General features: G+C 42.2%; 1 protein-coding gene across 1 annotated transcript; it reads right to left on the minus strand.

Annotated features, from left to right (window-relative positions):
- Positions 1-67,711: 67,711 nt before the first annotated feature.
- On the minus strand, positions 67,712-120,618 carry LOC106570312 (neurexophilin-1). Its single transcript, XM_014142500.2, has 2 exons — positions 119,834-120,618; positions 67,712-70,038 (listed from the first exon to the last, which is right to left on the minus strand). Exons 1-2 carry the CDS (start codon positions 119,885-119,887, stop codon positions 69,283-69,285), a joined length of 810 nt encoding a protein of 269 aa, XP_013997975.1. The 5' UTR covers positions 119,888-120,618; the 3' UTR covers positions 67,712-69,282.
- Positions 120,619-121,896: the final 1,278 nt, after the last annotated feature.

The raw sequence follows: 121,896 nt of genomic DNA on the forward strand, positions 1-121,896 counted from the left end.
CTCATGTTCGTGTCGGCGCTATTTTACGCCGTGTGTATTTTCTCCCCTGTGTTTGGGAGTATTTTTGTTTGATGAGTGAGTGTAAATTAAATACGCCACTACCCTGTGCTCGCTGCTTCCTGTGCCTCATTCCTTCACCACGACTGCCAATCCGTTACAGGTTGGGAGATTTGGAATGTATCTAGCTGGCTAGCTAAAGCCAACTTCATACAATTGCTAGGTGGCTAATAGTATGACATCAAGAACGAACCAGTAGGCTACATAGCTAGCTTGATCAAAAACGATACTCTAACATTCCCTCCATCTTGTGGCAACATCAGCTCTTTTTAAGTCTTGGTTCCAATAGTTGATATTTTTTCTAAGAGATTGTCAGTTGGATAGGCTCTCTGCAAAGTTCTGTGTATCTTACCTATCATCTGAACATCCTTTACTGACTCAAATAAGATTTCCTCAAGGTTACTCTGATGTCTATAAGATTTCAAGTCAACATTTTGTGATGCGAAACGTTTAAGTTGTATGTATTTGAAAGTACCTACATTGGTCAGTCCAAAATTGGAAATACAATGCACATCAGTGGAGGCTCCTCACAGAAGGAAGGGGAAGACCAACCTATTCAGTGAATTTCTGGAAAATAAAAATTGTGAAACATTAATAAAGTTATACTTTTTAGATAAAACTATACTACATATATTTACATGTCACTAAATAACCAACTCCAACACACTGTTTTGCAATAAAAGTCTACAGTAGCCTCGACAGCAATCTGTAGGGTAGCACCATGAGGACAGCTATTTTCTGTCCTTATCGTGGTACATTGACTTCAATACAAAACTTAGGAGGCTCATGGTTCTCGACCTTTTCCATAGACTTACACAGGAATTATGACGACTTCCGGAGGATGTCCTCCAACCTATCAGATTTCTTGCAGCTTGAACTGACATCTTGCCCATCCAATAAAGGATCAGAGAATGAATCTAGTACTGAAAGCATAAGCTACAGCTAGCGAGCACTGCAGTGCATAAAATGTGGTGAGTAGTTGACTCAAAGAGACAGAAAGACAATAGTTGAACAGTTTTGAATAAATACAAATAAAAAATGAAGGAGAAGCAGCAGAGAGAGAGCGAGAGCTAGCTATATTTAATTAAAATATATTTTACTTTAACTTTTACTTACTTAGCTAGCTAACGCAGATAGCCGATTTAGCTTACTCAAACACTTGGCTCAAAGAGAGAGGTTCTAGTAGCTATGTTAACTATGATGTTAGCTAATATGGTGACAACGATGTAGGCTTTGTGTGGAGGTTAGTGGCTATGGTATTAAGGTTTGGCTTGGAGAGGTTTTTTATCATCTGGTCACAGACAGCTGCTGTGTTGTGCACTGAAGTCCACAAGCGAAGTTGAGAGGAGGAGAGTAAAGTGATGATGATGTTTGTATGTGGCTGCTATGAAGTGCATTCATTCCACCAATTCTGTTGAAAAATGTTCTTTAATTAAAATAAATGGAACTAAACAGGGATAGACCTACCTGAATTTGTCCAATAGAATCTCTTGTTTGTAACTGTTTGTCCAATAGAAATGGAAACGTATTGCTACTGTTTGGACAAATGATTATACCCTAAATCAGCCAGCTGCAGGCAAGATTGTGCAAGGCGGTATTGAATGTGTCGCTGTCTGTCGCCTTGATTACTCCAATTTGTCTCTCGACATGTGCACCTACGTTATAAACTTTAATTCGTTAGCTAGGTTGTAACAACCTCATGATGGGTATAAGGAAAATTTGAGTATCATGTAGTTGCCTAAACCTATCGATGTTACATTGAACTGGCTGAATGGAATATGAATAACAGGCATCCAACATGCTGAAATAGAAATAAGGCCATGGTCATGAAAAACAATTTGTCCTCCCCAACCTTAAACGGCACCAACCTCCACTGATGCACATAGATCATTCCATCTTGCCCATAACATGATCATTACTAGTGCTAGGCTAATTATACAAGTATAAACCAATTAAAATGGGCTCAAGTCAGACAGTCTCTGACAATACTCTGTGAAGATAATCTACTCAGGCCGTTTACCATATAAAAAAGGTAAGTTCCGGTCTACTTAAGGGGGTTGCTCTCCTATAGACACCAATGCAATAGCAACTGGGTCTGGTCTACTTAGCTCATTGAATTTCATTATAACATTTTAAATGAGGGAGCCAGAGGTCTCTTCCATCTCTGCTCTACCCTCTCCTCTACTGACGGATCCATGCACCTCGGAAAGAACCACTTAATACTCTTTGCCTTAGTTTAGTAATTCATTTAACATTTGATTTTTTTGTTGTTGTATGTATGTATGTATGTTTTTTTTTTAATGACAAATATGAGGGGCCACGTGCCCCTGTGCCTCATTGGGCATGATGCCTCTGAGTACACAGCAACTGCAAATCACTTAAAAGACCAAAAAGACCAAAACACAACATCAGAGAAACACACACTCACCAAACCCACAAGTACTTCTAGCAGGAGCACTTTCAGATTGGGAACAGGGACACACGCAGCACGTGAAAGCGACGATAATTAAGAAATATATTTAATTGGAGGTTGTGGAGGAGGAGAGGAGAGGAGAGGGAGAGAGATAGAGAGCGCTGCCTGCGTATCATGCCAGCCGCCGTCTCAAATTGCCTGGCTTCAGCATCTTTTTATGAGATTTCTCATTAGAGGTATATACAGCCCAGACTTTGGAAATATCACAGAATTAATTAAAATGATAGGAATGGAGAGAGTGGGGAGAGTGGGCTGCCAATGGTGGGACAAAAGAGGGACTCGGTGTAATCAATGTTCTGATCAGAGTACCATTGTTTCTGTAAATACCCACTGTTGACGGCGGTGGCCAGCGGCGCTCTCTCGTTTGGTGTGTGTGTGTGTGTGTGTGTGTGTGTGTGTGTGTGTGTGTGTGTGTGTGTGTGTGTGTGTGTGTGTGTGTGTGTGTGTGTGTGTGTTTACCATGTATGAATTCCAGACCAGTTGGTTGGTTGTTTACGTTGATAAAGTATTCAGCCTGGTTGCTGTGGTGAGCTTCAAAGGATCTACTTGCCAGGGCTTTGAATGCTCACCAGGCTTCTGTGTTGTCAGCCGTTTTTATCAGCCGTTTTTATCAGCCATTTTCAGATGTAGATGAACAGATTTCTGACTGTGTCTTTCTCCCCCTCACACATACAGTCTCTTGCTTCATGCTGAGAAAAAAATCCAAAATCCAACCTCCACTTCAGAACATGTCTTTTGAGGTCACTTTAATAATGGAAAATAAATAATTCACAAAAAACACCTACATATACAGTAAACTAACCTGTACCCCACACATTGACTCGGTACCGGTGCCCCCACTGTACAGCCTCGTTATTGTTATGTACATTTATTGTGTTACTTTTTGATTGATTAGATATTTTTTTTACTTGAGTTTATTTAGAAAATATTTTCTTAACTCTATTTCTTGAACTGCCTTATTGGTTAAGGGCTTGTAAGCAAGTATTTCACAGTAAGGTCTACACCTGTTGTATTTGGCCCAAATAACATTTGATTTGACTACATGTATCTCTCCTCAACCCTACAGTTATGTTTTAGGCATTTTTTAATGAAGTGTTTGCTTTGGAAGAGTCTCTCCATGTTCAGTGACAAGTGATCTCTCCAGACACCATGCTTCTCCTCCTTGTCTCCTACACAGGTTCTTTAAGTAAACATCTCTTGCTGTGGCTTCAGGGAACTTGTTGCCAACTCTTGCAGTAACAGGAAAGACCCCATTCCATCAGGGAACTGCCAAGCTTCACAGTAAAGACATCATTGCACGTTCAGGGAGCATGTGGCTTATTCTAACTCTGCTCAGTAAAGACCTGGTTCCATCTGTTTAATTACAGTGAAGATTATCAGATTATTATTGCATTACCAGCTCCTGTCGTTCCTCAGTCACATGATCAACCCAGGGGAAGGAAGGCTGACTGGCTGCTTAGCTATGGTGAGGAATCACAAAAGGATGGTAATGTAGGTTACCTTTCCCAGAGCAGGATCAATAGTGAAGTAGGCTAACTTTGATAAATACTTGAAAATACCACGTGATTTTCTTTTTTAGTTATTGGTTAATAAAGAAGCTTTGGGTTGGTCAGAGTTTAAAGAAGCTTTGAGGTGGTCAGAGTTTAAAGAAGCTTTGGGTTGGTCAGAGTTTAAAGAAGCTTTGGGTTGGTCAGAGTTTAAAGAAGCTTTGGGTTGGTCAGAGTTTAAAGAAGCTTTGGGTTGGTCAGAGTTTAAAGAAGCTTTGGGTTGGTCAGAATTTAAAGAAGCTTTGGGTTGGTCAGAGTTTAAAGAAGCTTTGGGTTGGTCAGAGTTTAAAGAAGCTTTGGGTTGGTCAGAGTTTAAAGAAGCTTTGGGTTGGTCAGAGTTTAAAGAAGCTTTGGGTTGGTCAGAATTTAAAGAAGCTTTGGGTTGGTCAGAGTTTAAAGAAGCTTTGGGTTGGTCAGAGTTTAAAAAAGCTTTGAGTTGGTCAGAATTTAAAGAAGCCTTGAGTTGGTCAGAGTTTAAAGAAGCTTTGGGTTGGTCAGAGTTTAAAGAAGCTTTGGGTTGGTCAGAGTTTAAAGAAGCTTTGAGTTGGTCAGAGTTTTGAGGTATTGTATTGATATTTAACCACAGTAACCACACTATCAATACATGGTGGCAGTGGTTAAGAGCGTTGGGCCAGTAACTGAAAGGTTTCTGGTTCTAATCCCTGAGCCAGCGAGGTGGAAAAATCTTCCCTTGAGCAAGTCGGTTAATCCCCATCAACAACTGCTCTTTAAGGCAGTCCCCCGCATCTCTCTGATTCAGAGGGGCTGAGTTACATGTGGAAGCACATTTCGGTTGAATGTATTCAGTTGTGCAACTGACTAGTTATCCCACTTTCCCTTCTACTGTAGATTTAGATGTATCAGAGATTATGTTGAGGTGTTTCAATAATTAGTGAACTAAGATTGAAAACCAGGTTAGAGTTTCTCCCGAGCAGACGGAACTGTGTGTGTGACTGACTTAGGTGACTCAGCAGTCTATTCACTCCCCTGGTGGACAAGGAAGCTCTAGGAACCAGGAAGCTCTAGGAACCAGGAAGCTCTAATCGGATGATAGACTGACTGCTGCTCATTTAAAAGAGTTGGTGCACCAGGGAAGACAGAGAGGGGGAGAGAGATGGAGAAAGAGAGAAAGGGGGAGATAGATGGTGACAGAAATGGTTCCAAAGCTCTCAGGTCAAGTCTTTCTTGGTGAAATCTCGACGTCTTGAATTTGAAAAGAGGAAGGGTTTGACAAAGGGACGAGATTACTCCATATGTTATGCCCAAAGTTATGATATAACTAAGATGTCTCATGGTGTTAGCAGAACATGTATCTTCTTGAATAGTGAGTCGTTGTTCACAACTCAATGTATTATCTCTGTCTGCCTGGGAACAGGAGAAAGATAGGATGAACCTGAAGAGACGTTCAAATAATGACCTAATAATTACACTTCACATCGAGTGGACACAAAAACTAATATTTATACAGCAAATGTCCCCCTGATATATCAATGGAGAAATTGAATAGCTTTAGACATTTCTGGTGTGTATGTTCACATACAGTATGTGTTCTTGCAACATCACGTGTGTGTGTGTTCATGTATGTGTGTGTGTTCGCGACTTCACATGTTGTGTTGTGTTGTGTGTGTATGTGTGTGTGTGTTGGCATGCGCTCCTGAAGTGGAATTGCTCACGGTGGAACAGATAGGGAACAGCTGTGAGTAATTGTTTCGCTCAGTAGCTGAGGCTCATCCTGGTTCTTTATAGATAAGCTGCAGGAAATCTCTCTTGATGTCCTGGGAGAGGGACAGAGGAAATGAAGAGAGAGGGAGCGAGAGAGAAAAGGAGGGGGAGTGAGAGAGAGAGAGAGAGAGAGAGGAGAGAGAGAGAGAGAGAGAGAGAGAGAGAGAGAGAGAGAGAGAAGATGGAGATGGACTAGAGAAAAGACCAGGCCATGGCTAGCTGCTGTTTGAACTGCCTCTTCAAGACCAGAGACTTCAAAATACTTTTTTCTATAGGCTGAAGGGATGGGTTAAGAACCATTATTCAAGGAACGGCTGGAGGGGAATAATTATACTGGTGTGGGTTGTTGCAGGGGCCTTATTGGTGAGGGGTGTCAGTTAACTATCACTGAAGGGAGAGCAGAGAAAGGTGGAAAGGTATCGACATTTTATCTTTTTCACGTTACAAGAATATATTAAAGCTATAGCCGCTGAAGCCTAGACAACTCTCATCATCAGAGCACTGAATAATGGATGCTGCCTCCCCTCCAATGGACAACTGCAACAACGGGAATGTATAAGAGAGCCTATTGTGTGGAGTACATCGTTCAGTGATGTGTTTATCAAGCAGCAGTAATAACCTTCCTAAGGCAGATAAAATCACCAGCCATATTACCAGCCAGCTTCCTTCCGCCTTCCCTAAAGACCAGGCAGACAGAGAATGGAGGTGTGTGTGTGTGTGTGTGTGTGTGTGTGTGTGTGTGTGTGTGTGTGTGTGTGTGTGTGTGTGTGTGTGTGTGTGTGTGTGTTTGTATATGCAGGCTTGTGTGTGTTGTCCCATGATTCATTATTTCATTTATTTTCTACTGGGCATGAAAGCAAGAGGAACCCTCCCGTTATGTTATCAGGCTCTCCCCACCTGCTAACTAACGACGGGATAAAGATGTTACCGTAACGACTACAACTGAGTGGATAACAATATCTGTGAAATCGATTTGTTGAATTCAGTTTAATCACAGTCAGTCTTACCAGCAGCATCCTCAGTATCACTTTACAGAGAGAGACTATCTGGGCTGGACCAACATTATTGTTCTCCCTCACGGTACGGGGGTTAGGAGCTCATCGTTATTTGACAACCATGGTGAGATTGTGGCATTACATCCAGCTCTTAATGCTTGAGCTACATGAGAAGGAGAGACAAAAATAGCACACTTTTGACTAGTTTGCATTGTCACTGGTGCCTTGTGCAAGTGGATTTGTGACTGACTGGGTATCGAACCCTCAAGGAAGGATAATCATCAAGAGTAGCCAACTGTAAGATGTCTCTGCAACCACTGACGTCAATCATGAAGGAAGTGGACAAGGCTTATAAAGTACAGTAAATCTTCTTAATACAAACTCTTAATAAACAGCAGTATATCTCAAGTAACGAACACCTGTTAGAATGGAAGACAAGTACCTGTCACGTCCTGGCCAGTATAAGGGTTAATTGTCATTTTAGTTTGGTCAGGACGTGGCAGAGGGTATTTGTTTTATGTGGTTCGGGGTGGTGTTTTGGTAAAAGGGCGTTTGATTTAGTATTTCCGGGTTTTGGTTTATGATCTATGTTTATGTAATTCTATGTTGAGTCTAGTGTGTCTGTTTCTATGTTTGGGTTCATTGGGGTTGGGACTCTCAATTGAAAGCAGGTGTTGTCTATTTGCCTTTGATTGAGAGTCCCATATATGAGGGTGTGTTTGTGTTTGTCTGTTGTGGGAGATTGTTTTTGCACTGCGTTAGGATAGCCTGCAAAACTGTTGCACTGTCATTGTTTATTGTTTTTTTGTATAGTGTTCACGTGAGCAATTAATTAAATTAAAAAATGAACACGACATCCGCTGCGTATTGGTCTACATTTTCAGACGACGATTTCGCTATATCGTCAGAAGACGAAGACAGCCGTGACAGTACCATTATAGACAGCAAAGACATCAACTTGGGGTAATAGTTTGAACTGGATAGTGGATTTCAGAAAGCAGAAAGTTTCCAAACCAAACAAATCAACAGCAGCCTTTGATAATCGGAGCATACAGCTACTTGACGAGAGTTCTGATGTGCTCCGGAACACAAAGGGTGCAATTAGCATAACAATGACATCATTAATGGACACTCAACCGGCCTGATTGTTTAATTAGTGCTCTTTCTCTCTTTCTCTCTCTTCTCTCCAGCTTTCTGTCTCTCTCGCTCTCTGTATTGTCAAAATAGCCTGGTATCTTGCTTTACCAATCAAAGGCTCATCACATGGCATGTTTAAAGAGAGTCCGCCTCACCCCTTCTTGGCACCCCTCCCGCGCCCCGAACGGAGGCCAGATTACTCCTCGTTATCCTGCAGCTGTAAATAGCAGCCCCTGTCCTGGACTAGAATTTAAATTAAAACACTCACTGGATTAAAGACGCTACAAAAGGCCACTCACTGCAATCAGGCTCACTGATTAGGGTTTTCATACAGAGGTTGGAGGATGAAAGCTGGGCGCTCGCTGGGTACGACCAGGGAATCGTTTTGTGTGACTCAGAAGCTGCTGCTGGTTCTTTAGTGTTCTCAAATAGATTTACCCCTGGCTGGCTGTTTCCGGTGCTTTTAAAAAGTACTGCATTTCAATGAATGCAGTAGAATAGCCATAGGGACAGTACATTCAGGATACGTTGGTATTCACTGGTATCTAACTTTGGAAGTGCAAGACTAAAGTGTCAGCAGATGTTGAACAAGATGTTCAATATATTGTGGGATGTGTAATAAAACAAAAAGTTCGAAAACGCTAAATAACAGTTGTGATGACGAGTAACAAACGCTAACAATGCTAATTTAGCATTTTTCTATTCTCAATATGAAATAGGTATGTGTACAGAGTTACAGTGCCTTAACTGCCTTTACCCTATTCTACATACCTGTACATACGCAGTATTACAGTCAGGGTTTGATTTGGTCTGCTTAAGGTCTTGACTTGATTGATCTCCTCCCATCCTCATCGACAGTCACGGAGTGGCCTTCCTAATGGAAGACAATATGACATGAAAAGTAATGTTTGATTTATGACACGGCCAATTTAAAATAATGATCATGGATTAGCATGCTAGGCTAACCCCGGGAAACACCCACCTCTGCAAAAAAAGAAACATGATTAGAATTCATCAGTGACATGAGTCTCACTCTGCTACGACATGGCATGGTAAAGGGGACGGTATTGAGACACAGTGTTTTGAGGTGTTTGCTTTTATATCTTAAAGCCTCTTGCAGTTCCAGAGGGTGGATTATGACTGCTAGTCTCCCAGACCTTCTGTGGTAAAAGGTTTTGAACCTCGTAATGTCAACACTCCAACTCAGACAACACTATCACAATTGTCACAATGGGCGACTTATTTCTTCTCAAAATAGTGAGAATGTATATCCAAGTAGGCCAACAATCTGTCCATCCAATAACTAGAAAATGTCCATCAAATTCCATTATTGTTAATACTGTCATTGTCTCAATACTGTCAATACTGTCGTGTTTGTCATGTTAACGTGAAATAAAGACAAAAACCTCTCTGTGAAATGTTAAAAAGGGGATCTACTCATTCTGTGAAGGAAAAAAAATCACTCCTCTTGGTAGCAGGAAGAGAAGATGGCTGGAGGTGTTAATTTCATGGGTTAGGTTTTAAATTGAGCTTCACAATTTTCTCCCTGAGTAGATTAAAGGAAGAGGATGGAGAGAAGGAAGGCCTGGCTGTCCTCAGGTAAGAGAAGGTCTGGCAGGCTGTCCCAGGTGAGAGAAGGTCTGGCTGGCTGTCCTCAGGTAAGAGTAGGTCTGGCTGGCTGTCCTCAGGTAAGAGAAGGTCTGGCTGGCTGTCCTAAGGTAGAAGAAGGTCTGGCTGGCTGTCCCAGGTGAGAGAAGGTCTGGCTGGCTGTCCTTAGGTAAGAGAAGGTCTGGCTGGCTGTCCTCAGGTAGGAGAAGGTCTGGCTGGCTGTCCTCAGATAAGAGAAGGTCTGGCTGGCTGTCCTCAGGTGAGAGAAAGTCTGGCTGGCTGTCCTCAGGTGAGAGGTCTGCCTGGCTGTCCTTAGGTAGGACGACTCCTCTCCATCCCCTTCCTCATCCTCCTTCATCCTCACTCCTTCATCCTCTCCTCTCCCCTCTCCTCTCCTCCACATCCTCCACAGCTGGTCTCTTTCAGCTAACCTCAGGTTAGTCTCTCTCACGTGCCGGACCTTGAGGTCCATCCTGAAAGTGGGGTAATACATGCAGCTGGTGAATGAGACTAAACCCTTGGGTGATATCATACCAATCACATCAACACTGCTGTGACTAAGTGGGTTTGACTGCAGTGCTAGGTAAATGCTCTGTTGACTACTCACAACTGTGAGCACAAGCTATATCCAGGACGACCTGTATTTTAGGATAATAGAATTGAATAAAATTGAGTAGAATATCATCACCTAAACTTCCCAGTGAGTTAAAACATCTGTATCTACACTTACTGTTCTCATTAAGAATCAAAAACACAGTGGAATAATCAAAGATACTTTTTTTGTTTTCTGTATGTTCCTCCCTTGGTTATAATTTCTAATTAAATTCTCTCATCTAAACCTAATTTCAAAAGGTGGAGATGTGTTCTGTGCATTGTAATATAGTCAGAAATGGCCCACAACATAGTTAGATCAGCAAGGCAGCCTGGCTCTAAAGAATAATGGTGTTGTTTGTTTCATGTCCATTAGCAGAACAACACCGCTTCCATTAATTCCTCAGCTTGGGTTTCATTTGAAATGGCACCCTATTCCCTCCGTAGTGCACTTAGGGCCATAAGGTTTTAGTCAAAATGTGTATGGGCTCTGGTCAAAATGAGGGCTGTACAAAGGGAAACGGGCAACATTTGGAACCACACTTGGTTTCCTACCATTCTTCCTAATTAATTCGATTGGGTTTTTCCCGCTATGCAAGCCTCTCTCTGCAAATTAATGATGCAGAAACAAAATATTGTTGAGACACTGATGTGCTTCATCTACATGGGGTGAAATTTCTGTCATTAGAGAGGGAAAGCAAAGCGGCTGATGACTAGTTCTGTAGCTGCCAGTGAGTGTAGGGGTCCTTTGCCCGCGGGGTGTGTTCTGTCAGTGAATTGATTAGACCGCCAAAGAACTCTAATGACAGTCACGGTGAAAAATAATAAACGTATATTTGCATTTCCTATACAGATGCATCTCACATGGCAAGTATGCCGCTTCTTTAGCGCTCCCTATAGTAGGTGATTCTCCCTACAGATGTGAATGTTTGTATCGATGCCATCAAGAGTAACTATTAGAGACTACTGTATTCTTACATTACTTATATATCAGTGTTTCTGACATCTGTTTGAATTTGTGAAAGGATTTCTGAGCCCTGAACATATCACACCAACAGAAGCAGCAAGTCCAAGGGGTGTGCATGATGCTTTGTCATAAGTGGTTTTACAGGAATATGAGGCCTATATGAAACATTTGCAGTTAAATGGCTACAAAAATCTTTTCAACCACAAATCCTTTCTCTTCCTCTTGCACGCACACACACGTACAGATGGGATATAGAGAGGGATATTTCCTTACCTCATAACTCCCTTGGTTTGTTTTATTCACTGTGGCATCCGGCTCATATCCACCTCGTCACGAGTCACTTCCTCCTTCAGCCCCAGTGTGGAAATACATGACATCCTCCTACGGCTGTAAAATATCTCTCTTGTTAATCTATGTTGGATTCACTTTTCTGCATGTTTGCCTGTGAGAACATGGTTGGGATGACCCCCTCCTCACATACTGAACTATAATGTGCATGCAAGGCCACCAACAGTAATGTTCTAGGGATTTGTTTCATCCCGTTTTGTTGAATGTACAGTATAAGATCAGAGTGCATAGACACACATGAGCCTAATAAACAAACGGACATAATGAACTCAGCATGCACAGGCTTTTATTGGAATGGAAGGTCACCCAGTAGCCATGGTGTTTATCGTAGAACCTGTACGCCACGACACAGAGAAAACAGTTAACAGTCAGTCAGTGAAAAATGATATTTGTGAACGGAACAGTTCAACTGAATTTACTGTTACGTGAGATTCAATCTGAATTCAGCCCCCTGGCATTTGCATATGAGAGGAAAACAAATGTCCTCCAACATTTCCTAATGGCAACCATCAGTAACTGTCACTTCATTACTGTAAGGAGAGCAACTGCTGAATGTTAGGAAAGAGAATAAGAGAGAACAAATTCAACCCATACCACAGTGACTTCTGAAACAGATGCCAGTGTAACACATTGTTTGAAGGGTACCGACATAAGAACTTCACAACACATTCATAACCAATACATCAAGCCTTATAACACATTCATACATAAGAATTTAATGTTTGTGCACTGTTTGTGATAAATTATGTGTAGCTTATGAACGTGCTATGAAGTCCTTATGTAGGTTAGTACTGTTCCATATGAACTATTACCAGAACAGTTTTGTGTGATCTATCAATCTTTGGCACACTTCAGAAAGTTAAAATAACAGACAGTTGAAACGGTGGCTCAGTAACAGTGTTTTGGCTCAGTAACAGTGCTCTGGCTCAGTAACAGTGTTCTGGCTCAGTAACAGTGTTCTGGTTCAGTAACAGTGTTCTGGTTCAGTAACAGCGTTCAGGCTCAGTAACAGTGTTCGGATTCAGTAACAGTGTTCGGATTCAGTAACAGTGTTCTGGTTCAGTAACAGTGTTCTGGCTCAGTAACAGTGTTTTGGTTCAGTAACAGTGTTCTGACTCAGTAACAGTGTTCTGGCTCAGTAACGGTGTTCTAGGTTCAGTAACGGTGTTTTGGCTCAGTAACAGTGTTCAGGCTCAGTAACGGTGTTTTGGCTCAGTAACAGTGTTCAGGCTCAGTAACGGTGTTCTGGTTCAGTAACAGTGTTCTGACTCAGTAAGAGTGTTCTGGCTCAGTAACAGTGTTCTGGTTCAGTAACAGTGTTCAGGCTCAGTAACGGTGTTCTGGTTCAATAACAGTGTTCTGGCTCAGTAACGGTGTTTTGGCTCAGTAACAGTGTTCAGGCTCAGTAACGGTGTTCTGGTTCAGTAACGGTGCTCTGGCTCAGTAATGGTGTTCTGGTTCAGTAACAGTGTTCTGGTTCAGTAACAGTGTTTTGGCTCAGTAACGGTGTTCTGGTTCAGTAACAGTGTTCTTGTTCAGTAACAGTGTTCTGGTTCAGTAACAGTGTTCTGGCTCAGTAACAGTGTTCTGGTTCAGTAACAGTGTTCTGGCTCAGTAACGGTGTTCTGGTTCAGTAACAGTGTTCTGACTCAGTAAGAGTGTTCTGACTCAGTAAGAGTGTTCTGACTCAGTAAGAGTCTTCTGGTTCAGTAATGGTGCTCTGGCTCAGTAACGGTGTTCTGGTTCAGTAACAGTGTTCTGGCTCAGTAACGGTGTTCTGGTTCAGTAACAGTGTTCTGGTTCAGTAACAGTGTTCTGGCTCAGTAAGAGTCTTCTGGTTCAGTAATGGTGCTCTGGCTCAGTAACGGTGTTCTGGTTCAGTAACAGTGTTCTGGCTCAGTAACGGTGTTCTGGTTCAGTAACAGTGTTCTGGCTCAGTAACAGTCTTCTGGTTCAATAACAGTGTTCTGGCTCAGTAACAGTGTTCTGGTTCAGTAACAGTGTTCTGGTTCAGTAACAGCATTCTTGGTCAGTAACAGTGTTCTGGCTCAGTAACGGTGTTCTGGTTCAGTAACAGTGTTCTGGCTCAGTAACGGTGTTCTGGTTCAGTAACAGTGTTCTGGCTCAGTAATGGTGTTCTGGTTCAGTAACGGTGTTCTGGTTCAGTAACAGTGTTCTGGCTCAGTAAGAGTCTTCTGGTTCAATAACAGTGTTCTGGCTCAGTAACAGTGTTCTGGTTCAGTAACAGTGTTCTGGTTCAGTAACAGCATTCTTGGTCAGTAACGGTGTTCTGGCTCAGTAACGGTGTTCTGGTTCAGTAACAGTGTTCTGACTCAGTAACAGTGTTCTGGTTCAGTAACAGTGTTCTGGTTCAGTAACAGTGTTCTGACTCAGTAACGGTGTTCTGGCTCAGTAACGGTGTTCTGGTTCAGTAACGGTGTTTTGGCTCAGTAACAGTGTTCAGGCTCAGTAACGGTGTTTTGGCTCAGTAACAGTGTTCAGGCTCAGTAACGGTGTTTTGGTTCAGTAACAGTGTTCTGACTCAGTAAGCGTGTTCTGGCTCAGTAACAGTGTTCTGACTCAGTAACGGTGTTCTGGTTCAGTAACGGTGTTCTGGTTCAGTAACAGTGTTCTGGCTCAGTAACGGTGTTCTGGTTCAGTAACGGTGCTCTGGCTCAGTAATGGTGTTCTGGTTCAGTAACAGTGTTCTGGTTCAGTAACAATGTTCTGGCTCAGTAACAGTGTTCTGGCTCAGTAACAGTGTTCTGGTTCAGTAACAGTGTTCTGGCTCAGTAACGGTGTTCTTGTTCAGTAACAGTGTTCTTGTTCAGTAACAGTGTTCTGGCTCAGTAACAGTGTTCTGGTTCAGTAACAGTGTTCTGGCTCAGTAACAGTGTTCTGGCTCAGTAACAGTGTTCTGGCTCAGTAACAGTGTTCTGGTTCAGTAACGGTGTTCTGGTTCAGTAACAGCATTCTTGGTCAGTAACAGTGTTCTGGCTCAGTAACAGTGTTCTGGTTCAGTAACGGTGTTCTGGTTCAGTAACAGCATTCTTGGTCAGTAACAGTGTTCTGGTTCAGTAACAGTGTTCTGGCTCAGTAACAGTGTTCTGGTTCAGTAACAGTGTTCTGGTTCAGTAACAGCATTCTTGGTCAGTAACAGTGTTCTGGCTCAGTAACGGTGTTCTGGTTCAGTAACAGTGTTTTGACTCAGTAACAGTGTTCTGGTTCAGTAACAGTGTTCTGGTTCAGTAACAGTGTTCTGACTCCAATGTGTGCCATACCCGGGTTCACTCAGTGTAGAGGAAGAGCAATGTCTCCTCTGCTCCTTCTCTCACATCCACTGAGCCCCTCCATACATCATTGTCCTGCCGCTGACAGCCAGGCGCGCACAAACACACACACATGCGCAAAAGCGCACACCATTCAGTTATGTCTCAGTGCGTGTGTGTGTGCCTGAGTGTGTTTGCCTGCGTGCGTGTTTGTGCGTGCATGTGTTTGTGTGCCTGCGTGCGTGTGTGTGTGTGATGGTCCCCAGCCTGCTCTGATAGCCAGCGATGACGGATGGACGTCATTTATGGGGATGTATCAGCGGGCTACCCGCTTCGCACATCTGTCACCAGCTAAAGGCATTACAGGGGGGTAATTCATCTGGGCAGGACAGAGGGAGGGCCTGGGTGGTGAGAGGAGGGCCCATAGAGAAACCAGGATGCAGGGATGCCGGGTAACCCTTGGTGCTCCAATGCTCCAATACTGATCAGCATGGCCACAATCAGCCAACAAAGGAACAGCAGTCTCCCAGATGTGAAGATTACGGTGCACTGTTATCATAGTGTAATTGGCCCCAGATGTTACACGTGTGTGTGTGTGGTGTATTTTAAAGGAGGACATCTCGAGGGAGTGAACACTTCATTGCAATGACAGGTGTTTTCCCCAGCATCCCAGGAAAGCAGCAATACCTGTAGTAACTAACCAACTAGAGGGCACTGGTCTATAAGATACATGATCCGGGTCTTGTTCAGTAGGGGACAAAGTTCGCAAAATGTTTTAAAACAGAACACTCAATAAATATTCTGATAGTGCTTACCAACTTGAAAACATTTGCTCCTGTTGGTGCCTACTTAACACCTCCCATGTGTTGGGGCACATATCATTACATTCTGACTTCAAAACTTCATTTGTTCCCTCCATCACCTCCCTCAAACATCCAAGCTGAAAGTAGTACACAGGACGAAAGAATTTAAGATGCCAAATTTGCAGGTACATTGATTTTAAGAGGGTTTCTTGTCCTGTAGAGGGGACAGAGAGGAGTACAGAAGCAGGGTGTTTTCCTGTGCTCTCCTCTTCTCTTCCAGGCTAACGAAGGGGAGAGAAAAAGGAAAGCAGGTGAAAGTGTAGTAAAAATGAAAGAAAGTTATCCTCTGAGGACTTCCATGATGTTGCTAACTACCTTGTGAAGGGGTCCATGAAACGACCCCGCGACGACGCTTGGAGAGCAGGCTGTGTGTGTGTGTGTGTGTGTGTGTGTGTGTGTGTGTGTGTGTGTGTGTGTGTGTGTGTGTGTGTGTGTGTGTGTGTGTGTGTGTGTGTGTGTGTGTCAGCCGGGGCATCAATGGCAATTAATGCAAGTGGTGTCTCAGACAAGGAGGCTAATGAGTTTTAATACACATGCAGGTGAGGAAGAGCTGAGTCGCTGGAACCCATGACAGCCTAATTAGACGCAATTTACAATTCCAGGGGATTCTAATCAGAGTCGTTGGGCTGGCTGGCTGGCTGAATCGCTACCACAAATCTCTGTATGAAATGAATGGGTCCTTTTTAAACGCGCCAATCTGTTGCCTTGATTGATAATTGCCTGTTATTTTCTCTCTGTTTGAGCATCTCTATCTCACTCTCTCTTTCTCTCCCTCTCTCTCTCTCTCTCTCTCCCTCTCTCCCTCTCTCCCGCTCCCTCTCCCTCTCCCTCTCCCTCTCCCTCTCACTCTCACTCTCACTCTCTCTCACTCTCTCACTCTCTCACTCTCACTCTCCCTCTCTCTCTCTCTCTCTCTCTCTCTCACTCTCACTCTCTCTTTCTCTCCTGCAACATTGTGAATGAGAGTGCCCAACTCCAGCCCCCACAACAGGATGGAATGGTAGATGTGTTTTGTGTATTTATAAATGAAATTATATACGTTCCTTCATTACTGTGTTATAGTTCTGAGTGTGAATATAGGATAACTAAATGAATGTTGACAACGTATCATTACCATCAGGAATTGGCCTTGATGATATACTGATGGGCTGGTTTCATAATAGCACTTGATGACTCAAACCCATACTTTTCAACAGCGAGGTAAGGACTGGTACATGTACTGTAACTAAGGTGTAAAACCTGAACACAGTTGAATGGATAGCATTACAGTGTATTCGGAAAGTATTCAGACCCCTTCCCTTTTTCCACAATTTTTGTTACGTTACAGACTTATTCTAAAATTGATTAAATAAAACAATTTACTTATCAATCTACACACAATACCCCATAATGGCAGAGTGAAAACAGGTTTGTAGAAATTTGGCAAATGTATAAAAAATACAAAAATAGAAATACCTTATTTACATAAGTATTCAGATCCTTTGCTATGAGACTCGAAATTGAACTCAGGTGTATTCTGTTTCCATTGATCATCCTTGAGACGTTTCTACAACTTGATTGGAGTCCACCTGTGGTAAATTCAATTGATTGGACATGGTTTGGAAAGGCACACACCTGTCTATATAAGGTCCCACAGTTGACAGTGCATGTCAGAGCAAAAACCAAGCCATGAGATCAAAATAATTGTCCGTAGAGCTCCGAGACAGGATTGTGTCGAGGCACCGATCTGGGGAAGGGTACCACAACATTTCTGCAGCATTAAAGGTCCCCAAGAACACAGTGGCCTCCAGCATTCTTAAATGGAAGTTTGAAACCACCATGACTCTTCCTAGAGCTGGCCGCCCGGCCAAACTGAGCAATCGAGGGAGAAGGGCCTTGGTCAGGGAGGTGACCAAGAACCCGATGGTCACTCTGACAGAGCTCCAGAGTTCCTCTGTGTAGATGGGAGAAACTTCCAGAAGGACAACCATCTGTTCTGCATTACACCAATCAGGGCTTTATGGTAGAGTGGCCAGACGGAAGCCACTCCTCAGTAAAAGCAAAATTATAGCCCGCTTGGAGTTTGCCAAAAGGCACCTAAAGGACTCTCAGACCATGAGAAACAAGATTCTCTGATCTGATGAAACATGATTTAACTCTTTGCCCTGAATGCCAAACGTCACGTCTGGAGGAAACCTTGCACCATCCCTACGGAGGGAGCGTCATGCTGTGGGGATGTCTTTCAGCGGCAGGAACTGGGCAGGAACTGGGAGACTCGTCAGGATCGAGGGAAAGATGAACAGAGTAAAGTACAGAGAGATCCTTGATAAAAACCTGCTCCAGAGCACTCAGGACCTCAGACTGGGGTGAAGGTTCACCTTCCAACAGGACAACGACCCTAAGCACACAGCCAAGACAATGCAGGAGTGGCTTCGGGACAAGTCTCTGAATGTCCTTGAGTGGCCCAGCCAGAGCTCGGACCCGATCGAACATCTCTGGAGAGAGCTGAAAATAGCTGTGCAGCGACGCTCCCCATCTAACCTTAAAGAGCTTGAGAGGATCTGCAGAGAATAATAGGAGAAACTCTCCAATTAGAGGTGTGCCAAGCTTGTAGCGTCATAGCCAAGAAGACTCAATGCTGTAATCACTGCCAAAGGTTCTTCAACAATGTACTGAGTAAAGGGTCTGAACACTTCTGTAAACGTGATATTTCTGTTTTTCTTCATTTTTTTTCTACATTTGTAAAACCTGTTTTTGCTTTGTCATTATGGGGTATTGTGTGTAGATTGATGAGGAAAAATAACATTTTAATCCATTTTAGAATAAGGCTGTAACGTAACAAAATGTGGAAAAAGTTAAGGGGTCTGAATACTTTCCGAATGCACAGTACATGGGCGTCCCTATAGGAACCCCAAAGAAACAGGCGTACAAGGTATACATACTTTGTGAAATGTCAATTAGCACACTTGTGCTAAGTTGTCAAAGGTGTTTAATTGGGGTCCTCTGGTTTGTCAGGGAGGAAGAGATACATGCTCATGTTCCCTTGTGCCTGGTATGATATGGCTTTGTGCATGGTTTATCACTTACCTAGTGATTCAGTGTTACTGGTTGAAGATAATGGTTAGTGTACAGAGGACCTCTTCTATATACATCAATTGTAACTAAATACATACAGTAGTCATGTCCCCTTGTACCTGGTATAATATGGTGTTTTGTAGTAAGCAGGGCATAGTTAATCAATGTCTGCTGTTAGCCTCACTACATCTATCCACTCTCCCCAAGCGTGAAATTGCTGCTAATGATGTTAATCATGCTCTGTAATTTATAAAGCACCTTAGCCTTGTCCACCTAAGCACATTTTGATCATATGCACCACCACGGAGGTAAACATAGCTAGCTCTACAATACGTGTCCTATCATGGACGATCGGCTTCAAACGCATTTAGAATGCAGACAAAGCTAAGTAAAGCAGATAGGCCGTTGGGGTTTGGTGGTACTACAGTACATCATGTAGTTTACACAGACAGTTATGACATCTACTGGACTAACATTATGTAGTTTCTCAGTTGATATAATATACATTTATTGGAAAAAGTCTAAATTAGCTCCTATTTTACTGTAACTATACATATTGCACAATTTTGCAAAAAGATAAATCCTTCTTTTGCTGGGTTCTGTTGCTAGATTGCATTCAAGAATGTGTTTTAATCCCCATATTTGTGTGTGTGTGTGTGTGTGTGTGTGTGTGTGTGTGTGTGTGTGTGTGTGTGTGTGTGTGTGTGTGTGTGTGTGTGTGTGTGTGTGTGTGTGTGTGTGCATGTTTGTGTGTTTACAAAATGTGGCCCGGAGTACAAACCAGTATACACACTTGATCATTGCAGAATTTTCAACTGCAATGTTCCACGGCCCACTGACATATTGGCACAGTCACCAAAGCCTGAGCTGAATTTGAACATCTTTGTTTTGCTATCTGTCCAAACAATGCGTAATCTGATTTGTCATGTAATTCTGAATGGGAATTTAGACTATTCATCTCCCCCTTTACAGTCCATGACAGACAGACAGACAGACAGACAGACAGACAGACAGACAGACAGACAGACAGACAGACAGACAGACAGACAGACAGACAGACAGACAGACAGACAGACAGACAGACAGACAGACAGACAGACAGACAGACAGACAGACAGACAGACAGACAGACAGATTCACAGTTTTCTGAATAACATAATCAGATTATTTTTGATTTCATCATTGACCTGCGCCACATGAAATTAAATCTCATCAACAGGATTAAAGACATCTATTGAATACAAATCCACTCACATTTGCTTGAACATGATATCAAAACTTTAATTGACGTTTGATGGGTTTAGGGAGTTTCATTTTGATCTTAATAGGATTTCCTGATCCTTCACTATAAGCCATGAGAAGAACCCTCCACCTGGTTTATTAAAGCTACAATCTGGGATTTGTGTTTCAGCCCAACGGCAGCCACTTATATCATCAATTTAATGACAAAACATTTCTGAAAGTACCCCATATTGCACCTTTAAGAAGGCCTAAATTAATATGAATGTTTTCCAACAGAGTTTGAGGAGTCAATCATTCCATGGCGTTTGAGGAGGTATATGAAAAGGAAAGGTCAGGGATTATAAGGCTGATACAGTCTGTACTGCACTGCGGATCACTACCCTACAGTACTGGTGGTGGGAAAACACGACAACACAAAGACATGGCAAAGAATAACATCACGGCTGTTGATATGTCAGTTTAGGATATTGACGATGAGAATACTGAGAGTGATTCGGTTGTTTGTGTTAGCAAAGTTGTAACATTTGTATTTTACTTGTCATTGCTGAATATTGACTTGATGAGAAGTTGGATTTCAAGGCATAGAAAAACAGATGAAGATGTGACATTTTTTGTACAAAGTGAATACAACGAATTCTGTAATTTCATGAATGCCTTACCAATGACATAGAAATATCCATTAGATTGGTCCTGTAATGGGCGCTGTAATGGGGGTGGTTTATCGCTTATTGCACATAAATAAGGGTGGCAAGTAGCCTGGTGGTTGGGCCAGTAACCGAAAGATCGCTGGTTCGAATTCCCGAGCTGACAGGGGACAAATCTGTCAATGTTCCCTTGAGCAAGGCACTTAACCCTTATTTGCTCCAGGAGCGCCATACTACTATGGCTTACCCTGTAAAACAACACATTTCACTGCATCTATCTGGTGTATGTGACAATAAAACATCAATCTATAATACCAGGCGAACACAAAGTAAATTACCATATAATTATCATTACTCTGCATCATCATCACAACAAACACCAGATCAGATATGGTGGTTGAAGACCATGCTGAAGACAGATCAGATATGGTGGTTGAAGACCATGCTGAAGACAGATCAGATATGGTGGTTGAAGACCACGCTGAAGACAGATCAGATATGGTGGTTGAAGAACATGATGAAGACAGATCAGAAATGGTGCTTGAAGACCATGCTGAAGACAGATCAGATATGGTGGTTGAAGAACATGATGAAGACAGATCAGATATGGTGGTTGAAGACCATGCTGAAGACAGATCAGATATGGTGGTTGAAGAACATGATGAAGACAGATCAGATATGGTGGTTGAAGAACATGATGAAGACAGATCAGATATGGTGGTTGAAGACCATGCTGAAGACAGATCAGATATGGTGGTTGAAGACCATGCTGAAGCCAAATATGATTTGCAATTGTGGGGGAATTGGGGTTGACGTGGCAATGATAACAATAGGTACCAATGCCCATCGGTGGTATGCCAAACGATTGTTTGGTATTTGTTTTTTCTCATTGGCATTTTGTTGGATTATTGAGTCCTTATTTAATATTGTTCATGCTAGATATTGTAGTGTAGGCTGTGCATTTGACAGTAAAAATTGTTAATGTTACTAATGCTGGTACTGATGTGATCAATAGACATTGCAGCCAATGCATGACTCAAGCGTGCATTTTGAGTAGTGGGGTGTATTTTGAGTAGTGGGGTGTATTTTGAGTAGTGGGGTGTATTTTGAGAAGCGGTGTCTGTGTGTGTGTATTGCTTCGTGAACAAGCACTACATCAGGGCAACCTCTTCTTGTTTTAATGGTTGGAATGAAGTTGTTTATTACATCTCTAGGTACTGAACGAGCCTCCGCTACACCTCTTAAGGTGTAATCTCCCTCTTCCCATTCCGGCTGCATCACATTGACCTAATAGAAATCTTTATGAGGCATATGTCTGAGGCCTGCGGATGAACTAGATGACAATCTAGCAGTCTATAAAATGTCTCCCTACCAGCACTACTGGCTCGCCGCTTCACCCAGGGATTTATATCACCCAGGGTGTATCCCAAATGGAACCACATTTCCTACGCAGTGCACTACATTTGACCGGAGCCCTCATCAGTAGTGCACTTTATAAGGAATGGGGTGCCATTTGAGATGCAGCCCAGGTCCTTAAAGCTCAGAGAAATATGATGGCTGGAGTCTACAGTCATTGTCCTTCAAGAGAAATGGGAAATAAAGAATCAGCTACATTGTCTCCTCAACAGACTGGAAGTCAGACATAGGGATGGACAGTATATGAGTATGTAGGAGGGTGGTTGAGTGTGAATGTCATAGTATAAATCCAACCATGACCGGTCTTGAGTAAGGCCTTGTGCTGAAATGCAGACAATCTTTCTATAGAATTCCAACCCTGATATATTGCATTCAATGTCTTTGTTTTATTGCTGTTTCCCCCACTTTTCTACCACAATCAAAGATCCTGTAAATGGCACTGATGTGATGCAGCTAGCTAACTGCAGTGATTTATTTTGATTCTGTGGAATGAGCCTAAATACCCAGTGCCAAAACTGCCAGAACTTGAAGAAATCCCCAGTAAATTGCCTTTGAACCAGTGTCACCACAGCCACCACGTTGCAGTACTCCATGAAGGGCATCAGGGATGGGATGGTGGGGATGGACCTGGTACACTAGTGCAGTGAAAGCTGTGCATGTAGCAGACCACAATGATGTCAGACTGGTAATGTAATTACAAACCCATCTGTCTTTCATCGTATGACAAGCACAACATGTCCAATCATGGTTTCATTTAAATTCTAATTAGTTCGGTTCAATTTCACAGGCAGCTATGGCAATGCAGGCAGGCTCCATTGTGGTGTGGGAGTGAGCTGGAGCTAAGGATGGAGAGATAGAAACACCACCAGCACTCTCTCTACTACCATGAGACACAGCCTGGGACTGAGAGTTCTGTTCTGTTCCGCTGCTCACATTAATATACAGATTAACATTTACAGTTATTGGTTTGAGGTGATTAACGGCAAAACAAAAAGGCTAGGAATAGGAACAGCTGATATCCAATCCATCATTTCAGGGCGTATCTGTCAGATTATTGTACTGCTCTGATGAGTCTTACTACAGTACGTGAAAAGTTGCACTGGCACCAAACACACCAATGAGAGTGGGATGATATGGGCTCCCGAGTGGTGCAGCGGTCTAAGGCACTGCATCTCAGTGCTTGAGCCGTCACTACAGACAGCCTGGTTTGATTCCAGGCTGTATCATGTGGTGGCTAATTTCCGCATTACCAAATGAGGAGTTACAAACACACACAGTCCGAGTTAAACTACATCTTTAATACTTAATTAAGATACTTTTGCAAAAGCACTTGACCCCCAATAATGCACTCTCTTGAATGAACCATTGAATGAGGTAATTACACAATGGCTACATAGATCTTTTATAGCAACTATACACCCCCTTCAACGTACATTGACAAACCACAGATACTTAGTAACAGTTCACAAAGGTTAAGTTTTGTATGACAGTGTAAGGGCTGTCTGAAGAGAGAGTGGACCAAAACGCAGCGGAGTTAGTGTTCATCATTTCATTTAATATTTAATTGAACACTATACAAAAACAAGAAAAGAGAAAACCGACAGCCAACAGTCCTGTCAGGTGCAAACACTAACAGAAACAATTACCCACAAAACCCAAAGGAAAAACATGCTCCTTATGTGTGACTCCCAATCAGCAACAACGAGCTTCAGCTGTGCCTGATTGGGAGCCACACACGGCCCAAAACAAAGAAATACAAAAACATAGAAAAAGGAACATAGAACGCCCACCCAATGTAACACCCTGGCCTAACCAAAATAAAGAACAAAAACCCCTCTCTATGGCCAGGGCGTTACAGACAGATATCCATAAAACACATCAGACAGTAATTGCTATGTCAACAGGGTTCATTATATAGACCCTGTTGACATAGCAGTTACTGGTACGGTATAGAACGAAAACACCATTTCATCCAATGGCATATATCAATTGTCAACTCTAGATACTCCCATCTCAAGCAAAACCCCTCTTGACCCTACTCCTGGACAGGCTCACTGGGGAGTGAGCCTCTAGGCCATATATTATCACAGGATAAGTGCGAGATCTAAGAGAGGACATACAAGGGTCCATTTACTGCCATAATCCTCCCCACAATAAAGAAAAGGAGGGAGTGACTTGCTCAGAGACATTGTGGAGACAAGTCATTGGTTCCCCATTAATCACGCCATCCCTTCACATGGTTTAAGAAATAGGTAAAGACACATTCTCATGATGACAAATCTGACCTCTCCCCTCTCTGGGCTCCAAGTGTCTGAGCCCCAGCTAAGGTAGACGTGCAACGGAAAAGACACCAGAGTCCAATGGACACTTTCTAATGACAAGTACCTCAAATAAGCATATTATACTAATAAAACATCTTAATTATCTATGTTACCCAACTAATTCTGATTCGTCCATGACAATCACAACCGGCCGTGATTGGGAGTCCCATAGGGTGGCGCACAATTGGTCTAGCGTCGTCCGGGATTGACTGGTGTAGGCCGTCATTGTAAATAAGAATTTGTTCTTAATACATTTTCTTAGGGATAGCCCCCTTTTTTTTATCGCCTAAAATGACATACCCAAATCTAACTGCCTGTAGCTCAGGACTTGAAGCAAGGATATGCATATTCTTGGTACCAATTTTTTTATATATATATTTTTTTATTTTATTTTACCTTTATTTAACCAGGTAGGCTAGTTGAGAACAAGTTCTCATTTACAACTGCAACCTGGCCAAGATAAAGTAAAGCAGTGCAGAACAAACAACAACCCAGAGTAACACATGGAATAAACAAACATACAGTCAATAATACAGTAGAAAAGAAAGTCTATATACAGTGTGTGCAAATGAGGTAGGATACTGGAGGTAAGGCAATAAATAGACAATAGTGGCGAAATAATTACAATATAGCAATTAAACACTGGAGTGATAGATGTGCAGAAGTGTACAAGTAGAGATACTAGGGTGCAAAAGAGCAAAAATAAATCAAATAGATAACAGTATGGGAAGGGGGTAGTTGCTATTTACAGATAGGCTACGTACAGGTGCAGTGATCTGTGAGCTGCTCTGACAGCTGGTGCTTAAAGCTAGTGAGTGAAATATAAGTCTCCAGCTTCAGTGATTTTTGCAGTTCGTTCCAGTCATTGGCAGCAGAGAACTGGAAGGAAAGGTGGCCGAAGGAGGAATTGGCTTTCTCCATCCAGTGAAATATACCTGCTGGAGTGCGTGCTACGGGTGGGTGATGCTATGGTGACCAGTGAGCTGAGATAAGGCGGGGCTTTACCTAGCAAAGACTTATAGATGACCTGGAGCCAGTGGGTTTGGCGACGAATATGAAGTGAGGGCTAGCCAACGAGAGCATACAGGTTGCAGTGGTAGATAGTATATGGGGCTTTGGTGACAAAATGGATGGCACTGTGATTGTCACGCCCTGACCTGAGAGAGACGGTTTATTTCTCTATTTCGTTAGGTCAGGGTTCTATTCTATGTCATTTATTTCTATGTTTTGGCCAGGTATGGTTTCCAATCAGAGGCAGCTGTCTATCGTTGTCTCTGATTGGGAACCATACTTAGGCAGCCTTTTCCCACCTGTGTTTGTGGGTAGTTGTTTTCTGTTTTGTGTTTCTGTACCTGACAGAAATGTGCGCTTTCGTTTCCCTTTGTTATTTTTGTTCAAGTGTTTGTTTGATTTAAATAAATAATCATGAACACGTGCCACGCTGCATCTTGGTCACCTCTCTACGACGATCGTTACAGTGATAGACTGCATCCAATTTGCTGAGTAGAGTGTTGGAGGCTATTTTGTAAATGACATCGCCGAAGTCAAGGTACGGTAGGATAGTCAGTTTTACGAGGGTATGTTTGGCAGCATGAGTGAAGGATGCTTTGTTGTGAAATAGGAAGCTGATTCTAGGAAACAAAGGAAACACTTTGAAGTTTGTGGAAATGTGAATTGAATGTAGGAGAATATAACACAATAGATCTGGTAGAAGAAAATACAAAGAAAAAAACTACAGTTTTTTCTTTCTACCACCATCTTTGAAATGCAACAGTAAGGTCCCACATCTAGCCCTCACTCTGGATGTAATTCCGATGGTGTCCACAAGATGGCAGCAGTGAATGTGCAAACAGACAACGAATAACTTGAAGTAAGAACAAACTACATGACATTTAGTGTGAAGTCACCCAGGTACATTTGGGCAAATCGTGAAGGAGACATTTACATTCACATTACATTTTCTGCAAGAATATCGTCAAATCTGTATACTTGGACTTTGATTTAGCTTTTCCAGTATTAGTAGCCATATTATACGTTCAACATTTGCAAAACACACAGTTTTCATAACTTCATACCTCTCCATATTTTTAGAATTTTTGTCCAAAAGGAAAAGACTTGCTGTCGCACAAGGTTAGCAGCTACAGATTGCGACAGATACGGGGTTACTGGATACTCACATAAAGCCCAGCTCATTGGCTATCTAGCTAGCTTTGTTCGACCCCGATTGGTGCTTATTTGACAAAGATACAGTTGATCAAGTGAAGACCGCCCGCGTCTCTGATCAAATTTGGTGTCCTATAGGATATACTACACCCCTAATGATATAGTGAAGTCTGGTTACGTTCTAGGATCTCTGAGGAATAAATATGAATGGGATTTGACTGGTTGAAACAACGTTTAGGGTTAAATTTTCACAGATTCCTTTCTTTGCAAATTGAACGAGTGGAAATACAAAATCGATCGTGCGTGCTATATGGACCTTTTTAGGATATGAAAAAGGATTTTATCTAACAAAACGACACTTCATGTTATCTCTGGGACTCTTTGGATGATAAATCAGAGCAAGATTTAAGAATGTAAGTACACATTTCACCTTCAGAGGTGAATGTATCAAACCTATCGCAGTGAAAAAAGTGTTTTGTTGTTTGGAGCTCTCCTCAAACAATAGCGTGGCATTTTTTTTCGCAGTAATAGCTACTGTACATTGGACAGTGCAGTTATATTAACGAGAATTTAAGCTTTCAGCCGATATAAGACACTTATATGTACCGACATTTGTTGTTTCTCTAAAATGTGCGATCGTGACACAAGGCGCTGCATGATTTACAACTGTCCCGTTGGCAGGACGCCTATCCCTAAGAAGTTCTTAACTGACTTGCCTAGTTAAATAAAGGTAAAATAAATAAAACATATACATATATTGTTCAGTAGTTCACCACCATTACGTTCCCAAATCAGCTGAGTTATTGTACAGTAAATTCAATAGGCTTTGGTTTGAAACACTTCATTCTGCATCAAAACTGGAATGATTAGATGATTTCTTCAATGTGGGTTTCAACGCTTGATTATTGTACACACTTAATAGCATAGAGGTGGAGCTACTCGCTTGTCTTTGTTTTACTCTGTGTCTGTGTGTTTACTGTTGCTTTCTTGTTGTATGTATTCGGATGCAAATTAGAACTCATAACAGCATAAATATTGTCACCCGTGGAACATCAGGGAAGCTCCTTATTACATAATAGACGTTGATTTCTTTCTCTCCTCAGATTACTGGTCACATGTCTCTGAGGCAGAGGCAGGAAACTGGGACCGAGGCGAGGCGATGCTGGGTAAATGTGTTCCAGGCGATGGATGGTGGTTCCCCTCTCTGCTCTCTCTGTGTTTTGGTCATGATTAGTCTGTAATCAGCAAAGAACAAACTGATTATTAGCTTTGCGCCACTCAACTCCCTTCAGGGACTCTGCTCTCTCCCTGTATTTCATCTCCCTCTCTATCTCTTTCTCTATCCTCTCCCTCTCTCCCTTTCAATCTCCCTCTTTACCTCTTTCCCCCTCTCTCTATCTCTTTCTCTATCCCCTCTATCTCTCTTCCTTTCTCTCTCTCTCTCTCTCTCTATCCCTTTGTCTATCCCCTCTCTCTCTGTATCTCTCTCTTCTCCTTAATCATTGGTATTTCCATATGTCAGTGGCGCCTCTCTCTATCTCCCCCCTCTCTCTCTCTCTCCCCCTCTCTTACCGCTCCTTAATCATTGGTGCAACATATCACCTGATTACACCTCAAAGTCTGATTACTGCTTGACGCCTGATGCATGGGCCTGACTTACAAGTCAACAGAACCCAGGGATAGGACAATTTTTCATCCCAAAGCTTCCTCACACAGCTATCTGGTCCTGTGGGGTGAATGTCGCAAATCTGTCCAAACACACACATACTATGCATACTATGGCATCCCTGTGCAAAATGTTGTGGGTAAAACAGTATTGCTTTTGCACATTTCAATAACGTGTGAACAGGAAAATAATGAATACCATCTCTACCCATTTAAAATCTTAAAGTCTCCTGTTTAGCCTCAGCTCAGTGGGCTAACACATTCCCCAGTTCCATTATACATGTAAATGGGGTTTATTGACCCATCCAGCCACGTCATGTTCATGGTATCACCTGGATGGTACAACTTTGCTATTCAACCACCTAATGAATCACCCTATAACTGGTGTTACTCTGGACTGGTACCAAGGAGAAGAGCAGGCGGTTCAGCACACTTGATAAATCACCCGCGGTTCCAGGCAGCCGCGTACGGCACCGAAGGATTTTGAACAGAACACAACTACCTACTGTATGAAGTGGAGAAAATCAATGACAGTGTTGACCCGGGTGGCGTCTCAGAATCCTGCGACTCAGAGTAATACAGTTTTTCAAATGGTGACCTCTTATGGGAAACATGAAGTGGGGATGGAATTCAGTTAGTGTGCACTTGTGAAGCCCTGAAGTGTTGCCTTTTTACAGGAGCAAACTGAGAATAGAAACTTGTGTAGAACTGCCATTACATTTAAACTGTGTTGGTCTTCAATGTGAAAGTATACTGTAGGTTGCCTATTATTATCACAGTTTTCAGCCTTTTGAATTATTACGAATGATAACATTAATTTACATCTCCAATGATGCACAATTGCAATGGAAATTCAGCGCGCCATGACTGAATTCCGTCTGAAACTTTAAAACCACACAAACTCAAGGGAAAACACCCATCTCAACTTTGACGGGTCCTTTAAATGTCCCCGAAGAAGTACGTCCCCCACGCCAATTTTCTCTTTAAAATTACAGCTATCTAGGATCAACTAAATGAAATCTCGATGGCATAAAGGTTATGCATTATTCTCTCTTAGAGAAGCTCATCGAGGTCCCACGGCACTCCTTCATTACCGAGCAGATTGATCAGAAGATGGAGAGACGCTCTATTGAATCTAAATGACTTTCCCGAAGCTCATTGGCTCCCAGCTAGAAGTCATTAATACCTCAGTCTCCTGGTGTCTAATAATATGGACCACCAAAACCATCAGCTTCATATTGACAAGTTTAACATGTCAATTGGATGTTGTTTTTTTTTAAGATGATGCCCACAGTGGGATTTAATAAGGAACGTCTACTTTGCTCAGTGTAGTAGAGGTGGTGAAGTTCAGTTGACATAAGCTATCACCAACTTTTATCTTTCTTCTGTTTGTCTGCTTTGGAGTTGTCCTTTCACAGTTATTCTTGCCACCTGAACACAGAAAGAGAGACGGGAGCATCCTCAGCATATCGGTTATAGCAAAGGATCACTGAAGCAAGGACTCCTCAGAAAATGTACTTCACACAATTCATCCTTAATTAATTTCGGAATTGACATTTCCTCCTAATTGTAAGGAGTGCAAATATACTATGGGACGATGAAGGGCCTATATTGCCTTCAATAATCATACAGTACCGGGAATGTAATTATATTATATTTACACAACCAGGGTGTTATTTGCTTTGTTCCTAGGCATCTTATTACTGTGTGGACTCTGCATTGTTAATTATGCAGAGAAAATGAGTAGGAGCTGCTGCTTGCCTGCAGCCAGAAAATCAACCGACTACTTAGAGATCTAATACATTCTAATCTCCTCTCTGCGTCTTAAACAAATGTCTATTCACTCGGCTGGTTCTGATTCGCTGCTGCAGCCGTGAGGTTAGTTCTGATTCGCTGCTACAGCCCCTAGGTTAGTTCTGATTCGCTAGCTGCAGCCTCAAGGATTCTGATGTAAACTGGCCCCGGGCTCTAGAGCTCCAGATTCCCGTCAGCACACAAACTAACATGCCACTGCCTACTGCCTAATTTCCTCTCAGCAGAATAACCGCTTTCGGTCTGTGTAAATACAATTAATCAGGAAGTAGGAAGTATTTAATTTCCTGTGGCATGATTAGGCCAGAGTTAAAGTTTCTTTATTATTCAAAAGAGAGCAATGATGCAATGGGCTACAGTTCATGGGTAATGAATGCAAGAGGCATTGTGTGCAGAAACATGACCCACCCACTCTATTAGATTAAGATTACCAAAATGGAAGAAGAAGAAGAAGAAGGTCCATTGGAAATGTGAATTCTGCTTTGTGCCATCTTCCTGGAGCTCTATTAGTCCATTCCAGCCTGGACCAAGGGAACTCTGCTCTCCAACCCCACAACACAAGAGCCAGGGAGTTAGGCTGCACAGAGCAGAGGCACTGGCCCACAGACCAGGACTAACTTCCATTTGGGAGTAGGGCTACGCCAGCTCCTAAAACCGTTAAGACTGACATTTGGACAGATTAGCCTTTTTTCTGTATTTTTGTATGATTTATTTTCTGAAGCCTCAACCTCAGCCTTAAGCCTGAAGCTTCCCCTTTTCTCTCTGCCAGATATGTCTCTCTATTCGTCCCTTGTCCCTGTACATCCTCCAAATCTGAAGAACTTTCAGACAAAGTCTTCATAGGGGTCTGCTTGTCCTGCTGTGGAAAAAGCAAACAGCACTTATCCTGTACATGGACGCTTCATATAAAACTGGTGCCTGAGAATTATTTGGGATTCAAGATTTGTAACTTTTTAAAACTGGGTGAAGGGGTGAACATGTCCACATTCTAGAGCGTAGCAGAATTCTACACTCAACAATCACGGTCACAGCTAAATTCTACCATCTTTAGTTCCAAGTGCAGCCAAATGGTGTGAGATGCAGTAATTTAGTTTTCTGTGCTTTTATCTATCAACTCCAGTGGCTTTGGGTTTTTGAGTAGCCGCCTGCTGTTAGCTGTGTCTTAGAGGCCTCCACATGCTTCTTTGCTTTCCTCTTCTCTCTCCGCCTCTCCGGCTGCTCTATTAGCTCATTTGTTTGTTCCTAAAAAGGAGATGCACAACGTGATAAAGCACTCTTATCAAGGTTAGGGATGTCATTTATTAACTTTTGAGGACATCTTCATATTAGCTTCAAGATGTCTGCTTATCTGTTCCACTACTTTATTAGCACACAGACACAGACACAGTCACACTCACCCCGCCGCCCCCTCTGCTCTAAAAAAGATAAGCTCATGCTGCCCAATTGTGCTTTAAAGATTCATTACTATCAGAGTAAAAAATCCATCTGTTCATTTTACCATTGCTGTAAATCTGCAAGCTTAAAGATGTCACACAGAGATTTCATGTAATCTATTAGTTTCAATTAAAATGTAAGTGAGTCTTTTCAATAGCTTTTTAGGCAGAGCATTAGATGAAAACAGACTGCTTCGGGAGAAGTGGAGATTGCTGTGTTACAATACAACACTATTCAGTTAAAGATAGGCAGTTCCAAAATGATTGGCACCCTTGATAAAGATGAGCAAAACAGACTATATAATAAATAATACAAATACTGAGCTACATACTCCACATTTTTTTTAATTATATCATTTTATACTAATACAATTGCTCAGAGAACTAGATTTTGTTTAACAACTGATGGGCACTCCTGTTTTTAATACTCCTGTACTCTCCCCTTTTTCTAAAATGTTTGAGATTGGAGAACACATTGGGAGGGATCTTAGACCATTCCTCCATACAGCATCTTTCCATATCCTTAATATCCTTCAACTGCGCTTAAGGACTGCCCTTCTTCAATTCAAACCACAGATTTCAATGGGGTTTAAGTCCAGAGACTGAGATGGCCATTGCAAAATGTTGATTTTGTGGTCAAGTAACAATTTCTTTGTTGATTTTGATGTGTTTCCTTTGGTTATTGTCTTGCTGGAAGATCCAATTGTGGCCAAGTTTCAGCTTTCTGGCATAGGCAACAAGGTATTTGGCTAAAATGCCCTGGTACTTGATAAAGTGAATGATGCCGTTGACTTTAACTAGGGCCCCAGGACCATTTTACTTGTTTGCAATCAAACAAGCAAAAGGTCAGTATAGAGACAAAGTGGAGTTGCAATTCAACGGCTCGGACACAAGACGAATGTGGCAGGGTCTACAGACAATCACGGACTACAAAAGGAAAACCAGCCACGTTGTGGACACCAACGTCTTGCTTCCAGACAAACTAAACACCTTCTTTGCCCGCTTTGAGGATAATACAGTGACACCGCCGCAGCCCGCTACCAAGGACAGTGGGCTCTCCTTCTCCCTGGCCGACGTAAGACATTTAAACGCGTTAACCCTCGCAAGGCTGCTGTCTCAGATGGCATCCCTAGCCGCGTCCTCAGAGCATGCGCAGACCAGCTGGCTGGTGTGTTTACGGACATATTCAATCTCTCCCTATCCCAGTCTGCTGTCCCCACATGCTTCAAGATGGCCACCATTGTTCCTGTACCCAAGAAAGCAAAGGTAACTGAACTAAATGACTATCGCCCCCGAGTAGCACTCACTTCTGTCATCATGAAGTGCTTTGAGAGACTAGTCAAGGATCTTATCACCTCCACCTTACCTGTAACCCTAGACACACTTCAATTTGTTTACCGCCCCAATAGGTCCACAGGCGATGCAATCGCCATCACACTGCACATTGCCATATCCCATCTGAACAAGAGGAATACATATGTAAGAATGCTGTTCATTGACTATAGCTCAGCATTCGACACCATAGTACCCTCCAAGCTCATCGTTAAGCTTGGTCCACCCACACAGACAATAGCGCCTCTTCAACCTCAGGAGGCTGAAGAAATTTGGCTTGTCAACTAAAGCCCTTACAAACTTTTACAGATGCACAATTGAGAGCCTCCTGTCGGGCTGTATCACCGCATGGTACGGCAACTGCACTGCCCACAACCACAGGGCTCTCCAGAGGGTGGTGCGGTCTGCACAACGCATCACTGGGGGAAAACTACCTCCCTTTCAGGACACCTACAGCCCCCAACGTCACAGGAAGGCCAAAAAAAGAATGAAGGACAACAACCACCCGTGCCACTGCCTATTCACTCCGCTACCATCCAGAAGGCGAGGTCAGTACAGGTGCATCAAAGCTGGGACCGAGAGACTGAAAAACAGCTTCTATCTCAAGGCCATCAGACTGTTAAACAGCCATCACTAACACAGAGAGGCTGTTGCCTATATATAGACTTGAAATCATTGGCCACTTTAATAAATCATTGGCCACTTGTAAGTCGCTCTGGATAAGAGCGTCTGCTAAATGACTTAAATGTAAATGTAAATGTAAATGGAACACTAGTCACTTTAATAATGCTACTTTAATAATGTTTACATATCTTGCATTACTCATCTCATATGCATATACTGTATTCTATACTATCTATTTCATCTTGCCTACGCCGCTCTGTCATTGCTCATTCATATATTTATATTTATATTTTCTTATTCCATTCCTTTACTTATATTTGTGTGTATTAGGTATTTGTTGTGGAATTGTTAGATTACATGTTAGATATTGCTGCACTGTCGGAACTAAAAGCACCAGCATTTCGCTACACTCTCAGTAACATCTTTTAACCATGTGTACTGTATGTGACCAATAAAGCTTGATTTGATTTGAAGTGAAATATCCCCATAACCTCAAAGATCCACCACCATATTTTACAGTAGGTATGAGGTTCTTTTCTTTTCTGCATATGCATCTGTTTTTTCAATGCCAAACCTACCACTGCTATTCCTGGCCAAAGAGCTCTATTTTCATATCATCTGACCATGGAGGAATGGTCTAAGATCCCTCGCAATGTGTTCTCAAATCTCATAAAACATTTTAGAAAAAGGCTCAGTGTCATTATCCTCGCAAGGGGAGGGTGATGGAGTATTGAAAACAATCATTTTGACCCCTATCATTTTTAGAAATACATTTTTGTTTGCTTGTTAAACAAAATCTCTTTCTCTGAGCAATTGTATGTCAAAAGAGTTAGTGCAGGGTCAATGCATATTGTCCGGGTAGCTATTGGTTAACTATTTAACAAACAATTTAGCAATCTTATGGGGGTAGAAGCTGTTCAGTGTCCTTTTTGTTTCCAGACTTTGTGCATCGGTACCGCTTACAGTGCGGTAGCAGAGAGAACAGTATATGACTTGGGTGGCTGGAGTCTTCGACAATTATTAGGACCTTCCTCTGATACCTCCTGGTATAAAGGTCCTGGATGGCAGGAAGCTCGGCCCCATTGATGTAATGGGGTGTACACAGTACCCTCTGTAGCGCCTTGTGGTCGGATGCCAAGCAGTTGCCATACCAAGCGGTGATGCAGTCAGTCAAATTGCTCTCAATGATGCAGCTGTATAACATTTTGAGTATCTAAGGGCCCATGCGGAATTTTTTCAACCTCCTGAGGGGGAAGAAGTGTGGTCGTGCCTTCTTCACAACTGTGTTGGTGTGTGTGGACCATGATAATTCCTTAGTGGGTTGGACACTGAGGAACCTCTTCAGCGTCTCATCCCGTCACCGGGATCAAAATCCAGCGAAAAATCATATCGCCAATTAGCATTAAAAAAAAATCATAATTAAAATCGTCCGATTTCAAAAAGGTTTTACAGGAAAAGCAAATCATTAGATTATATTAGATGAGTCCATCGTAAAAAGCAGCTTCATAGCCATTTTCCGACCAACCACTTGCATCACATATAATCAAAAAACAGCTAAATGCAGCACTAACCTTTTACAAACTTCATCAGATGGCACCCCTAGGACATCATGTTATACAATGCATGCATTCTTTTGTTCAATAAAGGTCATATTTATATATAAAAACAGCATTTTACATCTCTGTCTGAGGTTGACTACATAATTTCCCCTCAAAAGCGTCCCGGTAAACAATGCTACATTTCCCTAAATTACTATCCTATAACGATTTTTTAAATGTATATTGTCAATCTAACATTTATAGATGAATATCTCTTGAGAACACCCGTCATACCAGATTTTAAATTAACTTTACTGGGTAATCACACTTTGCGATAAAAGGAGATGCGATACTCAGAAAATTAGCTAATATACAGAGCTCGGCGCCATCTTGGAAACAATCGCATGTCACATCTCATCTTGTATAATATTGTCAATAATCGCCTACCTTTAGTTGTCTTCATCAGAAAGCATCCCAGGTCCACAACAGATGTATTTTCGGTCAAAAAGTCCATACTTCACGTTCCATTAGCCTGATGTTGGTAGCGCGTCCTATGGCTCTCTCCAAGCGCAGGGCTGAAGTTCCGAATAAAATGCAATGCTCCCGCATGTAGGTTCGTTCAAACATGTCAAACGTTGTATAACATAAATCTTCAGGCCTGTAACACCAAGAGAGCCAATAAGATTCGAGGGGGATGATGTCATGGCCTTTAAAACCGTATCCAAAGGTGGGGGCAGACATGGCGCCGGCGTCATAATGGTGATGGCCCATCCCCTGTGACCAATTTCAAACTCGTGTCATTCACTGAGTTTTGACTCTATAAGGCTCAAACCACTGTGAAAGGACTGGCGACATCTAGTGGAAGCAATAGGAAGTGCTCACTGAACCATTGTTAACGGTGTGATTAATAAGGAAAGATGAGAAGTCGAGTCCACAATTCAGAATTCCACTTCCTGTTTCAATCGGTCTCGGGGTTTTGACTGCCATTTGAGTTCTGTTATACTCACAGACACCATTCAAACAGTTTTAGAAACTTTAGAGTGTTTTCTATCCATATATAATAAGTATATGCATGCCCTAGCTTCTGAGTTTGATTAGTAGGCCGTTGAAAATGGGAACGATTTTTTTTCAAAATGCGCTGTGGCGCCCCCTATCCTACGGTATCCTCAAGAGGTTAAAGCTCTCGACCCTCTCCACTATAGCCCCGTTGATATGGATGGGGGTGTGCTTGGCTTTCCATTTCCTGCAGTCCACAAACAGCTCCTTTGTCTTGCTGACGTTGAGGGACAGGTTGTTGTTACACCACACTGCCAGGTCACTGACCTCCTCCGTATAGGCTGTCTTTATCATTGTCGGTGATCAGGCCAACCACAGTCATGTCATCAGCAAACGTTATTATTTATTTTTTCATTTTTAATTTAACCTTTATTTAACCAGGCAATAAATTCTTATTTACAATGTAACCTGGACGCTGGAAGTCGGGAAGCAACTGCAGGTGGTGAGTTTGATAATAAACGGAACATGACATGAGTAGCGTACTGACATGAAACACATAGTCAATACTGCCTGGGGAATGGAACTGAGGGAGTGACAGATATAGGGGAGGTAATCACTGAAGTGATGGAGTCCAGGTGTGCCTATAGATGAAGCGCAGGTGCGCGTAATGATGAATACCAGGTGCACGTAATGATGAATGCCAGAACCGGTGGTTAATAAACCCGGCGACGTTGACCACCGGAGGGGGGGAGTGGATGTTGATTTAACTCGTTTGACTGCTATGATTAAACGATTTGATAAAGCAATAAGGCACAAGGGGGTATGGGTATATGGCCAATATACCATGGCTAAGGGCTGTTCTTAAGCATGATGCAACGCGCAGCTAGCCATGGTATATTTGCCATATACCACAAACCTCAGAGGTGCCTTACTGCTATCATAAACTGGTTACCAATGTAAATAGAACAGTAAAAAGTAATTTTTAGTCATACCCGTGGTATATGGTCTCCTATACCATAGCTTTCAGTCAATCAGCATTCAGTGTTCGAACCAGGTTTATAATTGTAAATAAATCCCTTTTGTGCATATGCATAACTACTGATAAAACCGACAGGAGAGTTTGAGTGATTAAAGTTGGACAGAGGATCCCAAAAAACACTTGGATGAACTTAAAAAAACAAATGTTAGACTATTTTCTGGCAATTGTGCTGTTATTATGTGCCAGATATTAAGACTACAAACCATTATAAATGTCCCATTTGTGAGATTGACTTGTAATTTCAATAGGCATAGACTATAGACTAAAATCTGGATGGAGCACTGGAGCAGGAAGCCACGGCGTATAGATGGGGTTACGTGATATTTATCCCGGAGGGACAAAATGGACTGATATGTTGGCTCACTAGGTTGACTGGTGGCAGACTATCCTCCGCTAGTGGAAGGCAACGCCTCTCGGGCATGTTCGAGACATTGAGGACTGCGAAGAAGCTGGTCGTGGTGTTTACGAAGTAGGTATCCCTGTTTGTCGACTGTCTGGGAGATGTTCTGATTTCCTGCTGCTTCCATTTGGTGAGGCAGTACACTGTAACGTTGATGCTGGGAGTCGGGAAGCAAGTGCAGGTGGTGAGTTTGATAGTAAACGGAACATGGCACAATACAAGATACATGAGTAGCGTACAGACATGAAACACATAGTCAATACTGCCTGGGGAATAGAACTGAGGGAGTGACAGATATAGGGGAGGTAATCACTGAAGTGATAGAGTCCAGGTGTGCCTATACATGAAGCGCAGGTGCGCATAATGATGAATGCCAGGACCGGTGGTTAGTAAACCGGCGACGTCGAATGCCGGAGGGGAGGAGCGGGAGTAGACGTGACACGCTGGGCCAATTGTGCGCCACCCTATGGGACTCCCGATAGCGGCCGGTTGTGATACAGCCCGGGATCAAACCCGGGATCTGTAGTGACGCCTCTAACACTGCGTTGCAGTGTCTTAGACCGCTGTGCCACTCAGGATCCAAAACGTAATGATGGTGCTAGAATCGTCGTTGGTGAACAGGGGGTACACTGTCATGACTGTCCTGTGAGTATCACAATGGGTCAGATCAGCTTGTCAATGGTTGACACTAACCAGACCTTCTCTCACCCACAGAAAAGGTGAGGAGGGAACTGGGCTGGGTAAACAGTTCACACCTGTTGTAAATTACAGGAGAAGGGGGCTCTTTCTCCCCCTCCAGTAAAATCCACCAGAGGACTGACTGTCTTTTTTTTCCCAGCCGGAACTCTAACACAGTCAAAAGTGGATACTGGGGAATGTGGGGAATGGTCAGTGGGGAGCTATAGAAAACTTATGTCATATTGGTTTTCATTTTGTGATGTCATTAAAAATTGTATGGATGAAATACTGTATCTTTGAAAGTATATATCCCCTTTATCTGTCAAGTTTCCATCCAATATGTTGTGCATATAATATGAAAAATGATGAGCGTATTTTTGTTAAAATTTGAATGTGATTTTAGGAGCCATAAGAGGTAATAGTTTTAGATAACTTTGTGCATAGTAAGTAGCCTAGCCCCGAGTGAGGTCAGAGAACGTGTCAGACTGACGGAACTGTCCTCTTTGGCCAGAGGGCATAAAAGGATTGCCTACAGAGATTAACATTAGACCAGGAAAGACGGGGAGTTGCAGCACACGTCTAAAGTGGTTTAAATGCTGAATCTCATAGACCAGGAAACGTGAGGTGGGAGCTACACGTTTGAAATGGTTGGAACTTTGAACCTCAACATGAGGTGCAGAAATAAAATCACCTTCCTTTAGACCAGATCGTTGCCAGATTGCAGCTGTGTGTGTAAAGTGGTTTGAATCCTGAACCTTAAATAATCAACATGAGGTGTAGGTGATATGGCATTGGTATGGCAGATTAGTTCTCCTAAGTCAGATATTGAGAAAAGGGAATCTAAGTGAGACTATACTATCCTACTATGCTCATCACCAATGGGAACCGTCGACGCGGCTAGCTATCTTCCAGACTGAACAACAGTAGAAGAGACGAGTCCGGACCCTTTCGGACAATCAAAGCCTTACAAGCGTGCCGTTGAAAGGCCAACCCACAGGCTATTGATGAAAACCAGCTTCAGAGCGCTCAGGACCTCAGACTGGGGTGAAGGTTCACCTTTCAACAGGACAACGACCCTGACTTGAACCCGATCTAACATCTCTGGAGAGACCTGAAAATAGCTTTACAGCGATGCTCCGCATCCAACCTGACATAGCTTGAAAAGATATGCAGAGAAGAATGGGAGAAACTCTCCAAATGCAGGTGTGCCAAGCTTGTAGCATCATACCCAAGAAGACTATAAGCTGTAATTGCTGCAAAAGGGGCTTCAACAAAGTACTGAGTAAAGGGTCTGAATACTTATTTAAATGTGATATTTCAGTTTTTTATTTTTAATACATGTGCAAAAATGTCTAAAAACCTGTTTTTGCTTTTTCATTATGGGCTATTATATATAGATTGATGAGGGGGGGGAACTATTTAATCCACTTTAGAATAAGGCTGTAACGTAGCAAAATGTGGAAAAAGTCAAGGGGTCTGAATACTTTCTGAATGCACTGTATAGTATTCTGAGTTGTGAGGCAAGGTTCGCAACCTTGGCTAAACCATATGGTTATGGGCCTATAGCCTTCACATAATAATGGAGTCAGATAGTACATCATATTAGGGTCATAGACCCTCTGCACTATCTCTCTGTATTCCTCAGACAAAGCACATTTTCACTATTCTACAGATATAACAATATCAGCATAACCCACTTGGTCGGGGGGTTGCTTGCTCTCATTTGAATGACATTGGTTTTCTGACAATAGCATTCATTTCCTCTATATGTAAATTTCTTCCTAATGTGAAACCCCACTATAACTGGTAAAACTGTAGAAAGTTAATGAACCCTTTGTAATTGCAATTGCTATAGCAACAGTCATACCTGGCCACGCTCTGATATTATGCCAGCTCGACGGTCTCTTTTTCCTCCAGTGAGCAGTCGGTCGCAGAAAAACCAAAAGCCAGATTAAACTGCTTTCATTATGCAGAGGAAGCGGTCTCCTTTGAGCACAAATAGGTAGGAACACAATGCATCGTTAGTCTCTGAAAAATGAAGCACTAGCTAACATCATTAAGGGTCCACAGAATGTAGTAACATTTTAATAGACTATCTCACTTTGGGTTCTCATTGGATTCTAATGTCCACAAACCAGATGCCCTAATGCAATCAAGTCACCCCAGAAGTAAAATCATGGTGTTATACATTTCCAATTGCTAATCATGCAAGAATTGCATAAAAACTTGTTCATAATGACTGCAATGAGATAATGTGTGAAACAAACTGTTCCTCTGCCCTGCTGTGATTTCCACTTTCACCACCTTGTGATTTAGTAATTAGCAATTTAAAAAACTTTCCTTATTAAAATACTTGTATTTTCAGGCTTTTGAGACAACCAAAACATTGGACAAAACAATGAATCTTGATTAACACACCTACATACAAAGTCTGGAGAGAAAACTTTATCTGAAGTGTATGAATGTGTACAGTATATTTATATATCTGGATGAGTCATAGTGATGTCACAGTGTAAACCTGACACCTGGTGAACACATCTGGGAAAACAATCATTCATTTCAATTTCATTTCATTTTGCCATCTTGGTGATTATGCCAAATCCATCTCTGTCACAATCCCAAGTAGTAATCAAATTTGGAAAATAATTGACAAATGATGAAGAAGAAGGAATGTATCAGAGCATAGAAGACCGAATAAAACAAGATTTAATCTTTGGAAAAGCAATTCGCTCACTTCAGCGAATTGAACCTAAAAACTAGACTCAACAATAACATTAGGGAACTGGGTAAAAGATACCCCAAAAAACAAGAAATGAACTCAATGACTGCAAACTGCTCAGCTATACTCCTAGGGTCGTCCTATGACCACTGTGACGAGGCTGAGCCTGGCAAATTACTATCCTGCCACATCAAGAAGTTAAATTCAGACAGAGCAATTAATGCAATTCAAAGTCTGAAAAGGGGGAATATCTTTGGACCCCTGTGGAAATAAATAATACCTTTGTATTCTAGCTTTTATAACGGCCTTTATAAAGCTAGATCCCCAGAGAGTCCAGCTCATCAGCAATCTATTCTAGATGAAATTAATGTTCATTCCAATTCAGAGGATATGCAATTAGACCTGGGTGATAATGTGGATGTTCAAGAACTACACACTACAGACTTACAGTGACTATACCAAACATTAGGAACACCTTCTTAATATTGAGTTGCACCCCCCCAAGTGACAGCAATAAGGGATCATAGCTTCCACCTGGAATCACCTGGTCAGTCTATGTCATGGAAAGAGCATGTTTTGTACACTCAGTGAATAAGACTATTGAACTCTGATATCATAATATAATTTGAATTGTGGTTGGTCATAAAGAGAACTGTGGGGGTAGCAGGACAGTCGATGGGATATATTATTTACAATATTACAGAGGATGATTGTAACTAAAAAAAAAAAAAGTAAAAACTGCACTTGTAGCTGACATTTTAGCATTCACCGAAACATGTCATACCTCCTCAATGTGGACTTCCCTTTCTGAACAACAGAGGGAGGCACAGTGAGAGAGGGAGAGAGGGGAAGAAAAATATAGAGAGAGGAAACGAGCGAAAGACAGAGAAAGAGGGAGAGAGAGAGAGAGACAGAGAGAGGGAGGGAGAAAGAGAGGGTAGAGGCTGACAGGTTGTCATATAACTCAGTGTCAGCCTGGCTACTGCTACTGCTGCTGTCTCGTTTCTCGTTGATCTTAATTGCAGGTGACAGGGCTAAGTACCAGGCTTTGCACATGACAACAATGATTCCTAAAGAAGTTCTTCACGGTCCCCTCGTCATTCGCTCGCTGTGACAGCACTGATTATGCAGGCTAAGAGTTTGTCAAGTTCGCATTCATGGAGTTGGCCACACAGAGAAAGATCAGTATCGGGCTGCAATGACACATCTGATGCAAGCCATTGATCTATTTTGGTGAAGACAGATGTTTAAGTGAAGAGAGTGGTACTGGGATTTCAAATCATTGATCGATTCAATAAAACATGATTATTATTAATATTAGGATGTATCATAGAACATAGCTCAAAGACCTGTAGATCATGTGCATGTGAACAGCTATTTAACTGCAGTTGGTTGCAGTTACCAATGTAAAACGCCTGTAAACTGCTGTGGACCTCTTTACTCGGCTGGTGTTCCAACTTCCCCTCTCTCTCGCTCTCTCTCTCTCGCTCTCTTGACCCCTCCATCTCCCTCTCTCTTCAACCCTCCTCCCTCTCTCTCCAGCCCTCTCCCTCTCTCTTCAGCCCCCTCCCTCTGTCTCTCTCAATTCATTTTTAATTTAAGGGGCTTTATTGGCATGGGAAACGTTACATTGCCAAAGCAAGTGAAATAGATAATAAACAAAAGTTAAGAGTAAAGAATAATGACATTTCAAATGTCATATTATGTCTATATACAGTGTTGTAATGATGTACAAATAATTTAGGGAAAATACAAATAAATAAATAAACATATTTCACCCAATAGATATGGGAGTTTATCAAAATTTGATTTGTTTTCAAATTCTTTGTGGGTCTGTGTAATCTGAAGGAAATATGTGTCTCTAATATGGTCATACATTTGACAGGAGGTTAGGAAGTGCAGCTCAGTTTCCATCTCATTTTGTGGGACGTGTGCACATAGCCTGTCTTCTCTTGAGAGCCAGGTCTGCCTACGGTGCCCTTTCTCAATAGCAAGGCTATGCTCACAGAGCCTGTACATAGTCAAAGCTTTCCTTAAGTTTGGGTCAGTCACAGTGGTCAGGTATTCTGACACTGTGTACTCTCTCTTTAGGGTCAAATGGCATTCTAGTTTGCTCCGTTTTTTGTTAATTCTTTGCAATGTGTCAAATAATTATCTTTTTGATTTCTCATGATTTGGTTGGGTCTAATTTTGTTGCTGTCCTGAGGAATTCTGCATGCAAAGTCTCAATTTTGTGAATTATCTCTCTCTCTCCAGACCCCTCCTCTGCCTCCCTTTCCAGAGCCCTCCTCTGCCTCTCTTTCCAACCCCCTCCCTCTGTCTCTCTCTCTACCCCATCCCTCTGTTTTAATTCAATTTCAATTTAAGGGCTTTTTTGGCATGGGAAACATATGTTAACATTGCCAAAGCAAGTGAAGTAGATAATACACAAAAGTGAAATAAAAATACAAATTGACAGTAAACATTACACTCACAGATGTTCCAAAAGAATAGACATTTCAAATGTCATATTATGTCTACATACAGTGTTTTAACGATGTGCAAATTGTTCATGTACAAAAGGGAAAATAAATAAACATAAATATGGGTTGTATTTACAAAGGTGTTTGTTCTCCACCGGTTGCCCATTTCTTGTGGCAACAGGTCACAAATCTTGCTGCTGTGATGGCACACTGTGGTATTTCGCCCAGTAGATATGGGAGTTTACCCCCCCTCCTAAAAAACAAATGTAATTATTTGTGGATCTGTATAATTTGAGGGAAATATGTGTCTCTAATATGGTCAGAAACGTGGCAGGAGGTTAGGAAGTGCATCTCAGTTTTCACCTCATTTTGTGGGCAGTGTGCACATAGCCTGTCTTCTCTTGAGAGCCAGGTCTGCCTAAGGTGGCCTTTCTCAATAGCAAGAGTTAGCAGTTGATGTTACTATTCAATAACACAGACCCCAAAGCAAATCAGGGAGAGAAAATAGGTTTATTCCAAGAGGAGAAATGTTATTTTTGAGAGGTAGATGTTCATTCTCCCCTGTCCTCAGTAATTCTCTCCACAGAACAAAGTGACAGGATGTAATTTATAACCCCTCCCTAGCCTGTGGTTGACCACTTAGAAATCCTTAAAATAAAACTGGGCCAATGGCCAAATAACAGGTGTATAGACAAATGTATAGACAAATTCCTCCCATGTCTCTGACCCATTGATCATTAATTCCCTATAACAGAAAAAAACACTATTTCCATTAATCGTTAATTCCCTCTTGACCTTTAGTCCTCTGCGTTGTGTATTATCTTAAACTATTCTTACACAAGGCTATGCTCGTTGAGTCTGTACATATTCAAAGCTTTCCTTAATATTGGGTCAGTCACAGTGGTCAGGTATTCTGGTCTGTGTACTCTCTCTTTAGGGCCAAATGTCATTCTAGTTTGCTCAGTTTTTTTGTCAATTCTTTCCAATGTGTCAAGTAATTATCTTTTTGTTTTCTCGTGATTAGGTTGGGTCTAATTGTGTTGCTGTCCTGGGGCTCTGTGGGGTCTGTTTGTGTTTGTGAACAGAGCCCCAGGACCAGCTTGCTTAGGGGACTCTTCTTCTGGTTCATCTCTCTGTAGGTGATGTTTTTCTCTCTCTCTCCCTTTTTCTCTCTCCCGCAGAGTGCACAGTCAGGGGTCTGTCTGCTTATGTGCTCTGTGTCTAAGCACCTAGAGGTGTGATCTATGGAAGAGTAATGGCCATGGTAATGGTCCTGAGAACTGGCTGTTCAATAGAAGAGCGTGATTGAATCATCTAAGGAGATCCACCCCTAGGGAAGTCATTAAACGTATCGAGAGCAGGGTTCTATCTGCAAAAAGATGATTCTGAGATTATTGTCTTTGAAGTTCCAATGTTTCTTTTGGATTATTTTAAATTTAACAACATAAATTGGGGTATTTACAGTACTATGTAGGCAGAGAACATTGACCAGAACAAGGCAATAGCTCAATTTGGACAGAATTCCTGATAGAACCTTACTGTCCCAGGCTCTCAATATATGTAGCATTCTCATAATGATGTGAATAATGTCCATACCTTTCATAGGACTAATGGAGAGATTAGCATGATTTGACACAAATTGGTGAAATAAAATTGTGTGTGTGTGTCTGTCTGCGTGTCTGTGTCTGTGTGTGTGTGTGGGTCGTGGCCAGCCTTCGCTCGCCAAAGCCTGTCATCTGATTTATGTAGATCATGTTTCAGATCGTCTCCCATGATAAGACTGATACTGGTATTGTTTCTTCTTCTTCACGTCTTCTCTGTCGGCTTTTCTTCTCCTCATGTTGTTGCACATTCTCTCTTTTTTAAAATATGTCCCTCCCTCTTATCCTTCTGGTCAAACAGGAGACAGACATCCTTGACGATCAAATCTAACAGAAAATAAACTTATCCTATTTTTCAAATAATTTGTCCAGAAAGTGAGATATATTATATTCATTCATCAAGAGTATTTCCAGGCTTGTATCAAAAGATCCATCAATTGTATATCCAATTGGGATTTTGTTGACATTACATAAGGGCCTTTTGAATTCATGAATAATAAGAAGTTATTATCATTTACAAAACAACAAACAACCCACTCAAAACACGACCTGAATAGGTGAATTTCCCCTTCCATTACCATGAAACAATGCTCTCAGTCAATGGAACAGTGAGTTCATATATCCATTACGTGACGTAGACCGTGTCAATGATAATAATATAGATTATTATTCATAGTAATAATATATTGTTTAAGCTGATAATTTCAAGTGGTTATTTTCAGTGGTTCAGGAATAAGAAACTAAAACCCAAACACACTTGAAACCCAACCTAAAGCCATAGCTTTCATAACCACCCTCTGTAATATCCACAAAAATACATAAAAGCATAGTAAAAACATAAAGAAACTCCCATGTATGTAGAAATACAGAACAAAATCCCCACACCCTTGAAACCCACAGATTTTCATAACCATCCTCTATACTAAAAAGACCAAAAACATTTGCATTTATAGGGTCTGCTCATACACCTGGTGGTCCTAATCAGCCACTTATGTGGTGCCATTGTTTTGTTTTTATTTGCGTGTGTATGATGGAGAAATTAGTTCCTGTCCATCAAGCACAATAGAGCTGTCACAACCAATGAAGAAGGCCATTTGTTTGTAGATATTCCCTTGCAATGCATTTACACCAATACCACAAACAGAGGGCAAGGTAGACCCGCAAATCAATATACATTGGATACAGTCCAGTTCCTGCCTCGCCGATCCCTCTCTCGCTCTGGTTAGGGAGGTTGTTTGGAAGAAATTCACCCTGGAAGAAAGTCTGAACATGAGAAAACCATATTTAGTTTTTTTTTTTACTGCAAACCATCATTACGCCATGACAACCACATCATTATGAAATGGTGACTGAAGAGGTTGCTAATGATGTGACCTGACCTGACCTTGACCTGGTGCAGATGTCTCAAGAACATCCATGGCCAGAGGGCAAAGAATCAAGCCCAAGACCAGTGGCGATGGCACACTTTACTATAGAGGCCTTATGTTCCTCAAGGAACAAAGTCTTGGATGAGCTGGATGAGCTCCTATCAACAGGATCTTTTATTTAACCTTTATTTAACTTTCAACAGGTACTGAAAAAATTGAATATCCTGTTTCTCAGAGTCATGGCTGAACGTGGACATGGATAAAATACATCTCACTGGTTTTTCTATGCATTGTCAAAACCGGACGGCAGACTCGAGTAAGACAAGGGAGGAGGTGTGTGTCTCTTTGTTAACAACAGAGGGTGCGCGATCTCTAATGTTAAGGAAGTCTCTGAGTTTTTGCTCGCCTGAGTTAGAAAAAATACCTCATGAAAAGCTGCAGACCATACTATGTATTTAATAACAGAGTTTTAATCTGTATTTTTTGAAACTTTCTATTTACCATCAGAAGCTGATGCTGTGGCTAAGACTGCACTCAACGAGCTGTAAAGGGCCATAAACAAACAAGAGAATGTACTTTCACATGATGTTAATACAAGGAAACTTGTAAGCTATAAAAATCCATAAAGAGAGTCGCGAACTCTATATATAAACTCCCAGTAATTTATTGGGAAAAGCACCAACGTTAGTCAGCACCTCTATTCAAAATAAATGTATCTGGGTGTGCGCCAGCTCATGCTTTTTATAACCTTAACCCCTTACGTGGACAGTTAAAACATTGTAATCAGAATTAAGATACTTTTGAAAAACTAGATGATTACTTCGAGGATTACTTTTAAATTCAGAAAGGATGTTTGCGGAAAAAAATCTTTAACAATTCTCTGTTTCTCAATGACATTCAAAACAGCAAGTTTAAGTTTGTCTGACTTGAACTAGTCTGACCACAAGTCAGAGACGACTATGATGACAAACCAAATGTGAATCACCACCTGGATTCGGTTTTATGTAGCAAAATTAAATTGTGTTTTTTACATTGGATAAAAGAAGAGACTCAGAGCTACAAAATGATATATCACACTGCATTTGAGGAACAATGGGAAAGTAATTCTGCTTTTAAAGTTGATCAACTTGTTTGAGAAAATGGCCTTTGAATGTTTTGGTATCTAGTGATGAGCTCTTCTTAGTCTACACCCATTCAGCATTGTTCACACCCTCTTAATTTAACTTAAGTTTAGGCGTCCCGCTAGCGGGACAACTACCGGTAACACTGGAGGGCACGCAATTCAAATAAATAATCATAAAAATTATGGATATTAAACATTTAGGAGCATACAAGTGTTTTATATTGGTTAAAAGCTTAAATTCTTGTTAACCTCTTACATCTAGACGTTCCGCTAGCGGAACACCTGCTCCAATATCCAATGATAGGCGTGGCGCGAATTACAAATTCCTCAAAAATACAAAAACTTCAATTTTTCAAACATATGACTATTTCACAGCATTTTAAAGACAAGACTCTCCTTTACCTCTTGAGGATACCGTAGGATAGGGGGCGCCACAGCGCATTTTGAAAAAAAATCGTTCCCATTTTCAACGGCCTACTAATCAAACTCAGAAGATAGGGCATGCATATACTTATTATATATGGATAGAAAACACTCTAAAGTTTCTAAAACTGTTTGAATGGTGTCTGTGAGTATAACAGAACTCAAATGGCAGTCAAAACCCCGAGACCGATTGAAACAGGAAGTGGAATTCTGAATTGTGGACTTGACTTCTCATCTTTCCTTATTAATCACACCGTTAACCATGGTTCAGTGAGCACTTCCTATTGCTTCCACTAGATGTCGCCAGTCCTTTCACAGTGGTTTGAGCCTTATAGAGTCAAAACTCAGTGAATGACACGAGTTTGAAATTGGTCACAGGGGATGGGCCATCACCATTATGACGCCGGCGGCCATGTCTGCCCCCACCTTTGGATACGGTTTTAAAGGCCATGACATCATCCCCCTCGAATCTTATTGGCTCTCTTGGTGTTAGAGGCCCTGAAGATTTATTTTATACAACGTTTGACATGTTTGAACGAACCTACATGCGCGAGCATTGCATTCATTCTGAACTTCAGAGCTGCGCTTCGAGAGAGCCATAGGACGCGCTACCAACATCAGGCTAATGGAACGTGAAGTATGGACTTTTTGACCGAAAATACATCTGTTGTGGACCTGGGATGCTTTCTGATGAAGACAACTAAAGGTAGGCGATTATTGACAATATTATAGAAGATAAGACGTGACATGAGATTCTTTCCAAGATGGCGCCGAGCTCTGTATATTAGCTAATTTTCTGAGTATCGCATCTCCTTTTATCGCAAAGTGTGATTACCCAGTAAAGTTAATTTAAAATCTGGTATGACGGGTGTTCTCAAGAGATATTCATCTATAAATGTTAGATTGACAATATACATTTAAAAAATCGTTATAGTATAGTAATTTAGGCAAATGCAGCATTGTTTACCGGGACGCTTTTGAGGGGAAATAATGAAGTCAACGTCAGACAGAGATGTAAAATGCTGTTTTTATATATAAATATGACCTTTATTGAACAAAAGAATGCATGCATTGTATAACATGATGTCCTAGGGGTGCCATCTGATGAAGTTTGTAAAAGGTTAGTGCTGCATTTAGCTATTTTTTGATTATATGTGATGCAAGTGGTTGGTCGGAAAATGGCTATGAAGCTGCTTTTTACGATGGACTCATCTAATATAATCTAATGATTTGCTTTTCCTGTAAAACCTTTTTGAAATCGGACGACGTGGGTCGATTCAGGAGAGGTGTATCTATAAAAAAAAAATATATATATATTATTTTTTTTTATTTTTAATTATGATATTTTTTTAATGCTAATTGGCGATATGATTTTTCGCTGGATTTTGATCCCGCTAACGGGATCAGACGCTGAAGAGGATAACACACTGTCCGATTTCAAAAAGGCTTTACAGCGAAAGCAAAACATTAGATTATGTCAGCAGAGTACCCAGCCAGAAATAATCAGACACCCATTTTTCAAGCTAGCATATAATGTCACAAAAACCCAAACCACAGCTAAATGTAGCACTAACCTTTGATCTTCATCAGATGACAACCCTAGGACATTATGTTATACAATACATGCATGTTTTGTTCAATCAAGTTCATATTTATATCAAAAACCAGCTTTTTACATTAGCATGTGACTAGCATTCCCACCGAACACTGCCGGTGAATTTACTAAATTACTCACGATAAACGTTCACAAAAAGTATAACAATTATTTTAAGAATTATAGATACAGAACTCCTCTATGCACTCGATATGTCCGATTTTAAAATAGCTTTTCGGTGAAAGCACATTTTGCAATATTCTCAGTAGATAGCCCGGCATCACAGGGCTAGCTATTTAGACACCCGGCAAGTTTAGCACTCACCAATATCAGATTTACTATTATAAAAGTGACAAAAATCCAGATCCAGTAGTGCTCAAAGCCATTCCATGAGCGCAGCATTTATTTTTCAACTCGAACCAATAAGCCCAATCAGTCCTCTATGGCAACAAAATCATAAACAACAGAATAGGGCTGGCTAATAAGTCCTTCGTTCTGGGGTTATGCTCAGGTAAAACAATTTGGCTAATCAATACTTCCATATTTCCAAGTCCTATTCTTGAAGATCAAGGGGTATAACATTTATTGGAATGACTGGAATTCTGATAGACTTTGGTTTTTAATGTAAAGATATAATTTAATCGTATTATTATATGTAGTAGAAAGCGATGGGTTAGAAGAAGCCTACATAACCAACCCATAAAGTAAAATGTTGCATCCATATATGGCCAGCTATGTAAACTTTAAAATTGATTTATCCTGCAATTGATGTTGTTCAATTGGTAACATACATTTTTGTCTTCTTCTAATGCCTCTTAAGGGGAAAGTAATCTAAAAGTAAATGAATGTAATCAGATCACGTTACTGAGTTTGGGTAATCCAAAAGTTACGTTACTAGTAACTGTAACGGATTACATTTAGAAAGTAACCTACCCAACCCTAGCTACCTCAAATACCTCGTACCCCTGAACTTTGACTCGGTACTGGTACTCCCTGTTTGTAGCCATGTTATTTTTTACTCGTTATTGTTATTCATTACTCACTGTGTATTTATTTCTCATGTCACTATTTTATTTTTTATTCTATTATTTTCACTCTACGTTGTTGGAAAAGGACCTGTAAGTAAGCATTTCTGTCACATCCTGACCAGCAGAGGGAGCAATTGGATTAGTTTTGGTCAGGATGTGGCAGGGTTTTTTGTGTGTGTGAATGGTTGCGTTGGTGATTAGGACTCCCAATTGAAGGCAGGTGTGTTGAGTTGCCTTTGATTGGGAGTCCTACATAGGAGTGTGTGTTTTTCTTTGGGGTGGTGGGTAATTGTTTCTGTTCAGTGTGTTATGCTGTCAGTACTGTTGAGCTGTCGGTATTTTCTTGTTTTGTAGTGTTCCAGTGATCTTTTTTTGAATTAAATGATGCTGAACACTAACTCTGCAGCATTTTGGTCCACTTCTTCTCTCCATGACGACAGTTGTGACAGAATTACCCACCAAACCAGGACCAAGCAGTAGGGGAACGAGGAGGAAGGATGGACATGGGCAGAGATAAGGAGGAGCGTTTCCAGGGCTATGGAGGAGTTTAGTAAACTCGAGAGGCAGCCCCAATAATTATTTTGGGGGGGGCACAAGGGCTGATTGGTGGGACGAGATGGGAGCCCCAGGCCAGCTCCCCGTACCCTTGTAGGGCAGAGACAGACTGGACAGGTCCCGTGCTTTGGGGTTGGGGCTGTGGTGAGGCCTGGGATTTTCAGGCCGGTAGGCACAGTACCAGCGCCCCGCATGTGCCAGGGCGAGGTGAGCATCGAGCCGGAAGGGGTGATGCCAACCCTGCGCTCAAGACCGCCAGTGCGCCTCTACGGTCCTGTGTTTCCCGCTATACGCACTAGCATGGAGGTGCGTGTCTCCAGGCTGGCACGTCCGGTACCAGCCCCACGCATCAGGCGTCTAGTAGGTCAGCCCAGCCTCGCCAGTCAAGAGTCACCAGAGCTGTCCGCCAGTCAAGAGTCGCCAGAGCCGCCCGCCAGTCATGAGTCGCCAGAGCCACCCGCTAGTCATGAGTCGCCAGAGCCGCCCGCTAGTCATGAGTCGCCAGAGCCGCCCGCTAGTCATGAGTCGCCAGAGCCGCCCGCTAGTCATGAGTCGCCAGAGCCGCCCGCTAGTCATGAGTCGCTAGAGCCGCCCGCTAGTCATGAGTCGCCAGAGCCGCCCGCTAGCCATGAGTCACCAGAGCCGCCCGCTAGTCATGAGTCGCCTGAGCCGCCCGCTAGTCATGAGTCGCCAGAGCCGCCCGCTAGTCATGAGTCGCCAGAGCCGCCCGCTAGTCATGAGACGCCAGAGCGGCCCGACTGCCCGGAGCTGCCAGAGCGGCCCGACTGCCCGGAGCTGCCAGAGCGGCCCGACTGCCCGGAGCTGCCAGAGCGGCCCGACTGCCCGGAGCTGCCAGAGTGGCCCGACTGCCCTCTGGCCCAGCCCGAGTGGCCCGCCTGCCCTCCGGCCCAGCCCGAGTGGCCCGCCTGTCCTCCGGCCCAGCCCGAGTGGCCCGCCTGTCCTCCGGCCCAGCCCGAGTGGCCCGCCTGTCCTCCGGCCCAGCCCGAGTGGCCCGCCTGTCGTCCGGCCCAGCCCGAGTGGTCCGTCTGCCAGGGTCAGCCCGAGTGGCCCGTCTGCCCGGCGCCGCTATCGGCACCACCGAAGTGGGCGACGCCGAAGGTGGAGAGAGGTCCACGTCCCGCACCTGAGCCACCTCCAGGATAGGTGGGTTGGGGAGGGAGGGTGTAGCACAGTGCCGTCGTTGACGGCCACCCTCCCTTCCCTCCCTTATTGTTTAGGGGTTATTGTTTATTGGTTTTGTTGGGGTATTGGGGATTTTTTGTTGCGTTTTCTTTTTTAAGGTGCATTACGGGGTCTGCACCTTGAGGGGGGGTACTGTCACATCCTGACCAGCAGAGGGAGCAATTGGACTTAGTTTTGGTCAGGATGTGGCAGGGTTTTTTGTGTGTGTGAATGGTTGCGTTGGTGATTAGGACTCCCAATTGAAGGCAGGTGTGTTGAGTTGCCTTTGATTGGGAGTCCTATATAGGAGTGTGTGTTTTTCTTTGGGGTGGTGGGTAATTGTTTCTGTTCAGTGTGTTATGCTGTCAGTACTGTTGAGCTGTCGGTATTTTCTTGTTTTGTAGTGTTCCAGTGATCTTTTTTTGAATTAAATGATGCTGAACACTAACTCTGCTGCATTTTGGTCCACTTCTTCTCTCCATGACGACAGTTGTGACAATTTCACTGTTGTTTATGAAGCTTGTGACAAATAAAATTAGATTTGAAGTAAGTAGTAATGATTTGATCAATCAATTGAACTGAAGCAAATTTATTTTTGGCAGCAGGAACAGAGCTAGGTAGAGGAGCCTGCCATAGCTATACACTGGTAGGAGTCAAAATACATCTGTCTACACCCAGTCAGAACTCCCTACCCCCAGTCAGAACTCTCTACCCCCAGTCAGAACTCCCTACCCCCAGTCAGAACTCTCTACCCCCAGTCAGAACTCTCTACCCCCAGTCAGAACTCCCTACACCCAGTCAGAACTCTCTACCCCCAGTCAGAACTCTCTACCCCCAGTCAGAACTCCCTACACCCAGTCAGAACTCTATACCCCCAGTCAGAACTCCCTACACCCAGTCAGAACTCTCTACCCCCAGTCAGAACTCTATACCCCCAGTCAGTGAGAAGACATCTAATTGCTAATCTATAATCCTTTTAATATACTCTTGCCTTTTTGCGATTGATCCTTCGCCAGCCGTAACAGCACCACCAGAGGCTACAGTAATCCCATTATAGGTGAGGCTGGAGTACATTCGGCTCTAAGAATCCAAACAGCTGTATTACTCTTGCCACCAACTCATTCTCTCTCTCTCTCTCTCTCTCTCTCTTCACCCGATGCGTCCCTCAATTATTTTTGTAATTGATAACCTCGTCAAGCAGAGACAAAAGGGAGAAAAAAGAGTCAGTCACCATTTCTACTTTGGCTGGAATCAGCATTAATAAATGTTTGGCTCATATTCACTGTGTGTAGGCCTACTATTAGTGGTGTTATGCCTATTGAAACTGGTGGGGCAGGTGCCCTCTCAATTCATATGTGTAAATTAAAAAATAAACAAGGTATAGCTTATTTTATTGATTCAAATATAGAGAATATGGCCTTCAGTGTCCACTCCAAAACATCAGATAACACTTATGTATATCAGTCTCTTTTCGTGGACGCCATAACAGGTTATTCACTTCATGCCAACGTGCATAAGAATGTGTATAGATCACTCTCTCAACTGTGAAGGGACCTCTGACCCTTTGAAATTAGCCAATGTAAAGCAGCGGTCAGGTCACTCTCAAGGTTGTTGTTGGCCCAGATGGTGAACTCTCTTCAATTACATTTACAATACCTGAATATAACCAGAAATTGGCTTTTAACGAATGACAACCAGATTTTAAGATTGAAGAGATTAATGAAAATATATATTTATGAACAAGAATATTGCTCTGTGTCTTGTCATTGGGCCTAGATTCAATCCGGGCAGCAGCAGATCCACGTTATAGCGCGATGGACGATTAAAGGCCATTTCCGATTGAGCCAACATATGCAGCTTTTACCATGAATGTGGTCTCCACGAATACAGGTACATTGCCTGTAAAACGTGCATAGAGGACAAAACAGGATCAGATTGTATTTGGCCCTTGGTTCAGTTACACCACTGTCGTGATTATCATGCATCAATAAATGTAAATGTAATATTGTTTTAGTTTTACTGATGTTATAGCCCCAGGTGCATACATTAATACATTGATATACATGAATACATTGAAATGTCACTATATATCAAGGTAATATATATCATACATCTTTATATAATATTAACTGTACAGTTTAAATTGTACTCACATAAACACGTCCACAGGGGCATCTGTCTGCATTCATAAATAATACATAAATATCCTTCTAATATATATAAATATCATCCACAATATAATGAAACATTGAAGCATAACCCTCAGGTTATATTGACGTCCCACACAAAGTGGCTCTCCTCTGGAGTCCACTTCATTAACCCTGGTCAATAGAACCCAGAGAAAGAGAGAGAGGGAGAGAGAGAGAGATAGATGGAGAGAAATAGATGGAGAGAGAGAGATAGAGATGGGGAGAGAGAGACAGATAGAGGGAGAGCGAGATGGAGAGAAAGAGAGAGATGGAGAGAGAGAGAGATGGAGAGACAAACAAGCGAACACATTTCAATCTGCCTATACCGGATCCAATGACCCAGAATAATGACCTCAAGGCTTAACTCAGATATCCCCATTTAAATCCAAAAATAAAATTCAAAATGTCTCTAAGAATGTTTGTTTTTTTGTTCGATTTTCGGTTCCCAGAGGCCAAAGTTGGGTCTGTGTTTGTAGCTATGTAGGCTAGACGAGACTCGAGTGGTCGGGATTTGATCATAAAAGCAAGATTCTGATTAAATTCGAATAAAAAGGTTGAAAGATGAGGAAGTCTATATGAGGCTGAGCTGGATGAGGTGAATAAAGGGTGTGTACTTATCCAAGTAATTAATTTATCTAAACAAGATTAAAATACTATAAGGTTTAATCAGACAACCTTCCTTACAAAGCCCTGAGGCTGTGCTCTCTCTTTCAGACACAATCAGTATTCATTAATATATTTTTTATGGTGTTATTGAAGTTTTAATAAGAATAACAAACAACGGGTAGGAAAGACTAACACTCTGGAAGTCAGGCACTCTGGCTCCCTCTGGGAAACGGTTATTATTATTAAGTGCGAGGGTAACCTTTTATCTCTCTGTCACTTAGAGTTATTCATTTAGTTTTAATGGATTTTGGAGGGAGGAAGGGAGGAAGGAAGGGAGGGAGGTGAGGTAGTAGAGGGAGGAGTTAGAGAAAGTTAGACAAGCTACAACGATTGCCTCAAGACAGAACAAATGACTATATTATTTCTCAAAAAATCTAAATATAGACATTTAAATTTTACTTTTTAAAATAAATGTTATACTGCTTTGATTATATTTAAACTACTACTTAGTATGACTTTTAATCAGATAAAAAAAAACAGATGTCGGAAGTAAATTCAGACAACTTTGAAGAACTGACATAGCGTTACAAACCATCCACTGTCTGGCATGTACGTTCTATGCTCAAAATTACACCTACGAACCAGAACTTTGATTCCCGTTTCAATCTCCGCTTGAAAATGTCATGGAAAATTGATATGAAATTTCTGCTCCTATGAGAAATGCATTATGGCCTTCAGCTGCCTTCCCGGTAGTACGGGGGAAATAACAGGAGTGGAAGTGGCAGTTGCTCCTGATGATACTTTCAAATAAAAGGTTGTTTTTCTCTCTCTCCTGATGGAGGTCAATGATTTCTCATCCTGTTCCTCACTCAAACCAAAGGAGATGTTACATCTGAATATCAAATATAAGAGGCTTGAATACCAAGTATAAGAGAACTCAGAGAGACTTCAGAGCACAGACATTCAGGGCAGAGACTTCAGCACACAGACATTCAGGGCAGAGACTTCAGTGCACAGACATTCAGGGCAGAGACTTCAGCGCACAGACATTCAGGGCAGAGACTTCAGCGCACAGACATTCAGGGCAGAGACTTCAGCGCAGACATTCAGGGCAGAGACTTCAGTGCACAGACATTCAGGGCAGAGACTTCAGCGCACAGACATTCAGGGCAGAGACTTCAGCGCACCGACATTCAGGGCAGAGACTTCAGCGCACAGACATTCAGGGCAGACCCTTCAGTGCACAGACATTCAGGGCAGAGACTTCAGTGCACAGACATTCAGGGCAGAGACTTCAGCACAGACATTCAGGGCAGAGACTTCAGCACACAGACATTCAGGGCAGAGACTTCAGCGCACAGACATTCAGGGCAGAGACTTCAGCGCACAGACATTCAGGGCAGAGACTTCAGCGCACAGACAATCAGGGCAGAGACTTCAGCACACAGACATTCAGGGCAGAGACTTCAGCACACAGACATTCAGGGCAGAGACTTCAGCACACAGACATTCAGGGCAGAGACTTCAGGGCACAGACATTCAGGGCAGAGACTTCAGGGCACAGACAGTGGATGATGACTCATTGGCAACCAATAGGAAGTGAGATGGAAACAAAGTAATACACATTTAGGTTTAACATAACATGAGCGTATTTATGTCTCTTCTCAGTAATTCAAATTAGCTCTAGGGCAATTTTACCTGAACCGATAAATGAGCTCAACTAATGAACAAACACTATATAGTCAAGTGTGAACTTTATTGTCTTATCTGTTCTGAGTGGAAATGTCCTGAGGATGTTTCAGTCCTAGAACAAAAACAAAGTCCTGAAGAACAAAAGTCTATGAGGGAGGAAGTGTCCTGCAGTGCAGCTTTATTTGCCATTTCAAATTCAGTGGTAATTTAGCCACCACCATCGTCCAATCCTAAACTTTCCAGGAAATGATGAGCAACAATTTGGAGGTGAGCAGTAATGGTGGCAGGTGAGGAACACAGTTGCGAAGATTCAGGAGTGATTAATGGAAACAAATTTTTCATGGCAATTAAAATGATTAAAGCCGGAGGGCCTTTCTGCAGTAACTCCGAATTGCTCCAGGAACAAGGCGGTGCCACAAAGCTGAAGAACCAAAATTGCATTAGTAGTCGAAGAGAACTGTATTAAAATGCAAATGTACAGCTGTTAATAGTTCTTCAAAAAACAATAATCCCCCACAGTCAGTCATGTGTCAAAATGGTTAATGGAAAAATATCCCAGAGACACGCAAGGTCCTTTTTCCATTCTGACTTTGATTAAAGGAAGAAATTCTGCTCAGGGAAAACTGTTCAGGGCTGGATGGGACTGGGCCTCTGTCCCAAATACCACCTTCTTCCCTATGTAGTGCATTACTTTTGATCAGGGACAATAGGGATTTTGTCAAAAGTAGTGCACTATTTAAGGAATAGGGTGCCATTTGGGATGTATCCTGGGACTGGATGGGGATAGGATTGGCAGAGTGTAGTTTAATGTGGGCAGGATCCCAAACTCATTGTTCAGACTTCCTGATTCCAGAGATGTGCCTTCTCATGGGAATAGCCTGTCTGTGTTGCCGACAAGGGGGAAGACGATCCCATCTCTAAAACTCTAAATCTGACGTGCATGTATTAAAGACATTCATCACCCCGTTGTGTTTAGCACTTAACCTGTATTGAGTAACGCTTAAATGAAATGCTTATGATACATCTGCCTGCCTGTGAATAAAGAGGGAGGTTAGGGAGCAGCTGTGGCTGAAGGAGTGTCACACAGAAAGACATAATTGAATGAATAGTCTACTTGGTTATTCTGTCACTTCATTATGATTCTGCTGGGGGTTATAGAGAGATGAGAGTGTTCTCTCTCACCATAGGACAAAATGCAGTTTTCACTCCAACTAGACAGCATGGGCCATGCAGAGACATGTTGTTGTTGCACATTGAAGCAAATTTATTAAGGACATTCTGATTTGTTATGAAGCCTCAGATAACACAGAGACTAACTAAAAGCCCAGTGTTGGTCAGTGAATAGTATGACTTACTGGTAACTCATTTTGCAAGAACTACTAACATTTATGTCTGTTTATGACCAATTGCCCATCCCTGATCATCAAATTCTGTCTTGATATGTGTCTGTCACTGAATAGATATACAGTGAGGGAAAAAAGTATTTGATCCCCTGATGATTTTGTACGTTTTGCCCACTGACAAAGAAATTATCAGTCTATAATTTTAATGGTAGGTTTATTTGAACAGTGAGAGACAGAATAACAACAAAGAAATCCAGAAAAACACATGTCAAAAATGTTATAAAAGATTTGCATTTTAATGAAGGAAATAAGTATTTGACCCCTCTGCAAAACATGACTTAGTACTTGGTGGCAAAACCCTTTTTGGCAATCACAGAGGTCAGATGTTTCTTGTAGTTGGCCACCAGGTTTGCACACATCTCAGGAGGGATTTTGTACCACTCCTCTTTGCAGATTTTCTCCAAGTCATTAAGCTTTCGAGGCTGACGTTTGGCAACTCAAACCTTCAGCTCCCTCCACAGATTTCTTTATGGGATTAAGGTCTGGAGACTGGCTAGGCCACTCCAGGAACTTAATGTGCTTCTTCTTGAGCCACTCCTTTGTTGCCTTGGCCGTGTGTTTTGGGTCATTGTCATGCTGGAATACCCATCCACGACCCATTTTCAATGCCATGGCTGAGGGAAGGAGGTTCTCACCCAAGATTTGACGGTACATGGCCCCGTCCATCGTCCCATTGATGCGGTGAAGTTGTCCTGTACCCTTAGCAGAAAAACACCCCCAAAGCATAATGTTTCCACCTCCATGTTTGACGGTGGGGATGGTGTTCTTGGGATCATAGGCAGCATTCCTCCTCCTCCAAACACGGCGAGTTGAGTTGATGCCAAAGAGCTCCATTTTGGTCTCATCTGATCACAACACTTTCACCCAGTTATCGTCTGAATCATTCAGATGTTCATTGGCAAACTTCAGACGGGCATGTATATGTGCTTTCTTGAGCAGGGGGACCTTGCGGGCGCTGCAGGATTTCAGTCCTTCACGGCGTAGTGTGTTACCAATTGTTTTCTTGGTGACTATGGTCCCAGCTGCCTTGAGATCATTGACAAGATCCTCCCGTTTAGTTCTGGGCTGATTCCTCACCGTTCTCATGATCATTGCAACTCCACGAGGTGAGATCTTGCATGGAGCCCCAGGCCGAGGGAGATTGACAGTTCTTTTGTGTTTCTTCCATTTACGAATAATCGCACCAACTGTTGTCACCTTCTCACCAAGCTGCTTGGCGATGGTCTTGTAGCCCATTCCAGCCTTGTGTAGGTCTACAATCTTGTCCCTGACATCCTTGGAGAGCTCTTTGGTCTTGGCCATGGTGGAGAGTTTGGAATCTGATTGATTGATTGCTTCTGTGGACAGGTGTCTTTTATACAGGTAACAAGCTGAGATTAGGAGCACTCCCTTTAAGAGTGTGCTCCTAATCTCAGCTCGTTACCTGTATAAAAGACACCTGGGAGCCAGAAATCTTTCTGATTGAGAGGGGGTCAAATACTTATTTCCCTCATTAAAACCTGTTGGGGCTAGGGGACAGTATTTGCACGGCAGGATAAAAAAATTACCCGATTTAAACTGGTTACTACTCTTGCCCAGAAACGGGAATATGCATATAATTAGTAGATTTGGATAGAAAACACTCTAATGTTTCTAAAACGGTTTGAATGGTGTCTGTGAGTATAACAGAACTCATATGGCAGGCCAAAACCTGAGAAGATTCCATACAGGAAGTGCCCTGTCTGACAATTTGTTCTCCTTCTGTGGCATCTCTATCGAAAATACAGCATCTCTGCTGTAACGTGACATTTTGTAAGGCTTCCATTGGCTCTCAGAAGGTGCCAGAAAGTGTAATGGGGTGTCTGCAGTCTCTGGGCTAAGTACAGCAGCTCTGTTTGTGAGTGGTCATGCTGGGAACAGTGACACTGGAGATACGCATTCATGAGAATTCTCAATTTTTTTCTTTCAGCCTTTGAATGAATACAACGTCGCCCGGTTGGAATATTATCGCTATATTACGAGAAAAATAGCATAAAAATTTATTTTAAACAGCGTTTGACATGCTTCGAAGTACGGTAATGGAATATTTTGACATTTTTTGTCACGAAATGCGCTCGCGCGTCACCCTTCGGATTGTGACCTGAACGCACGAACAAAACGGAGGTATTTGAATATAACTATGGATTATTTGGAACCAAAACAACATTTGTTGTTGAAGTAGAAGTCCTGGGAGTGCATTCTGACGAAGAACAGCAAAGGTAATCCAATTTGTCTTATAGTAAATCTGAGTTTGGTGAGGGCCAAACTTGGTGGGTGTCAAATTAGCTAGCCGTGATGGCCGGGCTATCTACTCAGAATCTTGCAAAATGTGCTTTCGCCGAAAAGCTATTTTATAATCTGACACCGCAATTGCATAAAGGAGTTCTGTATCTATAATTCTTAAAATAATTGTTATGTATTTTGTGAACGTTAATCGTGAGTAATTTAGTAAATTCACCGGAAGTTTGCGGTGGGTATGCTAGTTCTGAACATCACATGCTAATGTAAAAAGCTGGTTTTTGATATAAATAAGAACTTGATTGAACAAAACATGCATGTATTGTATAACATAATGTCCTAGGAGTGTCATCTGATGAAGATCATCAAAGGTTAGTGCTGCATTTAGCTGTGGTTTTGGTTTTTGTGACATATATGCTTGCTTTGAAAATGGCTGTGTGATTATTTTTGGCAGGGTACTCTCCTGACATAATCTAATATTTTGCTTTCGCTGTAAAGCCTTTTTGAAATCGGACAATGTGGTTAGATTAACGAGAGTCTTGTCTTTAAAATGGTGTAAAATAGTCATATGTTTGAGAAATTGAAGTTAGAGCATTTTTGAGGTATTTGTATTTCGCGCCACGCGACTCCACTGGCTGTTGACTAGGTGGAACGCAAACGTCCCACCTTGCCCAGGGAGGTTAAAATGCTAATCATTTTATAACATTTTTGACATGCATTTTTCTGGATTTTTTTGTTGTTATTCTGTCTCTCACTGTTCAAAAAAACCTACCATTAAAATTATAGAATGATAATTTCTTTGTCAGTGGGCAAACGTACAAAATCAGCAGGGGATCAAATACTTTTTTCCCTCACTGTAATGGTCACGTTAAAGGGAATCTTCATCACTAGACACTATTTGGTGTGTTTTTCCAGTCTCCCTACAGAATTATGAGAGGGTATTTCAGACATAACTATGCATTATAGCTGTATTTTCTCATTTTAGCATTGGGAGAGTTCAACCAATGACATCATTGGTTGATTGAGTCATTGGTTGATTGAGTCTGCTGTCTGATCTAAAAATGAATGAATTAATGTATTGAAGCAATTATTGTGGTCTTTATGTTTCGCAGATTGCACAATCAGGTGATCACGTGAGTAGATATGACGGTCCTTGTTCATTAGAGCTATTGAACATGTCTCAACGGTGTTCCTATCTGTCAGGACATTGCAGGATATCTAGGTTGACTCATTTTCCCTAGCTTTATAAAGACTACAGCCTGATGGGAGCCATACTTCCTTTTCCCCAGACTCGAAGGCAGGCTTTTCAAAATGGGAGTGGTGCTAGTTTCCAGGTTCACGGGAGCTATGTTACCATGTACTGTCTACCTGAGACTGCTAAATAATTAGCTTCAATGGCCACTTCAAACCAACAGTTTCATCTGAGTGCACAAATTAGTATGCCTACCTCCCAAAGTCCAGCACTACTACTGGCCTTGTGAAAGCCACACACTCCTGGCTGACAGCCACAGACTCCAGAAAACCAACAATGGGGAGGGTGTTACTTGCTGATATGTCCAAAGCCTTTGATCGAGTAGATCACGCAAAGCTCCTGCAACATCTGTCTGACATTGAACTGTGTCCAAGGTTACTAGCCTGGCTCCACAGCTACACCACCGGAAGAAGGCAGAGGGTGATGACAAATGGTACATTTAGCCCTGGGTCAGAGGTCACCTCTGGTGTGCCACAAGGGGGCGTGGCTTCACCTTCACATGTCCACCCGAAAAGTTGTCTTCATTGACACACTGGACACTGGGTATGCAGATGATGTAGGGCTTTCCCGAGCCATACCATTAACCAGCATCCAAGAGGGCATTTCAATGGGCTTGGAGGCAAAGCAGCTGGAAGAGTGGGCCACATCCAACAACATGCTCCTGAATGGGAAAAAGTCTGTGGAAATTTTTTAGAGACCATCCACAACCTACACCACTAATCCTAAGAGGACAGGAAGTACCAGTGGTAACAACAACCAAGTATCTTGGTTTTCATCTAGACTAACCTCAGTGGTGACACACATGTGGAGCAGTCAGTGAGTGAGGAAGGCTGCAAAATGCCTGCACTTTTTGACTTGTCAGAAATGGCCTACCCACTGAAGATCTGGTTATAGTATACAGTACACTGGTCAAGCCTTTTCTGGAATATGGTGCAGTGATGTTAGTTGGATACAGTAAAAAGTTAGGTATCTTCCTAGGTTTCTGCCTTTCTAGAGACTTTTTCCTAGCCACCGTGCTTCTACATCTGCATTGCTTGCTGTTTGGGGTTTTAGGCTGGGTTTCTGTACAGCACTTTGTTACATCTGCTGATGTAAAACGGGCTTCATGAATACATTTGATTGATTGATCTGCAGAGAAGAATGGGAGAAACTCCCCAAATACAGGTGTACCAAGCTTGTAGTGTTATACCCAAGAAGACTTGAGGCTGTAATCGCTGCCAAAGGTGCTTCAACAAAGTACTGAGTAAAGGGTCTGAATACTTATGTAAATCTGATATTTCAGTTTTTTTATATGTTCAACACATTGGCAAAAATGTTTTTTTTTTCAAATACATTTTAGAATGAGGCTGTAACGTAACAAAATGTGGGAAAAGTCAAGGGGTCTGAATACTTTCCGAATGCACTGTATACCACAATGCAGATGTAAGCATACTAGGCATTCTATATTATATTACAACAGTTGCCCGCTTGACCCTATCCCCTCCTCTCTTCTCCAGACCATTTCCGGAGACCTTCTCCCTTCTCACCTCGCTCATCAACTCATCCTTGACCGCTGGCTACGTCCCTTCCGTCTTCAAGAGAGTGAGAGTTGCACCCCTTCTCAAAAAACCTACACTCGATCCCTCCGATGTCAACAACTACAGACCAGTATCCCTTCTTTCTTTTCTCTCCAAAACTCTTGAGCGTGCCGTCCTTGGCCAGCTCTCTTGCTATCTCTCTCAGAATGACCTTCTTGATCCAAATCAGTCAGGTTTCAAGACTGGTCATTCAACTGAGACTGCTCTTCTCTGTGTCACGCACTGCTAAAGCTAACTCTCTCTCCTCTGCTCTCATCCTTCTAGACCTATCTGCTGCCTTTGATACTGTGAACCATCAGATCCTCCTCTCAACCCTCTCCGAGTTGGGCATCTCCGGCGCGGCTCACTCTTGGATTGCGTCCTACCTGACAGGTCGCTCCTACCAGGTGGCGGGGCGAGAATCCGTCTCCGCACCACGTGCTCTCACCACTGGTGTCCCCCAGGGCTCAGTTCTAGGCCCTCTCCTATTCTCGCTATACACCAAGTCACTTGGCTCTGTCATATCATCACATGGTCTCTCCTATCATTGCTACGCAGACGACACACAATTAATCCTTTCCCCCTTCTGATAACCAGGTGGCGAATCGCACCTCTGCATGTCTGGCAGACATATCAGTGTGGATGACGGATCACCACCTCAAGCTGAACCTCGGCAAGACGGAGCTGCTCTTCCTCCCGGGGAAGGACTGCCCGTTCCATGATCTCGCAATCACGGTTGACAACTCCATTGTGTCCTCCTCCCAGAGTGCTAAGAGCCTTGGCGTGACCCTGGACAACACCCTGTCGTTCTCCGCTAACATCAAGGCGGTGGACAGATCCTGTAGGTACATGCTCTACAACATTCGCTGAGTATGACCCTGCCTCACACAGGAAGCGGCGCAGGTCCTAATCCAGGCACTTGTCATCTCCCGTCTGGATTACTGCAACTCGCTGTTGGTGGGGCTCCTGTGCCATTAAACCCCTACAACTCATCCAGAATGCCGCAACCCGTCTGGTGTTCAACCTTCCCAAGTTCTCTCACGTCACCCCGCTCCTCCGCACACTCCACTGGCTTCCAGTTGAAGCTCGCATCTGCTACAAGACCATGGTGCTTGCCTACGGAGCCGTGAGGGGAACGGCACCTCCGTACCTTCAGGCTCTGATCAGTCCCTACACCCAAAGAAGGTCACTGCGTTCATCCACCTCTGGCCTGCTTGCCTCCCTACCTCTGCAGAAGTACAGTTCCTGCTCAGCCCAGTCAAAACTGTTTGCTGCTCTGGCACCCCAATGGTGGAACAAGCTCCCTCACGATGCCAGGACAGCGGAGTCAATCACCACCTTCCGGAGACACCTGAAACCCCACCTCTTTAAGGAATACCTGGGATAGGATTAAGTAATCCTTCTAACCCTCCCCTCCTACCCTCCCCCCCCAAAAAGATATAGATGTACTATTGTAAAGTGGTTGTTCCACTGGATATCATATGGTGAATGCACCAATTTGTAAGTCACTCTGGATAAGAGCGTCTGCTAAATGACGTAAATGTGAATGTAAAATCAGTCTAACTGAATATGGATGTTGTGTTGGTTGAATGTTCTAGGCAAGTTCCAGAATGTTCTTCAGCTGGTGAACCTCTTCTTGTGTTGGGTAATGGCAGCTGGTTTAGTAAGCTTTGGCGCTGTGGCGATGTTGACAGGGATGTTGGATTTGGGGGGCTGAGATTTTGTCTCCTCGTAGACAACTGTCTGGTCCATTCTGCACTCCACAGCCAGGTGGACAAGCTTCTCCTACACTTTCTTCACCACCCACTGCTTTGACTTCTTGCAGAAGATGTGTTTGTACTGCAAGCATCCTGGAAAGACACGAAGACTGATCATGAAGATGTGTAAAACATGAAAACTGACCATGAGGATGTGTAACCATACAATAAACCATGTTAATGTGTAAACTAAAAAGGATACAGTGGACTGGTATGTGTTTTGTTAGACTCAGAGTCAATAATTTTGTGTCGGGCTGTTAGCAAAGATGTGAAATGTTTGAGGGGGGCTTGACTTGTAGACAGTAGAGTTGTGTATTTTTGTGTATGAGCACCTACAGTTGTGCTGTTGAGTGGAGAAGCACTGCCACCAATGGAGGGAATAGGCTAGAAGAGTATACTAACAATCCCTGTCCAGGCAAGTTCCAGGCCAAGGAACTGACTGCAAGGGTGTGGAAAGTTTGAGGAGCAGTTGTCTTGTAGACAGTTTAGTGCATTGGTTATTTTGTTTTCTCAAAAGGGGTCTACAGGCTCTGTACCACTAAAGCTGGTGTCCAGGTCATCGTCATCATCAGTAGGATTAGTCTGTAGGACACAGTAGTCGTTGATTAGCCAACATTTTACTACTTAGCCCCCATCAATGCACACTCAAACAACATACTATATCCACCCACCCCCCTCGTCAAAAGATCATGCATACTAACCTTCACACACAATGCTGACCCCCAACAGACACCAATCAGTTACCCACACCATCCCCTCCTTACTAATACCTAATTTTCTCAAATTTAGAATTCAAGCCTTGCATGACCAATCAACTAAGACTCCATAATACAGAGAAAACTACAGTAGAGGTTGTAGCCTACTTGTAAACACAGAAGACGGTGGTGGTGCGCGCTAATAGCGTTTCAATCAGTGACGTCACTCGCTCTGAGACCTGAAGTGGTTGTTCCCCTTGCGTTGCAAGAGCCGCGACTTTTGTGGTGCGATGGGTAACGATGCTTCGTGGGGTGTCAGTTGTTGATGTGTGCAAGGGTCCCTTGTTCGAGCCCGGGTTGGGGCGAAGAGAGGGACGGAACCTACACTGTTATATTGGTGCCATGACCTGGATCATTGGTTGCTGCGGAAAAGGAGGAGGTCAAAAGGGGGGTGAGTGTAACCGATGTGAAATGGCTAGTTAGTTAGCGGTGGTGCGCGCTAATAGCGTTTCAATCAGTGACGTCACTCGCTCTGAGACCTGAAGTGGTTGTTCCCCTTGTGTTGCAAGGGCCGCGGCTTTTGTGGCCGATGGGTAACGATGCTTTGTGGGGTGTCAGTTGTTGATGTGTGCAAGGGTCCCTGGTTCGAGCCCGGGTTGGGGCGAAGAGAGGGACGGAACCTACACTGTTACATCAGCTCGGGGATTTGACCCAGCATACTTTCGGCTACAGGCCCAACGCTCCTACTCGCCAGGCTACCTGCTGCCCTGATAATGTTAGCTACGTTTCCTCAGACCTGTTTTCTGCTGCGCTGATGTTGGCTGATCGGATAGCATGCTCTTTGAAGTGAAAGGGAAAATCGATAGAATAGGATCACTTTTCAACGTTTGATGACATGGCAACCTCATCAGTCGAGAATTCGGTTCCGTTTGGAAATCCTCTGGCTACAGACATTTTGATTTCTCACACCTCCATGGGACGGTCCTCCACGTCCTGAAATCGCTATGAATTCTGGATATTGTTGTTTGCTTACAACCAGGGGTATCTTGATTGCCTCTTACTACCCCAGAGATACAGAAACGCTCATATATGTCATACAAAAATTCTAAATTTGTATGACATATATGTTAATAACATATAAATGGACATATATAGTGAAATAGCGCAGAGGTGACATTTCCCTTTAATATTGTCTCGATTAGTCTGGTCAGATAAATTCAACCTGAATCTTATCTTGCCGATAAAGATATTGGCTGTATACGTACATATGTAGACACACTATTCCTTGTGGAGCAATTTGTCTGTAATACAGTATGTTTGAGTGTATACGTTCAAAACATATGCCAAATATCACACATTAGAGTACATCCCTGTAGACTTGTTAAAAGTGAATAATTCAGGGCTAAACTTTAGGAGGCCTACTCCTTAATGAGGCCGGCTGTAAAAGCACCCTGCAGACAGCCGATGAACACACAAACCTGGCACACACTTTAATTACTGATAAATTGTGAGCCAGATAAACGCAGCGAGGAGCGGATTTCTCCTCCAGAGGGTTCTAATCGCTGTAAAGCCGAGTGCTGATCCTAACTGCCGACTACGAGGCTTCCATGGCAGGTGCCACTGCACTGAGGAGTCCCACAACAGACGCTGCTATCTGCTATTGACTCCAAACGGCACTCACTCACAATCTCCTCAATCTCTCTCACAGGGACTGGAACACAACTTGGCTTCCATGCACAACTTCTCTCTGTAGACTATAAGGAAAACATGGTATCAGAGATCAGAGGGACTCTGGGAAGAATTGAAGCTTAAACTCAGGAAGTATAGAGCTTACTATATATGTATTGTATGGTGTTCTGATTGGTCTTGGTGTGAATTTGGATGAATGGTGTGATCAGTTTTGCTTTGATGAAGTTGGAAAAAGTTATTGTCTTGATCAGGAAGATCAAGGCCCAATTCTAAGAAGTTCCAGAATTTATAGGCTCTATAAGGAATGGTAGATCAGGATAACATTTCTTTTTATATATCTTATTAAAATGTTACAGATTATGTGACATTATGATGCCCTAAGAAAAGCATGGAGCTCAGTTTGATCTGTATCTTTGGAGTGAGATTTGTGAATACTGAGGAAATCGATTAAATGTATACTATGCACTATTAGGTACAACATGTTGGAAGACTCAATTATGTTGAGAATAATTACTGTACATGCTTAAATGTCTGGCAATTGAGATATCCTTAATATCTATTGACCTTGAAATCCTACCATCATTGTCATCATTGAGACATGCATATAAAGAAATCACACTCAAGAACATTAAACTGATAAAACTTACAGTATTTTTATTCATATGTACACCTCCGTCCCATCGTTCCCCCATAAATAAATGTTTTAGTCATACAGTTGATGAGTACGTATAATATATTTAGACAGTTCTACAGCGTATGTATAGGGTAGCTGTTTTCAAGGATTCACGTCTACATCAGCAACATCAGTCTCTTTGTTTGAGGAACCAATAATGACTATTAATGGCAGAGAGAAAGGGAGAGTGAGAGAGTGAGTGAGTGAGTGAGTGAGTGAGTGAGTGAGTGAGTGAGTGAGTGAGTGAGTGAGTGAGTGAGTGAGTGAGTGAGTGAGTGAGTGAGTGAGTGAGTGAGTGAGTGAGTGAGTGAGTGAGTGAGAGGGTGAGTGAGCGAGCGAGAGAGAGAGAGTTTGTGGGAAGAGGGAGACAGCTTTATGGGGCATATACAGACGCAGCTCAATTCGGAATAAACTATGTACAATACAAACCATTCATACAAATTAGGCTCTCTAAGACATAAAATTCATTACATTACATGTTTTATTAAGTCAATGACAATGAGCAAAGCCCCAAGTCAATCATAACTGAATATTAACAATAAACCTAATAAGGCTGTGATTTTCTAATAATAATCTGAGCCAAGATTTATACAGGGACACTCCAAACAAGCTGAAGAATGAACCGCATCATTTCTGAACATGTAAAATGCTTTTTTTTAATAAATTTTTTATAAAACATGCCTGCGGGAGAAGCCTGCTCAATGCTAGCTCAATGCTAAGTCCGTCAGGCTGATGAGACCATCTCCACCTGATGCTTTGATTACACACCGACACACTCCTCTTCTTCAGCTCTCTCGCCTCTGGGGTCGAAGGGTTTGGAAATGTGTGGGGATCTTGAAGGCCTTCAAGGATAAGAGGCTGGACTGTTATTTCTGAGAGAGCGGAATTGAACTGCTTTGAATGAAGAGTATTGCAGGTGCAAACAAAACACAGGATCCTGTATGTTGCAGTCCAATTGGTAGCTCACAAAAGTGAACTTTCATACAGAAAGTTGGCCCTAAGGGGCAAAGTAAGTAAGAAATACTAAAAGGAGAAAATCTAAGCATTTAGGAACAAACTGGACCAAGCAAATTAACATAAACAAGTTGTTACAAACTAATAAGACTTACATGAAATGTTGATTTTACTTAGTTACAAATGGAACTATCAACCTCAAATATGTACACGTTATGCATCTATGAAATCATTGATGGAAAAAAGGTATGAAAACAATAAAACAAATGGATTATAATCAATATTATTTGTTTAGTCATAGTATTTGTATACTAATAACATAATAATTATAATTATAAAAATAATAATGGTTTTGTACAACATTTGAAAGAAAAAAATTACTGCCCCATAAATCTTTACTTTCTGTACTGTCATCAAAAGACTTCATTTCATAAATAGGTAATTAATTCATTTTACACATTCTTTTATGTTCAGAACATTACAGCTAACATATATTTCTCTGGGTGGGGAAAAAGAAGAAGCCCCACTAAGTAACTTTCTGCTCCACATTGGGGTTGTTGTTGTGGGAGTGGTCAGCCAGAGGGGAAGTAGGGAGTTTCACTGTGGTAGTTGTAGTCCGGACAGACTTTCTGCACCAGCTTGTAGTCAGTGCTGTAGAAGGAGATGTAGATGCAGATTACTTTAAATGGCTTGGAACAGAGCCAGGAGACGTGGCTCTGAGTCTGCTCCTGGTAACATGTCTTGGACGGGTCGAAGTTACACAGCGTGTTCCTGGCGCCCTTCTCCACTTTCTCGTACTCGATGCGGCAGTTGAAGGACTTGGAGTCCTTGGCGTCAATCACGGACTGCTGGGCTGCCACGTCGAACTCCACGATCTTCGTTGGCGGGACGAGACTCACAGACACGTTGCCCTGGCCTGTGGAGTTGTGTCTGAAGTAGACGCTGAAGGTTCCATTGCCGTGGTCCACAATCTTCCCGGTGATGAGGAGGTTGAGCTTGACTGTCTTGATGTTGGAGTGGAAGTCTCCCCAGCCAAACATCTTCTTGAACTTGCCCGTCTTTACCATAGGCCGCCGTTTGGCTCTAGGTCTAGAATCCTGGAGGTCGGTGGAGTTCCTCAGCCAGTCCCAGAGGTCCTGCTCGGAGTAGGGCTCTGGGGTGTCGTAGCGCAGGTCCAGGGCTGTGGTGTTCTCTTTGCCATGGAGAGTCTGTGACAGCAACCTGCTGATTGACAGGTCCTTGCCGCTTTCTGTCCATATGTGTTTTAACGTCGACTTGGGGCTGCCCGACTTGAGGAGGTCTCCCTTGGAAGCATGTACACTTGTCACCTGAAACAAAGAGAGAAGAGGAGATACGTTTCACTACCTGGTTTGTCATACATTTAGAGGCTGTTGTTACAGGAGTCACGGTAGTACTTGAGACAATTAAACATTTCTCTAAACAGGCAAAGAGACACATCAGCAGATATTAATATCAGATTTGGGAAATATTGACTTCACATTCAGGCACAGCATAGCTTTCAACAAAACTGACCGATCAAAATGGATTCTAAAGTGGGGAGAGGAGATACTGGTAATCCACGTTCCAGCGATCTTCAATTTAAAAAAGTAGCAGACAGCCCCCATTTGGGAATTAGAATGTGAGAGACAGAACACCTCTCTCTCTCTCTCTCTCTCTCTCTCTCTCTCTCTCTCTCTCTCTCTCTCTCTCTCTCTCTCTCTCTCTCTCTCTCTCTCTCTCTCTCTCTCTCTCTCTCTCTCTCTCTCTCTCTCTCTCTCTCTCTCTCTCTCTCTCTCTCTCTCTCTCTCTCTCTCTCTCTCTCTCTCTCTCTCTCTCTCTCTCTCTCTCTCTCTCTCTCTCTCTCTCTCTCTCTCTCTCTCTCTCTCTCTCTCTCTCTCTCATAATAGAAGGGATTTCCACTTGGCTCCCCCAGATAGATAAATGCAGTGGCTATTCAGTGAATAAAGACCAGACTATTAAGCACAGAGCGCTGCTTGGATTGATGATTGATGAACCTCCAGGTTTTCACCATTTAGCCACGATGAGCGGAATTAGGTTCATTCAGGCCCCGGCGGCGGAAAGTGACATTGATTGGCTGATTTCTACTGTAAGACATGACAGCAGATCTGTCTTGCCCAGGGTTTTTGCATTTTGTGGGCCGAGGCCCTCCGGGGTCGATATGTAGAAAATAAGGTTTCGCTACCAATAAGTTTGCCCTTTGGACATGAATGTACTTCCTCCCTACAGACAGGTTTAAACATATCGTTGTGTAGGGGGAAAATATGCCTATATGTTTCCCATAAGGCGCTTGGTGTAGAGAAAAAAAAAAAAAAAAATCAAAACGTTGAATGACCTGGGGTGTGTTTTGAATTGCACATTAAAAGCCATTTGATCCTAGCTTGGAGTAGAGTAGAACATTATGATATAATTTCTGTAGGAAGCGTTCTTTGCGCACTGGCCAGAAGTAGGATCTTAACTTGAGCCAGTTTGCTACAACAGGAAAATAATCCTGCAGCAACAGGAAATGTGAATAATTATGTGGATTATAATGAATAATTATAGTAGTTACAGGTGACATTTTACAACCTCTATTTTAGCCTCGTTTCTATTGGCCACAGGGTCATGGGTACAGTATGTCCACTCTGAACCTGCGTATGAAGAATAGCCTTAAGCCCTGACTGCTTGAAATACAAAATTCATTAGTTCCCATTAAACTACATATTGCTACTAAACATACACAGTTTCATTGATTACATAAGGAGAATACAATACAAAGGTATTGATCAGAAATCTTCTCTGCATCTGGTTTAAGTCAATGGAAATGTTTACAGATTAACATAGATAAAATATGAAGGAAGATTAGCTTACTCAACAGGGCCGAATACATGGATATCGATTAAGGTAGCACCCCGCACCTCTCTGATTCAGAGGGGTTGGGTTAAATGCAGAAGACACATTTCAGTTGAATGCATTCAGTTGTACAACTGACTAGGTATCCCCTTTCCCTTTCCTTTCCCTTTAATAGCATATGCAATAATGTGTATTTTTTTGTTGTTGAGCTTATTCATTTGCATGATGTGATTGCACTCTAAAATGTGGATATTTATCCATACTTACTGTTTGTCCATTGTCCTCTACAGACAGTCACAGCACAATATACACACACACGTTGATCTACAAAGCTTTGGGTCCACGGCCAGTTTATTTGACTTCATCATCCAGAATGCTTTGGGCCTTGGGCCAATGTGTTTGACTCCATTTTCCAGCATGCTTTGGGCCATGGGCCATGGGCCAGTCTGTCTGCTGAGGCTCAGTGCTGCCAGATGGGTAGTTTACCTTGGGGGACGGACGGTGCATCTGGTAAACATGGACAGCACTCTGGCCAGCAGAGGCCTGAGCCTCACAGCTGACTATAGGCCAGGCTCAGACAGATGGCTTCCCCTGGGCCTAGGCTATAGGTATAGGGAGATGGCTGGGTCAGAGAGAGCTGTACATGCTCTATGTGTTCAGGATGTAAGTCATTACACAACGCAACAGCAGTCCACACTGTGGTTCATCAATCATCAACAGCAGATGCTATGGAATGACACACACATACATGTACGCACACATGAACCCATAAATGCACAAACACACACACACAAACACACATACGCACACACGCACTATAGCAGGATACCATTTGACCAAAGCAGCAAGAGGACTAATGTGCACCTAGAGTGGCTGGTTGACCTCCACTTCAGGTCACAACACTGTTAGTCTGTCTCTACTGCAAGCTAGCTGATACCCATCACAACTCAGCTAGCTGATAACCATCACATCTCAGCTACCTGATAACCATCACATCTCAGCTACCTGATAACCATCACAACTCAGCTACCTGATAACCATCACATCTCAGCTACCTGATAACCATCACAACTCAGCTACCTGATAACCATCACATCTCAGCTAGCTGATAACCATCACAACTCAGCTACCTGATAACCATCACATCTCAGCTACCTGATAACCATCACATCTCAGCTACCTGATAACCATCACATCTCAGCTACCTGATAACCATCACAACTCAGCTACCTGATAACCATCACATCTCAGCTAGCTGATAACCATCACAACTCAGCTACCTGATAACATCACATCTCAGCTAGCTGATAACCATCACATCTCAGCTACCTGTTAACCATCACATCTCAGCTAGCTGATAACCATCACATCTCAGCTACCTGTTAACCATCACATCTCAGCTAGCTGAGAACCATCACATCTCAGCTACCCGATACCCATCACATCTCAGCTACCCGATACCCATCACATCTCAGCTACCCGATACCGATCACATCTCAGCTACCCGATAACCATCACATCTCAGCTACCCGATAACCATCACATCTCAGCTACCCGATACCCATCACATCTCAGCTACCTGATACCCATCACATCTCAACTACCCGATACCCATCACATCTCAGCTACCCGATACCCATCACATCTCAGCTACCTGTTAACCATCACATCTCAGCTACCCGATACCCATCACATCTCAGCTACCCGATACCCATCACATCTCAGCTACCCGATACCCATCACATCTCAGCTACCCGATACCCATCACATCTCAGCTACCCGATACCCATCACATCTCAGCTACCCGATACCATCACATCTCAGCCTCCTTGATAACCATCACAACTCAGCTACCTGTTGACCATCACAACTCAGCTACCTGTTAACCATCACAACTCAGCTACCTGATAACCATCACAACTCAGCTAGCTGATACCCATCACATCTCAGCTACCTGATACCCATCACATCTCAGCTACCTGATACCCATCACATCTCAGCTACCTGATAACCATCACATCTCAGCTACCTGATACCATCACATCTCAGCTACCTGATAACCATCACATCTCAGCTACCTGATACCATCACATCTCAGCTACCTGATACCCATCACATCTCAGCTACCTGATACCCATCACATCTCAGCTACCTGATACCCATCACAACTCAGCCTCCTTGATAACCATCACATCTCAGCTACCTGTTACCCATCACATCTCAGCTACCTGATACCCATCACATCTCAGCTACCTGATACCCATCACATCTCAGCTACCTGATACCCATCACATCTCAGCTACCTGATACCCATCACATCTCAGCTACCTGATACCCATCACATCTCAGCTACCTGATACCCATCACATCTCAGCTACCCGATACCATCACATCTCAGCTACCTGATACCCATCACATCTCAGCTACCTGATACCCATCACATCACATCTCAGCTACCTGATACCCATCACATCACATCTCAGCTACCTGATAACCATCACATCACATCTCAGCTACCTGATAACCATCACATCACATCTCAGCTACCTGATACCCATCACATCTCAGCTACCTGATACCCATCACATCTCAGCTACCTGATACCCATCACAACTCATCTCTGAATGGACTGCTGTCACCAATGACATGCCAAAATCCCCTCATACATAATTTAGTGGTGATTCTGAAATAGCACCCTATTTCCTATATGCAGTTGGGCACTTGTTTTGCCCAGCCAAACCCACTACATAGAGGTCTGGTCAAAAGTATTGCACTATAAAGGTAATAGGGTCCAGAAGATATGATGGAGTGGAAGTTTTTCTTCAACTAATAGCAAACAGAGAACGCCAATAGAAAGCAGCATAGTCCAAACTTATCCATTCATTAAGAGTTTGAGAACAAAATGGATTACTTATAAATGGTTACAACTGATGCAGTCTAAAGATATACAAAGCTGCAATATGTAACTTTTTGGCGACCCGACCAAAGTCACATAGAATGTGAGTTCTAGATCTGTCATTCTCATTGAAAGCAAGTCTAAGAAGCGGTAGACCTGTTCTATGTGCTTCACATACACTCAAATTAGGCAAACTATTCGAATTTTAACAACCAGGAAACGGCGGAGTGATTTCTGCATATTGCACCTTTAACATCAACAGCAATCTATAGCTCCTTAGGCTGGTAAACCAATATTTACTGTCCTTTAGCGATGGCATACTGTTTTCATCTATGGAATATTGAAAGTCTTTACAGTGCTGTGATGCTACAGTATATATTCTAATAAAGAGAACATTGATTGTGTGGCTATAGTTTAAGTACCGTATTGATCTGTTTAAACAAATGGAGACATGGTCTAAGACTTAATGCAAACACCACAGATAGGGGTGACAACATGTCAGTCTTTAGTCTTACAGATAAACACACCCCTTATTAACACCCCCTGAAATCAATATCCAGAGCCTCTTACCAATATCTTCAATTAAAACAAAATGTGGGGGAAAACAGAGGTTGGTTCAACCTACAGTACATAATGCCAGGGGAAATACTGCGCCTCGTGACCTCAGTTTAGGATGTGCATGTTAATGATGAGCATGAGAGAAGACTATATGATCAAATGAAACTATCAAAATGTAATAATTAACATGATTATAATTATTATTGCCACATCTGAGTACTGATTAGTAGAAATCAAGGTTTCGCTAGGCGTAAGTTCATTAACAGAACATTAACCATAGTTTGAGCTATGACTCACCGCAGTACATTAAAGAGTTTCATACTTGAATAACATGACATGATATCACACATATAAAGTTGTCCTACTTAAGGTCTGCCAAAAAAAGTGAAGGTATTACTCATACTTAACATATACCACAATGAAACTTTACAATGAAATTATATGGTTTATATTTTTCACACAACACACATTTCATACTGTTAAAAAACAACCTTCTACTTAGCCTATTGGACGCCTGAGTTGATGTTAAAATTAGAAAATCTAATATAGTCTTCTTTTGCAAAAGAGAGTTGACAAAAGATTGTAGAAGAGATGAGCTTCCTACGTTCTACTTAGCTCTTATTGAAAACCTCCAATCATATCCATGGTAAAGAAACTGCAAAGCTTTTCCTGAGATGTAATTCTAGAAGGAAGAATGAAGGCCGGCAGGCTATAATGGGTTGAATGAAAATAGCCCTCATGAAAGACGATGGAGAAAGGGAACAGAAATAGAGGGAGAGTCGACAGTTCTATAAGAAGGAGAGAGGAGGAAAGACAGCGGAGGAGTGACCCTGGGCATACATACAGTTAACCTCCAATTGAGTAAAGTATTATCAGCGAGAGTATAGAATCTTCCTTTAGTATTGATTGGCCAGCTGTAACTAATAAGAAACGGGACCTTCACAAGACAATACTCATAGCTAGCCACATCCCTTGCAGCCACTGTAACCTTGTAGGCATAAATATTTCCTCTGAACATTTATTTTTTGTATTTGTTTTTGGTCAATGATGAATTTTTATGTCATACTTGAATGCAATGGAGAATGTGTTGAAGCTATTGCTCTTTCTTACAGAACAACAACAACACTCTGTTTTCTTTTGAATCAATATCACTATTGCCAACCTCCTCAAATATATTATTTTTGCTATATATTCAGTCAGAACCCATTCAACAAGGGCATCATTAGCTGACAGTCCCCGATTTCAGGCACTAAACTTAAAAAAAAAAAAATGTATTTAAGTTTTTATTGATTTTATCAAACACTATACATCCGACCATATGTTGGCTCATACAGTTTGGATCCTGTCCTCTATTCCCCTACTATAAGTACAGGGCCGTAAAACAGAAGCATCACTAACATGACTACTCAGTATGCTTGCCTTGGGCTGAAACCATTGGTGCTGGAGAGCATAGCCGGCCCTGCAGAGAGCAAGACAGCTGTTAAGCAGTGCTTTAATATCACATTGTGACCATGCACTAGAACTGCCTAATGGTCTTGTAAGAAGGCTGTTAGATGCACAATTAAAGCAGACTCTTCTTATTGTGTATGTGCCTGTGTGTGTGTGTGTGTGCGTGCATGCGTGTGTGTGTGTGGATGAGAGAATGTGTGTGTGTGTGTGTGTGTGTGTGTGTGTGTGTGTGTGTGTGTGTGTGTGTGTGTGTGTGTGTGTGTGTGTGTGTGTGTGTGTGTGTGTGTGTGTGTGTGTGTGTGTGTGTGTGTGTGTGTGTGTGTGTGTGTGTGTGTGTGTGTGTGTGTGTGTGTGTGTATTTGTAAAATGACCATAGGCTCCCTGTGGCATCGGTAAGTAGGTAATGTGACAGAAAAGCACAGACCCAGACACACAGTAAAGGAAGTGGAGCAGAGACCAGCGTTTTAAGGTGATCAGGGGCCTGGAGCTCCAACCAACCAAGCAACCACACTCTAAAAGGACATTTACAACCTGTTTGTTCCCTTCCACCATTGTTGTGCTCCATGTTGGTATCTATAACAAATATATGAACACAAAAGTGGCATTTGCTGTGAGCTTTTAAATGTGATCAGCGAGTGCTTGTGTGACTGGCGCACGTTGTCTTGCTCTCCTCCCTACTGCAGCAAAAAGGCACCATAGCACAGCAAATGTTCATTGCGTTGTCCGTGCTGAAGCTACAACATCATTTCAGCCATTTCGTTTCTTACTGAACATTTCTGTTACCGATATCCCTAATTTTTTAGGAAAAACACTCCCTATTTCCTAAACCCTTGCTCTCTTTACGTGAACCATGTAAGCATCACATGCATGTGAACAATATGGCCTGAGCTATAGCCTATTATAATGACGTCAATAAAATGGTTATAACAAACTCCATACATATTAATGTCAACACCAAAATGGATGCGGAGGAGGAGAAAAAGAAACTGGAAACGGGTGAATGTTTACTGGTTGCTCAGGAGGGAAAGGGGAAGTCAGATCTGTGGAAGACATTTGACTTAGTTGTGGAAACTACTGGAGATCCAGAAAAAGGTGGGTATAATAGCAAGCGTTAGGTGAGTATTATGTGTGCAAATAGTTTCTCTTAGATTACAATATTATAATTTTGTCTGAACATTTGGAACAGTGTAAACAATTAAGTGATATTGCCAGAGAAGCAGGTGTTTGGAGGATATATTGGCACGGGTGTTGTTAGGCTCGAAAACCGGCTTCAAGGGCATTATCACTTTAATACAACGGGTTACCGTTGTATTAAAATAAAAGTTAATATTCAAATAAACATTATTTTGATGAATTTATTCATACTATTTCATCCTTCCACAAGATAGTCACCACACAAATCTAAGGTTGCTACCCAAGCCGGCTGGTCGTTCGTTCTATCAGTTCGGTTGCCAGAGACGCGACCCAGTTGTTAACTATCTTTGTTCTGCATCTATGGACACAACCCAGTCGTTCATTCTAAATGTTACATTACCATACTGGATGGCGACGTTCTTATCCCTTGCTTGCTAGCTAGCCAAATATGGATAACTTACTATCACATCAAACAGTGCAGCCAAAGTAGCTACATTTGCATTTGTTTAACCTGTTAGGGCTAGGGGGCAGCATTGACACGGCTGGATAAAAAACATACCCGATTTAATCTGGTTACCACTCCTACTCAGTAACTAGAATATGCATATACTTATTACATATGGATAGAAAACACAATAAATATTCTAAAACTGTTTAAATGGTGTCTGTGAGTATAACAGAACTCAAATGGCAGGTCAAAACCTGAGAGATTCCTTTACAGGAAGTGGCCTGTCTGACCATTTCTGGAACTTCTTTGCCATCTCTATCATTTATTAAGGATCTCTGCTCTAACGTGACACTTCCCACGTCGTCCATAGGCTCTCAGAGCCCGGGAAAAAAGAGAATGTCGTCATTCCAGCCCCAGGCTGAAACACATTATCGCCTTTCTCAAGTGGCCCATCAAGAGACACTAGCTTATGCGCGTGACCCCGACCGCCCCCGCCTTTGGGATTTTTTTCCTCTGTTTGCCGAAAAGGAGATTCCCTGTCGGAATATTATCGCTTTCTACGAGAAAAATGACGTAAAAATTGATTTTAAACAGCGGTTGACATGCTTCGACGTACGGCAATGGAATACTTTGAATTTTATTGTCGGGAATTGCGCCAAGCGCGACACTTCTTTACTATTTCGGATAGTGTCTGGAACGCATTCGAACAAAACGCCGCTATTCGGATATAACGATGGATTATTTTGGACCAAACCAACATTTGTTATTGAAGTAGACGTCCTGGGTGTGCATTCTGACGAAGACAACAAAAGGTAATGACATTTTTATAATAGTAAATATGATTATGGTGAGTGCTAAACTTGCCGGGTGTCTAAATAGCGAGCCCGTGATGCCTGGGCTATGTACTTAGAATATTGCAAAATGTGCTTTCACCAAAAAGCTATTTTAAAATCGGACATATCGAGTGCATAGAGGAGGTCTGTATCTATAATTCTTAAAATAATGACATTATATGCTGGCTTGAAAAATGGGTGTCTGATTATTTCTGGCTTGGTACTCTGCTGACATAATCTAATGTTTTGCTTTCGTTGTAAAGCCTTTTTGAAATCGGACAGTGTGGTTAGATTAACGAGAGTCTTATCTTTAAATGGCTGTAAAATAGTCATATGTTTGAGAAATTGAAGTAATAGGATTTTGAAGATTTTGAAAATCGCGCCACAGGCTGGCAGTGGCTGTTACGTAGGTGGGACGAATTCGTCCCGCCGGTCCCATAGAGGTTAAGCTGTTTTCTAGTGACATTTATTTGGATACATCCGTAACAATGAACTAATGATGTACGATTTCGCCTGGCATAGAAAATGTGCTCTCACATCAGAACACTGTTGTTCAGAGGAGCTAGCCAACAACACAGCTAACACAATCACTTAAAACAGAAGCCGGAAAGACTGCAAACTAGCTACATTTCGTTTCATTTTACCTGTTTACTACTGACATTTCTTTGTATATATATATATATATATATATATATATATAAAAATGATGCCAGCTGATTCATGATTTCGACTGGCTGAGAAACACTGCCTGCCTGTCTGTCTCGTCGTGACTCCCGACACGTTCATTACTATGGGACAGCTGGAGATCGAATTTCAATATTGAAACAATGTTGCAAATGTCGGAGAAACAGACAGCAAGGTTCATACAAATCTCCGCTGTTAAAAACCAAATGCTAGTCTAAAAGAAATGGGAGATAATGTCTAGATGCTTTTTATAGTGGAGATCAAGTTGATAAATTGACTGGCTGGGTTGATGAGACAATGGATTGCGTATTGAGATGGAACAGAGTAAATAGGCATTTCAACGTCATAGCCTTAGACACTGGTAACTTGTGGAATAGACACCGGTTGGAATGCAGTTTTAACCAATCAGCATCCAGGATTAGACCCACCCGTTCGTATAACACTAAATAAATAAGTTTACCAGAGCATTGACATCACCAGACCCAGGCTTTCGGGGCACTGAATCCCTGCTGGGATGATGTAAAACAAACTAGGCTACACTGCATTACACACTGCAATGAATACTCCAATCATGAACCCTGGCCTTCCCTGCCTTTTTAGTGCTGCTTAAAACCAGCATTTCTGTGTACGGTGGCACTTTAGGAGGTGGAGTCAAAGTGGTTTTCCAAAGTCATTTTTGATTCTTCCAAAGAAATGTTAATTCTCTGAGGGAGAGAGTGCAAAGATGAGAAGGACGTTGGTAACCTTCATTAGCTTGCCACTACTATAGCACATTTTGTTAGCCCATGATGATGTTATTCAGAGTTACTGAACTCACAGTAAGCCAGATTCGAGTAACTTACATTTCAACAAGTTGACTCAAAATCTGCACTGACAGATAAGGTAAAATACTAACTAACGTTAGGGACTACCCAGTCTAGCTAGCAGTGCTGCTGACATTAGCTATCTAGTACATTTTATTAACAGGATTTTGACAGTAATTGATTAGCTATCTAGACACTGAATCCGACTGCTGGAACTCAGTTCACCACCCGACAAGTATCACTAACTAACCAATTACTGTCTAACCAAGTACTGTCCAAATATGCAAAAAAATTGCTAATAAAGCTAGCTACTTAATTTAAGACTAACATGACGTTAGCTACTTTTGTTAACATCAGCTCAATTACAGTAGCTAGCTACTGTATCTGCATAAAAAACAAAGTTTGATAGCTGAGTTTAAAAAAAATCAAATTTATACAATGCCTTGAAAAAGTATTCATCCCCCTTGGCATTTTTTCTATTTTGTTGCATTACAACCTGTAATTAAATTTCATGTAATGGACATACACAAAATAGTCCAAATTGGTGAAGTTAAATGAAAAAAATAATTTGTTTAAAAAAAAAATATGTGGTCATATGCATGCATATGTATTCACCCCCTTTGCTATGAAGCCCTTAAATAAGATCTGGTGCAACCAATTACCTTCAGAAGTCACATAATTAGTTAAATAAAGTCCACCTGTGTGCAATCTAAGTGTCACATGATCTCAGTATATATACACCTGTCTGAAAAGCCCCACTAAGCAAGGGGCACCACCAAGCAAGCGGCACCATGAACACCAAAGAGCTCTCCAAACAGGTCAAGGACAAAGTTGTGGAGAAGTACAGATCAGAGTTGGGTTATAAAACAATATCAGAAACGTTGAACATCCCACGGTGCACCATCAAATCCATTATTAAAAAATGGAAAGAAAATGGGACCACAACAAACCTGGGACCACAACAAACCTGCCGCCCACCAAAATTCACGGACCAGGCAAGGAGGGCATTAATCAGAGAGGCAACAAAGAGACCAAAGGTAACCCTGAAGGAGCTGCAAAGCTCCACAGCGGAGATTGGAGTATCTGTCCATAGCACCACTTTAAGCCGTACACTCCACAGAGCTGGGCTTTACAGAAGAGAAAAAAATAAGCAAACACGTTTGGTGTTCGCCAAAAGGCAGGTGGGAGACTCCCCAAACATATGGAAGAAGATACTCTGGTCAGATGAGAATAGAATTGAGCTTTTTGGCCATCAAGGAAAACGTTATATCTGGCGCAAACCCAACACCTCACATCACCCCGAGAACACCAACCCCACAGTAAAGCATGGTGGTGGCAGCATCATGCTGTGGGGATGTTTTTCATCTGCAGGGACTAGGAAACTGGTCAGAATTGAAGGAATGATGCATGGTGCTAAATACAGGGATATTCTTGAGGGAAACCTGCTTCAGTCTACCAGAGAGTTGAGACTGGGACGGAAGTTCACCTTCCAGCAGGACAATGACCCTAAGCATACTGCTAAAGCAACACTCAAGTGGTTTAAGGAGAAACATTTAAATGTCTTGGAATGGCCTAGTCAAAGCCCAGACCTCAATCCAATTGAGAATCTGTGGTATGACTTAAAGATTGCTGTACACCAGCAGAACCAATCCAACTTGAAGGAGATGGAGAAGTTTTGCCTTGAAGAATGGGCAAAAATCCCAGTGGCTAGATGTGCCAAGCTTATAGAGACATACCCCAAGAGACTTGCAGCTGTAATTGCTGCAAAAGGTGGCTCTACAAAGTATTGACTTCGGGGGGTTGAATAGTTATGCACGCTCAAGTTCTGTTATTTTGTCTTAATTCTTGTTTGTTTCACAATAAAAAATATTTTGCATCTTCAAAGTGGTAGGCATGTTGTGTAAATCAAATGATACAACCCCCCCCCCAAAAAAACATTTTAATTCCAGGTTGTAAGGCAACAAAATAGGAAAAATGCCAAGGGGGTGAATACTTTCCCAAGCCACTGTATAAGATGGAATTTATTATTGAGGAAGAGGGCGAGAGATGCAGCTCAGCAAACACAGAGACGGTTGTTGTATTTGCAGGAGTAAGTGAATCGATTTTGTGTGTGTTTACAATACAATTATGTAGCAAGTACAGTGAGGGAAAAAAGTATTTGAACCCCTGCTGATTTTGTACATTTGCCCACTGACAAAGAAATGATCAGTCTATAATTTTAATGGTAGGTTTATTTGAACAGTGAGAGACAGAGTAACAACAAAATAATCCTGAAAAACGCATGTCAAAAATGTTATAAATTTATTTGCATTTTAATTAGGGAAATAAGTATTTGATCCCCTCTCAATTAGAAAGATTTCTGGCTCCCAGGTGTCTTTTATACAGGTAACGAGCTGAGATTAGGAGCACACTCTTAAAGGGAGTGCTCCTAATCTCCGTTTGTTACCTGTATAAAAGACACCTGTCCACAGAAGCAATCAATCAATCAGATTCCAAACTCTCCACCATGGCCAAGACCAAAGAGCTCTCCAAGGATGTCAGGGACAAGATTGTAGACCTACAAAAGGCTGGAATGGGCTACAAGACCATCGCCAAGCAGTTTGGTGAGAAGGTGACAACAGCTGGTGCGATTATTCGCAAATGGAAGAAACACAAAAGAACTGTCAATCTACCTCGGCCTGGGGCTCCATGCAAGATCTCACCTCGTGGAGTTGCAATGATCATGAAAACGGTGAGGAATCAGCCCAGGACTACACGGGGGGGGGGATCTTGTCAATGATCTCAAGGCAGCTGGGACCATAGTCACCAAGAAAACAATTGGTAACACACTACGCCGTGAAGGACTGAAATCCTGCAGCGCCCGCAAGGTCCCCCTGCTCAAGAAAGCACATATACATGCCCATCTGAAGTTTGCCAATGAACATCTGAATGATTCAGAGGACAACTGGGTGAAAGTGTTGTGGTCAGATGAGACCAAAATGGAGCTCTTTGGCATCAACTCAACTCGCCGTGTTTGGAGGAGGAGGAATGCTGCCTATGACCCCAAGAACACCATCCCCACCGTCAAACATGGAGGTGGAAACATTATGCTTTGGGGGTGTTTTTCTGCTAAGGGGACAGGACAACTTCACCGCATCAAAGGGATGATGGACGAGGCCATGTACCGTCAAATCTTGGGTGAGAACCTCCTTCCCTCAGCCATGGCATTGAAAATGGGTCGTAGATGGGTATTCCAGCATGACAATGACCCAAAACACACGGCCAAGGCAACAAAGGACTGGCTGAAGAAGAAGCACATTATGGTCCTGGAGTGGCCTTGCCAGTCTCCAGACCATAATCCCATAAAGAAATCTGTGGAGGGAGCTGAAGGTTCGAGTTGCCAAACGTCAGCCTCGAAACCTTAATGACATGGAGAAGATCTGCAAAGAGGAGTGGGACAAAATCCCTCCTGAGATGTGTGCAAACCTGGTGGCCAACTACAAGAAACATCTGACCTCTGTGATTGCCAACAAGGGTTTTGCCACCAAGTACTAAGTCATGTTTTGCAGAGGGGTCAAATATTTTTTTCCCTCATTAAAATGCAAATCATTTTATAACATTTTTGACATGCGTTTTTCTGGATTTTTTTGTTGTTATTCTGTCTCTCACTGTTCAAATAAACCTACAATTAAAATGATAGACTGATCATTTCTTTGTCAGTGGGCAAACGTACAAAATCAGCAGGGGATCAAATACTTTTTTCCCTCACATAGATGGGTTGGCTGACAATGTCACAAACGATTTGTGAGCTTCCATGGGGCAGAAGTCAGCCTGTTGTGATTCTGGATGGCCAGATTGATAACAAGAATGACAAACTGACATGTGGGGAATTGTAAGTGGCTCATTTCAGCATGTTTCATCATGTTATCGAATAAAATGTTAAAATCACATGTTATTTGTCACATACACATATTTAGCAGATGTTATTGCGGGTGTAGCGAAATGCTTGTGGTAAGGTGTTTAGTCCCAGGTTCCTCATTGATACCATGTCTTTTTTGAGGTGTTTTGACTGATTTCATGTCAATGCAAATATGGCAAAAATTCGATAGCAGCTAACCAACAACTCTAACGATGTATTTGAGACAACAAGTGATTATTGTGCAAATGTATTTGTTTGCAATAAACATTGGAGAGGAAATATAGCTTACATGTTGTCAACTACCTAAGCCAACCTCATCTGTTTTTCCCCATGGCTGCATGCATGTCAATTTTGTTGCTAAAGCGACAGAGAGAGAGAGAACACAGGTATTGTGGTTAGTGAAGGGTAAGACAGTTGAATGTTAATCGGGCTTAAGATTGAGTGAACTGCTAGTAACATTAAGAAACAGAAATTATCCCAGATTTGACCTTTAGCTCAATGCATTATTTGCCTATTATGTGTGTGCGCGCATATTGCCTCTGTATATTTGTCTGGTCAGAATACTCCATATTTCCTCTGTATATTTGTCTGTTCAGAATACTCCATATTGCTTCTGTATATTTGTCTGTTCAGAATACTCCATATTGCCTCTGTATATTTGTCTGTTCAGAATACTCCATATTGCCTCTGTATATTTGTCTGTTCAGAATACTCCATATTGCTACGGCACTGATACTATGCCGTCTCTGTAATAATATAGGAGGTCTAGGAAAGCAACATTTCAGAAAGCAAGGAAGAGAGGGGAGCGAGAGAGAGGAGCAGACAGGACAGAAACAGAACACAGGAGGACATAGAGAGAGACAAACGTCATATTCCTTTCAAGCCAGAGGAAGTAGTTCTTGCTAAACATTACCTCTCAAAAAGGAAAGATGCCACTTCTGACATGTCCTGTGTGTATAAACTGTTAGACCCTGATATGTTCCCATCACTGAAGGCAATCATGCAGGCCGTGCTGACTATTCCAGTTAGCAGCTATGAGAGATCTTTCAGTGCATTAAGATGTCTACATGCCTGGCTTAGGAGCCCAATGACCAAGATAGAATGCATCATGACAATTGACAAAGATATACAGTTGAAGTCGGAAGTTTACATACACTTAGGTTAGAGTCATTAAAACACGTTTTTCAACCACTCCACACATTTCTTGTTAACAAACTATAGTTTTGGCAAGTCAGTTAGGACATCTATTTTGTGCATGACACAAGTAATTTTTCCAACAATTGTTTACAGACAGATTATTTCACTGTATCACAATTCCAGTGGGTCAGAAGTTTACATACACTAAGTTGACTGTGCCTTTAAACAACTTGGAAAATTCCAGAAAATTATGTCATGGCATTAGAAGCTTCTGATAGGCTAATTGACATCATTTGAGTCAATTGGAGGTGTACCTGTGAATGTATTTCAAGGCCTACCTTCAAACCCAGTGCCTTTTGCTTGACATCATGGGAAAATCAAAAGAAGTCAGCCAAGACCTCAGGAAAAAATGTGTAGACCTCCACAAGTCTGGTTCATCCTTGGGAGCAATTTCCAAATGCCTGAAGGTACCATGTTCATCTCTACAAACAATAGTACGCAAGTATAAACACCATGGGACCACGCAGCCGTCAAACCGCTCAGGAAGGAGACTCATTCTGTCTCCTAGAGATGAACGTACATTGGTGCGAAAAGTGCAAATCAATCCCAGAACAACAGCAAAGGACCTTGTGAAGATGCTGGAGGAAACAGGTACAAAAGTGTCTATATCCACAGTAAAATGAGTCCTATATCGATGTAACCTGAAAGGCCGCTCAGCAAGGAAGAAGCCACCGCTCCAAAACAGCCATAAACAGCCAGATTACGGTTTGCAACTGCACATGGGGACAAAGATCGTACTTTTTGGAGAAATGTCCTCTGGTCTGATGAAACAAAAATATAACTGTTTTTGGCCATAATGACCATCGTTATGTTTGGAGGAAAAAGGGGGAGGCTTGCAAGCCAAAGAACACCATCCCAACTGCGAGGCACGGGGTTGGCAGCATCATGTTGTGGGGGTGCTTTGCTGCAGGAGGGTCTGGTGCACTTCACAAAATAGATGGCATCATGAGGCAGGATAATTATGTTGATATATTGATTCAACATCTCAAGACATCAGTCAGGAAGTTAAAGCTTGGTCGCAAAAGGGTCTTCCAAATGAACAATGACCCCAAGCATACTTCCAAAGGTGTGGCAAAATGGCTTAAGGACAACAAAGTCAAGGTATTGGAGAGGCCATCACAAAGGCCTGACCTCAATTCCTATAGAAAATATGTGGGCAGAACTGAAAAAGCGTGTGCGAACAAGGAGGCCTACAAACCTGACTCAGTTACACCAGCTCTGTCAGGAGGAATGGGCCAAAATTCACCCAACTTATTGTGTGAAGCTTGTGGAAGGCTACCCGAAACATTTGACTCAAGTTAAACAATTTAAAGGCAATGCTTCCAAATACTACTTGAGTGTATGTAAACTTCTGCCCTCTGGGAATGTGATACATTTACATTACATTTTAGTCATTTAGCAGATGCTCTTATCCAGAGCAACTTTCAGTAGTGAATGCATACATTTCATAAATTTTTTCTCCGTACTGGTCCCCTGTGGGAATCAAACCCACAACCCTGGCATTGCAAACACCATGCTCTACCAACTGAGCCACTCAACTATTATTTTGACATTTCACATTCTTAAAATAAAGTGTTGATCCTAACTGATCTAAGACAGGGAATTTTTACTAGGATTAAATGTCAGGAATTGTGAAAATCTGAGTTTAAATGTATTTGGCTAAGGTGTATGTAAACCTCCGACATCAACATTCTAATTCTCTCTTTCTCTCTTTCTTTCGCTCTCTCTCTCGGAGGACCTGATATATAAATATATAAAGACTATTACAGCAGACTAAAAACAGTTGCATGCATTTATGAATTGCGGTTTATTTATTGTTTATGCTAATTATTATTCAAAGCTCCCTGTGTTATTTATTTTTAAAACTAAATTGCTTGATTTCATTTCAAAGCATGAATGTCTCCTATTCTGTCTGATGGCATGAACGAAAGAATGATTGACTGAGACAGCAGCCTATATATTGAATTATAAACTGGGTTGTTCGAGTCCTGAATGCTGATTGGCTGACAGCCGTGATATATCACACCATATACCACGGGTATGACAAAACATTTATTTTTACTGCTCTAATTACGTTCATAACCAGTTTATAATAGCAATAAGCCACCTCAGGGGTTTGTGGTATATGGCCAATATACCACGGCTAAGGGCTGTGTCCAGGCACTCCGCGATGCGTCGTGCGTAAGAACAGCCCTTAGCCGTGGTATATTGGCCACATACGACACCCCCTCGTGCCTTATTGCTTAAATATAGGCTGAAGAAATGTACGGTATTAAGACTTAACAGGACGCGATCTTAGGCCTACAGCTCGATGGTGGTTATACAAGGCTAATATACAAAGCGTACTAATGATGATAAAATGACTTATTATTATAATGACGATCATGATAATTATAATAACAATAAGAAGGAGATCAAGAAAAAGGAGGCTATAGGAGCGAGAGCTGCGTGTGTATTATGTGTGACAAACAGCTGCTGTTAGATAAAATAATATTTGATTTATTAGTGTTGCACCATTATTTTTACAAAATATAATCATATACAATTTCAGTATCACATGTCTTAGAGTGATGGACTGTGCCATCTCCGTAGCCTCCGCAATGGATCAGTCCACTGAGACATGCGCAAATCAGACTGGTGTCTTGTGCACCATGAAAATACACTACGACTGCTCGAATAAAGAAATCTCGGTTGACCAACAGCCTATTGACCAAACAATTGACCAGTCGACTAAATGGGGTCATCCCTACTATCTTTCAAAGAACACTATGTGAGATTTTCCTGTATTTCCATTTCTATATAAAAGCCAGTCCCTATCTGGAGCAACGAACCGCCCTTGCTGTCTCTGCCTGGCCGGTTCCCCTCTCTCCACTGGGATTCTCTGCCTCTAACCCTATTACAGGGGCTGAGTCACTGGCTTATTGGTGTTCTTCCATGCCGTCCCTAGGTGGGGTGCGTCACTTGAGTGGGTTGAGTCACTGACGTGGTCTTCCTGCCTGGGTTGGCGCCCCCCCCTTGCGGAGATCTTTGTGGGCTATACTCGGCCTTGTCTCAGGATGGTAAGTTGGTGGTTGAAGATATCCCTCTAGTGGTGTGGGGGCTGTGCTTTGGCAAAGTGGGTGGGGTTATATCCTTCCTGTTTGGCCCTGTCCGGGGGTATCGTCGGATGGGGCCACAGAGTCTCCTGACCCCTCCTGTCTCAGCCTCCAGTATTTATGCTGCAGTAGTTTATGTGTTGGGGGGCTAGGGTCAGTCTGTTATATCTGGAGTATTTCTCCTGTCTTATCCGATGTCCTGGGTGAATTTAAGTATGCTCTCTCTAATTCTCTCTTTCTTTCTCTCTTTCTTTCTTTCTCTCTCTCGGAGGACCTGAGCCCTAGGAACATGCCTCAAGACTACCTGACATGATGACTCCTTGCTGTCCCCAGTCCACCTGGCAGTGCTGCTGCTCCAGTTTCAACTGTTCTGCCTGCGGCTATGGAACCCTGACCTGTTCACCGGACGTGCTACCTGTCCCAGACCTGCTGTTTTCAACTCTCTAGAGACAGCAGGAGCGGTACAGATACTCTCAATGATCGGCTATGAAAAGCCAACTGACATTTACTCTTGAGGTGCTGACTTGTTGCACCCTCGGCAACTGTGATTATTATTATTTGACCATGCTGGTCATTTATGAACATTTGAACATCTTGGCCATGTTCTGTTATAATCTCCACCCGGCACAGCCAGAAGAGGACTGGCCACCCCTCATAGCCTGGTTCCTCTCTAGGTTTCTTCCTAGGTTTTGGCCTTTCTAGGGAGTTTTTCCTAGCCACCGTGCTTCTACACCTGCATTGCTTGCTGTTTGGGGTTTTAGGCTGGTTTTCTGTACAGCACTTTGAGGTATCAGCTGATGTAAGAAGGGCTATATAAATACATTTGATTTGATTGATATCAGATAAGAACTCTAACCATAACAACACATTGTGAGAACACATGTACAGTGCTGTAACCTGACTTCCTCCTCATACAATAGACCCTCTGTTTGTCAACTTTCTCATCTTCTGCTGTTTGGCTCAGGCATGATGGAAGTCTAATCTTCCATTTTCAGAGTCTCCATCTAGACTTTTCTTGTAGATAATTACATGGTGATTGAGTGAAGGAAAGTACATTTACAGTCAGCTTGTGTACCACAGCAGATGATCAGGTAGGAAAAGTACAGTGGTATCCTACAGCACCACTGATTTACAGATTATTTTTATGAACTTCTATAGCCAGACAGAAATGTGTGATTAGTTTGTGTTTAAATATTGATTCTAATACCCAGACACACAATGATGTTTGTTTGTGTTCTAGAATCCTGATTATAATACATCTTGAGACTCCATAAATCAAAGCTGGCTTTATGTTGTCATCACGCAGATGGCGCGATGTCAAATTCACCCCAATTAAAGTCCCGAGGAGGAGAGTTAAAGGGGGGAGAGTGTTCCCCCAAAGGGAAGAGAGGGCACCTGTTCACCTGTCATATCCTCATAGGCTCTTCTGATCAGTGACTGAGCGTTTTCCCCTCCTCAGATCAGCTCGTTCCAATGCAGAATTAATGAAGGCAAACAAAGCTAAAGTCTCCTCCTCCCATCACTGGCAGCACAGAGCAGGCAGCCCTTTGTGTGCTCATTCGCTCTCCACTTTGGTCCCTCTCAACAAATCTTCAGTGTCACACTTAATGAGATTTTCAGTTTGTAAAGTAGGTAGAGCAGCAATGCCCTCCCTCCCCCTCTGTCGCTGCCACCACCATCTCCCCAAATGTGTCTAAAGTGTCCACTTCTCCTCTGTAAGTCGTCTTAGTCTTATGCATTATTAAGGCTTTTAAAAGCACATTCAATTATTCACTGTACAAATATGAATATCTAGTGTATAATACAAAATGTTATGGTATTAGAATATTAGTTCCATCATTTATAATGATCTGTTTGAGAGAGGCCTCGATGCAGCGACAAAACAAGGAAGGAGTCATTTAATCATGTTTCGACAGAATTATGTAAACATACAAAATTAATTTCCTTAGCTAAGTAAATGTAAATTAACAATTTGCTGATTAGCATAACACTAAATGACGGCTAATGATCTCCTCTTATAGGACATGGAGAGTAGCGTGTCATACAGTTTTACATTTTGATTTTAACTGGGTTATAATGGGTTAAATTGGACCTTAGGGATGGTTTCCTGGACCCAGATTAAGCCCTTGAGAGTGATTGATGGCAGATTAACCCACAATTCAAAGTTAATGTCTCGCATTTGGATATGATTCCTAAACTGACAAGCAAGAGCACCAAAAAGTAATGAGGTCCCCCATTCAACAAAAAAAAACGTGTCTTCCAATGAAATAACAGCCTATTCAATAGCAACTTTCTCTCTCTGTGTGTGTGTGTGTGTGTGTGCACTGGTGGTAGACATGACACACACACACCACAACAACACAGTCAGTTGACCTTTCAGAACACAACACCATTGCAAAACAGCTTAGAATTATTTTCTACAGTGCCCTTTATTTATCCAGGTTAGTCTCACTAACTAGGTTTCCATCCAACCTTTTTATGCGAGTAAAGTACATGTCGGATGATTTTCTTATAATGACAGGCCTGATGGAAACAGAACATTTTTCAGTAAACTTTCCAAATGTTAACAAAACAAAATATGCTAGACTAGGTGGGATCTTTTTGAGCGGTAAAATGAATGATGTGAGAAATGTGCAAATATTGATATAATAACCATCATATGGAAGTAAATTTGGAGTCACACGATGATGTGTTGTGTGGTCCTCCCACTACGACTCAGGAAAGCATGCAGTTTATTAGGCTACAGATGATATGTTGTGTGGTCCTCCCACTACGACTCAGGAAAGCATGCAGTTTATTAGACTACAGATGATATGTTGTGTGGTCCTCCCACTACGACTCAGGAAAGCATGCAGTTTATTAGACTACAGATGATATGTTGTGTGGTCCTCCCACTACGACTCAGGAAAGCATGCAGTTTATTAGACTACAGATGATATGTTGTGTGGTCCTCCCACTACGACTCAGGAAAGCATGCAGTTTATTAGACTACAGATGATATGTTGTGTGGTCCTCCCACTACGACTCAGGAAAGCATGCAGTTTATTAGGCTACAGATGATATGTTGTGTGGTCCTCCCACTACGACTCAGGAAAGCATGCAGTTTATTAGGCTACAGATGATATGTTGTGTGGTCCTCCCACTACGACTCAGGAAAGCATGCAGTTTATTAGACTACAGATGATATGTTGTGTGGTCCTCCCACTACGACTCAGGAAAGCATGCAGTTTATTAGGCTACAGATGATATGTTGTGTGGTCCTCCCACTACGACTCAGGAAAGCATGCAGTTTATTAGGTTACAGATGATATGTTGTGTGGTCCTCCCACTACGACTCAGGAAAGCATGCAGTTTATTAGACTACAGATGATATGTTGTGTGGTCCTCCCACTACGACTCAGGAAAGCATGCAGTTTATTAGACTACAGATGATATGTTGTGTGGTCCTCCCACTACGACTCAGGAAAGCATGCAGTTTATTAGGCTACAGATGATATGTTGTGTGGTCCTCCCACTACGACTCAGGAAAGCATGCAGTTTATTAGGTTACAGATGATATGTTGTGTGGTCCTCCTACTACGATTCAGGAAAGCATGCAGTTTATTAGGCTACAGATTAAATAATTTATTATGAACTTCATGCTCCTTTCCAATAAATACTGAGGGTCTTATTCTGGTGACATGATCGTTGACACTACTGTTTGACAAAAATAATCACGCTCTTTTGTCCATAATAACAATCTCATCATGTAGGTTACGTGCACTGTTGGCTAGAGCAATACCAGAGTGGGCACATTCGCTATATACCGCAAAACATTTCTGTGGGAAATTGCGATAGAAACCCATTTAACTTGCCTTTTTTATTCGGTACATGGGAATTTAACCGCAAAAGGTATTTTATGTGCACTACGTCATCACGCACACAGCCTTTTATCTGCAACAAGTCAATTTGATGGAGACATCTCTGGAGGGAAAATATGCATATTGTTTTTATGCAGATTTTTGAATATCCGCATGAAAATCGGTCACCAATTGGATGGAAACCTAGCTACTGAGATAAAATCTATTTTTCAAGAGAGACCTAGGGTTATATTGAACTTAAATGCCCCTCGCTTGAGGAAGTTGTTGGGTCAATAAACTGAAATAAAAACACACCGCTGTATCATGGTATGGAGAAAAGTGATTCGTTAGTTAGTAGACTAAAATGACATGTTTCCTAGAACCTTTCTTACAGGCAGAGAGGGAGCTGACTTGGAAATAGTCTGTAATAAGAAGCACAGGAGAACCCTGCTTATGAGAGGAAGAAGAAGATTTCATCCTGTGAGGTAAAGAGAGAGTTCCAGGAGTCAGGTAAAGGAAGACAGAAAGGAGAGAGAGAGAAAGAGAGTCAGGTAATCAGGGAGAGAGAGAGAAAGAGTCAGGTAATCAGGGAGAGAGAGAGAGAGGGGAGAAACAGTCAGAGAGAGAGAGAAAGAGAGAGAGAGAGAAAGGGTAGAGAGAGAGAGACCCATATTAAAAAAATACATGTTTACTGTAGAATACTACAGTACATACTATAGAATTCTGTCGTAAACTGTGGAATACTATACTACACACTGTAGTATCCCTCGATCATGTGTAGTACTAGGTCATTTTGTAGTATACTGTAAAATACTATACACTACAGTGAATACTACAGTAAAGTCCGCAAAAACCCTGCAGTGAATAGCATACGATAAAAATATATTAATACTACAGTATTTAGACTCTATAATAGTATGTTTTATATGGGGTGTAGAGAGAGAGAGATGGAAATATATCGACTTTGCTCTTTGGGGTGTCCTCCTACATTCTCATGCATGGTCCGGTCATTGTTGGAAATCAAAGTAAACCCATAATCCAATAAACTGCCATTTTTGTTTCCAATGACCCCAGCGGCCCTCATTTTAAACCCATGACAAGTTTCAATCAATATGATTTAGTGGTTGAGGACACTAATAACTCAGGTGGAAGAGACAAAACAAGATGGATTTGCAGGATCCCATGAATGAACGAACACACAGACACACACACACACACACACACACACACACACACACACACACACACACACACACACACACACACACACACACACACACACACACACACAGGATCCCTTTACTCCTCCTGTATTGGGCGTCTGTAATTGCATTTTATAAATGAGTTTTAGTTTCGAACTTTCCTCCATTGATTTTTGGTCAGGGAGGTGACACAGTACAGTGTGAAAAGAAGGAGGAGAGAAAGCAGAGGTGTCAATAGCAGCCCCTTGAGGCATATCCCACAGGCTAATACATTAGATTAACGTCCACATCTGATTGAATTATTGACAGTGCAATAAAATATCATGTGAAACATGCCAATGCTTGAAAGCCTATTGTTCATGTATGGTTGATATATATAGCCACACACAGTTGAAAGCATTTCTATCACACACTATAAAGTTGACCAGTATTAATTGTGATCTATAAAGAACATCTCAAAAACATAAAAACATTTAGCTAAATTCATAAGGAAAAAAATCACAGAAAATGCTTTTATAATCACCAGAAACACTTTCACTATTTCTCAGAAGTCCCAAAAAGAGAGTCTTCCTAATAAAACCTGAAACAGCCAACTTAATTCCATTTAAATCCAGCCAAATTACTTTCTATTCAAGGCATGCTGCCCAGGCTACGCTGCTTTAACAAACTACAGACAGATAGTACTAGCTAAGTGATTGAAGTTCATTTTCATTTCAATGAAGTAGACAGGTCTGCCAAGCAGAAGCCTAGCATCTTAGTGCTCCCACTGGAACTGGCTTCAAGGGATTTAGTTTAGAGGCAGAGAGGAGGGCCATGGTTACACACACACACACACACACACACACACACACACACACACACACACACACACACACACACACACACACACACACACACACACACACACACACACACACACACACACACACACACACACACACACACTAATGCATGGGATCTAGAAAGACTCAATCTTAAATGAAGAGCGGCTAGTCCAAGATTAGCCCTTATCTGCCTGAGTGTGTGTGTGCGCGGTTGTGAGTGTGTGCGGGTGTCTACCTGCGTGCCTAGTGTGAAACTCTCTCCCTAAGGCAGCAGCTACTATTCCTGGGGTCCAGCAAAATTAAGGCACTTATACATTTGAAACACATTACAATACATTCACAACCTGTTAAGTGTGCCCCCTCAGGCCTCTACTCTACTACCACATATCTATAACAAATCCATCTGTACATGTGTGTATAGTGTGTATGTTATCGTGTGTTTGTATGCATGTGTCTATGTTTGTGTTGCTTCACCGTCCCTGCTGTTCCATAAGGTGTATTTGTTTTTCATATGAACATTAGACAGTACAGTGGACAGGTATGCCTCCTTTCCTCTCTTCTAGAGCTCAGAGTGCTGATGTGAAAATCAAAGGCCTGTGTCATGACTGAATGCAGAGACCGTCTCCTCTAGAGGGGAGAATCAGAGTGAACATCATGTTCTGCATTTCATTTCATGCCATTTCATGTCCTCTCTCATGTTAAAAAGAGCAACGTGTGACTGTGGTCCCTGGTCTGCACCGTATAATTCCCCTCTTACATGTTCTACCTAATATAATGAGTTTGAACTGGTTGAAGGGTTGACTAACATCATTACATCAAAGCTGCAGTGGTTGTGACCTGTGAAGGCTAAACCTGCCAACACGCCACTACTTAATGAAATGGCAGTTGTAGACTTGAATCAATAATCCTTCCACATGGTACATACAGTACATCCACACACAGCCATCCCATTTAGGACTATACTGCAGTGCATCCAAGCAGGAAGCGGCCACTGTCCCTCAGGTATGCTGTCACCATGCCAACATGTACCCCTCAGACACTGGGGACAGACAATTCCCCCTTTCACACACACATGCATAGACACACACACACACACCCCAGAGAAAGACCCAGGCTTGTCGAAATGGCAGTATAGCAGACAAGCATCACTAGAGACTAACGATTATATCATTATGATTAGTTGGCTTTGCACAAAATCATGGTGCAGGGATGAATGCCAAGTAGACAGCCAGCACACTGAGGTCTTCATCATTTACACACAATGTGATGTTGTGGAATGTAATGTATTGCTATGCTTGGAAGACACAAGACACATTTCCCCAAAGGGTTTCAATACAGTAAACTATAGCCTGAGTATTCACTGTCTGACGTGACCTTTTAAAGCCACACAATTTTACTTTTTGGGCGACCCAACCAAATTCACATAGAAATGTGAGTTATAGATCTTTCATTCCCGTTGAAAGCAAGTCTAAGAAGCGGTAGTTCTGTTCTACTGTATGAGCGCTATTTCTATGCTTCCTGTTCTGAAGATGCATTTTTGCATCTTTTACTTTTTGTTTTGTACACCAGTTTCAAACAGCTGAAAATACAATATTTTGGGTGATGGAAAATATATTTCTAAGCAGTTTAGATGATACAATGATTCTCTACACAATGACTGCTTGTTTTGTCTCATAAACTGAAATTAGGCTAACTATTCAATTTTTTTGCGATTTCTGCGTAGTCCCCAGCAGGATTCTTCATCTCAACCGTACAACCTTGTGTGTAGCCAAGTTGACTAAATAAAACCAAATCTGTCAGACAGTACATGGTCCTGATTTAGCAATTTATACAGTGCTTGTTTCTAGAACAGCCAGTGAAATTTGAACAAAAGACTGTTCAGGCTGTCTTTGTCTATATGGAGAGCTAGCCTATTGTCCAGTTCCACGACAGAGCTTTTGTAGACGATCATGTCCATTTAAAATCACACACAGGCACGCACGCGCATGTACGCACGCACACACATACATGCACACACACGCATGCACGCACACACGTCTTTTTGTAGAAGTGACGTCCATTTAAAATCGTCTTTGTCCTCCCAGTCTGCCTTTCAGCCTGGCGCCATGCTCCATTAATCACACAAGACAGACAGAGCAATGCTGCAGACATCCTTACACACACACACACACACACACAGTCAAATGGACACACGCAAGCACACACTGATGGGGAACGAGACTAATCTCACTTTCTAGGAGGTGATGGGCCTACGGCAGATCTACATTGTGTGTACAGTCCACCTTTAATGCTGATCTTGTAATTTACAGAACTCACTGTCTAACAGTCACAGAATTAGATGTGTGCTTGCCTGTTCTTATTTTCTCTTTTTGTTCTCAGATAAAAGGACACCGAAAGAGTTCACCAAGAAGTACACAAGCTACAGACTACAATACCCAGTGCCATATACACTATACGTACCTCTATATACTGTATGGTTCTGAATACAAGTCTTAGTGGAATCACATGAGCGATTCAACAGTGAGCAACATTATTCCAATCCTTCCCCACGCTTTAGTCGTGAATAGCAGGACAACAGCAGCACAACATTGGATGGCCACAGATATTCCTAGTCTGCTGACTAGGAAAAGCTGAGTAGAGCAGCTTACAGCGCTGTGGGTGTGATGCATAGCCAGAGAGAGCGAGAGAGAGAGAAAGGGAGGGGGAAAAGATTATTCAGAACGACTTACATTTACAGGCTGTGCAGAGAAAGCAGCAGCAGCATTACAAATGAAAGTGGATTTTAAATGCTAGATTTAACCTTAAATGGTTTTGCTATGTGGTTCTTATCAAGTCTTTACAATGGTACGGGAGGGTCAGCTCACTGCGCCTTTATCCAGCCCAGGAAATACCATTTTCTGGTCAGAATCACACCTGAATGGATGAACACCTGCTGAACAGTATTTATTCTTCAGCTCACACTGCAAAACAGGAAATTACAGCTCCCTCTTGATAACTCGCACACAGATTTAGAGTAGTGGAGTTGGCTCCCAATCTACCATTGACTTATTAGGCGCAGTACCTGTGATACTCCAATAGAAAGAACCCTTCATGGACAATAACAACTGATGTGATGTGTGGCTGATGTGATGTGTGGCTTGGAATCGAAATGTTTGAAATACCCTTGAAAACTTACAGCATATGAAATAGGCCCTTTGGCCTCAAGTTTCATTTGGCAGCAGATGAAGCTTGCTTGGAGTAAAATTAGACCTCCCTCTCGCTCTTTACCATAATTTCCCTCTATTTTAGATTTGTTCCTCCCTCTCTTCCCCCTCTCTTTCCCTTCTCTCCCTTTTTCCTCCCTCCTCTGCTTATCCTTCTATTGTGGCAGCAGCGTGCTGTCCATCCTCTATCCATGCATTTGGAATTCTACTTAACTCTACCCAGCCAATGGAGAAATTGCACCCTCGTCAGATTCTTAAAATTGTAGTTCTGCTTGTGTCACATTCTCTACTACAACTTGATTGTATTAACTCTGTTTCTTCCCCTGACTGAAAGCTGCTCGTTTTAGTCCAGCCTATTGAGAGGAAGCTATTTAAACTGAAGATTATGGAACAAATTTTAGCACTCCCCCTCCCCCAGTATAGCTGTTACTCACGTCTTCTATTATTGGTCTAACGCTTCTCTAAAACAGACTACAAACATATATACAGAAGTATTAGAGAACATTATTGTAAGCCATAAGAACAGGACCAGAAAACATCAGATAAATATCATAATGATTGGGAATAGCTTTATTGTCGGGGCCATTAACTTGACACTTTCAGACAAATACTTCTTAGAGTTCGTATCTGAGTCTAAGAAATGGTGAGATAAAAAAGTACGGGGAATGTGGGGAAAGTATGCATTTTCCTTCGGCAGGACCTCAACATTCTGTATATTTTGAGAGTAGTTTTAGAGACAAAAAGTGGCACAATTTCTGGGAATCTCTTTTCCAATATGCTCAGCATGCCACATTGGTAAATCATTTCTGCTTGACAGGCATGAGTGTGTACGGCTGTCCATCACTCCACAGAATACTCAAAACGGCACAATACCATATCCTCCCACACCCACACACCCACACACACTGATCTGAGAGGGAGATTATGAGCACCTGTCAGTGGCCCTGTGAAGCATTGGCTGTTAGGGACGCTAATGTTTTAAATAATGGCATGTGAGGTCTGGCAGATCATCTGTGCTCCGGCAGAGCTGAGGGCCGGCCGCTGAGAAGAACACACCACCACACACACACACACACACACACACCACACCTCACTGCCTGGTAGAGGGACTCCCATCAGAGGGCATTGATTTGATACATGCTCCAGCATATACAGAGGTGAGAGCGGTTATGAGAATATTAATTCAGAACGACTTACGAGGAGAATAACCAAACTTTCTTAAAGTAAAAAATGTCAGATGGTTTCATTTCAGAAGCATGTACGAAAACAAATATATTGTATGTTTAATTGTTTATATCTTGCAGGTTTGTTTGGCAGGTTGTCAGATTATGTCAGAGGATGTGACATCATATGGTGATGTCATCGTGAATATAGAGATGATAGTGGTATTGAGTGTTCTCTCTCCAGACAGAGTATTCAATCATTATGCATGTTTTCTCAGCATGGTTGGACAATACAATATGAGTGGAATTATTTTCCAATTCTCATAAAGAACACATTTGTGGTCAATGTGAAACGTTACACACACACAAAGACCAGCAGCAAACAATAACCTAGACACTGCATCTAACTCTGAGAAAAGAGACTTTCATTATAGAATAGAGAGAGAGAGAGAGAGAGAGAGAGAGAGAGAGAGAGAGAGAGAGAGAGAGAGAGAGAGAGAGAGAGATAAAATAGTGATAAGGAGATGGAGAAAGAAGGAGAGGGAGAGAGCGAGACAGAGAGAGAGAGAGAGAGAGAGAGAGAGAGAGGGAGAGACAGCAAGGGAGCGAGAGAGAAAGAATGAGAGAGGAGAGACAAACAGAGATAGAGAAGCAGAGAGGGAGAGAAAGAGAGAGAAAAGCAGACAGAGACAGACAAAGAGAGAGAGAGGGAGAAGCAGACAGACACAGAGACAGACACAAAGAGAGAGAGAGATAGATAGAGAGAGAGAAGCAGACAGACACAGAGAGAGAGAGACAGACAGAGAGACATACAGAGAGAGAGAGAAGCAGACAGACACAGAGAGAGAGAGACAGACAGAGAGACATACAGAGAGAGAGAAGCAGACAGACACAGAGAGAGAGAGATAGAGAGAGAGAAGCAGACAGACACAGAGAGAGAGAGACAGACAGAGAGACATACAGAGAGAGAGAAGCAGACAGACACAGAGACAGAGAGAGAAGCAGACAGACACAGAGAGAGAAGCAGACAGACACAGAGAGAGAGACAGAGAGAGACAGACAGGCAGAGAGACAGGCAGAGAGACATACAGAGAGAGAGAAGCAGACAGACACAGACACAGAGAGAGAAGCAGACAGACACAGAGAGAGAAGCAGACAGACACAGAGAGAGAGACAGAGAGAGACAGACAGGCAGAGAGACAGACAGAGAGACAGACAGAGAGAGAGAAGCAGACAGACACAGACACAGAGAGAGAAGCAGACAGACAGAGAGAGACAGAGAGACAGAGAGACAGACAGACAGAGAGAGAGAAAGACAGACAGAAAGAGAGAAGCAGACAGACAGACACAGGCACAGAGAGAGAGAGAGAGAGAGAGAGAGAGAGAGAGAGAGAGAGAGAAAAATGAGAAAGAGAGATAATCTCCTCCATCTTATTTCCCAAAACAGAGAGGTGGTCTGATGACACAATGAAGGATCAGTTTTATCTCAGAGACAGATGAGTGACAGGTGTCAGCTCAAACCCTCCACCCCAGAACACCTCACAGCTATTCTCTTTTTTTTCCTCCTCTCCTCGATGGCTGGATGCCGATAAGAGACGAAGATATAATTGTAATTCTGAAAATCAATAGTCCTGGAATCTCCTGGGCTGTAAAGGCTCAGTGAAGTAATGTAGTGTTGTCGTTCGCTGTATGCTGGAGTGATATGGTCAATTCCACAGTGTGTGTGTGCATGCAGATCGTTTTCTCTTTCATGGTCCTGCAGCTTGAGTCCTCACTCTTCAATTCTCCAACTGAAGAAGACAATCATGAAATAAAAAGGTATGTAGCTGGTTTTACTTATCAGTAGCGGTGCCTGGGTATAGTCACTGAGGAAGCCAAGCCAAGCCAGTAAAACAGCCATATTACAACCTACGTTGTGATAATTGCGTTGTTTGCTCTATTACCCATTCATTCATACGCCACCGTGATATACAATAAGGCCGACACAACAAAAAGGCAACAGTCACAGTGGCGGAATAAATTCAACTACACACACGTTGGTTTCATCGCAAAACCAGAAAGCAAGCATCTGTCCGTTGAAGTCCACAAAGCAAATATTGCATGTAACAAACAGTTACATGACCTACAGCATGGTCAAGCAAGGTAATGTTTCTGACAGTTTACTAAACTGGGGATTTAGAACCACGGAGAGTTAAAGCAAGTCAGCACAAAGACAACAGGAGCACTGCCGCCGCTATTCCAGCACCAGTTCAACTTCAACATTTAGACATCATCAAATCAACAAGGCTATATATGCTTAGTTTAATACAGTTAAAACAAACCAAAAACACATTTAGTCCAATCAATGTTCCTAAATATCATATGGCTGTCCATGGTACTGATTTTATTATTATACTTTTAGTTCAACAAGAAACACAGACTGAGACCAAGGTCTCTTTTACAGCTGGGCCCTGCGTATACATGTTTACACATACAGTTTAGGTACAATGATTAAGAAACTACACAAGACAAACAAAATTATCACAGATAACACAAAAAAATACAGCAGCAGATTACATTTACACATAGGTTATTCCCCTAACAGCACAAGAAATTGATTTACCCGAAACAGTTACAAGCAATACAAAAATAAAAATCCTCCAATAAATATTTAAAATGAGCAATGGGGACAAGAGTCTCAAGTTTAAGTTTAGTCTGCAGGCTATTCCATAGGCAAGGAGTGTAACAGGAAAGGGCAGCCATACCCAACTCTGTGGAAATCGCATGGGCCTCAAGTGTAATCCATGCTTGAGACGTGGTTTTAGGAATTATAATTCTAATATTGATGAGTGATGATAAATAAGAAGGTAGTTTATTCAGAAGTGCTTTATAGACAAACACGAGAGCATGTTGTTCTCGTCTCACGGACAGCGAAGTCCAACCCACATTTTGATATAAAACACAGTGGTGAGTTCTGTAGCTAGCACCTGTAATAAACCTAAATGCGCAATGATAAGTAGCATCCAGCGATTTAAGTGTTGATGCCATAGCATGCATGTAGATAATATCCCCATAATCTATAACAGACATAAAAGTAACTTGCACAATTTGTCTTCTATTTGTAGAGGACAAACAAGTCCTGTTTCTATAGAGGAAGCCTAGCTGGATTTTTCGCCGTTTACAAAGTTTGTCAATATGCATTTTAAAAGTGTCACGTCCTGACCATAGAAAGCTCTTATTTTTTATGATAGAGTAGGTCAGGGAGTGACAGGGGGTTTTTCTAGTTATTATTTTCTATGTGGGGTTCTAGTTTAGTTTTCCTATGTTTGGGTGATTTGTATGATTCCCAATTAGAGGCAGCTGGTAATCGTTGTCTCTAATTGGGGATCATACTTAAGTAGCTTGTTTTTCACTTGTGGGTTATGGGATATTGTTTATGTGTAGTTTCATTGTAGTCACGGTTCGTTTATTCTTTATTTGTTTTGTATTTTTCTAAAGTTTCACTTTCTAATAAATTATGTGGAACGCTACTCACGCTGCTCCTTGGTCTGACCATTATTATTATAACGAACGTGACAAAAAGACAGTTTATCATCCAACCATATCCCATATCCCTAAGTATTTATATGCGGAGACCTGATTAATTTGAGAACCATCTAAGCTCTAAGTGTATTTTCAACCAACTTTTTGAATCTATTAAAAATCATATAACGTCTTTTCTTTGCATTTAAAACAAGTTTCAGCTGTATAAAAGACCCTTGTAATATCTTAAAATCTGTCTCCAATAGTGATAATGCTTGGTCAGCCGTTGAAGCAATAGAGTACATGACAGTGTCATCAGCATATAAATTAAATTGTCACTTTCTTATCTCATCACCAATATTGTTTATGTAGAGAGTGAACAGTAATGGACCAAGAATAGAACCTTGTGGGACCCCTTTAACCAACTCCAATGGCTCCGACTGGATGCCGTCGACTCTAACAGCCTGACTTCTATCCTTTCGATAGTCATGAAACCAACGACAGGCATCCAATCCCAGTTCTATTGACGACAGCTTACCCAAAAGTATCGCATGGTCTACAGTGTCAAAAGCTTTAGACAAATTTATGAACAAGGTGGCACAGTACTTTCTATAATCTAGGGCATTAGTAATATAATTTCCAACACGTACAGTGGCCGTAATAGGACTGTGTTTAGGTATGAAGCCAAATTGATTACTAGAAAGAGTATTGTTAACAGTTAAAAAAGATTGTAGTTGCCTATTCACCAATGACTCTAGAATTTTTGCCAAACAGGAGAGCTTAGAGATGGGCCCATAATTATCCAATTCACTACCATCACCTCCCTTGAGGAGTGGTAAAACAAAAGCTGTTTTCCAAGATTTAGGAATCTTTCCTACGACCAATGTTTGATTAAAGATATGCATCACTACACTAGCAATAATAGGTGCCGCACACTTGAGTAAATATGGATCCAGATGTTCTGTGTGTGTGTGTGTGTGCATGTGCACGCAAGTAGAAAATATGTTGGTGTTCAGTCTACAAGTAGGGTATCAACAATGCCATCCTCCTTGCTTTCCTTTTGGCAAAATGGTCTATGATGTCCTAGACTAGGCTACCTGGCTTAAATGCTTGCTAGCCTAACTTCCTTGCATGGGCAACAATGGACCAGGTAAGTTAGGGAGCTAGTGAACGTGAGTCTACTACATCTACAGCTATCCTACATATTGAACTTCAATCGTCTCACGCCAGTGGCACAATGTATGAATTTATGGTTCAATCAGAATCGCTGTTATAATCATTGGCCTGTACGGAGAATTATGTCCAAATGCCCATCTCCATCCATGGCTTTGGAAAGGCATGATTTAGCTAGCTAGCTACTGCAGGAGGACAACAACACATCACACGCAAATTATTTTAGATGCCAAATGCTCGCTGGCATCAATCAATGAAATACCACAGTGGCAACATGTCATACTCTTTTTGTCCAGACAGCATCAGATACAGTTGAAGTCGGAAGTTTACATACACTTAGGTTTGAGTCATTAAAACTCGTTTTTCAACAACTCCACACATTTCTTGTTAGCAAACTATAGTTTAGGCAAGTCAGTTGGTGGGTCAGAAGTTTACATATACTAAGTTGACTGTGACTGTAAACAGCTTGGAAATTCCAGAAAATTATGTCTTGGCTTTAGAAGCTTCTGATATTCTACATGACATCATATGAGTCAATTGGAGGTGTACCTGTGGATGTATTTCAAGGCCTACCTTCAAACTCATCAGCCAAGACCTCAGTAAAAAAAATTGTAGACCTCCACAAGCCTGGTTCATCCTTGTGAGCAATTTCCAAATGCATGAAGGTACCACGTTCATCTGTACAAACAATAGTACGCAAGTATAAACACCATGGGACCACGCAGCTGTCAAAACGCTCAGGAAGGAGACACATTCTGTCTCCAAGAGATGAACATACGTTGGTACGAAAAGTGCAAATCAATCCCAGAACAAACTGACTTCCTGTTTCCGGTCACAACTTGCAGACGTGCTGCTGTGCGTTTTGTTGCCGATCTTACTTTGCTACCTGACTACCTCACGGTTTTTACTTTTTCATTACCGTATATTTTTTGTTTTTCCCTCATTCAACTTTTTTCATTCAACTTTTTCACCACGGAGGTTTTATCTGGACATGGTTCGTCAGGACTTCAAACAGCCGAAGCTAAGTAACATTAACATGATGCCTTCTAATTGCAGTCGTTGTACTTATAGTATACAGGAGAACGATCGCCTTACGGCAAGGATAGCTGTGCTGCAAGCCCAGCTTCAGACGCAATCGTTAGGCAAGGGTAATTTCAGTGTAGGAAAGGATGAAACAGCGTCTGTGCCACCAGTAAGTACAGATAGTAACGTTAGTATAAACCCCCTCGCACGGTCCCCGCAGCCGGACAACTTTCTCATGGCTTCTGGAGGGAAACGCTGTAGGAATGCTCAACCGGTGTCGCTTATTCAGCCGACAGAAACTTTCAACCGGTTCTCCCCATTAACCTGTTGGGGCTAGGGGGCAGTATTTGCACGCCGGATAAAAAACGTACCCGTTTTAATCTGGTTACTACTCCTGCCCAGTAACTAGAATATGCATATAATTGTTGGCTTTGGATAGAAAACACCCTAAAGTTTCTAAAACTGTTTGAATGGTGTCTGTGAGTATAACAGAACTCATTTGGCAGGCCAAAACCTGAGAAGATTCCTTACAGGAAGTGGCCTGTCTGACCATTTCTTGCCCTCCTTGATCATCTCTAACAAATACAGGGGATCTCTGGCATGACGTGACACTTCCTACAGCTCCCATGGGCTCTCAGAAGGCGGGAAAAAGCTGAACGATGTAATTCGAATCCCCAGGCTGAAACACATTAGCGCGTTTGGCAAGTGCTCTATCAGAGGGCCATTAGACTGAGGGATAGCATGCTTTTACTTTCACTCTCTTTGTAATAAAAAACGATTTCCCGGTCGGAATATTATCGCTTTTTTACAAGAAAAATGGCATAAAAATTGATTTTAAACAGCGGTTGACATGCTTCGAAGTACGGTAATGGAATATTTCAAATTTTTTGGTCACGAAATGCGCGGTGCTCGTAACCCTTCTTTACCCTTTCGGATAGTGTCTTGAACGCACGAACAAAACGCACGAACAAATGGATTATTTGGGACCAAACCAAAATTTGTTATTGAAGTAGAAGTCCTGGGAGTGCATTCTGACGAAGAACAGCAAAGGTAATAACATTTTTCTTATAGTAAATCTGACTTTGGTGTGTGCTAAACTTGCTGGTTGTCTAAATAGCTAGCCCTGTGATGCCGGGCTATCTACTTAGAATATTGCAAAATGTGCTTTCACCGAAAAGTTATTTTAAAATCGGACATATCGAGTGCATAGAGGAGTTCTGTATCTATAATTCTTAAAATAATTGTTATGTTTTTTGTGAACGTTTATCGTGAGTAATTTAGTAAATTCACCGGCAGTGTTCGGTCAGAATGCTAGTCACATGCTAGTCACATGCTAATGTAAAAAGCTGGTTTTTGATATAAATATGAACTTGATTGAACAAAACATGCATGTATTGTATAACCTCTTATGGCTAGGGAGCAGTATTTTCACGGCTGGATAAAAAACGTACCCGATTTAATCTGGTTACTAATCCTACCCAGTAACTAGAATATGCATATACTTATTATATATGAATAGAAAACACCCTAAAGTTTCTAAAACTGTTTGAATGGTGTCTGTGAGTATAACAGAACTCAAATGGCAGGTCAAAACGTGAGAGATTCCTTTACAGGAAGTGGCCTGTCTGACCATTTCTGGAACTTCTTTGCCATCTCTATCTTTTACAAAGGATCTCTGCTCTAACGTGACACTTCCTACGTCGTCCATAGGCGCTCAGAGCCCGGGAAAAAACAAAATGTCGTCATCCCAGCCCCAGGCTGAAACACATTATCGCCTTTCTCAAGTGGCCGATCAAGGGACTGTGGGCTTAGGCGCGTGACCTGGCCGCCCCCGTCTTTGTGATTTTTTCCTCTGTTTGCCGAAGAGGAGATTCCCGGTCGGAATATTATCGCATTTCTACGAGAAAAATGGCATAAAAATTGATTTTAAACAGCGGTTGACATGCTTCGAAGTACGGTAATGGAATATTTAGAATTTTTTTGTCACGAATTGCGCCATGCGCACGACCCTTCTTTACCATTCGGATAGTGTCTGGGACGCACGAACAAAACGTCGCTATTCGGATATAACGATGGATTATTTTGGACCAACCCAACATTTGTTATTGAAGTGGCAGTCCTGGGAGTGCATTCTGACGAAGACAACAAAAGGTAATCAAACTTTTATAATAGTAAATCTGATATTGGTGAGGGCTAAACTTGCCGGGTGTCTAAATAGCTAGCCCGTGATGCCTGGGCTATGTACTTAGAATATTGCAAAATGTGCTTTCACCAAAAAAGCTATTTTAAAATCGGACATATCGAGTGCATAGAGGAGTTCTGTATCTATAATTCTTAAAATAATTGTTATGTTTTTTGTGAACGTTTATCGTGAGTAATTTAGTAAATTCACCGGCAGTGTTCGGTCAGAATGCTAGTCACATGCTAGTTACATGCTAATGTAAAAAGCTGGTTTTTGATATAAATATGAACTTGATTGAACAAAACATGCATGTATTGTATAACATAATGTCCTAGGTGTGTCATCTGATGAAGATCATCAAAGGTGAGTGCGTTCAAGACACTATCCGAAAGGGTAAATAAGGGTGACGAGCATGACGCATTTCGTGACAAAAAAATTCTAAATATTCCATTACCGTACTTCGAAGCATGTCAACCGCTGTTTAAAATCAATTTTTATGCCATTTTTCTCGCAAAAAAAAGCGATAATATTCCAACCCGGGAATCTGCGTTTAGGTAAAAAGAGGAAAGAAAATAAAGCACGGGGTCGACTCGTGCACGCGCCTAAGCCCATTGTCCTCTCATCGGCCACTTGCCAAAAGCGTAAATGTGTTTCAGCCTGGGGCTGCCTCGATATCATTCAGCTTTTTCCCGGGCTCTGAGAGCCTATGGGAGCCGTAGGAAGTGTCACGTTACAGCAAAGATCCTCAGTCTTCAATAAAAAGAGCCAAGATGAACAACAACTTGTCAGACAGGCCACTTCCTGTTCAGAATCTTCTCAGGTTTTTGCCGGCCATATGAGTTCTGTTATACTCACAGACACCATTCAAACAGTTTTAGAAACTTTAGGGTGTTTTCTATCCAAAGCCAATAATTATATGCATATTCTGGTTACTGGGCAGGAGTAGTAACCAGATTAAATCGGGTACGTTTTTTATCCGGCCGTGTCAATACTGCCCCCTACCCCCAACAGGTTAAGGACAACAAAGTCAAGGTATTGGAGTGGCCATCACAAAGCCCTGACCTCAATCCTATAGAAAATGTGTGGGCAGAACTGAAAAAGCGTGTGCGAGCAAGGAGGCCTAAAAACCTGACTCAGTTACACCAGCTCTGTCAGGAGGAATGGGCCAAAATTCACCCAGCTTATTGTGGTAAGCTTGTGGAAGGCAACCCAAAACATTTGACCCAAGTTAAACAATTTAAAAGCAATGCTACCAAATACTAATTGAGTGTATGTAAACTTCTGACCCACTGGGAATGTGATGAAAGAAATAAAAGCTGAAATAAATAATTCTCTCTACTATTATTCTGACATTTCACATTCTTAAAATAAAGTGGTGATCCTAACTGACCTAAAACAGGGAATTTTTACTAGGATTAAATGTCAGGAATTGTGAAAATCTGAGTTTAAATGTATTTGGCTAAGGTGTATGTACTGGTAAACTTCCGACTTCAACTGTACATGAGCTACTCATCTCTCAAATTATTTCTCCAGTGTGACAGGTATAGCCACTTTTGAATTTATGGAAAATTATGAAACTCAGAGAGACGAAAGATCAATGTTTTGTACTTTTTTTTTTTTTTATTGATCACATTTTTTTGTGGGAAGCCTGGCTTCTCTTGGCATCTGTGAATATAGGCCACTGTTACATATTGATTGGTAGGAAATTTTAAGATAATCAGTACATAAGTGTGTGTAGTAAATGTAATTAAATTCTCATTATAAAAAGCTAATAAAAACCAAATGTTCCCCAGACTCGTTCTGATCAATTTGTTCCAACTCAAACTCATTGCATCACCTCTTGACACAAGAGTATTCTGGGAACATCCTATAAGTGATAAGCTAATCAATAACAGCTCTGAGTTATAATATGAGGTCAGCAGACACTTTCTGACGAGGGTAGATGTATTATCAGCAGATAATAACTCAACCTAAGCTTAAAGAAATACTTCAGCTTAAAGGGATAGTTCACAAAACTGATTATTTATTTCCGCAGTTGGTGATAGTGGCTAGGTAAACAAATCCAACGTGTGGATTGCATTCCGTCATTGTCATAGACTACTTACAAGGTAAGGAAACAAGTACATAATCTTGTAATTTTTGTGAACTACCCCTTTAATAACAGCAGTAGTGTGTCAGTTTGCTGTTACACGTATAGACTTTATTGTTCATTATTCTATTCTAAATCATGAAGGTACAACTCCACCAATCAGATCCGCTTCCAGTCTGATGCATTAATGTGCTGCTCGTTTGCCTGGAGTGACAGCGAAAATACAAACAGTCAGACTGTTGAAACCAACACAAGCTGACACACACTTACGGGTGTCAACGACAACAAACTGGATGCTCACAAACAGTGCAATAATTGAAGCAACATGACAATCAAAAGCCACGCCACCGCTGTCCTCCTCCTCCTCTCCTCCTCCTTTCTCCAATATTCTCTCCCTCTTTTCATTTTCTCTCCCTTCTCTCCCTGAAACCTGCAATTTAATCCTCAATGAATTTCCTCTTCACCTCTTTTTTTCCTTTTTTTATTTGGTCAAATGGTCTTCAATATGCAATAGTTGTATTCAATGTGCCATGTAGAAATAGCTTGCACAAAAAAATACCACACAGATCCAATGGTACATTCAATGTTCCTGTCACGTCCTGACCATAGAAAGATGTTATTTTCTATGGTAGTGTAGGTCAGGGCTTGACTGGTTTTTTTCTCTCTATGTTTTCTATTTCTATGTTCAGGTTCTAGTTTTGTATTTCTATGTTGGGGTTTTGTTTGGTATGATCTCCAATTAGAGGCAGCTGGTCCTCGTTGTCTCTAATTGGAGATCATACTTAAGTAGGGTTTTTTTCCACCTGGGTTTGTGGGAGATTGTTCTTTGAGTAGTGTATGTTTATACTCTGCGTCACGGATTGTTGTTTTTGTCATTCCGTTTATTTATGTGTTGCATAGTTTCACAGTGTAAATAAAATGTGGAACGACACACACGCTGCACTTTGGTCCGCTCCTCCTTACGACAACCGTGACAGAATCTCCCACCACCAAAGGACCAAGCAGCGTGGTATGGACCAGTGGACTATTGAGGAGATATAGAGGAGTATATCCAGGGCTTTGGAGGATTTAGGGGCAAGAGAAAAGCGCCTCCCATGGGAACAGGTGGAGGCAGCGAGAGCACAGCAACAAGGGAAGCACGAGAGGCAGCCCCAAAAAATTATTTGGGGGGGGGGGGGCACACGGGGAGATTGGTAGAGTCAGGTTGGAGACCTGAGCCAACTCCTCGTGCTTACCTTGAGGTGCGTGTCACCAGTCTGGCGCCACCTGTGCCAGCCCCACGCATCAGGTTTCTAGTGCGCCTGCCCAGTCCGGTGTGTCCTGTTCCTGCTCCCCGCACTCGCCCTGAGGTGCGTGTTTCGAGTCTGGCGCCACCTGTGCCAGTCCCACGCATCAGGCCTCCAGTGTGTCTTTCCAGTCCGGAACCTCCGGCGGCGGTCCGCAGTCCGGAACCTCCGGTGATGATCCGCAGTCCGGTGACACAAAAGGGGAGGGATCAGTGGGCGGAGCAGGGGTTACACCCCGAACCGGAGCCGCCTCCTCTGCTGGAGGATTCGCGGGATGAGAAGGTTCTGAGTACTGCACCAGAGCCGCCATAGACATTGGTCACCCTCCCTAACCCTCCCTGTGTTTTTTTGTTGTTGTTTAGGTGCGGTCAGAGTCCGCACCTTTGGGGGGGGTACTGTCACGTCCTGACCATAGAAAGATGTTATTTTCTATGGTAGTGTAGGTCTGGGTGTGACGTTTTTTTCTAAGTTTTATATGTTCAGGTTCTAGTTTTGTATTTCTATGTTGGGGTTTTGTTTAGGATGATCTCCAATTAGAGGCAGCTGGTCCTCATTGTCTCTAATTGGAGATCATACTTAAGTAGGGTTTTTTTCCACCTGGGTTTGTGGGAGATTGTTTTTTGAGTAGTGCATGTTTATACTCTGCGTCACGGTTTGTTTTTGTCATTCAGTTTATTTATGTATTGCATAGTTTCACAGTGTAAATAAAATGTGGAACGACACACGCTGCACTTTGTTCCACTCCTCCTTACGACAACCGTGACAGTTCCTCAGAAAATATTCACAAAAATCAGGGGGGTGAGAGAGAGAGATGCTCAAGTGCTTCAAATTTCCTCTCTGTCCTCATCAAATTTTCCTGGATCTTGATAACTCAGAGGTCGAAACAAGAAGTGGTTTCACAACGGAAGTTAATTGATTAAGTTGATTAAGGAGCATGCACACACACACAGAGATGGAGACATGATCATGAGAGGAGCTGAATGGACGGTAGTACCAAGGCCACACAGACGGACTGTGGTTAGTCTCCCTGATCAATGATTACAGTTGTGACAGTGTGATGACTCTGGTTGATTAAGCTTGATTAAGACCGAAACATGACTTTAACAAGCAGAGGAGAGGACAATCAACTGATTCAGTGGAGGAATGTAATTTAATGTAAACCAGGGCCTGGTCAAATATAGTGCACTAAACAAGGAATAGGCTGCTATTAGGGACACTTACTAAATGATCTAGAATTTACATAGAAACAACATCTACAAGACTATTACCTAGGAATGACCTGTAAATGTAAAGCACAATCCTGTCATGACTAGCCTGGAAAACCATTCCCAAAAAGGCATAAAATCGGTAGCAGTGGTGCTCTCTCATGGAAGCTTTATGTTCCACCTAGGAACAAAGATGATTAAGTAATCCCCGTCAAAATCTGTCTGTTTAAACTAGAGATATGTTTAGTTTTGTTGCATGCGCTGCACCTCAATCCACCTCATCCACCAATGGTGACCTGGAAGGTGACTGAACTACAACGGTGTTGGTCAGACCACAAGACATCCCGAAAATCGGTATTCTCACGAAAACGTCTGTTGCATCCGAACAGTTTTGTCTACACACCAATATGGAAAGGTGAGACTCTCACGAACAAATACGTGTCTGTTGTTTTGCTCTAGGATGCCCACAAGCTCCACAAGTTTAATCTGAAGGTACCCTGGTACCAGTTAAAAAAGCTGTTTTTCCATGTATGAATCTGTTATGAAATATGTTTCTATGGGCTAGTCTGGAGGAGAGGGTGCAACCAAAAAACTTTAAACCCAAGGTGCAGTGCTATTCTGCCAAGAGACAGACAGACACGGCATTTACAGTTACTTGGACGTGTGTTCATCCCTCATGGATTTGTTCTTAAAGCTCTTCCAAACGTAGCCTGATTAAACCAGCATGAACGCTGCTCTTGCCATGGACACATTGTTCAGTGTGGTTTAACCAGGGTATGGAAACGTACCCCTGAAGCTTGAATGGAGCTAGTGCTCCCCATGGCCAGTCTCTGTTACTGAAGGTGAAAGATCAGGAAGATAACTCCCATCAACGGACTTCTGGCCTGTAGCTGTGTATCTCGGACGGTGCGGCAGACACGGCCCTGTGGATAGATCCATCACCACTGGTGTGTTGCAGGGACGGAAGTTTACACCCCTCCTCCCCTTCTCTCCCGTCCCTTACCCTCTTCCTAGACCCAGCGAAGCAGGAGTGCTTCCCCCCTCCCCTTCCCCCCTCTCCCTTCCCCCTCCTTCCCCTATCCGCTCCCTGCCACATAGACCCAGTCAAGCGAGAGCGTCTGATCTCTGCTCTGTTAAAGTGGTCAATCAAGCCCATCAGCAGGCTTATGCAATCCATCACTACTGCTGTTAGGTACAAATGCCATCACTAGTCAACACACATTCACTACAGCTATTCACTAAGGCAGGAACAACTCCCAGTCTACTGAATGCCTTTGTTTTCTTCCATGCATATGCTGGTGCTGGCATGTTACAACAACCCACCATGCCTAAGGAAGGATACTGTGAAACAGGACAGAGTCAAGAGGCAAGACAAGGGCTATTTCCAGAAAACCCAGCTTGAAAATGAAATACAGGCAGTGCTAGCAATGTCGATAGAGATTGTTGAATGCTTCTGCCAACAACAAAAACTGGGTGGGGGTCTCTGCTCTATCCTGCCAGGTGTACCAGATGGGTGGGGGTTTCTGCTCAACGTTGCCAGGTGTACCAGATGGGTGGGGGTTTCTGCTCAACGCTGCCAGGTGTACCAGATGGGTGGGGGTTTCTGCTCTATCCTGCCAGGTACACCAGATGGGTGGGGGTTTCTGCTCTATCCTGCCAGGTGTACCAGATGGGTGGGGGTTTCTGCTCTACCCTGCCAGGTGTACCAGATGGGTGGGGGTTTCTTCTCTAGCCTGCCAGGTGTACCAGATGGGTGGGGGTTTCTGCTCTAGCCTGCCAGGTGTACCAGATGGGTGGGGGTTTAAAATGTTGGAACTATTCCATTGATTACAATGTGCCAGGCAAGCTCGATCAAGCACAGATAAGGTATTTGAAATAATAAAAAATAGTATTTGAACCCAGGTAGGTCTGCTACAAAGCTCCTCCTATCAAGAGGCTGCAGATAGACTTCCCACAGTTCCCAGACAGAGAATAGCAGAGTAGTGGAGCAGACAGAGAAGTCCCCCAGAGTCCCCCAGAGGATCAAACCTCAGGTCAGGCCAGGCCTCAATTATATTTCACAGAAACAGTCAATGCCCTTCAGTGGTTAGCTCCAAATATGACCCTAGACCTCTGAATGTGATTGAAAAACTAGAGCAGTGCACGGTGGGGAAAGATGGAGGCTGTTGTCATTAATCACATAGAACGCATGTGTACGAGCAGACATGGATGCCAGCAAAAATGCACACACGCACACACACACCCAGAGACAGATAGTGTCAGATCCCAAGTGCCTTCACAGTCAGGGGTCAGGGTTATTTTGGTTGTTTAGATGGTATGGGCAGGTTAGGGGTCCGGTCATCAAGGAAAGACTTCCAAATTAAAACACCATAAAAGATGACAAAATGAGCTGTAAATATCTGCCAGCTTCCCCCAATAGGATTTGAATAAACAAAACTGTAATGATCCATGCAGTCAAAAATTAACCAACGCCCGTCAAGGGGCGATTCCAACAACTGTAGACCATTATCATCAATTTTCTGCCCCAAACCAAGGTCAAGTACACACACACACAGCTTACTGTCTCCTATGCAGGGTGTTATTGGTCCAGGGAGACAGAGAAGGGTTGATAAAGGAGAAAGGAGTGTTGCCCCCAGGTCACATGTGTCATCATAAGTGGACCACCAGGTGTGTTATCATCAGTGGACCACAAGAGCAGTTCAGTAGAGGAGCACAGCAGAGTCAGGTCACCTTGAGGTGTGAATTACAGAGGTGCACCACGGGCTCTTCTGAGGCACACACACACACACAGGTGGGGGGTTTCTCTTCTGAGACACTTCCAGTCTCTGATCGAAGGGTCAAAGGTCAGCAGTACTGAACTGAAGCATGTTTTTAGAGTCTAAATGGGATATATACCAAGTTAATTCAACTTAAAGCATATTTTTTCCCCTTCACATTTAAACCTAGATTTAAACCCGAAAACAAAGTAATTAGTAGAATTCACATTTCATGAAAACTCAATCAAAAATCTACCAAAATTGGATGTTGAGTATGAAGTGTACCATGTAAGTACATGTGTACACCATATAAGACCTCAGCTATATCAAGGAGCCAAACAACTGACAATACATCATAATGCTGACGTATTGATATTAATTAATAACAGATACATTCATAGAAATATGAAGAGTCATTTCTAGGAAATATTCACAGTAATAACAGATTCCTCTTAAAGTGTGATTTCCATCAAAGATAATGTGATTGCAGTGGATGGTCAACGGGCATGGAGACAATTCGTTGTATTGTAATGCTGGTCGAGAGCTACTTGAGTTCCTCAGTTAAAGTAGATCCTTCACTGTTAATTCACATGTAACATAGCTACTAGCAGACCACTTGGCTGTGCTGTGAAGAGGCTGGGGGTTTAATAGAGGATTATAGTGCTGTGTGCTAAGAGACTGAACTCTCGGCCATGCCCCTTTACGGCTCTGCTCTCGGCCTACAGTATGTGGACTTCTGGATAAAGGTAGTGCTACAGTTTAGGGAAGTTGTCTTGCAACAGGGTGATCAAATTAAGATCCTACATCTGTATATTTCCCAATAAATGGGAATGAAAATGGCTGACAAAAATGATAACGTAATTTGTGTTCAATGAAAGGACAGAATCAGAATTGGACTGATTTCCGTTCTTTGCTGATGTAATGTAATATTGTCTGACAAGACTCAAATGCAAGCAATATTTCCCCATACACTGATCTCTGTGTGGCAATCCCTCTCCCACTGTGCTGACTGCTTGCTATGGCAGGGCTGGTCTCAACATCTCCAGCATGTTATGATGGTTTAATACTACTAACAATTAGGGCCGGGACGATACCAGTGTCGCAATACTTGTTACTATTGTGGCAAGGAAACAAAGCACTAAACGGATTTAACAGCCCTTATGTTGGAAACACACTTCATTAGCTATGTTGTCATCAACAATGTACTGAGTAAAGGATCTGAATACTTATGTAAAAGTGATATTTCCGTTTTTTATTTTTAATACATTAGCGAAAATGTCTAAGAACCTGTTTTTGCATTGTCATTGTGGGGTATTGTGTGTAGATTGATGAGGGGGAAAAAACTATTTAATCCAAAAGTCATGGGTCTGAATACTTTCCGAATGCACTGTATTACAAGTTTTGCAATAATTTGAGACACAGACCACACATAGCAGTTTAAACCTGGAGCCTGGTGCACGGTTCACGACAACTGGACCATTGTCATTACTGTTCCATGATTAGTGAGGATTAGGGTCGATTTTGTAGGACAGTTGTTCAACCCTATTGTACACCAGTAGATGCTCCTCAGGGGAGGACCATCCTCAGTGAATTGCATAAAAATTTAAATAGTGAAATATTTAAAAAAATATCCTGTTTTGCAATGAAGGTCTACAGTAGCCTCAACAGCACTCTGTGGCTCAGTTGGTAGAGCATGGTGTTTGCAACGCCAGCATGGTGTGTGCAACGCCAGGGTTGTGGGTTCGATTCCCATGGGGGGCCAGTACAAAAAAATGTATGTAATGTAATGAAATGAAATGTATGCATTCACAACTGTAAGTCGCTCTGGATAAGAGCGTCTGCTAAATGACTAAAATGTAAATGTCATCCAGAGTCACATGTATGCATATTCCAAGCTATAGCGCACAATATTTTACATACAGCAGGTTTTTAAAAGAACCAAAGAGTTTGGTCTTCTTCGTGTTTTCATTTTTGCCATGGAAAAAATATTGCGGTACTTGAATCTTCACAGCTCCACTAACAAACAATGGTGAGAGGCTGGCCAAACATAGTGCACTATACAGGGAATAGAGTTCCATTTAGGATGCAGCACTGTCGGTGTCTCTCCCTCTGCGCCAACTGCTTGGCATGTCAGGCCCTCTCTCCAGCCTGTTAAACAATGATGGTGTAGTTGTAATATGCCTGCCCTAAAGTAGTGCACTATTTAGGGAACAAGGTGCCATTTAGGAGTCATTATGTCTGTGTGTCTGTCTGTCCCTCAGGAACAGAGCCTCCTCATTGCCCCTTTAGAGGAAGTGAGACTTTGCCGAGACCCCCCCCACACACACACACACCTGCCAGTCACTGACAGCCTTGTGTTGCAGCAATAGGAGCCACCCTGCTACCAGTCATAGGGCCAGAGAACATGCTGTTGTTCACACTAGCTGTCAGTCATCAGAGTATCATCAGCAGTCACTCTGCTGGGAGCAAAATCCCCCTAAAAGAATGTCAACTATCTGACTGGGTTGTATTGGACGCACACACACACACACGCACGCACACACACACGCACCTGGGAGGGCACCGACAACTCCCAACTCAGCCGAATAATGAATACAATCCTATTTTAATTATATTTTGTAGCCATAGGTGACCATATTCATTTGTGAATGCCGCCCTCGCGGAGAGGCGTGCGCTGTATTATACCACTGAACACCTGCATCAACTGTTCTTCAGAGCGAGCACAGTGTTATCCAGGTCAAGGCGCGCCCCGCTCAGACAAGAGGCTTAGAGACGAGACAAGAGCTTTTAACACGAAATAAAACCTTCAAAGTTCAACAGTAATCCCCGTAGGTATGGATAAACCCGACAGTTTAACTGTCTGGAAAAGAATCATCTCGGTTTAGTGGAGCGCAGACATGGAGAGAGCAGATATCCAGGTGTAGAATTAAACTAACATTAACCAATTCGTAACTATAAGACAATATAATCAAAGATGTTCATCTCTTTACAGTCGACTGAAAAAGGTCTACCTTTTTTATGAAGCAAAAGACAAATTGAACCTAGGCTATACATTACAAAGACTACATTTTCATCCCAAAATCTGCAGCCAATATCATTATGTAAAAAAAAAATCCTAATCAATTTGTGTATGTATATATGTATATATATATATAAATATATATATATATATATACTAAATAAATCCTACCATGGAATATGCATATTGCGTTGTATTGAATTGATTAAAAAAAAAAACTTTTCCTTAATGTAAAATTAAGTAGTCCTAGGCCTATGCCAAAATTGACAAACCATTTCAGGGCGGGGAAAAAGTTGAAAAGTGTCAAATGGCACTTGGCAAATTTGTCATTTCGAACTATTAGGCCTATGTGAATTCAGGTTTCATCATCAAGCCTACATCTTCATTGGTTTGAATGAACAAAACGGACTTTTAAAACATTTGCTTCCCACTGCAATGATGTGTTCAATTGGGACTCATTCTACCCGGCTGTTTTAAGGCGAGTAAAACAACGGTCATGAATATCAGCACCATGGACAGCTCCCGGTACTGAAGGAGAAAACCCACTTGATAATGCTCCATGACTCGTTTGATTGAAATTCAGAGGTGGAATTCTATGCGTGAAGAGGTCAAATAACAAGGACAAAATGATTCTAAGGTGTCTAATCTATTATACGATAATATTCCTTTATACAGGGAAATGTACTTTGGCCTATAAAATCGATGATTTTATGTTTACAGTGAAGAAACATTTATAGCGGAATATTACAGGTCATGCTTTGGTCTATATGTTGCATCTGAGATGTTGGTGTTCACATCCTACAAGATATTCTAGCTGTATCCTTACCAAAGCCCATATCAAATAAGCCCATGTGTAACGCAAAATATAGATTACATTTACATTTATTTTATTATGATTACTAAATGTTGCGAGATTTTTGAATTGTATAGGTCTTGAGCACACTCCAATTATTATAATTCTGTGGAATTGATTAATAATTACATAGGATATCTTCCTGTAAATGTGGCACAAATTGTAAAATCCTTTGTAGGCCTATCTATATGCTTACATTTTAAACATAGCCCAACGCGCCATGGAAGTTTTCAGACTCATTTTAGATAATGTGGTAAAATAATACCCCACGGACAACTAACAACAACGACCTGTTTTTCTGAATTTAAATTTAAATTGGCTACGCAATTAAATTCTATTCCGTCAAGCCGATAGAAAACAACCAGTAAATTAATTAGCTTGATTAGAATAATTTTAGTTTGAATAAATGTCGTTTTGCGTGAGGATTATGCAGATGAAATAATTCGAACCATTATTGAAATGTCAATAGGACAGTTGTAAGAGAAGCCAGTTGATATAGGCGTATTTCGTGAAATCTAAAATGTGTTGGGGAAAAATGTCCTGTGGTAAGTTCAAAGGAAATAGACAGAAGCCTATCCATTGTGTGTGTGTGTGTGTGTGTGTGTGTGTGTGTGTGCGGGTGGGTGTGCGCGCGCGCTTGTGCGTGTGGGTGTTGCGAACTGTATATTACAAAACATTTGACTTACATTCATTTTAACACCGGACAGTAGCCTCTTTTTAACACCTGATACCAATAGCCTCTTAAAGGAATAAACATGTATTTTGAGTTGCGTAGAGAAACTGAGTGAGTGAAGGGAGAGAATCCCCGCTCAATTCCAGTAAGAATCAAAGGCGGATTCATTTAGGTGTATGATGTGGCATCCGCTAGTCTTAGTGCCAAGTTATCTGGGTTAGGGATAGGGAACAGAAGCTTAGGCAACATTTTGTGTGAAGGCATTAGGCTACTCTCCTCAAGGTGTCTGCAGAACTCACACGAAAGCGTGTGCGTTCATTTTATTTTTTGCAAATTATAATATAGCCTACTTGGAAAGTGACTTTATTTGAAATATTTAAGTGGCATGCTTTTTTTATATATATCAGAGAGTCTTCCTGTTACTTTTGAACAAAACTTTGGTGCATGAGAAACAAGTGTTTTCTTTCCACTCAATGTCCTAGCATAAGTTAAATGTTATCACATTATGCTCGCTTTGAGATCAGCAAGATGGAGCTGGGTTGTCCGGGCCACGCAACAAACAACTCTCCTCCATGTTGTGTGTATTATAACTGCTATGACTGGGATCATTTTTCATGTGGCGGACTGAAAGGAAAAATCCTTACTGCCAAAATCAAAAGGAGAAACGGAGAATTTGAAAGGATCCTTCAGGTTGACGTGTAGCCTTCAGACGCACCTGCCGGTCGTTTTTGGTTCGCTATGACGCCCCCATGAGACGGTTTGTTGGAACTGCAGCACAATCGTGTCCGTTTTCAGCTAGTGTGCGGGAAACAATGTTTTAATTTGACACTTTAAATGTGTTATTTCTTTGACACGTGTTTAAAAAAATTATCAGTCAAATATTAAATAATTATTTAGTCTTATAACCAAACATATTCATTTTGAAAATTAATTGGACTAATTAGTTAATTGGACCATAGACCACAGTGATCAAATATAAACGCATACAGTAATTGTTAAATAGTCTGTTTTTAAAACTCACGCTCCGCCATGTCTCAGTCATGATGATGTGGAATTTAAAAAGTTGTATTTCCTCCCAATACCCCGATACAGGACGACGGAATGTTTTAAGGACATGCCCCTGAAGTGAAGAGTTGGCTTCAATAGTTCTGTCAGTGAGGTGCATTTCATAAGAAATCGTTTTTACACATGAGATTTTAGTAAAATGTGTCATTGAAAGACCACAAAACACCGAGACAACAATGAAACGACAAAGTATTTATAAACACAAACAAAACCACTACTCACCAGGTAAACCGCTGGCGTCAGGAGTAACACCGCACACCAACACGTCGCCTGCATTCTTCCTGGTCTCAAACTTCCACTAGTTTCCCTTCGCTGGCTCTTTGTCTGTGAAGACCATAAATCCACGGGGTATCCGCTTTTACACAACCGTCAAGACCCTCACCAGCCTAGATAAAAATGAAATTATACACCCCATGACCACTGAACAAGCTTAGCCTACACTTGGAGACAGATATTGGACGAGATGGGGGGGGGACAAACAACGATTACATAGGAATTAATCCAGAGAGCAGGGCTGAAGCAATGTCATAGTTCAATGAAAGATGAAAATTCGATTCAGAGCAAACATAAGGGATCAGTCCTTGATTTGATTGTCTTGCTGCCTGCCGTGCGCGTGAGGCTCGCCTAGCAGTTCCTTACTGAAAGGGAGAACAGTTAAAAGTAGAGTCGGATAAATAACGGACGCTTTATAACCGCACCTCTGGAAAACGCGTGTCTACAACACATCCGGGCTGAGAGAAACACCGTCGCTCTGTCCACACATAATATGAGAGAGAGAAGATGAGGGAGGGGAGGAGAGGAACGAGTGAAATATTAAAAAACGGGGCGAGATTGGTCCGAGACGCAAGGATCACAGAGTAGTCTTTAAAACAGCCACCAAAGCTCGACGGAAAAGCTTTTCATTTACTGACGTGCGGTAGAGTGGTGGGGTTGGTTGATAGAGATAAACGAGCCGACATTCACAGAGAGCCACAGTGCGTATACAGTATGACTCCAGGACAAACAAACTCACTAGGCTATAGCACAAGCTCCCTCCCTCACTATGTATGAACAGATCACTGCGATATAAACCAGCACAGCTGGACAATGACATTGTTTTCTCATAGGCTATTGGTTATGTGCAGAATTTTGGCTAACCAAATGCTAATGCATACAAAAATTGACCTACTGTATATTTAGTAACGGTCTAAACCATATAATTCAATTTAGCCTGTGAAAGATTAGCCTACATTGACAGAAGTGCTAAATGTAGCCTTATTGAGGATGTTCAAGACCTGGGAAGAGTTAAGCAGAACACTTTGAAGTCACTCAAGGAGAAGACAGGGCCAAAGAAGTAGGCTACTTGAGGGACCCTTAGAACATGTGGTCTTATTATGTGGATGGTCCACATCTTGACTACCACAAGTGCAAAGTCAATTCATGTCTAGGTGCACATGCATGTGCGTGTTGCTATCATTGTGCGGTATCAAACTATACGTAAACGCACTGTCAGAGCACAAGGTTAAAGGAGCATGCACCACATGCTGAGTGTGTGTTTGTTGCAGGCAGTATAGATAGATAGCCCCCCTCTGCTTCCTTTCAAATGCCATCCTGGAGAAGAAGAAAAAGAGGAGGGGAAGAGAGGAGAGGAAAAGACAGGGAGGGTAGTTCTGGTTGAATAAATCTGTGGTCCTCTCAGTGCTATAACATTGTGGTGGTCTGCTACTGTCACTATAACTCACCCCTGGGCCTGATGGATTCCTGTTCTGAATGGCTTAGGGAGCCTTCACAGGAGAGAGAAAGAGAGGGAGAGAGACTAGCCTTCACAACAGCTGCAGCAGCACCAGACCCAGGCGGATAAATCTTAAGAGGCCTGCCATGATGCTGAATCCCAGCCTGGGGTCTGCTGCTACCTTGATACCCCTCATTTTTGAAGTACAGGACTGGTGCCCAAGAACCAGAGGCCCTATCAAGCGACGAAAGTGCTGGTTTAGGATCAGTTCTTACCTTTTAGATCACAATGAATATGACTACTCATGTGGACTCTAAAAAGCTTAATATATGCAGACCCAGGTTTGAGGTTTCAATACTAGCGATTCATCAAGAAGTGAAGTGGAATAAAAAAAATGGGAAATTGGCCAATGTTTTCTTGGAGGATAATATGCAGCATATGCTCCCGATGTGATTTATTGACACGCACAAATACACAACGCATAGGACCTTCGCCAGGTCCTTGGCAATAGTCGCTCTGCCATGTTTCAGAGCCTAAAACATTTTTGAAAGAGAATAATGTCGGGCTCAAGGAT

This window comes from Salmo salar, chromosome ssa14, assembly GCF_905237065.1.
Source record: "Salmo salar chromosome ssa14, Ssal_v3.1, whole genome shotgun sequence".
Taxonomy (NCBI): domain Eukaryota; kingdom Metazoa; phylum Chordata; class Actinopteri; order Salmoniformes; family Salmonidae; genus Salmo; species Salmo salar.

Bases quoted from the DNA above. Each gene is read 5' to 3' on its own strand.
- LOC106570312 (XM_014142500.2), bottom strand. From the start codon at position 119,887: ATGCAGGCGACGTGTTGGTGTGCGGTGTTACTCCTGACGCCAGCGGTT. The intron at 70,039-119,833 runs GTGAGTAGTGGT...TCTTTGTTTCAG, and splicing joins TGACGCCAGCGGTTTACCTG to GTGACAAGTGTACATGCTTC.